Source organism: Schistocerca americana, chromosome 2 (genome assembly GCF_021461395.2).
Source record: "Schistocerca americana isolate TAMUIC-IGC-003095 chromosome 2, iqSchAmer2.1, whole genome shotgun sequence".
NCBI lineage: Eukaryota > Metazoa > Arthropoda > Insecta > Orthoptera > Acrididae > Schistocerca > Schistocerca americana.
This window is the reverse complement of record NC_060120.1, coordinates 154,371,497-154,515,675: the sequence shown is the minus strand read 5'-3', so window position 1 is coordinate 154,515,675 and position 144,179 is coordinate 154,371,497.

Here is a 144,179-nt window from a genome sequence, read left to right as displayed (position 1 = left end):
GGATGCATAGACCCTGAGAAATCAGTACCCAGAGCAACTACCTCTGGCCGTAATAACGGCCTTGATACGCCTGGGCATTGAGTAAAACAGACCTTGGATTGCGCGTACAGGTACAGCTGCCCATGCTGCTTCAACACGATACGACAGTTCATCAAGAGTAAGACTGTCGTATTGTGACGAGCCAGTTGCTTGACCACCATTGACCAGACGTTTTCAATTGGTGAGAAATCTGGAGAATGTGCTGGCCGTGGCAGACGTCGAACATTTTCTGTATCCAGAAAGGCCCGTACAGCACCTGCAACATGCGGCCGTGCATTATCCTACTGAAATGAAGGGTTTCGAAGGGTTCTTGATACGCCTGGGCATTGAGTAAAACAGACCTTGGATTGCGCGTACAGGTACAGCTGCCCATGCTGCTTCAACACGATACGACAGTTCATCAAGAGTAAGACTGTCGTATTGTGACGAGGCGGTTGCTTGACCACCATTGACCAGACGTTTTCAATTGGTGAGAAATCTGGAGAATGTGCTGGCCGTGGCAGACGTCGAACATTTTCTGTATCCAGAAAGGCCCGTACAGCACCTGCAACATGCGGCCGTGCATTATCCTACTGAAATGAAGGGTTTCGAAGGGATCGAACGAAGGGTAGAGCCACGGGCCGTAACACATCTGAAATGTAGCGTCCTCTGTTCAAAGTGCCGTCAACGCGAACAAGAGGAGACCGAGACGTGTAACCAGTGGCATCCCATACCATCACGCCGGGTGATACGCCAGTACGGCGATGACGAATACACGCTTCCAATGTGCGTTCACCGCGATGTCGCCATACACGGATGCGACCATTATGATGCTGTAAACAGAACCTGGATTAATCTGAAAAAATGACGTTTTGCCATTCGTGCACTCAGGTTCGTCGGTGAGTACACCATCGCAGGCGCTCCTGTTTGTGATGCAGCATCAATGGTAACCACCCGAGCTAACAGTCCATGCTGCTGCAAACGTCGTCGAACTGTTTGTGCAGATGGTTGTTGTCCCGCAAATGTCCCCATCTGTTGACTCATGGATCGAGACGTGGCTACACGATCCATTACAGCCATGCGGATAAGACTCCTGTCATCTCGACTGATAGTGATACGAGGCCGTTAGGATCCACCACGGCGTTCCGTATTACCCTCCTGAAACTACCGCTTCCATATTCTGCTAACAGTTATTGGATCTCGAACAAAGCGAGCAGCAATGTCGCGATACGATAAACCGCAATCGCGATAGGCTACAATCCGACCTTTACCAAAGTCGGAAACGTGATGGTACGCATTTCTCCTCCTTACACGAGGCATCACAACAACGTTTCACCAGGCAACGCCGGTCAACTGCTGTTTGTGTATGAGAAATCGGTTGGAAACTTTCCTCATGTTAGCACGTTGTAGGTGTCACCACTGGCTGCCAACTTTGTGGGAATGCTCTGAAAAGCTAATCATTTGCATGTCACAGCATCTTCTTCCTGTCGGTTAAATTTGTCGTCTGTAGCACGTCATCTTCATAGTGTAGCAATTTTAAAGGCCAGTATTGTATTTTCTTGAAGTCCGTCAACGGGGGGAAAAATAATTCTCATCATCATTTTCTTGTGCTGCTGACTAGGGTTGCCTCTGTTTGTGTGCCTCATCCCGTAGATGTATTGGACCAGCTGCAATCTCATCAGTTGAATGGTCGCCCGACTAGCCGTATCGATTGCGGTCGTCCATATTTACAAATTTTAGCTTGTCTCATGGGGATTATCCTTTCCACAGGATCTTTAGATTTCTTTTTCTTGTCTTCATCCATATATTTATACCTCGTTTCCTAGAGTGTTCGTTTATCAGTACATTTGTTCTACTATTCCACTTGGCTACTCCCTCGATCTGTCCCATTACCTTCATTCCCAAGGCTGTCTATATTGTTTTGTCTTTTTTGTTGTTTGAGCTCTAGTTTCTGCTTCATATATCGTAACAGGATGCATCGTTGTTTTACTTAGTTTTCATCTTAACAAACTAAGAGAAATCAGACCTCGCAGGGAAAGATTTCAGTGTTCCATTTTCTCGGACTGTTCGAGAATGGAACAGTAGATTCGTAGTCCCAAAGCGGTTCACGGACTCTCTGCCAGGCACGTAAGTTTGAATCGCAGAGTAGTCATGCGGATGCAGCAGTGGAGAAACTGGCTCTAACACAATACGAGTTATATGTGTTGTCCGAGGTTTTGCTTCTCTTTTAATTACCTCCAGGTCGAGAAGTTCCTTTATTAACTTTTCGTTTTCTCCAGTTCCATATTTTAATTGTGTTGTCATCTGGCTATATCATGTAGTACCATTGTTACACGGGCTATCAACGGAAGTCTCTCATTGTCTTCCATTAGGAGGAAACTATAAAACGCCATAGGGTTCTCCACTATGCCAATGTAAATCATAACTGAGCCAATACATAGATGTTATGTGTTAAGCAAGTGGATTTTTAAATAAAGTGAAGTTAAAGATTTTTCTGACTGATATCACGTGCTCTACAGTCAACGTAGTTTGAATTACTTAACTGAAGCTGTTATCATTGCTGCTCTTTTAATTAAATTAAGAGTTGTTTCAGAATTTGGCCAGCGGAAACGCTTATTAATGAAGGCCTACCGGTTTTTATTGCCCTATTATGGAGATCTGATATCTTAATCAGTCTATGTTTTAATTAACTGAAATTGTGATTGCCAAAGGCCTACCTGTTTCAGAGGTAGTTTGTTAACGTGGAAGCAATAGGCAGTGACACATGATACTACATGGGCCCTAACCCTTGCCTTACATCAGTTTACATATAATTGCAGGTTACCCTTAGGGATCTCTGTATTTATCCGACATCGGGCAAGCAATTCTCAATTAAAATATCTTCCCTGTACGGAAATATAAATAATGGAGTAAAAGTAGAAGACACGTGGCTGACGACATATGCAAGCTAAAGTCTGGAAGTGAATCGTACTCGGATAGCCTAATTGTAAGGCAAACGCTCGCTATAAGCGGGTGTGAGTGCTAGTCTGGCACAAATGCACTCCTGGATATGGAAAAAAGAACACATTGACACCGGTGTGTCAGACCCACCATACTTGCTCCGGACACTGCGAGAGGGCTGTACAAGCAATGATCACACGCACGGCACAGCGGACACACCAGGAACCGCGGTGTTGGCCGTCGAATGGCGCTAGCTGCGCAGCATTTGTGCACCGCCGCCGTCAGTGTCAGCCAGTTTGCCGTGGCATACGGGGCTCCATCGCAGTCTTTAACACTGGTAGCATGCCGCGACAGCGTGGACGTGAACCGTATGTGCAGTTGACGGACTTTGAGCTAGGGCGTATAGTGGGCATGCGGGAGGCCGGGTGGACGTACCGCCGAATTGCTCAACACGTGGGGCGTGAGGTCTCCACAGTAAATCGATGTTGTCGCCAGTGGTCGGCGGAAGGTGCACGTGCCCGTCGACCTGGGACCGGACCGCAGCGACGCACGGATGCACGCCAAGACCGTAGGATCCTACGCAGTGCCGTAGGGGACCGCACCGCCACTTCCCAGCAAATTAGGGACACTGTTGCCCCTGGGGTATCGGCGAGGACCATTCGCAACCGTCTCCATGAAGCTGGGCTACGGTCCCGCACACCGTTAGGCCGTCTTCCGCTCACGCCCCAACATCGTGCAGCCCGCCTCCAGTGGTGTCGCGACAGGCGCGAATGGAGGGACGAATGGAGACGTGTCGTCTTCAGCGATGAGAGTCGCTTCTGCCTTGGTGCCAATGATGGTCGTATGCGTGTTTGGCGCCGTGCAGGGGAGCGCCACAATCAGGACTGCATACGACCGAGGCACACAGGGCCAACACCCGGCATCATTGTGTGGGGAGCGATCCCCTACACTGGCCGTACACCACTGGTGATCGTCGAGGGGACACTGAATTGTGCACGGTACATCCAAACCGTCATCGAACCCATCGTTCTACCATTCCTAGACCGGCAAGGGAACTTGCTGTTCCAACAGGACAATGCACGTCCGCATGTATCCCGTGCCACCCTACGTGCTCTAGAAGGTGTAAGTCAGCTACCCTGGCCAGCAAGATCTCCGGATCTGTCCCCCATTGAGCATGTTTGGGACTGGATGAAGCGTCGTCTCACGCGGTCTGCACGTCCAGCACGAACGCTGGTCCAACTGAGGCGCCAGGTGGAAATGCCATGGCAAGCCGTTCCACAGGACTACATCCAGCATCTCTAAAATCGTCTCCATGGGAGAATACCAGCCTGCATTGCTGCGAAAGGTGGATGTACACTGTACTAGTGCCGACAATGTTCATGCTCTGTTGCCTGCGTCTATGTGCCTGTGGTTCTGTCAGTGTGATCATGTGATGTATCTGACCCCAGGAATGTGTCAATAAAGTTTCCCCTTCCTGGGACAATGAATTCACGGTGTTCTTATTTCAATTTCCAGGAGTGTATTTGTTGTAGTCAGTCTATTACAAAGCCGATGGTTGTCCATATTCACAGCTGTGTATGCGTTCCATGGACTTTATAGGACTTCATAACGTAGTCACCGCCGTCCGTGTCCCTTTGGATAAGCATCCATGTCCGAAGGAATATTGCATCTTACTTTGGAATAAAACAGGCACTCCAGTATCGTAGATCTCGACTTCTCGACCAGCTTCACCTACATTTCTGTGGCCTTGGTCAAACTGTTCGCACAATTTTGAATGCTTTTGGACATTGCATTTAATTGATATACTTCTAGAATTTCACCGTGAATTTATGTGCAGTTAGGACGTTTTGCCCACCAGGCATATACTGCAGCCTATTCTTCAACTTTGGAATTCGTTTCCAGGTGCCACTCGGTTTCATCGCCAAAGTGTGATTCGGCTGCCGTCTGTACAACATCAGAAACGTGTCTGCAGGAAACCTTGAACATATATCTGAAAATACGCCACTGCCGTTAATGAGTGGTCCTAGGATGTGATGAAATGCGCAACATGCTTTAGAAAGCCCCTGTGTACAACGTGTATTGCAATTTGGTTCAACTGGTTCTAAATACCATGGGACTTAAGATCTAAGGTCATCACTCCCCCACAATTTTGAACTACTGAAATCTAACTAACCTAAGGTGATCACACGCATCCATACCCAAGGCAGGATTCGAACCTGCGACCGTAGCAGCAGCGCGGTTCCAGACTGAAGCGCCTCGAACCGCTCGGCCACCGCGGTCGGCTCCAAGAAAGACGAAAGTAGTGAGAAAAACAGAAATAAATTCGTCACAATCCTACTATGAAATTTGGTAGCCACGAATTAGTTGAAGTGAGTTAATTATGCTACCTTGGAAGGGTTATAAGGAAAGAGGCCATAGGAAGTAAACTAGCACAGGCGAGGGCATCCTTGGTGAAAGAATTCTAGTATCAAACATAGACCTTAATTTATTGTTGTTGTGGTCTTCAGTCCAGAGACTAATTTGAAACAGCTCTCCAAGCCACTATATCCTGTGCAAGCTTCTTCATCTCCCAGTACCTACTGCAACCTACATCCTCCTGAATCTGCTTAGTTTATTCAACTCTTGTTTTGCCTCTACAATTTTTACACTCCACGCTGGCCTCCAATACTAAATTGGTGATCCCTTGATGTCTCAGAACATGTGCTACGAATTGATCCCTTCTTCTAGTTATGTTGTGCCACAAATTTATCTTCTCCCCAATTATGTTCAATACCTCCTAATTAGTTATGGGGTTTGCCCATCTCATCTTAAGCATTCTTCTGTAGCAATACATTTAGAAAGCTTCTATTCTCTTCTTGTCTAAACTATTTATCGTATATGTTTCACTTACGTACAAGCCTACATTCCAAACAAATACTTTCGGAAACGACTTCCTGACATTCGTTTTTAACAAATTTCTCTTCTTCATAAATGCTTTCATTGCCATTGCCGGTCTACATATTATATCCTCTCTACTTGTAATACGATCAGTTATTTTGCTCCCAAATTAACAAAACTCATTTACAACTTATAGTGTCTCATTTTTCTAATCTAATTCCCTCAGCATCACTCGATTTAATTCGACTACATTCCATTTTCCTCATTTTTCTTTTGTTGATGTACATCTTACATCCTCCTCTCAAGACACTATTCATTCCGTTAAACTGCTCTTCCAGGTCCTTTGCTGTTTCTGACAGAATTACAATGTCATCGGGGAACCTCAAAGTTTTTATTTCTTCACCATGAATTTTAATTCCTACTCCGAATTTTTCTTTTATTTCCTTTACTACATGATCAATATACAGATTGAATAACATCGGGGATATGTTACAACCCTGTCTCACTCTCCTCCCAACAACTGCTTCCCTTTCATGCCCCTCGACACTTGTAACTGCCATCTGGTTTCTGTACAAATTGTAAATAGCCTTCCACTTACTGTATTTTACCCCTGCCACCCTCAGAAATTGAAAGAGAGAATTCCAGCCAACAATATCAAAAGCTTTCTCTGTGTCTACAAATGCTAGAAAGATAGGTTTGGCTTTCCTTAATCTATCTTCTAAGATAAGTCGTAGGGTCAGTATTAACTTACGTGTTCCAACATTTCTACCGAATCCCAACTGATCTTCCCCGATGTCAGCTTCTACCATGTTTTCCATTCGTCTGTAAAGAATTCGTGTTAGTATTTTGCAGCCGTGACTTATTAAACTGATAGGTCGGTAATTTTCACATCTGTCAACACCTGATTTCTTTGAGATCGGAATTATTACATTCTTCTTGAAGTCAGAGGGTATTTCGCCTGTCTCATATATCTTGCTCACCAGATGGTAGAGTTTTTTCAGGGCTGGCTCTCGCAAGGTTATCAGAAGCTCTAATGGAATGTTGTCTACTACCGGAGCGTTGTTATGACTAAGATCTTTTAGTGCTCTGTCAAACTCTTCACGCAGTATCATATCTCCCATTTCATCTTCATCTACATCCTCTTTCATTTCCATAATATTGCCCCCAAGTGCCTCGCTCTTGTATAGACCCTCTATATACTCCTTTACCTTGCCTCTATCCCTTCTTTGCTTATAACCGGGCTTCCATCTGAGCTCTTGATATTCATAAAAGTGGTTCACTTTTCTCCAAAGGTCTCATTAATTTTCCTATAGGCAGTATCTATCTTACCCCTAGTGATATATGCCTCTACATCCTTACATTTGCCCTCCAGCTATCTGTGCTTAGACATTTTGCACTTCCTGTCGATCTCATTTTTGAGACGTTTCTATTCATTTTTGCCTACTTCATTTACTGCATTTTTGTATATTATCCTTTGGTCAATTTGATTCAATATTTCTTCTTTTACCCAAGGATTTCTACTAGCCGTCGTCTTTTTACCTACTTGACCCTCCGCTGCCTTCACTATTTCACTCCACATAGCTGCCCATTCTTCATCTATTGTATTTCTTTTCCCCATTCTTGCCAATCGTTCCCTAATGCTCTCCCGGTAACTCTCTACAACCTCCGGTTCTGTCCGTTTACCTAGGTCCCATATCTTCAAATTCCACCTTAATTCCCACCTTAATCTAAGAAAAATATTTCAGAGAACGTACGTTTGTAGTGCAGCATTGTATGGATGTGAATAGTGGACTGTGAGAAAACCAAAAATGAAGAAAATCGAGGCTTTTGAGATGTTGTGCTATAAAAGTATGTGGAAGATCAGATGTACTGATAAGGTAGGAAATAAGGAGATTATCTGCAGAACTGGCGACTGAAGAAACTCCTGAATACCACTGCCAAGAAGAAAGACGGGATGAGAGGATATATTTTAAGTTTGTGTGAAATCACGTCCGTGGCTCTAGACAGAGCCGTAAGAGGTAAAACCTGAAGAGAACGACGGAGATCCAACAAAAAATTGAAGACGCTGGGTGTAACTGCTACCTTGAAATAAAGAGCTTGACACAGAAGACGAAGTCGTTGTGGACTGCTTCAGACCAGTCCGAGGACTGATTTAAAAGGAAACTCCAGCTCCGGGCTCCTTACCTCCATCAATTATATGATGAATAAGTTGACACAATGACTGTAAATTTTAAAGGAGGAAGAACAGGGCTTTACAACTTGACTCCCGCCAGCCTCTACCTCCGTGGCTCTCATTCGACGAGAAGTATTCCGAATTGTGATAGTGAATGAAAATGTGACCCAATTTAACAAAATCCAAGTTCTATGCTGTAAGAATACTTTGTTTTTAATCTGATTCAAGTCGGCGGTACTACTTGCTAGACACAATACAGTAAAGCAAATAGGAAGAGTAAAAGCAGTCATTTGAAAAATATAGAGGGCAGTATGTTGAGTAGCTTCCAGCTTTGCTCTAGTGAAGAAGAATTTCAAGTGCAATACTTAATTTCATTTTCCTGGAATGCGTGCAACGTGAGACAAAAGTCTTGAAATCAGCAATAATACCTTTGTTTCCTGGAGGGGGAAGACATCCATTCGGTGAAGACATCCATTCCAAGGAAAAATGAAATATGAATATTGTTCGTAGAAGACGAGTGGGACAAGGTTAACGTAGTAACGAAGAGGAATCGCGCCTTTCACGAGGACTACTTAATGAAGATCGACGACCTCTCAAGGGGCTTCTCGCATGTCTAAGTACTCTGCATCAATAGACGTGTAATCCAGCAACGCTGCCAGTACGTACTCAAAAGAAAGTGACTGACCTCCGAACAACAGGGTCTTACATGCATCGAGAATAGAAAATAGTGCACTGAGAATGGCTAGCCACTAGCCGAAATCTGAATTTGTGTAACAGAATCTAAAAAAAAGGACGACTGATTGCTGCACTCTATAATTTATAAGCCATATAACAGTCGCTGAGTGCACTCACTTTCCGAATGGAAGGTAGCCTGAGTATACTAATTTCTTGTGCGTAGTTTCGTTAACAGAAATGCTGCTACCAATTCACTGCGTAGAAAATTACTAAGAGAACCTCAACACCACTGTGATTTGAGAAATCGCGTGAAACACAACTTACAATCTGGTAGCTCCTATACATTTTTCATCCTCGGAGGCCAAACTGAGAAGATGGAATGATGCGTGTCGAAAGCGAATCTTTTTACAAAAAGGAAAAGAATGCTGGAGAAATCTCTAAGTTCGAATTACTTACAAATGGGTTCAGCTGACGATGTGCGACGAATGTTTACAATTCATTAGATCAGTTGGTGACTTCTGCGAGGCCATGCCAGCTCTGAAAAGTGTCAGTGATAGCAGTTTCCAGCATAAGCCCACTGAAGTCCACAGGATTAGCCTCATTTCGAGTCTGAATGGCAGGACTAGATAGTAACCCTTCCTCATCTTTAAACAGACATAATACGCTAAAGTAGCTCACTAAGCTTCCTTAGAAGTATATTTGTCTGAGATGCGTCAGTTGTCCTGGACATGTCTTACCAAAAAAGAGGAGGTCGGCTCCTCGACGTTTGTTTCAGTGCGAATGCACTCAGAAATTGCAAATAATAAGTTTAATGGACGAGGTACGCTGCAATGAAGCGTGCGACAAGTTTTAAATGGAGTTGGTCAGGTCCCATGTCCGGGTGCCTGAAGCGATTAAGTCATCTGCTCAAAAAAAGCGGTTAATCCGGGTTCGAGAGCTGGTCAGTACAGATTTTCAGCTTTCGCCATTTATGGCCTGTGCGGCAAGCCGTCACGATATCCCACCCATCTTTTCCCTTTCCTCCCGCTTTCTGAACTTCTCTGAGCAGGCTACACTTCCTTGTGGCATTATGAAATGGCGGAATCGGGAATACCCAATTGTGTACTAAAGACGGTCAATCATTTCTTAATGTGTTACCTGCAGGATCGTTATAGCATACCATCTCTCTGTATTGTGTGATCTATCTTCGTCTCCTTTACTCGTTTCAGTATACTGTGGATGAAAAACTTGTTTTAGGTCGGAAAGTCTCCTTTGGTAAAACTATGGAACCAATGTATACCCTGAACGACAAGAAACCTGAAGTGTAACATCTCCAGTGCTGAGATGGCTGTATCGACAATTACGAAAGCGAAACGAAGTCTTGGATGTCTTCCCGTGGTAAAGACGACAGAGCTGATGTGAAAGCGATCATCAACGCTTATCGGAGTGCACAAGGTACCGCACGTATCGTACTGTGTAACCAAACAATGCTCCACGAAGCACTGTGTTTAGCTGTTCTTGGATGTTGGAGACTGCGACGGGGAATTTGACTTCGCTATAGGAGGGCTAAGCCTCGTAGGCAACTTGCCACCATTACATCGTAAAAACCCGTAAACGTAGTCGGCAAGGCAGACGACAGCGGCTTATTTCCGCCTTCGTTTGATTTTGTGTGCAGCAGCTTCCTCATTATAATGGAAGGAGAACGCCTCACAAAAAAAATGAAGCCCGTGATCTATAATCGAGCGTATGGTGTTACCCTTTATAAAGAGAGGATGGTAAATGCTGTAGTAACGTCTCGATGCGATCAGCCACGTAATGCTACAACCACCTGAACGCAGGTTTTGTGGAATCATAGGAAATCACTTCTAAACGCGTATGAGAATAAAGTAATGAATCAGAACGTTCCAAAGGCAGAGGGTACCTCTTAACCCCCGTCCCCCCATACGGACCCCTATGATGGAAAGGATGTTTACGTGTCGATTCGAAAGATTGCCACCTTTTAGCCACGCGTGCGCACTGCTCGCAATTGATCAGCAGCTATGGCATAGATAAGGACAAGGAAGAAACAAGATTTCGTTAAAACACATTAAGCAACGCTCATGTTGAAAAACTCTTTACGTTATTTATTTCTCATTAACACAAGTAACACGAGATGTCGCCATGCTATTAGATCGACGGAGTTGCTAGCCGTCGTAAACAAAAAAACGGTGCATATATCGATCACAAATTCGTAACAGAGGCCAACTTATCTTGGTTGTACTGTAGATCTCTGATGTTGCTGGCAGTCGTAAACAAAAGACAGTCGACACGAAGGTTACCAGTATGTAACGATCAGAACTTCTGACTGACACATTTACTTGGAGAAACTACATTTTTGGTGACACAGAGGCCTGTATTGTCAGTGTAGTTTCTCTGATATGGCACTGTGTAATTGTGGCTCTCGAAGGCAAAGCTTAGCATTCAGAGTTTACAATAATCTCAAGTTTGTGTGTCACTTAAAGAAGCTTCCTTATCCTTCAAATAATAATTATTATTCTCAACATCCAGTTCATAAATATGCTGTAGTTATTAAATGTTAATGTAACTTTGAAATTGAAATAATTTGTTAATCTGGCTCTCAGGCATTGTTCATACTTACGTAATTGGCAGGCATTTCGGCATTATTAATACTTGTCAAACTATTATTGGGCTTAATGATTTCTGAAGTTCTAAATAGATTTCATTTATGAAATCCCTTCTTACAAGTTTTGCTGTAAACCACTTGGAAAAAGGCAGTCATCTAAAGAGGTGAGTGCAATACTTAGGGCAAAAACAGAGACACTGACATACTACAATATGTCAAGTACTCTAATCCACTAAATTCCGTTGCACAAGTCAGATTCTGTATCACTTGTAAAATTCTTCTTCAAATACGCATTTAGATAGCTTATCCAAATGTTAGTTTTAAATTTTTCATGTAACGATCAGTTGAGGGCTTAAATGACAGCGAAACTGACACTCAAACAATACGCACACAGTGTTATGCTAGTTAGATTCCGATTACTGATAGCTCAGGTTGCTTATCGAGTCCATTTTCATAGATGAACATAGGCTATATTTGTTGTAGGTACGTTACATATGGTTGAGTGCCAGTTGGCTAATACTTAATCAGTGTAAGGGAGAGATCTCACACAATCCTTACAACTTTCACACAGAAACTGAAAACTACTGTTTTGCAGCAAATTCAGGAGACGACCTAATAGGAATTTTGGAACAATGATAGGCACGCATACTGATGTCATATCAAACTGAGAATTTGCACAGGAATATGTACTATATACTGTAATGTCAGTATTCTGTAAGTAATCGCATACTTTTTGATGGCAGGGTAGCGACGAAACTACCACTGTATTAAGCAGTCGACAGATTTTTGCTAAATAGTATGACAAACGAACAGCCCAAGTTATATACAGTGACTGACAAAGTCGCACTATTTCTCGTTGTGCTCAGCAATGTTAAATCTGCATTTTAGCAGAGTTGCAGACAATCATTGCTAGAAACTTGTCAGAATTGTGCACTAAGGAACCTGTACCAACATACGAAGGAACAAAGGGGGCAACTGCCCACTTTTGCCTCCTAGCGGATGCCCATACCTGGTGGTCAGAATCTGTCTAAATTAGTTGAAAGTGTTTGCATTCTAGATTTGGCTGAGAAATATTTGTTCTGAAAACATTTCGGTACATTGCGCCACTTCTGAGGTAATTAACATTAAAGTTAGTCAATGAGGACGTTAGTTGTGGGATAGAGAGCGTTCTGAGATACTTTTGTAATCAAATTGATATGCTGATTGGTTTATGACCTCACTGCATTGTCATGCAAACTGAATTGCGTCTCCCTGGGTATACTTATTGTTGTACTAATTGATTTATTATCCCGTGGGGATAATCCATCCTTCTGAGTTACCATTCACCCCTCTCCCTTCCACTTATCATCCTCCACCCCTCTGGGAAAAGAGACGCTCCCTTTTTATCACCACTCGATAGTTAAGTTCTGAGCCACATCTCCCCCTCCTGGAAAATCCCCCAGCCCTGCTCTTCCCTCCCCAACTTCCCTGAACCACAGTTCCTCCCCTACACCACTTGTGAATTGGGGGAGAAAAAGACACAAGCTATGCAGGAAAGAAATGAACTCAGGACTCGAAATTCAAATCAATCACGATAACCAATCATTTAATTAAAATTTTATATTTTTTGTTTAATCGGTTTGAGGGACACAGATCTCCACACTAGGGTAGAGGTTACGTATGAACCGCCCTGCCTCCGATTAGCATGACGTAATGACTGTAAGCACCGAGAAATGCAAAGAAATCCGGTGTAGGGCTACCAGCGGCGTAGCGTGAGGGGAGACTTTGAGACTTAGTCTCCCCTGCATTCGTGCTTATAAAAGATGCAATAGTAATTCATAACAAAAATAAAAATAACTTTCTGCTAAGAACTCTAAATGTGCGAAGACATCAGTCTTGCCGGCCGCGGTGGCCGTGCGGTTAGGGCGCTTCGGTCCGGAACCGCGTGACTGCTACGGTCGCTGGTTCGAATCCTGCCTAGGGTATGGATGTGGGTGATGTCCTTAGGTTAGGTTTAAGTAGTTCTAAGTTCCAGGGGACTGCTGACCTCAGATGTTAAGTCCCATAGTGCTCAGAGCCATTTTTTGACATCAGTCTTGTTGCCCGTGCCGCACCCAGAGTATTGGTGTATTTGCCTGTTTGAGACTCAACTGCTCTCAGTCTCTGCCTCCCTTCCCTTACCTGGCTGTGTGCGCCTGCGACCCCTCCACTACCCCTCTTCCACGAAGGCCGATGTGCTGCACTTGCTAGCAGCTAGCAGGTATCGAGACTAGTCTCTGCCGCTTCTAAGCTGGCTTTTAACACGGAGGTGCACAGTCGCGCGGTTTGTGTTCATAGTCATTCTTGTGTGATTTTAGCGCATATTTTCGTTGTGTCGCCAACATGAGTGAGCCAGCAACTGAAAACCTTACAGAATATTTATTAAAAACGCCTTTGTCTACATTAACGAACGAAAAATGTACGAATTGAAGGACAAACGACCTATTCCTGTACTCAGTGTAGTTTTAAGTGAATCCAAACAAAAACGCACTTTTCGGACATCCTGGTACGAAAAGTACACTTGGCGGTCTGCGAATGCAGTTAATAACAGATTATATTGTTATATATGTCTTCTGTTCGGTAGGGAAAAGGAATGGTGAAGTGAGGGCATTTGTACAATAAAGAACTTTGACAGGAATGCACAATAGCATCAGATATCAACACGTCACCTGCAAAACAAAGAATCATTTCAGTTGTTGGGCAAAAGTAGAATTGAGCCCTTCCTTTCTGAAGCCGCTCGTCTGACGGCAACGAAATAAAATGAACAAGTAGCATCCAACAGGAGAGTATTGGCTCGTCTTATTCAGGCAATTGTATTTATTTGTAAACAAGAACCAGCCTTTTGCGGCCATCGTGAAGACGAATCCTCTAGCCACTATGGTAACTATCTGGAATTGTTGAATTTACTAGCTCAAGGAGAGCAATTAATCCGAGACCATCTGTCATCATCTTCAACATTTAAAGGAACTTCTCCAGATATATAGAATGATCTAATGGAAATGGCAGTTAATGAGAAAATAAAACCTGAAATTCAGAACTACAATTTCATTTCGATTCAGGCTGATGAAGCGTTAGACACGTCATGCAAGAGTCAAATGATTATAATATTCAGGCACTGTATTGCAGACAAAATTGAGGAAAGATTCGTTGGATTTTACGATATTTCTGGAGATAAAACTGCTGAAGGTTTGTCAAACTTTATTCATGCAGTATTGAAAGAATGGAAGAATGGAATGTGGAAGGAAAAGTGGTTAGCCAAACAGATGATGGCGCTTCAGTAATGGAGGGCAAAGAAGGAGGACTACAACAATTGGTGAAGCAGTTCTGTCTCCATGCGCTGTTTATTCATTGTACGGACACCACCTGAATTTGGTACTGTTTAGAGATGGGCAAGCTGAAACACGTAACTGTTTCTAAACAAATGAAAGAGCACAATGTAATGTTTTAATACGATGTATCGAAACAGTGAGACAGTTTGTGTTTTGTTATCTAATAAACCTACACATTTTATCATCTTGAATGTCTACTGTATAAGTATGTCCACATAAAGACAAATGAGGTGCGAGAGCGCTAATCATGTCGCAGAAAGTATGAAACTATCGCTTAGGCGTCTTGGCAGTTTCGTATTTCCTGCAGCAAATGTGCTGCTTTCGTCTCGTGTGACTTTAATACTTTTCAATTGGCTGAGGACAGCCATAGCTGAAGGCAGAAGAACCACCACGAACGGATCTGGAGATGGGAGCAAACTGCAGAGACAACGGATATGCTACTGGGATTCCCACATTCCGTTAGTATGGGTAATATACCCATCCTGCTAATTTCCATGCACACAAAGGGATTCATTGTGGATAATAGGCACAGTGACTACAGACTCACAAATACCGCCAAATAATTCGAATAAATATCAAAATATAAGAGAAAAAAATTTTGTCTTTCAAGATGTTTTGAACCGTTACTATAAATTCAGCATGCTTCCCAGCGCTTCCCGTTCACCATTACACTATCAGTGATATGTCTAACAGATTGCTTGTAATTATACCTACATAAAATTTATGTATATGTCTAATAACTGTCGTTCTACGCCTTTTTTTTATTCAAAATGTTGTAGGCTTACTTGCGCTTCTTAATATGATTACTCTACATGAACAGAGAAGCGTATGTTATAAAAAAAGTGTAATTTAACTGAATGATTTTCACATATTTATTACTTTGAATGTGAATAGTATGCGTTGTTTTATTGTTTGGATAGTGTTTATAAAGCCGATGTTACGCCATTTCGAAATAGGGCAGTCAACTAGAAACGAAGCTATATTTTCGGATATCTTAAGCTACAAGCTATTGCTTGTCAAAAAGATTTCGACACTCTTGAAAGTGGATCATGAAGTGGTTGTTACATATCAGTACCTGTGCCGAACCCGAATCTCGTACGACACAGAGGGGAATGAAACATCACTGTTTCGATACAATTAGTCCGTCGCAAGCACAGGTGGACTGATACAGCCTTGTTCTGAAACAACGATACAGTTTCTGTGTCTGGCTCGAGATCGAATCTGGTCCGGTTATCCGAGACAGGGGCGGAATGAAACACCACTGTTTCGAAACAGTGAACCACAGCCGTTCCTAACACTGAAACAGTTCCTCGTATCGATACATTGTATCGAAACATAGAAACAGTGGCCAAGTCTAGTACTGTTACATGCCTCCAAAATCATATTACAAGTACGCATGTTTGTAAGTAATAGTACTACATTCCATTCGTTTTTCAGAAAATCATCAAAACGAACTCTATTGCTAACTGAGAAAGGATTTAAACAGCCATAAGCGAGCAACACTCGCTGAAACTTTCGTTGCAGGGCAGTTTCACCAATATCTAGTCATTTCTCAGAGTTACATGGTGCTTTTAATTATATAATTGATGATACAGACTCTCAATGGGACCCAGAATCTTTGAGCTGTGCTGCGGGAATGAAACGACGAATGGATGATCCTACGTTTGTCTTCTTGCTTTGCTTCTACCGAGAGCTTTGTTTATGTCGTTCATCTCTTTAATGTTCTTCAGTCAAAATCTGTCAGTATAACTGCTTGCCAAGACGAAATGAGAACTGTTTTCAGAAACGTATGACAATTATGAACGGAAACATTCGTTGATGAATGTATTAAATGCAGCTTGTGTTAGAATGGCAACTTATGATCCTGTGACAGTCAAAAGACACCTCTCAGGGCATTAACTTACGAGATAATGGATTTGAAAATTGTTAAGATGGAAAGAAGATTTGAAGACTTTATCCCAAATCAGTTTGTTGAACTTCTGAACGAAAAGTGTTTCCCAAACTATCAAAAAGAATTCCCAAAGTATCCGTTTTGCGAACAGCTTGAGCATGAACTGTGTAACATATACGCTGATGAGAAAAAACACTTATCTCGAAGAATCCTCTTAAAGTACATTGGCCGGCCGCGATGGTCTCAGTCCGGAACCGCGCGACTGCTACGGTCGCAGGTTCGAATCCTGCCTCGGGTTTAAGTAGTTCTAAGTTCTAGGGGACAGATGACCACAGAAGTTAAGTCCCATAGTGCTCAGAGCCATTTGAACCATTTGAAAGTACATTGTCAACAATGATTTAAACTCAGTTTATGAGGAAACAACGAAGTTCTTTCTCTTGGTTTTGACCCTACCCGCAATTATAGCAAGCATAGAACGAAGCATGAGTACTCTTAAACGAGTGAAGAATTATTTAAGTAACTCAGCGTCCAACACCCGGCTGTCGTGTTTGAGCACTTTAGCAATAAGGAAAACACTACTTGGAGAGCTATCCAGTGATCAGATCTTTGTAAACCGACTTATAGACTTATTCGTGTAAAGAAAAGACAGGCGCATTGCACTTGTGTACAAGAAAACATAAGTGCTTCTTCTCTTGCTGCTGGAGTTCTACAAATTTGTCATCCTTTCTTGAACAAGTTAGTTATTATTATCATTAATATTATTATTATTAGTGGCGGTTGTAGTGGTAGTAGTAGTAGTGGTTGTTGTTGTTGTTTTATTTGAAGCATTTTGTTTCATTTGTTTAAATTATTGTTTATTGTACTATTTTGTCTCCCTATAATAGCTGTAGGGTCTCCCCAAACTTTACAACCACGCTACGCCGCTGATGGCTACTAGTCGCCTTTGTGGGTTGAGCGCCTGTGGGTCTGTCATCTGGGCTCCACCATATAGTTCGCCCCATATACTAATCACGCACCATGGTACTAAATACCACTGACTGTGGGCTAGATGTCAGTCTCCTTTGATGTCATGGCCCCAAACAAACCATCATGTGGAGAGATGTCTTTGATAGAGAAATACAGGCAAGCTTCCCCTGTCTCTCCAGTGGTTACATCCTGTTTGTGTAAACACATACCTAAACCAACGTGGCCCTCCTCAGGATACTGAGCCCCTATTGGCTAATGCAGCCAACAAAGGGAGAGCTGGCGCGGTTGTAACACCAATTTAATTCTTTAACGATTTACATCAGTCAAATAGATCGTTTACAAGATTCACCACCGTTTTACAATGGTTCTTCTTCATAATAAAACATATATTCAGTGTTTTACAATCACATGCAAACATCAAGTAATTAAATTTTCGACACAAATAGACCATAGCGCGAAATATATCCAAGGTGTTGGAAACACAAGCACCCACCTGCACCACAACTTTTTCACCTTACACTAAACACACCCGGGGAAAGAATATTTTCCGACAGCACACACTGGCTATCGCGAAGTGCGCCCTATCCACCGATTGCCTGGGAGTCTTAGCGGTGCTGGTCAGAAGAGGGCTAGAGACTCGCAACTGTGCCAGACTAGCTGGCAGTAGCGAGATCATCTGCAGCCGTAGCAGGCGCGCATTGTGCGAAGGGACTGTCACCGTGTCCACCAGGCAGTCAGGCGAACAATTTACATGGGGGAGATAATCGTCAAACCCAAACACTAGCCATATTGAATCTTCTCACGCAACACAGGCGTTCGCTTCTGTCGCCACTCAGCCAGTGTATTCACTAGTTCAGTATTCAGCCACCCAAGAGCGCCGCAAGGGCCACAATTGGCACTTGCTCCTGCAGCCGCGAGAAAGACCCGACAGGTCAGAGTGTTGTTTGTAGCCGTGTTGTTTGCTGCGCGAGGCTAAGCTCCGGCTTCTCGTCGGCTGGTGGCAGCAGACACAGGAAGACAAGCAGGCGAGATAGGTACACGTAGTTCTAACTGCAATTCCATCCCCAACATCGGCTCTCCCCAGTTTCAAATATTCGCTTTACCCAATCGGAAAGGGGCATGTTATGTATGCACCTCGAATTTCTCACGCGAAATGTAGGTTCCTCTCTTTAATAAGAGATTTTTAGAAGACAAAAGAAATCGGAGCATACATGCATTTTAACATCGATAAAGCATCGTTGTTTGTGAAAATCCTGTGCAATATTGTTGCATAGGCTATATTTCCCCTAAGTATTCTCTCATCAGGTGAAAACTACATATTTCTTATCAGCTTAACATCTGTTACGTTCTGCACCACCGGACTACAACATTGACGAGATATTGTACGTGAAATTCGTTGAAATTTGACATTTTCTGCTTTCCACTTCATAATGTACTCTGGTCTTTCCTGAACATTTTGGTATATAATACATTGAAGTCAGACAATTGTAAAACCTTCAAATAACATTTTGAATGTTGACACGTGACTGTCAAATTTCGCTGCTACTCATACACTGCACCAGCTGAGTAGTCATATCTTGGGAACTACACACTCTAGAAGGCTGTGAAATGCTTCGTTTGTGCCTACTGTGTAGGACACGTCAAGAAAAGAATGGGAGCACATCTGCTTAACCCAAAAACCAACCTGTGTAACACAATCTTATCTGATGGCAAGACAATAAATTGTGCTGGAAAACTAACGGACAAAGTAATTGATGAATTACAGGATTATGGGAAGGCCATTGGAGATAACTGTGTCAATTTAGAGAAGATGAGAAGAGCTGTGTGCAGCACTTTCTTTCGTCGAATATCAACCGATGAAAAGCCATGTCATGCTTTGTTTCCACCTGCAAAATATAGGCAGGATGTATTTTTTGGGACCCTGGATGAATTTACACGTAAACAATGGTTTGCTTTAGCAGTAATGGAGGCAATGAAACCTATTTACATAGATTTGGCAAATCCTGAGCTACTAAAGAAGTGTTTACATGGGAAGACCCAGAATGTGAATGAGTCCTTCAGTAATTCTGTGTGGTGCCGTCTGCCTAAAAATGTATTTTTTGGCCTTATTGGCAGTGTCTGATGCTGTAATAACGTTTAATGGTGGGAACTGTGAAAGACTTAAGGTTACCAAGAAGTTAGGGGTAAGAGTTGTAAAGAACACAGCTGAAGGATTGCGGGAACTGAATGAGCTTAGTGTACGTGAAGCAGGGGTTAGTTTCTCAGCAAATGACAAAAGAAGCAAGGGAAAAAAAGGAGGAGACAGGCATTGGGCTGTTGTGACACTGAAAAAGACACAGACTATGGGCCAGGGCAATTCTAGTGCATATAAGATGCAGAAATGAAAGTCTGTATAAGAATTTGCAATAAAAAAGTCTTAAACATCAATATATCAGAACTAGATTTTTTGCAATAAATGACCCGTTTTCTATAAAAGTACTGATGGTAGAGACATGAAAGTTTCACAGCATTCCAAGTGTGTGATTCAACACATGTGGAACTGGAATGATTAAAATATCCTGAGTTGTTTCATTTTAATGTTCATTTATTTACAAAATTCTGTCAAAAATTGAGTGTTTGAAAAAAAAAAAAAAGATAATATGCCCCACAATACAATTTTAGCAATAATTGTACCTCAGTGTATCCAGAAAGGTGCACTGAATACTTCTGGAAAATTGTAAGTTGGTATCTTAAAAAGTTTCCAAGCTAATGGGTCACAAAATTCGGTATTTTAACATTGGCGGCATAGGACATACAATGTGTCTTTAAACTAATTTTTGGCTCAAGACCGAGTACTAAAAGCATGCTCTGTTACAGGATTCCTCCTCATCTTCGAACTCCACTAAGGTAGCCAGACGCCTTGTTCGTACGAAGCAGAAAGAAGTTCTAAATACCAGATTAATTCTGCGTATCGCTTTATAAATTCGGTAATATATCTGATTTTATTACGTAAGTGGAAGATCGAAATTTCGTTAAACAATCTAGCCACAACGAAAAAATACCAGAATACCACTCGCACTCAAGTCACTTGCGTTGTTCTCTCGCTCCCGCTTCCATCCACCCAACGGCACGTTGTAGATACCAAACTAATTACCTAATTATTTAAATTTATCATGAGAGTCCCTGTGTATGGGGAGTAATTTTTTCCTGTAGTCGGAATACACTCGCCAAGTAACCGTTACAGACATTTCTGTGACGTCCGTAGGAGCTTCCCTGAGGCTAGGAAGTCATTTCCTCTGACACACAAATGGGTGGTAACCGTCCTCAACTACCTGAAGATAACAACACTCATTACCTTCTGCCTGTCGGTTGCATTGTCACGCTGATGGAAGTAAGACAGAATTTCGGTATAGAGCTCGAGACCAATGCTGCGGAGACCTGTCGGTAATGGTTGCAATAGAATCTGTCACTATCTTTGCCACCCCCATCATGCCACTGTCCCGCCCCACCGCTGCCACCGGCTCGATAACGGACGGCAGCCACCGCCAGCACAACCAAACGTCTATGAGTGTGCAGACCTGGATGTTTTGAGAACTCAAGTGGGAACCCCTGGAGGGAATGCGATGTTCTTTTCAAGGAATACTATTGAGAACGACATTTCAGTGTGACTGCAGATGTAATCTACTGCCGCTAACGCATATGAAGCGTTAGGACCACGGAGATAACATACGAGAACATTGCGCTCTTATGGAGGGAATAGACACTCTCTTTGCGTGTGGAATAAGAAAGGAAATGCTTAGTGGCGGTCCAGGGTACCCCCTGCCAGGCGCCATACGATATCTTACGAGGTATGGATATAGATGTATACTTAGTCTGCCTATTAAGATGTTAGTCCATGTATTTGTAGGCACAAAAAGCTCATGGAAGGCTATTGCCTCTTATGTATCGAGAAAACAAGTGACAGAGCTTCTGCTGCTGATTGTATCTCGGTACAAACCTTCGTATTATCCCTAATTTTCTCATTGCAGTCATTTCACGAGATGTATGTGAGAGGCTGTAGTATGTTTCTCCACAATATTTAGAAGAAACGGTACACAGATCGCCGCTCAACTCCAGTTTCATCAGGGTCTCGCTTTCCTGCTGTATTGTCATGAATCCTCCACTCTTCGACCTACAGCATTTGAAGCCATCTGGTTTTGACGAGTACGACACGCCAAGTCAGAGACCTCTGGTAATTCTCTCTGACAGCACTGTTCCATTAGTTGGAAGACTCCTCCACATCTCACTGACTAAATAGAGAGCTGTCGCAACGTAGAAAATTGTACACTAATGTAGAGGAGGAAATTCACAACCATGCAACGTATACGTGGACTGCAAAAAGAAATTCAGAACCAAAACATCTAAAATTCATTGATATCGATTGGCCCTCTATAAATATCCCTCTATACATGTCCCAAACTCCTTTATCGTATTGTTATGATTACTGCACTAGAAATATGACAGCGTCATGGTGTCAAGTCTTCGATGACAGCATTATGTCTCTCTCACTTTCTCACTCTCTCTCCTCATGGTTGTGGGTACTCCTAATGGAACAGTGCTGTCACAGTGTGAAGGCATTTTGAGAGAATTACCAGAGGTCTCTGACTTGGCGTGACGTACTCGTCAAAAGCAAACGACGGAGTAAACTAAGAAAGTTCGCTAACATAATCTGGAGAGCTCCATAACATTTTACAACGTTTCTCTCTTCTGATGTATCGAGAACAAATACAGTCTGCCTGTGGACAACGAGCATATGTCTTGATCCCAATATGCAGGGTGATTTTTTCCATCATGTACGTACTGTAGCAATTGATTGATGAGAAGATACCGATCAAAAAAGGTCTAATGAACTTATTTCCGGAAATGCATCGTTTCTATGCTAGAGACCACCTATTCGATCATACAGTCTGCTGTCTAATACGCGGCTGTATCATGCAGCCACACACGTAGTATGCATGCTTTCCTCCTAGAGGGTGGTACTGTTCCTCATGCGTCACGCCCTAGCACCCTCTCCTGCCATGGTAATTGGTAATGTTGTGTCCGATTCACTTCTCTTGCTGACTCACCTTATAATGGATGTGATACAGCGTTCTACACAACGGTTCCATATTCGAATCGAGAGCTTGACGACGTGGTGTTTACTTATGGAAAGGAAATGGCAACGGGTGGCGGGCAGCAAGGTTGTATCGGGAGACCTGTCCCCACCGACAACAGCCATAGCATTCAAGTTTTCGACAGTGTTTCAGCGTTTGTCTGAGACAGGTTTGTTGCAGGAAGCAGGAAATCGTGAAGGACATCAGTGAAATGTCCGAACACCAGACTAAGAGGGAAATATGATTAACATGGGGGAAGGCGACAGCCATGTCAGTACCAGGCAGTTGGCTCCCCAGTACAGCGTATGCCAGACGACTGCGTGGAACATTCCCCATGGCAGTTGTTACTACCCTTATCACTTACAGCGTTTGCAGGAATTACTAGCGACAGATTTTCCACATCAGGAGCAGTTTTTTGATTGGTTTCCTGACCAAGCACCCATGATTTCGGGATTTGTGTCATTCATCTTTTTCGATGAGGCCAACCTTATATGAAGCGACTTCCATAACAGTCACGTATGGGGTACTAGGCAGAACCCCCATGGTATGGCAACAGCGAATTATCAGTATTGGTGCAGCCAGAATGTGTGGGCCTGGATACGAAGTGGCATCTTCAATTTTCATAACAGCCATGTATGGATTAGTACGCAGAATCCCCATGGTATGGTGACAGCGAATCATCGGTGCAGACAGAAATTGTGGGCCTGGGTAATTGTCGATCATATTTTGGGATCAGTCTTCCTTCCACGTCAGATAACAAGTGGGAACTATCGGCGTTTCTTGTGGATGACTTTGCCTCTCCTGCTGGAAAAAATGTCGCTGATGATTTGACGTGTGACGTGACTGTTCCATGGAAATGCTCCCGCCCACTTAGCCATTAGTGTCTGGACGCATCTAATTCATGTCTTTGCTGTTGGATGGCTGGGAAGAGGGCGTCCAGTTGCATAGCCTAATAGTTCACCGGATCTCGACCCGCGCGTTTTCTGGTTAGGCGCAATCTGAAAAGTGTCGTGTAGGCAGAGCCGATTTCATGTGTGGAAACACTGGAGCAGCGTATGAATGCTTCCTTCGACACTGTCTGGATGCAGTCTGGCTAATGTGAACGTGTGAGACAGAATATTCTGTGGCAAGTACATGCATACATCGAGGCACTTCAAAACTATTTTCAGCACATACTATAACTGTGGCAGCATGGTGAAGCGTATGTTAGATCACAGTCTCTATAATAATGTATTACTGAATAAATGGTCTCCAGCTTGGAACCCATGCATATCTGCACATAAGTTCACTAGGACTTTTTTGTTCCGTATCCTTTCATCGATCAATCCCTGGAGCTTGTACATGGTGGGAGAAACCACCCTCAATATTTGTGTATTGGTCCACTGGAGCGGGCAGTCGGTGACTGAAGTCGCTTCCATGGACCTGTGTAAAGATTTGTTGCCTGCACTGGAGGAAGACCATATGCCACAGACTATCAATCGCAAAAGAGGGCTGTAGTGTAGTTGTTAGATAAGTAGTTTGAAGCATTGGCTCTCCAGCTTTGGGCACTGGAATGTAAGTATTTCATTTTTCTACCATGACTTTGAGACTTGTGTGCCTTGCTAAACCAACATTAACATATTTAGATGCATTGGCTCCCACAGGAAGCAGCAAATCACATGGTGTACGGTAAATTGCTCCCATAGCACACCAAATGGTTGAAATAAAAGACAGAACTTGTGTTTCTTACTGATTATCTTAGAAGATAGAACCTTCTGCCTCTAAATTGACATGTATCTGCGTTAAAGGATGACAGAAAGTAGATGAAACAGTTGGTTGAGAGGGATTGTATCGAAGCAGGATTTAATGGTAGATTGATGATGCATTCTAGACAGAGAGAGATGGTGTGGCAGGTCATTTATCATACACTTAAAAAGTTTTCGCATTGTTCCCTCAGGCTGTATCAGTTGTGTGGTATAAAATGCGCTCGATTTGTATTCTATGGTGTGTTCTGGGTGTGACTTAGGGCACTGTCTACTTGCAAACGTTAACAGCTAATATCCCCACATCACAGCCAGCCAAGGACTTCCAATTCGTGTGTCATGAATCATATCCATCAAACTGATAGGAAAACCTATTTCGGTGCCCTTCTCTACATGAAGAAAGATGTATGGAAAGCACTCTACTTCCCTGCCACGCCGGACATATCGAGTCTTCATTTTCATAACTGCTGTAATACTAAGTCAGTGACAGGGGGTTGTGAGGTACAGCAACACCTGTGTATACATCTGCTTGGCAGTTGTTGTGTGTAGAAGAGACTGTGTTCTGTTCACGGAGTTAGTGTTGTGTGGCGTGTAATTTCAGCAGTGAAACACAGCTGCTATGCATTTGTCTATTCCCTCATAAGACGTTGTTGTTTCATGCGTTTTCCGTTGCTGACGGTCATTTTAGAGGTCTGATGAGAGCATAGCGTAATTTACGAACAGTAATTGGATGCGAAAAGGGCGCTATGAAAGAGTCAATTTTTTTCCCCTTTGGATTAGAAAGTTGTAGTTTTATCACCTTCAAGTCTGTCACCATAGTGGGTGGGATAGAAAGCCTGCAGGGTGAATGTATATTAGGTGTTTGAATATTAACAGTGGAGCATTCCATGCGGAAACCACACTGCTCGACATTAGAGTATGGGTAAGTACAAGACTTTGTAGCCATAGAAGTATGTGTTCATCTTCTACCATCATTTCTATCTTTCCAATACTTCCTTGGTGTAGAATCCAAACACTAAAACAGTACAACAGAACAGTTAGCAAAAGAGATATTCGTAAAATATTTCAAATTTCTTCTGCCTGGAGCTCCATCATGCATAGAACCTATGCTTCTTCTTCTTATCCATCTGTTATATCATCACAACACTCTGAAATGTATCAGGCTCGTATCAACTAAATACCAGTAATGGTTGATAATTTCCTCGCCATGCACATATCTTGAGTGATCATGTGTAACTCAATGGGTACCATGAGATGACTGGTACGGAACAGTCTTCACAGGACGGTGCTCCTGGTACTAGAATTCCAGTGTATATCATTAGCGAAGGTCGCTTGGACAAGTTTGGAACTTGTGTTGCGCTCTTTGCGAAAGGAAAATAATAAAGTGTATTGATTACGTGACACTCAGGTTGTTCTGTCTCTTCGCAGGACGTCGGATGGACTGTGTATAAAGCCCTCATGCTTCTTGTCAGTTCCAAATTAAATGTGACAAAGTTGCAGGGCTGGTTGGTTAAAGACAGAGGAACAGTTACAAGATGTATAGAGAGACCGTCTAGAGATTTGGTCGGGATCCTTAGCCGACGGACTCAACGAAGGTGTAGCTCATTTAGAAATAGAGGACAGAGTGCTGCTACTGAAGTGACTCGTTTGTGGTAATCATCAAAACGTGTTGGAGAGATCTTTCAATATCCAGCTATATCCTACGAATGCTCCCTTTCACGTAGGAGAGACGGCCACTCGTAATAAAATCTTATCGAATTTATAAAGTGTTTCTGGTGTGGTCTATTTCGTTCACTAATAATGGTTCTAATGGCTCTAATTACTATGGGACATAACATCTGAGCTCATCAGTCCCCTAGACATAGAACTACTAAAACCTAACTAACGTAAGGACATCACTCACATCCACCCCCGAGGCAGGATTCGAGCATGCGGCCATGGCAGGAGGAGGTCCCGGACTGAAGCGCCTAGAACCGAACGGTCACAGCGGCCGGCCGTTCACTAATGAACAGTATTTGTGTCATATGATGTAGGCAGGGTAACAGTGGTCAAGATAAGTCAACATGTTTATAGTACTCGCCAAGAATTGGAGAAGATGCCTTAGCAATGATACAGAAACTGAGAAGCGAGCTGCAACGTCGTTGGCTAATAGCATCTCGAGATAGATGAGACGGACGTTTTTTGACGTGTCAAGTCGTAGCGAGTGGTGGCTGGAAACTCGAGTAATTGCGTAATATGCTTTGAATTTACGGATTACCTGATAAATTACGAAAAATAAAAAAAATACGTAAAATTTTCTGAAAATATTACAATGACGTGGAGGCATGAAGATACTTACATCCTCGCCAGGGTGTACGAAAATCATTCCATTCCTCGATTGGCTGGAGCGACAACTGATAGTGCATAATATCCTACTCTATGTGTTCAAGTGCTGCCAGGTACCCCCTGTTCGACATGCAGTTATGCCTTATAGGCCAGAATAATGAAAGACCATTTGCAAAGATTTGGAAGTCTGTACGGCCACCATCTAGGACACCGAAACAGCGATAATATACCGGGGTGCCACATCCACAACCAATATGAGGAATCAGTGCTCTCCGAAAGCAGAACATTGAGACGTCTGCTACCCCTTCACTGTGGAAGATGAGATTAAATGTAGAGGCGATCACCGTCGGGTAGCTGTCTGGAAACGCTCCTCAGTGCCGCAAACTCTTCCAGTTTCCCTGTATTGCGCTGTTTTCCTATTTTTTGTAAATAATAATCACCACATCTGTCATTTATTTCAACCATCCCGTGTGTTGTGGAAGCAGCACACCCTACACCATGCGATATCCAACTTTCTGTGGGAGTCAAACGTGTTAATGTAGGTTTCGCATCCAACTTAGACGTCAAAGTCGTAGTACAAACACAAAATTTATGGCGGTGTACAAACATGCAATCATTCATTGCTTTGATGTAATACAGCAAAAGCACACAATGTATCATACTGCTTGTGAAACAACAATAGAAGAACTCCCTATTGTTATAGGTAGTCTGTGGAATATCGTCTTCCTGCAGTACTGACGGCAATAATTTACACAGGTCCGTGGAAGCAACTTTAATCACTGGGCGCCTGCTCTGATGAACCAGTACATACACGTTTAAAGGGATCACTACACATGCTCGATGTTAGCACGCAGACAGTATTTGTTCTTGATGTACCGAAAGAGAGAGACACAGTAAAATCTTAAGGAGTTCTCTACCAGGTGACGTAAACGAAGTTTTCTTTTTTGTAGTTTTACTCTTTTGGATATTATTAAACTCACGAGGAGAGAGAGAGAGAGATACTGTGCTGTCAACGAAGGCTCTGACACCATTACAGTGTCGTATTTCTAGCGTAGTAAACATAGGAATACGATAAAGGAGATTAGGACATGTACTGAGGAATATTTATAGAGGATCATTCGATATGAGTGAAATGTAGATGTTATGCTCTTGAATTTCTTTTTGCCGTCAAACTATACGTTGCATGGTTGTGAATTTCTCCTGTACGTCAGGTGCTCTTTTTGTTGTTGTTACAGTTCTCTACCTAGTGAGTAATATGTGTAGGACTAGAGAGTCTTCTGCCTAATGGTATGTGAAAGCATTTCGAGAGGATTAGAAGAGGTCTCTAACTTGGCGTGGCACTCCTCCCACTCGGCAAACCCATGTGGGTTTAAATGCTGTACGTCGAAGAAAAGAGTGTAGGATACGGGACAATACGGCAGCTAAGTGACACTTTGATGAAAGGTGAGTCGAGAGGTGAGCTGTGTACAGTTTCTTCTGAGTAATGTGGACAAACGTATTGTAACCTGTCACATACATGTCGTAAATTGACTGCAAGGGGAAAATTAGGGGCTTATACGCAGGTTTCTACGAGAGACGATCAGCAGCTGTAGTTCTGTCTCTTGTTTTCTCAATAAATAAGACGCGACATCCTCACGTGAGTTTTGTGTGCCTATAAATGGATGGACTAACAACATCATAGGTGGACTAGATATACATATGCGTAGCTCGAAAGATATCGTACGGTGCGTGGCAGACGGTGCCCTGTGCAACTACTAGTCATTTGCTACCCTATTGCACCCGCAAATTGTGTGAGGGAGAAAAGGACTGTCTGTATGCTTCCGTATAAATGCAAAATTACTCCTACCTTATCTTCATGGTTCTCACGCGAAATATATCTTGGCGAAGGTAACTACATCTACGGTCAGCTTCAAATGACGGTTCTCAAAAATATTCCTTGAAAAGAATATGGCATTCCCTACAGTGATTACCATTTGAGTTCTCGAAACATTCGCCTACTAATTTAGCGTGAGCCTAAAGGAATACTTCTGCAGCGTTGTATCTGGAGGGAACCCAGGTCTGTACATGCACTTGGCGGCAGTGGCTGCTGTTCACATGTGGGCCGGTGGCAGGGTTGGGGACAGGCGCGCAGATGTCACGGGGTTGGCAAACAGAGTGAATGTTCTTACTGTCCGCGTCTACAGGCATAATTAGGAGGCAGTAAACTGAAAGTCGAAGTGACTTATTTCCACCAGCATGACAAGGCAGCCGACAACAGAACGTAATTCGTGTTATATATCTTCAGCTATTTGACAATGGTTACCACCCAGTTTGGGGTACCAGACGAAGTGACTGAATAGTCTGTATGAAGCCCCTAAAGATGTCACAGAAACATCTGTATTGGTTACCTGGAGAGTGTAATGAGACTGGCTCTGAGCACTATGGGACTTAACTGCTGTGGTCATCAGTCCCCTAGAACTTAGAACTACCTAAACCTAACCAACCTGAGGACATCACACAACACCCAGTCATCACGAGGCAGTCATCCCTGACCCCGCCGGGAATCGAACCCGGGAAACCGGGCGTAATAAGACTGCAGGAAATAATTATGCAGTACAGAAAGCTACCTTTATGTCCCGTTACATTGATTGGCGAATGAACCTGTTACCAAGTTCATTTTACGGGGAGGATGAAAGCGAGTGATGGAGATTCGAGAGTTGGAGGGGTAATAGGGCATTGTTTCCTTGCGGCAGTATCTTTTAACGTAATTTAAACACAGGGAGAGATGTCCATCTTAATAAAATCAATTATATTTCGCCTTGCGGCGAGTTCTTTTAACGTAATTTAAACAAAGGGAGAGATCTCCATTTTAATAAAGTTAACTATATTACCGAATATCGATAATCAGGCATTATTTCCTTGCGGCGAGATCTTTTAACGTAATTTAAACGCTGGGAGGGAAGCCCATTAATAAAATAAAAAAAATATTACCGAATTTCGATAATCAGGCATTATTTCCCTGCGGTGAGGACTTGTAAAGTAATTTAAATGGTTCAAATGGCTCTGAGCACTATGGGACTTAACATCTTAGGTCATCAGTCCCCTATAACTTAGAACTACTTAAACCTAACTAACCTAAGGACATCACGCACATCCATGCCCGAGGCAGGATTCGAACCTGCGACCGTAGCAGTCCCGCGGTTCCGGACTGCAGCGCCTAGAACCGCAAGAGTAACTTAAACATATGGAGATAAGCTCATTAGTAAAATCAATTATATTGCCGAATTTATAAAGTGATACGTTATATTAGCCCGATATTTACAACTCCTTATTGCTGCTACTTGAAGAGACTTCGTAGGTGGTAAGGCACGTGGCTGTCTGAAGGGAGTCTGAAGGTGAGGAGGCATCCTGTGCAGAAACAGAGCATGTTCTTAACACTCCGTCATGAACCAAAAATTTTTTTTATTTTCTAGTCCTGTGATGCACGACTCAACAGATATTAAGCTTTTAAGAGCTAGCCCATGCCAGACTGTTGCACTGGACTTTCACAAGTAACGGTATTTTAGCGATGTGGAAATGCATTTATGATTAGATTTCTTTTGTCTTTGAAAATAACTCGTATAAAATGGACAATCTACAATTCGATTGGGAAGCTTGAGGTGCTTCGACAATAACGTGCTGATTTTGAATTGGGTAAAGTGAATTTTTTAAACTGGGGAGAGTCTATGTTGGGCGCGGAGTTGCAGTTAGAACTTGAACCTGTTGAACTAGAAAGTTCAAGTCGTGCCTTGCGTCAGCTGTCAGCGGCTGACCGGAATCTGCCCTTGGGCTCGCGTGGTTGGCAGGTACAAAGAACACTCCAACCTGTTGGCCATTGCCTGCAGGCGAAGGGGCAAGTCCCGGCGATGGCCCCCGCAGCGCACTCCGGACGGATCAAGTATGAACAAGCCAATATGGTGGTAGAGCGGCGACAAAAGCACATACACTGGGTGAATCACAAGAATAAATATTGAGAGTATTTGTTGAAGGATTATTCTTCTCATGTAAATTGATTGTTGCTCTGTGACAGTCTCTCTGTCCCACGAATGTCTGATGTGGCTGGAGATGTGAGTGCAGCTGCCGGCGTGGCTGACACAGGTAAAGGTCCCTAGTCTTCTCTTGGCTGGCTCATTCACAGTTCCTAAGCTGTTGGTGACTGGTGTGCATTTCACCATCGCGAGTGTGTGCGATCGGAAAATTTTCTTCACCACATATACGTGTAAGGTGGAAACGTTGTGGTGGAGGAGGGTGCTTGTGTTCTCAAATGTCAGTGCATACAAGACCTTGGATATGTTTAGTGTTATGATCTATTGTGGTGAAAATTTAATTGGATGATTTTCAACACGTTTGTGTGTGTTCCTCAACAGTTGAAAATATGTTTTATTATAAATAACAATCACCATATGGTGGTGGTGAGTCTTTTAAGTGATCTATTAAATCAAGTAAATTGTTAAACAATTGATTTGACAGGGCAATGCAAATATACTATTTCCCACCATCTTTGAGATTACGATTGCGCCAGCTCTTCCTTTGTCCTTAGTATTAGCCAAAAGGAACATAATATCCTGAGGAGAGATGAAAGCTTTCATCTGCATGTTTGGACACATTGTTTCACGCTTGTTGGTTCACACAAGCAGGAAATAATCAATTCGGAGAGAGACACAGACAGGGAGAAAGTCGGGAATTTCCTAGTGAAAGAAATGCTTCCACCTGCTGATTTTTTTGGGGCAGCGAGATCAAGGCAGACTGACATGCAGTCAGCGGTGGGTGGCATTTACTATCTATCATGATCTGTCATTATGATCTTCTCGACCTTCATGGCGGTACCAGGACGAGAAACGTACGTGTGGGCGACCCAAAATGGAGACTAATACAATGCACTTCATTCCATTCCTCGGTGCTTACAGTTACTGCGTGTTGGAAGTGGAGGTGGGGGTGAAAAAGTGAGTTCTCCATAAGGGGGAGACCTGTCTTCAATAAAGTGATTAAATGAAATGCAAATATAAAGCAGATCGGAGGTAGAACTAAAATTTCATGGACCATTTAGACATAATTGGCTTACATCTACTTCACTGTTTCTTCTAACAGTAACAGGACAAATTTGTTAATTTTAACAAGAAAATTGTTTGAGGTAAGATTAAGGAGAGAAATATTGGAATAATGGGAAAAATGTTTCCGTATTCCTGAAAAACTTACATATTTGCACTTACATTTTGAACGACTTGAAGTGTTTATGAAATTGCCACAAGACTGAAATGACACATGTTTAAGGTATGTTACACAGATGTGGCGGAGTACTGAATAATATATTGTATCTGTTTACATAGACTGACAAACTGAAAATAAAGATTACGTTGAGAACTGACAGTTAAGTTTTAATTTTACATTATTACACCCTCAACTCGAGATTTCACACGCTTATTAACATACAGACTGATTCAAAGTACTCTATGAAATTTACTGCTTATATTACTACCTAATTTATACTTGTTTAAATCCAAATATATTTAGTAATAACCACCAATTTACTTAAGTTACCGTTTTCATTAAGTTCTGTGTATAAATGAAATTAAACAATCTTGTTTATATGCGATTCCACATCCTCGAAGTATTTCATAAGTGAAAACATTGTCCAGTGATAGGTAGTATAGTCATGTCATTTATTTGCTGTGCTGGTGGTCTATTTCAGCTACTGTGTCATTATCATGTACGTACACTGAGGCAACAAAAGTCATTAGATACTTCCTTCTATCGTGACTGGCCTCGTTTTACCCGGCGTAACGCAGGAACTCGAAGAAGCATGGACTCAACAAGTCGTTGGAAGTCCCTTGCAGGAACACTGAGCCATGGCCGTCCATAACTGCGGATGCGTTGCCAGTGCCGGAATTTGTGCACGAACTGCCCTCTCAATTATGTTTTATAAACATTCAGTAGTACTCCTGTCGGGCGATCTGGGGCCAAATCATTTGCTCGAATTGTTCAGAATGCTGTTCAAAGCAATCGCGAACATCTGCGGTCTGGTGACATAGCGCAATGTCATCAATAAAAATTACATTGTTGCTTGACTACTTGAAGTTCATAAATGGCAGAAATTGGTCTCCAAGTAGCCACACATAAACATTTACGGTTAATGATAGGTTCAGTTGCACCGGAGGACCCCACGCCATAAAGAGCTACCACCACCAGCCTGCACAGCATCCTGTTGGCAACTTGGGCCCATGATTTCCGGGGGACTGCGCCACACTCGAACCCAACCATCAGCTCCTACGATCTGAAATCGTAGCTCAACTGACCAGGACACCGTTTTCCAGTTGTCTAGGGTCCAACGTATATGACGACGAGCCCAGGAGAGGCGCTGCAAGCGATGCCGTACTGTTCGCTTATGCACTCTGTCCCAACGGATAAGTTCGTCATAAGTGCAACATTAATTTCCGCCCACGCAGTGTAGCTTGTTTGTTGGGAATGGCAACTTACTGTGCAAAAGAGGCTGCTCTCGGTCGCTATGCGACGACCATCGGCCACTGTGTTGGCCGAGGTGAGAGATAACGCCAGATATTTGGTATGCCATGCGGATTCTTGATACTGTAGACCGCATGATACTGAATTCACTGAAGATTTGCCAAACAGAATGTCCCATGCGTCTAGCTTCAACTGCCATTCCACGATCAAAGTCTTTTTATTCCCGTCGTGTTACAATAAACGCGTCGGCAACCTTTTCACAGGAATTACCTGAATACAAATGACGACTCCCCTAACAAACCGCCCTTGTAATCTATGTAAGCGATACTAAAGTCATCTGTGTATGTGGATATCGATGTTCCATGTTTTTTCTCATTTCAGTGTATAAATGAAGAGCATACTCCATCGCACGAGATGTGGGATACAAATCAAGTTATCAGCTAAAATCTGGTGCCACACATGAATAACAGTACATTATTTATAGAATACAAGCGAAAGAGCACAGAAATGCGCAACAGATCCCTAAACAGTATCAACTCACAATGAAGATTTCATCTTTGCACCACAGGATCTCATCGCAATTTGTATCTCCTGCGGGTTTACTGCTCATTCGTTTAAATTCGACGCCTAGCATTCTGTTATTCACATGTCGTTTTGCATCTGGATTAATTGTTTGATTTGTATGCCACATCTCGGGCGATATGATGCATACTTTTAAGGTATACATGCTTGATAATGTCATGATGGTCGAAAATGGTCAACAGCACAATAAATAAATGATAAAAATATACAGCCTTCAACGGCAGTGTTTTTCGTTTTCTTACGAACGACCGGAAAATCACAGTAAGTACGATCTGGAGGTTAGTGGGAGAGATGGACTGAGAGGGAAGTAGAAGGTATATGGATAGAAAGAGAGAGAGGGAGAGACAGAGAGGTAGAGGGAGAGAGAGAGAGAGAGAGAGAGGGAGAGAAACGAGAGAGAGGAGACCAAGGTAGGGGGACTCAGATAGAGATGGGAGAGAGGGAGAGGAACAGACAGACAGACAGCAAGAGAGAAACGAGAGAAAGGAGACCAAGGTAGATGGACTGAGACAGAGATAAAAGGCTGTGCTTATATGCGAGGCAGAGTGTAAAACAACTACTTCCTGTTTTACGCATATTTCTAGGGGCTCTATTATGTTGAGCTTCGTGACTGAGTGTTACCTATGGTAGAATGTGACACCTTAATTGCTGTCTAGAAGTACTGTCACAAGGTTGCCACTTCAGATTTATGAAGTACACTTAAATGTAGAGCTGACATGTCTTATTGACTTATACCATACGGCGACTGATCTGTTTGCTCATCTAAATAACAGCAGGGACAATCTGGCGTTAAAAGCGTAAACCCCTGGTTGCTAAAATTTTTCAGGTGTGTAGCAAATGTATGGAACAACAAGAGTTCCTTTATCTTTTGTGTAATAACTAATTTGAATGTCGTATTTCTTGAATATATTTGAAATTCTATAAGGGGCCCTTCCAATAAAAGAAACACTGAAAAATTGTATGGTTTTAATGTCTGCTGGAAATAAGCGTGTTGTATCTTTCCGTTTCCCAACTTTTACATCCTCTAGAGCAGGCTGTTCCAGCTCGTCGGCTCCGTTGTGAGCCGCGGAGCGTTCCCTGCTCCAGGGAGCCGTGTCGCTCGCTGTGACCATTCAAGTGGGCCGGCACGTAGCACGGCTGGCTGAGGCAGGCAGGCAGCAAGGCAAGTTTTTTGATGTGCCAGCTGCGTCTTACAAGATCGACGATCTCATACTCTTATCTGCTAAGACGTGGTGACATGCTACACCAGGAAATACGATGTTCAGGAGATAAATAAGAAAGAACTGTTTTACAAGAAATTTCATACTAAATTTATTGGGCCTCCGTAGTTTGACATTCTCTTTGCGTTACAAGATCGGAAATATCAGGCGTCAAAGTGTTAGTAGCGTTAATGAGGAGGATGGCCATCATTGTTGCATCCTGAAGATAATCTTTTCATTGCTGAGAAAAGCTGCTCACAATAATACGTAGATCCAAACATGCACATGATCTGAGCAGCATTGTTGTGAAGCTTGGGAAATGTTTTTGCTGTAATGAACGATACCATCGTGACAAATCCAACGTGTTGTAATACATCTCTTTCAACAAAGTTGAATTTTGCAAATCAATAATCTCCAATTGAAGTGACGATGACAAGTCATCGGGGGAAATTAAAAAAGGAGTGCTGAACACCTTAAGTTCCATTTCCAAACTAGTGAGGTCTCGGAATCGTGTTTTAAACGACTTGATGAGCTGCTTTAACTTTGCTAGGTAATCGCCGTAAGTAGTACCTTCAGGTACTTTTAAAGAAGCAAGACGACTGAAGAACGTTAAATGTCCATTACTCATCTGCCTCTCAAATAAACGTAACTTTTCCATAACGCTTTGATCTGGACGTGCATGTCCACGATAAGCTGCTCTTTGCCCCGCAATGACAGATTTAAATTATTCAGATGCGTAGTTATGTCAGCTAGGAACGCCAGGTCTGATATCCATTTTATAACTTCAGACAATGCATTTCTTCCCCTTTTATTTCGAGAAAAAGGGATATTTCCTCACGAATGGCAAACAAAGCATCAAGAACTTTTCCCCGACTCAGCCAACGAACTGTACTGTGGTAAGGTATATGCCCATATTCCGCTTCAATATCTTTCAGGAATCTTTGAATTGGCGATGATTCATACCGTGACGCCGCACAAAATTCACACACTTCACTACATCTTTCATTACGCCACCTAGCTCTACTGCCTCAGCACACAGTGCCTCTTGGTGAATAAAACAATGAAGGGCCAAAATGTCTTTCTCGAATTCGTCCCAGAGTTTATTTTTCAAACGAGAAGCAAAACCTTAGTGAAGCCCGATCGTTTGTGGTGCATAGTCAGTCGCTATAGAATGGAGCTTATGCCACGGCAAATTCATATTTTCCACTGATTCACAAACAGCTTCAAAAGTGTCACGTCCTGTAGCGGTGTAATCGTGCGGTACCACATCGTCGCAAAAATGTGAGCGACCCTGTAGCTTGCTCGAATTACAGAATCTGTAGTGTTTTCTCCACTCTCGTTCACCTTAAAATTATAAACACATTACAGAGCACGAACTATGTTGCATGATTTGATATCCTCTGTATTACGAAACCGTTTTTAACTTACGTCTCCTGGTACGTCGTTCTTAAGCCTGGCTACCAGTTCTCTGCGTGTAACGCCTTCTACCTGATCGTAGTACGCTACGTGAAGACGCGTATAATGTCGTTGTATTTTGTACCTCTTCTCAGAATTAAATACTTTATGACATGCAAGACACTGCGGACGACCATCCCTCTCAATGAATAGAAATTTATCCCCCAATAGAGGTAGAGCGCTCCCGCGGCTGGTCATAGCTGTCATTGAACACGGCTTATTGCGTCAGTTGCGGCTGCATGCGGCCAGGGGGCATTGAGTTCGCTTTCCCCCTCCACGCGGGCTCCGAGCTGCCACAGTGAGCGCTCCGGAGCGCTCCGGCTCCCTGGAGCTCAGTTAGAACAGCCTGCTCTAGAGGATTTCTGCATCTACATGGGTACTTTGCAAATCACATTATCTGCCTGGCATAGGGTTCATCGAACCACCTTCACAATTCTCTATTATTCGAATCTCGTACAGTGAATGGAAAGATCGAACACCGGCATCTTTCTGTACGAGCTCCGATTTCCATTATTTTATCCAGGTGATCGTTTCTTCCTATGTAGTTCGGTGTCAACAAAATATTTTCGCATTCGGAGGAGAAAGTTAGTGATTGGAATTTTATGAGAAGACTCCCTTGCAACGAAAAGCGCCTTTTCTTGAATGATGTCCAGCCCAAATCCTGTATCATTTCAGTGAAACTCTCCGTCATGTTTCGCGATAATACAAAACGTGCTCCCCTTCTTTGAACTTTTTCGATGTACTGCGTCAATCCTATCTGGTAAGGATCCCACACCCTGCAGCAGTATTCTAAAAGAGGACGGATAAGCGTAGTGTAGGCAGTCTCCTTAGTAGATCTGTCACATTTTCTAAATGTCCTGCCAATAAATCGCAGTCTTTGGTTAGCCTTCCCCACAACATTTTGTATGTGTTCCTTCAAATTCAAGGTGTTTGTAATTGTAATTCCTAGATATTTAGTTGAATTTACGGCCTTTAGATTTGACTGATTTATCGTGTAACCGAAGTTTAACGGATTCCTTTTAGCACTAATGTCAATGATCTCATACTTTTCGTTATTTAGGGTAAACTGCCAATTAGCGCTCCATTCAGATATCTTTTCTATATCGTTTGATCAATTATAGATGCCGAAAATCCATTATTAATGGGTTTAAAATCTGATTAATACAATTTCAGTACCGAGGTCATATGGTGCCATTGGGACGTCGCTGCCATATTAATCACACTTTTGCTGCTGTTAGCTTTTGTGTTGTGGGATGAGGATGCTGTTGTGGATATTTCAATGTATAGTTGACTTCTTTCTGTATATGGTGAAGATGTGTCTGTTGTTATTATGTACAATGTTATATCTAAGAAATTTAAAGTCGGGTGTATCTCATGCTCAGTGGTGAAATGGAATTTTGGATGCAACTCGCTGAAAAGCTTATGTATTTGTTTTACTTTTCCAATAGTGTAACAATGTTATCTACATATCTGTAAAAGAAAATTATTTTACTAACTACGGCGTGCTTTGAACAAAGAAATGGGTTTTCTAAATTATCGTTATGCTATTTGTAGATGGACTATTATTTCTCTTGAAGCATAATTATTTTCCGTTAATAAAAATTTTTGTGAACAGCCAGATGGTTTAGCCACCGGATCAAGTCTCTCTGGGATGTAGCTGACATTCATCTAAAGAAGTAAAAATTACGTTCTTAGCAACACAAATAGTAAATTGTAAAGAGTATTTGTGTCAACAAGCATGTCAAATCTCATGCTTAATATACAATGATTGAAAAAAAAATGTTTACTGTCACTTCTCTACTTAATTTTGAAACATATTTTACTTCGTCGTTGTATGTAAACAGAACTATTACGAAATTCAGTGCGTAACATCCCTGAAACGTAAGTTAAACATTAGTCATTTGAGTGACGTGTTGTTGTCACAAACATCATAAATCGTTCAAAATGTAAGTGCGCATGTAAATATTTTTGAGCCATTTAGAAAATGTTACGTTCTTAAGCTCCGGTAACATATTAAAACACTTTATTTCTTTCATTTCTGTAGCATATCCCTCATTAATTCCGACTGAAATAGTTTTGTAGTTGAAATGGACAACTCTAATGTTGAAAACTGAAGCAGATGTAACGCCCATTATGTCTGTGCAACCGTTTAAAGGAGAGCTGTAGCTCGGAAACTCGTTAAAACCTAATCTTTCAGCCTTCATATTCGAGAGTAATTAGAAAATAAAAGTACTGTGGCTAAAGGTGGAATATTATTTGTTAATATATTCCTGACGTAGATGTAGCAGTCATGGGCAGTCCAGGACTTAGTGTTTAATAACAGCGTTTGTGAATTAGGTTCTTCATTATTTAAAACGTTTGTCTAGTGTCGCCTCCATTAGTAGGTTCCTGACAATCTTACCGTCACTCTCACGCAGACTATACCAGCTCTTTACTTTATGTGCAGCTCTTCTGTGAGTGCTTCCTATCTCTTTCGATAACATAGCTTGGTAAGAGAGCTAGTCCGATAACAATACTCAACAACCAGCCGAAAGAGCCTTTTTTTATAAGCTATCTTTTCATTGGGACTAAATCCACTCATTTGGAATTCTCTCAATAAATCGTCCTGTCCCCACTGTATGTACGTCATCTTTACATCTTAAACCACTCCAGGGAGGCACTGCCACAAATTTGAGAACTTTCATTGTTCCCAGTGGTAAATCGCCGAATGCGTAGTCAGATTATATTCGTATATTTAAGCCTATTACATTATATAAATCAGTGAGACATGATTAACAGTAAAGAGTAATACTGAGGCTTATTAATATTGCCATTGACCACGTACGACTTTTAAATTTTGTCCTAACGATAGAATAGAAAATTAAATTCGGGCTGTTGCGATGGTGTTGTATTCTAGGCTCAAATTTTCTAGTTATGTAATTATTACTTGATATCAAGAATTAATCTTACAAACACAAATTATGTCGGAAACTCAATATTATAATATGCAATCTTAAACGCAAAACGCAAAGTAACCTCAGCACCTGCATGCTTGTCCATTTGAACAAGTGCCATTAAACAAGTAACATCTGGATATCTTACGGGTGAAACATATATTTTTTTAAGTGATCCATGTACGGAAGCTCTTAATTTCAACTATGTGCGCGGAATCTGTGGAATATCGCTCGGAAAAGGTTATAGGAAAGTCGTCGCAGCAAAATTTTGCGGAACAGAGGATATAATAAACTTACTCAAGCAGGAAATGCCAAGTGATAAAGAAGAAGAGTTCAGTATGCCCGCATCAGTATGAAATAATAGCTCTGTGAGCGTCATTAAATCGTGATGTTACGCTCATGTATCAAACCTGCGAAATCTTTTTAACTCAGACATTCGTCTGAGTCTCGATGACATTGTCTTAAACGAAGGCCTCATTTACTCTCTTGGCGGTAAACGATTCTTTTAATACTTTATGTCTGTTTCTCTTCCGCTTAAATAAATCCCTTTTGCTCCCGAGTCGCTGTGTTCTACCTGTTACGCCCTACGCAAGCAGATAACAGCCCAGCTTGAGAGTAAAAGCCAGGGGAAGCTTTCAGGGCCAAGCGGTTCTCTCTGGCTCCCCTTAAGTATTCTCTCTGCAGTTTTGTGAACGACGGGTCCTTCCCAGTGCTTTAAGAAGAGAGGTGTTGTAAGTAGTAGTTAACCATTCATGAGGTATGGTTTCACCAAAGTCCTTTTAAGACCGTACTACTTTACAGAAGCGATGTGTTAGCCTGCTGTACAACGTTAAATAAGAGATAGTGTGAATAAAGGTATCCATCCAACCTTCAAGAACGGTAGCAGCACCTCCACAGTGAAGCCTATCATTTGCCCACTGTATACGTAATGTCGGTTACTTAGAATGGTGATCTATAAAAGAAGACGTTCTTAGTTTTAAAGATTGATCGAAGATCAATGATGACGCACTAGTAAAACGAATCACTTATCATAACACCAGTCTACATAAAACTTCTGAATGGACTGAGATTTACACCACAAGCTAGCCACACGATGGAATGCTCAGTTGGTAAGAGCACTGCTTGTGGAATGAGTTCGACTCACGGTCCAGCACACAGTTTTATTCTGCAAGGTAGTTTCAAACAGTGTTCGCTGCAGACCCTGCAGAGTGAAGTATGCGGTCTTGAACAGATAAATGATTGTTAACACATTTTCAACTGACATCTGTTCAAATGGCTCTGAGCACTATGGGACTTAACAGCTATGGTCATCAGTGCCCTAGAACTTAGAACTACTTAAACCTAACTAACCTAAGGAATTCACACAGAACCCAGTCATCACGAGGCAGAGAAAATTCCTGACCTCGCCGGGAATCGAACCCGGGAACCCGGGCGCGGGAAACGAGAACGCTACCGCACGACCACGAGCTGAAGACCCTGACATCTGTATCGGACATTGTTCGCTTACTCTATTTTCAGAAATGACGCGCTCCACACGTCATAAGGGTTTCGATATATCCCTGCACAATCTGCCTCCATGTAATCTAACCTGACACGAGAGTGAATGTCAACGTGGTCGTATGCAGATTGAATCTGTAAGCGACGGGTGACGTCATTACGCGTAATTTCACGTTTCGGACCGTTCCCCCAACTGAAACACATATTAAATGAAGTCAAATCATAGGAAAATGTAGAAAATTGTGTGTTAAAGTGCACTTTCACTTTTACCGACCGTTCCCGAAGGTGAAATATATATTAACTCAAGCCGCATTTTAGCAACATGTTGAAATTGTGTGTTGATGCGCACTTTCACTTATACCGGTAGTTGCTGATGTTCTTTAAATTGCGATATAGTGTTTGCAGTATTCAGCAAGAACATTCAGTAACTAATGTTGATTGGACGCGGAAGTTTTCTCCTTGCTGCGTTGTTGATGCGTGTCTGTTAGCTTCGGTGAGATACTCGGTCTCTTAGCCAATCAGGAGGGGTGGGCAGTGTTCTGTGCCCTGTGGCCGAATATATTAGAAACCGTTCTGCGTTTCGAAGCCATTCGGAGATTTCGACTGTGATCTCAGAGATTTTTGTGAGACCTCCTCAATTATTTTTCCGTGTTTGTTCTTGGGCAACGTTTACATAATTTCAGCCTTATCTGAGCCATGTGCGGCTCGCGTTGGTGCCGTTGGTAGGTTCGCATCGTGTGATAGGGATAGTGGCGTCTGGTTTTCTTCTTCTATTTACTGGCGCCACTACGTTTGCTAACGTTGTCTGTCTGCGAGTGGCAGGAGTATCGTTTATCGATATCTGGTACCCGTACTATCTTTGGAACGACGTGAAGTGTTTTCCGGGTCGGATGTGGTGGTAGTTCGGTTGGGACGGAGCAGCAGAGGGGTCCATCAGTACTAGGACATGCCGAGACCACTGGTGGCACGCAGGCATTGCCGGATTGAGGGGCTGTTTTTGCGAGGGCCACAACCTCGTTGTCCATCGGACCCAGTACGTTGAATTGTGTGAACATTAATCCAGTAGTGAAACCTCCACTATTTTGTGATCAAGCCGTTTCATCGTGCGTTGCTGCTCGCAGGGTCGCCATGAGACGAACAGCAACGAATGGAGCGTGTGGAGTTGTCTAAGTCTATTAACCGTCTTCTACTGCCTGTTATTAGTTTTTGAATTTTGCGTTATTATTGAAGTGCCACCAGCGGTATTTTACCGCCTAGTGGCCGCTAATACCCCAGTTACCTGCCCTGGAGGGTAGCTTATTTTTGCTGCAGTGTACTTCTCCTCGTACTACCGATGTTGTCTGGCATGATGTGTAGTTCGACAGCTTCCTTGATTGCGGTGTGGATTGTAGTTTCTTCTGTCTATTTTGGTTGTAGTGGTTCCTTCTGATTTTCTATGTTTTAAACACCGGATTCTGAAGACACAGTGATGTCTGTCACTTCGTACTCGCTTGAATTATTCCGTTGTTGTACTGGTTATCTCACATTAGGTGGATTTGGTAAGAGCAGTGATCGGCATTTAAATTCTTCCTAGTTTGAGTTGCCATCCTGTTAAGTGAGCATAACTCTTAGCTGCCTGTCTCACCGCTTAAGCAGCTGTAAGGACTTTCCTCAGGTCGATAGTTGGAGCACTGCCTGTGGATCACGCCCTTCTTCATTTGGACTGATTGTGTCAATTGCTACAAATTAGAATTTTGTTTAAATTATTCCTATTGCTTGAGGCCCTCAGCCGCCAAATAATTTGAATTCTTTCTTAATAAGGCCTCCAGCCCTCAGTGTAGATAGTATTACAGACAATTATTTTTTTAAATGATTGTTTTTAAAGTGTTATTTCCTTGAATAAAGTGTATGTGTGTACCACGCAACCAACGGTAACTGATTAGGCCCCTTTCACACCTTTTCCTGCCTTCGCTAAGTCCCACGTTTCACTATCATTCGAATATTTTTACCATTATTTTACAATCAGTCCTAGAACAGAAGAGGATTTGATATTCACAGACATATTGCCAACAAGGTTGGAAGCTCAACACAGGTCACAGAGTCGGCCAGCGTGGCTGAGCGGTTCTAGGCGCTTCAGCCTGGAAACGCTCGATCGCTACGGTCGCAGGTTCGAGTCCTGCCTCGGGCATGGATGTGTGTGATGTCAATATGTTAGTTAGGTTTAAGTAGTTCAGATGTTAAGTCCCATAGTGGTCAGAGCCATTTGAACCATTTTGAACAGGTCACAGACGTATTTATTCAGTTCGATGCATTATGCACTATACCTTATCCTCCTCTCCTCTCTCCTGCACTTTTGACCAGTTTATTAGTTTATCAGGTGGTGTGTACTGAGAACATGTAATTCTGGACTTACTGAACTGTGAGCCGGCAGCTGTGGGCGAGCGGTTCTACGCGCTTCAGTCTGAAACCGCGCGACCGCTACAGTCACAGGTTCGAATCCAGCCTCGAGCACGGACGTGTGTGATGTCCTTAGGTTAGTTAGGTTTAAGTAGTTCTAAGTCTAGGGGACTGATGATCTCAGATGTTAAGTCCCATAGTGTTCAGAGCCATTTTACTGAACCGTGATTCATACGATAGTTACTGCGAAGGCCAGGTGGTTTATGTGATTTGCCTGAACAAACTGCGATCAACTCCAAATCTTAATCCTGTAATACTGCTACTTATCTTTTCTTTCCCTAAGCCATTTATCAGTTCTTCCTCGTAAGCTCCATTCATGCTTGCTGTGTCGTAATCTTGTTGATTCCAGCTGCCAAGGTCTACCTTTCGTCTTGTAAATGATTAATAAGTTCACAATGAGCATACAGTTTATTCATGCATAGCTTTTCACTTCGATAATGAATATAATTCTTGTTTGCGTGTTTATACCTTGGTGTGCCAAAACTTTATAATCACTGTCCACCGTGAGCTTTAACGCCACCTGATGACGTTGCACATGCGTGACATGAAAGAAGAATGGGAGTTGTTTAGAGAAAAAAGGGTTATCATCCTAGTGACGATGCGGTGTGAAAATGGGAAACTCTACCGACATAAGCGCAGATGGTTACGGTATGGGGCCTCACAACGAGTTTCTTTGAAACGGCGATGCTGCTGGGCTGTTCGCGTTCCACTATCCTTATCACCTCCAGGAAAGTGGTTGAATGTGAAGAAACCCCGAGTTCTTGGATGTCGACGGCTTGCCTGTTGTGTGAGGCAGAACAGGCGATAATGTGTAACAGTTCAGACGACAGAATACAGTACTGGTTCAAGTATAAGTCTTTCGAAACACATTGATCAATGCCCATTTTTGAATGTGTGGCTCCGCAACAGAAAAATTTCTGTGTGTTCCCAAACGTCATCCCCAGCGTCATCTTGCAATGGCAGTGCTCGAGATGATCGAGAATCGACTGTGGATCAATGGAAAAGTGTTCCCAGGTTTGATGTAACAGATTTATTTCCTGCTGTATCAGTTGTGGATGCGTGGTCAGTCAGGCGAACGGGTTCTAGATACGTGCATCGCCCCATGGATACTGTGTGACTGGACCTGTATTCTACTGTGGGTCCCATTCACCTGGAATTCCACAGGACGTGTAGTAACTATGGAAGATAACATGACAGCTATGGAAAACCTAAACATTATTGCGGTCCTCCTATATTTCTTCATGCTTGATGTCTTCACTGGCGGCAATGACATGTTACAGTAGCATACCTGCCCATGTAGCAAGGCCGGAATCGTACTGCAGTGGTTTTCTCTACACGGCAGTGAGCTCAGGTTGATGCGCCTGATATTAACTCGATGTAAAATATGAGAAAGAGAATGAATAATAAACGAAAAGATGATGTTCTACGAGTCGGGGCGTGGAATGTCAGAAGCTTGAACGTGGTAGGGAAACTAGAAAATCTGAAAAGGGGAATGCAAAGGCTCAGTCTGGATATAATAGGGGTCAGTGAAGTATAGTGCAAGGAAGACAAGGATTTCTGGTCAGATGAGTATCTGGTAATATCATTAGCAGCAGAGAATGGTATAACAGGTGTAGGACTCGTTATGAATAGGAAGGTAGGGCAGAGGGTGTGTTACTGTGAACAGTTCAGTGACCGGGTTGTTCTAATCAGAATCGACAGCAGATCAACACCGACAACGATAGTTCAGGTATACATGCCGACGTCGCAAGCTGAAGATGAACAGATAGAGAAAGTGTATGTGGTTATTGAAGGGTAATGCAGTATGTAAAGGGGGACGAAAATCTAATAGTCATGGGCGACTGGAATGCAGTTGTAGGGGAAGGAGTAGAAGAAAAGGTTACAGGAGAATATGGGCTTGGGACGAGGAATGAAAGAGGAGAAAGACTAATCGAGTTCTGTAACAAGTGTCAGCTACTAATAGCGAATACCCTGTTCAAGAATCACAAGAGGAGGAGGTATACTTGGAAAAGGCCGGGAGATACGGGAAGATTTCAATTAGGTTACAGCATGGTCAGGCATAGATTCCGAAATCAGATACTGGATTGTAAGGCGTACCCAGGAGCAGATATAGACTCAGATCACAATATAGTAGTGATGAAGAGTAGGCTGAAGGTCAAGACATTAGTCAGGAAGAATCAATACGCAAAGAAGTGGGATACGAAAGTACTAAGGAATGACGAGATACGTCCGAAGTTCTCTAACGCTATAGATACAACAATAAGGAATGGCGCAGTAGGCAGTACAGTTGAAGAGGAATGGACAGCTCTAAAAAGGGCCATCACAGTAGTTGGGAAGGAAAACATAGGTACAAAGAAGGTAGCTGCGAAGAAACCATGGGTAACAGAAGGATTACTTCAGTTGATTGATGAAAGGAGGAAGTACAAACATGTTCCGGGAAAATCAGGAATACAGAAATACAAGTCGCTGAGGAATGAAATAAATAGGAAGCGCAGGGAAGCTAAGACGAAATGGCTGCAGGAAAAATGTGCGAGAAAGATATGATTGTCGGCAGGACAGACTCAGCATACAGGAAAGTGAAATCAACCTTTCGTGACATTAAAAGCAACGGTGGTAACATTAAGAGTGCAACGGGAATTCCATTGTTAAATACAGAGGAGAGAGCAGATAGGTGGAAAGAATACATTGAAAGCCTCTATGAGGTTGAAGATTTGTCTGATGTGATAGAAGAAGAAACAGGAGTCGATTTAGAAGAGATTGGGGATCCAGTATTAGAATCGGAATTTAAAAGAGCTTTGGAGGACTTACGGTCAAATAAAGCAGAAGGGATAGATTACATTCCATCAGATTTCTAAAATCATTGGGGGAAGTGGCAACAAAACGACTATTCACGTTCGTGTGTAGAATATATGAGTCTGGCGACATACCATCTGACTTTCGGAAAAGCGTTATACACACAATTCCGAAGACGGCAAGAGCTGACAAGTGCGAGAATTATCGCACAATCAGCTTAACAGCTCATGCATCGAAGCTGCTTACAAGAATAATACACAGAAGAATGGAAAAGAAAATTGAGAACGCGCTAGGTGACGATCAGTTTGGCTTGAGGGAAAGTAAAGGGACGAGAGAGGCAATTCTGACGTTACGGCTAATAATGGAAGCAAGGCTAAAGAAAAATCAAGACACTTTCATAGGATTTGTCGACCTGGAGAAAGCGTTCGACAATATAAAATGGTGCAAGCTGTTCGAGATTCTGAAAAAAGTAGGGGTAAGCTATTGGGAGAGACGGGTCATATACAATATGTGCAACAACCAAGAGCGAATAATAAGAGTGGATGATCAAGAACGAAGTGCTCGTATTAAGAAGGGTGTAAGACAAGGCTGTAGCCTTTCGCCCCTACTCTTTAATCTGTACATCGAGGAAGCAATGATGGAAATAGAAGAAGGGTTCAGGAGTGGAATTAAAATACAAGGTGAAAGGATATCAATGATACGATTCGCTGATGACATTGCTATCCTGAGTGAAAGTGACGAAGAATTAAATGATCTGCTGAACGGAATGAACAGTCTAATGAGTACACAGTATGGTTTGAGAGTATATCGGGGAAAGACGAAGGTAATGAGAAGTAGTAGAAATGAGACCAGAGAGAAACTTAACATCAGGATTGATGGTCACGAAGTCAATGAAGTTACGGAATTCTGCTACCTAGGCAGTAAAATAACCAATGACGGACGGAGCAAGGAGGACATCAAAAGCAGACTCGCTATGGCAAAAAAGGCATTTCTGACCAAGAGAAGTCTACTAATATCAAATACCGGCCTTAATTTGAGGAAGAAATTTCTGAGGGTGTACGTCTGGAGTACAGCATTGTATGGTAGTGAATCATGGACTGTGGGAAAACCGGAACAGAAGACAATCGAAGCATTTGAGATGTGGTGCTATAGACGAATGTTAAAAATTAGGTGGACTGATAAGGTAAGGAATGAGGAGGTTCTACGCAGAATCGGAGAGGAAAGGAATATGTGGAAAACACTGATAAGGAGAAGGTACAGGATGATAGGACATCTGTTAAGACATGAGGGAATGACTTCCATGATACTAGAGGGAGCTGTAGAGGGCAAAAACTGTAGAGGAAGACAGAGATTGGAATACGTCAAGCAAATAATTGAGGACGTAGGTTGCAAGTGCTACTCTGAGATGAAGAGGTTAGCACAGGAAAAGAATTTGTGGCGGGCCGCATGAAACCAGTCAGTAGACTGATGACCAAAAAAACAAAAAAATTGTGAAACCCTATCGTGTCCCAACTCACCGGCCGCAAACCACCGACACGTAATTTTTCGAGAGTTGTGTAACATATGCGCTGATGTCTGGCGCCATTTATTAATGGAAAGCTGCAAAGGACTTGTCAATACCATATGGTTCGTTATGGCTCCTGTATTGCTATCCAAATGAGGACCAACACGCTGTTAATACGTACAGGCCCTTATGCATATAAAGAAATAGTTTCTGTAATGGGACCTCTGGATGTAAAGTTGCGAGTGCCTAATGCCGAAGTTTGGAACGACCGTTCGAGGCAAACTGATACACGAGGTGTTAGTGGTATAGGTACAGATATTTTAATCGTTGTGAGACACCTCAATAAGATTCTTCCCGGAAGGAGAAGCAACGCGGTCCCGTGGCGGCAGCTAGCGCCTGGTAAAGACGGCGGTTTGCACCACCAGTCCCACTTAGGCCGCAGTAGGAAAGGCCCGTCTCTCTGCTATACCACCAGCTACGGCGGAACGCGGCCCACACGCCTTCCGTCGCAAGCACAGCCGAGAATCCCGGACTGCCAGCTGCTCCGGCGCCCCAGAGATTTCCAGCTAAGAAGCACCTGCCTCTCAAGGACTGCCTGAGAGAGGCGAGGGCTCGCCAGAGATCTCTTAGAGGCCACCTGTGGACGCCCTCTAGCCAGAGATAGGCTCCTACGAAAGCTTAGCGCCATAGGTCGATTTGCGACACGGTTCACATTGGCCCCTTAATATGTATTCACTTCAGTGGTTCAGTTTTCTTTTCTCTGCATGCAACAGTCCTCCTGCAAACTCTGCACATAATTTAGTACTTGACGTTTCCTGCACAGTTGTAACTGTGTCGCTAGGTGCACTCCACCTGTCAGTACAGACTACATATGTTTTGTGTCCACTCGTCCACACTTCAGTATCTGACCCGCTGCCCCGTGGAAAATAAACGTTAATGGCTTGCTGTTGTCACGCTTACTTGGAGTTACTAACTAATCTAAAAACTACGGCTTGTAATAGCTGTAATTATTATTCTGCAAATGAAGTAAGTACTGTTGTAATGTTATTTAGTTCACAGTCCTTGGTCGCCAATAAAAATATCAGTACCTATATACCGTAATATCCAGTACTGTGCTTTGGTCGCAAGCCACTTTGTACCAATGAAGGTACGGTGTATTCTACTAAACTGCATAGAGATTTAGGCTTACTTTTACTTCCGTTATGCAAGCAGCTGGACATATCTACTTCCTATTCTCAAAGTACTAATGAGATAAAGGTTTTCGATTAAGGATCACGAACTAATGATTTTAAGAGGGTCATGTGGAAACTGTATTTGAACAGATTGTGTTTCGAGTAACCCATATCTTAATCAAACAATGGAAAATCCAGGATGGAATCTAACAATACCAGAGAAGGAAAGTTGCTACTCACCATATATAGGAGATGCTGAGTAGCTATAGGCACATCAAAAAGATTCACACAATTATAGCTTTCTGCCATTAAGGCCTTTATCCTAAGGCAACAAGAGAAACACAGGAAAGAACAGAAAAAAGAAAGGACATCCTGGATATATTCCTATGTTTGATTTTTGCCTGACGGCTTTTCTTCGATCCTAACCCTGTGCTGTTTTCCTTTATAAGTACTTTCTTTTGCATCGCTGTACTCAATGTCCATCCTTCTTTCTTTTCTTTCCTGTGTTTCTCTTGTTGCCTTACGACAAAGGCCTTAATGGCCGAATACTATAGTTTTGTCAAACGTATCATAATCACTATTGTTTCTCATTTTGTAATTGAAATTCTTTCCGTCAAGTATCTTGAAAGGTACACGCAATTTCACTCTCTTTCATAATTCTGAATTTCATAGAATTTTTGTTGCCTCTGCTGTCTTTTTGAGGTTGTACAGACTCTAGAGAAAACAAAACACTGGAACGGTTATGTTTCGTTTTATTTCAGTTCAGGAGCACCTTGTCTTGTCCCTCACCTAGCTATGAAAGACTGTTTCTACGATTTGGATGCGTGGGTGAATGTTTTTGAAATGTAGCGAGGTAGATCACGAAAGCTTTATTGTTTCGGGACGTAGCAATACCAGCCCAAATATTTCAGCTACATAGATCTCTTGTAACAGAACACGTTGTTAGTCCGGAGTCTTCCCGCTTTCTCGTGTCCATTCTATTGGCTAGCCGAATGGAGCCATACCCCTCTTTCAGAAAAACGAGGATACGTATTCTGGCGGCTGGTATTTTGAGTCAATCATGGTGCCGCCATCCTGGTGTGAAGGTGCCTGTACCTCTGGAACACGAACTATTGTTAGGTTGCGTTGTGCAGACTAGGATGTCGGTAGATGTGAAAAATACAAAGGTTTCATGTCGAACTGGTAATTATTAAAGCTCTTAGTGGGGCTGGTGATTTCAATCTAATTAAATTCGTTTATTACGTGCTAGCTAGCAAATATATTTGTCCTTAGTCCACGACCGACAATTAGGGCTTCGTATGTTAGTAGAAGTTAATTTTAATGTTTCATGTTTGGATATGACTGTTCGACGCTAGTGTCTCCACGACGTGTTGTCGTGTCGTGCCACTTGAATGAATTTGGTCCCACGTAGCCGATTTTATATGTGCATTATGAGTTAAAGTTTGCAGTACAGTCCCCTTGTAGTCGTAATTTCCATGAATTATTCTATAGATACGATACTGTAAGATATTGCAGTGCTTGTGTAATTCCGAATTATGATGCAAAGTTCCTTTGGACGTGCATGCATGTATACTTGACTCATCGACCGACATCGGGAAAGCAGCATTCAAGTAAAATTTCTCACCTGTACGGGAAGATACATAATGTGTGTTTTAGATACATATTTGACGACATATGGAAGTCCGTGTCTGCCCGGCAGTCGTGCACTGATAGCCAGGAGGTAAACGGAGCACTCCATATAAGTCGGAAATCCGGGTCTGACATAAATTTTAAGTGTCGTCATTCCATTCTACGGTTCATGGTTTTCCGCATTCGGAGTTGCAAATACATTTAAGATGTTATTCTTTTATCTAATTGACTCCAGCTATTTTCCCTCGTTATAATCAAGTTCGGTCCTTTTAGTTTCTTGCTTCAACATTATTCGTCCGATAGTCCGAACCCATCGTTTGTGTGATACTGTCCACCAAGTGTTTTCGAATCTGGTCCTTAGAGTTAAAGATCCCTCCTTTTCGAAGACGCACAGCTTACTAAGTGTGATGAATCCCTATATGTGTGCGTACAATTCTCAGTAGCCCAGTTTCATTAGAATTTATGTGTTTTAAATCACGGAGCGGCTCTGTCTTCCCCTTACTTAAGGTCCCTCTTTAATTTCATTGTACTAATTACAATACCCATAACGAATCACTATATGTACAATAATCGTTCCTAGCTTCGGATTTTACGGAAATAATATGATTTTTCTGGATGTGATGAATCTATTTCTCCACCCCCTGAGCTATTGACTATTGGGATGAATCGACCCTATTCCTTTCATTACGTTGTTGGAATGCAGAACTTCTTCAAGCACCCAGTTCATCCTCTTCTTTATTATTAATATCACGGTAAGTGCTAAATGATTAACATACCACTGTGATAGTGAGAGTATCCGAGTAATAGACTGAGTCTTAGTAAAGATATGAATTCATAGAGAAATGATTGCTTCCCTATTGTCGTACTGAATTCCAAGTATTCTGTTTGTTCACTGACTTAATGTTTCTATTACGAAGTGAACTAGGGATTAATCTATCATTTGATGTTGGCTGGGTACGACTCTCGCGGACGTGGCTAGTGACATTATTGTTTGTATTAGAGTGACGAAAATAAAAGTTTTTTACACCCTTGCCTTACCTCGTTAATTAAACGAAGTCCATTTAATGCGATGAAAGTGATAGCTCCGTCAGCCGGAAATTTGACTATTATGAAGGGTAGAAACCAGTCTTTACCACTCCCAGACTATGTTTAAGGAAGCACTAGGAAATAGCAAGTTTCCTCCTTCACAATCATTAACGATATATGCTTCGAAAAATGACGAACTTTTTTAACTTGCTGACCACTTTCTATAAAATTAAAAATGAACTCCAGCAAAAATTTATGGTGCACTTGGTTCGGTATTGTTTCGATACGGTTAGGCCCCTTATCAAAAATATGTTCCAGGTTCTTAAAACCAAATTCCGTTACTTGGAAACGACGCATCGAGTAAAACAGAAGTTAATCAGCGCTGAGGCTCTAGAAAACTAATTCCATAGCGTTTCTTACCTATAACGTAGAAAAAAGTCCTGTAATGAACTTTTGCGTTGAGAAATTTGTACAAAGTACGGTACAGCCGGTGAATTTAATTTGTGCGTATGTGTGACATTTGTACTGACGGCCATTGCGAGGAATGGAAGATTGTTCGGTGGGATTGGAAGGCAACAGGGCATAAAATGAGTTAGGTGTTATATAAATCCTGTGCAGCCCTTCATCAGTCGCCTGTTGCTGGGGCTTGAACTTACTGGGAACAAATCCCGAAGGGAAAAGCCCAATGTCAGCGTGGCCGTGTCTTTGTTCTCCAGCAGAGCATTAGAGAGGGGGAAGGAACTCACTAACCGAATGACGCACAGTCCCTTGAGAGCTGACGTCGGTAACTGACTTTCAGCGGTAATGAAGTTGTTGTGCTGCTGTTCCTGAGGTGTTAGTACAGTTTAACGTTTGATAACTCGGTTGAATATTAGCTGAAATTTGCATAATAGAATTTACGGTCCGTAAAACGATTATATCTCATACAAGATGGGCCAATTCCGTCGCTTAACAAAAGAGGTGCAGCTTATGTAAGTACCAAAACAATATAACGTAGTCCCATGAATCACATTTTTGTGGGATTTTCTCTCCTGATAATGGTGCGGGAAATAAAATATTTCCATACATCAAAGATGGATTCGGACTTAGCTTTCCTTGGAGAACGACGTATGATTTCAGCCGGTTATTCATCAAACACGGTAAATTAAACTGATTTCCTTCTCGATTATGGAGCGCTGCCCTAGTGCGTGGTAGATGAGATGAGGATCGAAATTACGACAAGACAAGTCTAACAAGACTCAAGTAAATTAACCAACGCTTCGTGGAAGCCATCAGTAATATTGATGATTGCTTCACTTTTATACTACGGAACAAATAGGCTTATTCTTTTACTAGACAGCATGAATACGTTTTTGAGAGATCACGTTTCCATACCAGCTGCTCATGTATGTTTATGATATGAGACTTGCGCACCCGAAATAATGTTATGTGCCTTCTTCGTTGGACTGCTATATCTTTTAATATTTCACTGTACATACAAATCACGACCTCACTTGTAGTTAAATGATGCTTTGAATGTCCATACCATTTACTTTCTTGAAAATAGTGCAACAGAGATGTAAAATACTAGAATTAGATATCTTTGTAACAACAGTTAAGATGCACTTTCATTATAGTTCGTCCAAATACCTAGAACGAAAAATGGTTCAAATGGCTCTGAGCACTATGGTGCTTAACATCTGAGGTCATCAGTCCCCTAGACTTAGAACTACTCAAACCTAACTAACCTAAGGACATCACACATATCCATGCCCTAGACAGGATTCGAACCAGCGACCGTAGCAGCAGCGCGGTTCCGGACTTAAGCGCCTAGAGCCACTCGACCACAACGGCCGTCACCTAGAACCATGTGGATTGCTTTTGCAAACACAAAAACAGTTTCAATACTGTGTGGTTTTAGACCAAGCTTCAAAATAAATTACTGGTTAGTAAAAACCCTACTACAGCGCAATGAGTAGTAGGCAACTTGAAGTGAGTCAGGTAGACATCATACCTACCCACAAACGAAGGACAAGCAACTCGTTGTGTCCTTGTACACAGCGGAAAGGAGCTTGGATTGCGATGGCATAGTTGACATATTATTTGACGCAGATCTTACTTAAAATCCTCTAGTGATTTTGAACCATCACACTTTATATACCTTCTTACTGTACCACAAGATTTAGTATGCAGGGCATTCGCCACCGAGAAACATGATTAACTAATTTAAAGAGATCGGCTTCATTTGTGTTAATGATTTACTCAAACCACGAAAGATTTTTAGGTATATAAAACGATTGTATTTAGTCATGTATGACATACGGTCAGGCCAGTGTACAAGAGATCTAAATCACTGCATCTTAGGCAGAAACTGTCCACCGCCGGGCAGCAGCAGGCTATGCACACAAACCACGTGTGGCGTAAGCAACGACCTTCGTGATGCCAGGACACTTTATAAGTGTGGTGGCATAAGAGCAAACCAGACGGTGTGATGCCGACGCTTTATGCCAACGGTAGGATGAGCTTCGTCCCACGTCGAATTCAGGACCCTAGGAGGCTGGCCGGAGCGCAGAATGCTGGCTCCTAGATGGAGGTCTCGCCCTGGTGATCCATTTAATAAATCAGATCCATCACCGATAGTTGACTGCTCGTAGTTAGCGGCGCCGCCAAGTTTTTTGTGCTCCTCGATGAAGCTTTTAAATGTCAACATTCGATCGATGCTTGGCACGAAGACTGTGAGAGTCGAATGCACGAAACTGAAGGAATGCTGCTACCGTCTTAGCTCGTAACATTTATATTTTGAACAGCCATGTTTATTATGACAGGAGACAGGCTCCCTTTATGTATAGTCAATCAGAACTCCAGTGACAAACTTTGAGAAACTTCACTATTATAAAAAAAAAGTGCACTAAAACGCATACCTTAAGAGATGGGGATATTGGTTCATCTTCACTACTTTAAAACTGTACTTCTGCTGAACAAGTGTTCGTAGATCTTACGGTATGCATTTTCAAGTCCATGTTATCTGGACATACTTTTCTTGCTTTTTGCCATTCTGTCTCCCTCCAAAATATGGAAAGCAGAGAGCTAGCATAAGAACAGATGTATTTCGCAGTATCGAAGATGAACATATTATTATGGCTATTAAGGTATACATTTTAGAGTGTATGTTTACCAGACATTTTTGTATTTTGGTACATAGTAACACCTTCGAAAGTTTGTCGGTGGAACTATGGTTCAACCTTTGTAGCTGGTTGTAAAAATGCGATATTGTACGTCACCACCTAACAAACATCTCAGCCACTGACAGCAGAGGACAGTTGCTGAACCAACACTATTGCTGTACCCATCTACAGAAACAGTCTGTGCCTGGCCCACATATCTGTTTGTTGGCTGTAAAGCCTGTCTGGGTCTCTTGGTTCAAAGTATCAGACCCTGGGTCTCATACAGCGAGGTCGCTATCTAACCACATGAGCAGCCATGATCCGCTGAAGTATCTATGTTCCCTAGAACGAATTCCAGTTTGTTTGGCTCATAAAGATTTATGAATATACAGGGTGATTCAAAAAGAATACCACAACTTTAGGAATTTAAAACTCTGCAACGACAAAAGGCAGAGCTAAGCACTATCTGTCGGCGAATTAAGGGAGCTACAAAGTTTCATTTAGTTGTACATTTGTTCGCTTGAGGCGCTGTTGACTAGGCGTCAGCGTCAGTTGATGCTAAGATGGCGACCGCTCAACAGAAACCTTTTTGTGTTATTGAGTACGGTAGAAGTGAATCGACGACAGTTGTTCAGCGTGCATTTCGAGCGAAGTATGGTGTTAAACCTCCTGATAGGTGGTGTATTAAACGTTGGTATAAACAGTTTACAGAGAATGGGTGTTTGTGCAAAGGGAAAAGTTCTGGACGGCCGAGAACGAATGATGAAAATGGAGCACGCATCCAGCAAGCATTTGTCGCAGCCCAGGAAAATCGACTCGCAGAGCTAGCAGAACTTGTTTTTGAGTGAAAAAAAACCTTTTTAAATACTCTTCGTAATGATGTATAACAGAAGGTTATATTATGTTTCTTTCATTAAATACACATTTTTAAAGTTGTGGTATTCTTTTTGAATCACCCTGTATATCTAAAGACACTGGTTCGCCACGGTGGCTGATACACAATGCAGTGAGACGTATACTGATGGAAAACAAATCGTAGCACGACGAAGAAGTTGTGCGACGTAAATGAAAGTTGATAGACGTGTTGCTACTTCAGAAAGATGATGTCTATTCAGATTTCGCACCAGTCGCATAAGAGTGACGCTATTAACGCCACTGTGAGGATGCAAATCAGGTGTGCTTTAAATACACGCAGTAACAGACGTGACCTTTAGTTACCGTTGTCACTGGACATGGTGAATGTATGTCAGTCAAGAACGCCTTGAAGGCGAAAAAATGATAGATTTAGCGCCTCACTGAGCTTCGGTGACGTCGTGTAATAGGGCTATTAGAAGTTGGATGTTCCTTCTGTGATACTGCAGAGAGACTTGGCAAGAAAGAAGCCACTGTACCGGATTACTGGCGGCAGTGGTCACGAGAATGTTCAGTCGCCACAAAACCTGGCTCCGGACGACCGAGAGGGAAGACCATTGTCATCGGCGTATGGTTCTGCAGGATCTTGCAACAGCAATTTGAGCAGCACTGGCATAACAGTAACATAACGAACTGGTACAGATCGGTTTTCCTAAGAGAGCTCTCAGTCCGACGCCCTGTAGCGTGCATTCCACTGACCCCACACCTGTGCCCTTTGCAGTTTCACTGGAGTGAAGCACGAGCCCATCGGAGGGCAGCGTAGAAGTATATTGCGTTTTCTGAAGAAAGGTGGTTCTGCCTCAATGCCTGTGATGGCCGTGTGTTGGTTAGAAGGAGGCCAGTTGAGGGCCTGCAACCAACCTGTCTGCATGCTAGACACACTGGACATACACCTGGAGTTATGGTCTTGCGTGCGATTTCGTATGACAGCAGGAGCACTCTCGTGGTTATCCCACCCACCCTGACTGCAGATTAGTACGTCAGTCTCATGATTCAACCTGATGTGCTGTCAATTGTGAGCAGCATTCCAGAGGTGCTTTCCAACAGGATGACACTGTTGTAACAGAAAATGCTCAACCGAGCGTCGGTACGTTGCCTTGGTCTGCTCGATCACCAGATCTGTCTCCAATCGAGTATATGTGCAATATCAAATGGTTCAAATGGCTCTGAGCACTATGGGACTTAACATCTGTGGTCATCAGCCCCCTAGAACTTAGAACTACTTAAACCTAACTAACCTAAGGACATCACACACAGCCGGCCGCGGTGGTCTAGCGGTTCTGGGCGCTCAGTCCGGAACCGTGCGACTGCTATGGTCGCAGGTTCGAATCCTGCCTCGGGCATGGATGTGTGTGATGTCCTTAGGTTCGTTAGGTTTAAGTAGTTCTAAGTTCTAGGGGACTGATGACCACAGATGTTAAGTCCCATAGTGCTCAGAGCCATTTGATCCATTTTTGACATCACACACATCCATACCCGAGGCAGGATTCGAACCTGCGACCGTAGCAGTCGCGCGGTTCCGGACTGAGCGCCTAGAACCGCTAGACCACCGCGGCCTGCTGTGCAATATCATTGGACGACTACTCCAGCGTCGTTCACAAACTACTTTAACGGTACCTGTATTGACCAACCAGGTGCGACAGGCATGGAACTCCATCCTACAAACTGACATCCGGCACCTGCACAATACAATGCATGCACGTTTGTCTACTTGCATTCAACATTCTGGCGGTTGTTGATGTACTAGCATTTCATATTTCCATGAGCTTATCATGCACTTCCTTTAATGTGTGATTTTGCAATGTTAATTATTTAAATACGTTACGTACACAAATTTATTCCCGAAATTTCATTACACTATAATAATTATTTTTTGGTTTTGCGATTTCTTTTCCGTCATTGTATATGTAAAATTTCAACAATGGTATGAATAAACTCCTGTAATAAAGAAAAGTTTCTTTATTGGAAGGAAAATTGTTCGAATGAAACAGCACAGAAACAATACCGGCGTCATTTTGTTTTGTTCCTTGAGATGCCTAGTGTGGTAAGTCAAGTCGAATTGTATTCCCATTTGATGTGTTGATTTAATATGTTGTCAAAAATTTGTCACAACCTATGAACGAATGTATGCATCACCTTCACGCCTAAAGCGTTTTATGAGAATCGAATCGGTTTGTTGTTGTTTCTAAAGTGCCCAAATAATAACTGAGACGCCTTCAGCCTCTGTCGACTTTATTATGTGTAAAACTAAGCAACTGGTTAAATATGATAAACTTTATGTCTCCTAAGATCTTAATTAAAGGTTTCGTGTGATGTACAAGGGCGTTCCATTGGCACAAACAGCGTGTTACTCAACAAAATTTAACGCAAATCGTCTTCTTCGTCGTTCAGTGGCAGAGGAAATAGTGTATCACCCAACAACTAACTATCTTTCGTATTGACTCAGTAAATAAGATAAATAACATGAAAGAAAAATTACAGCCTCAGACTATGAGCAAAATTTTTAAGCGCGGCTTAAGTACAGATTAAGTACTGATCAAAGCGTAAGAAGATGACTACTGAGGAGCCAAATCAAACGAAATCAGACAATGAAATTAACGGAAAATTGGTGTGCCTGCTATTCCAATATGTTAGTCAACTAACATAGAAGTCTACATCTACATCTACGTGGATACTCGGCAAATTACATTTAAGGGCCTGGCTGAGGGTTCATCGAACCACCTTCACTATTCACTATTATTCCAATCACGCATAGCGCGCGGAAAGAAGGAACACGTATATCTTTCCCTTATTTTATCGTGGTGATCGTTTCTCCCTATGTAGGTTGGTGTCAACAAAATATTTTCGAATTCGGAGGAGAAAGTTAGGAATTTAGTGAGAAGATCCCGCCGCAACAAAGAACGCCTTTGTTGTAATGATGTCCACCCCAAATCCTGCATCATATCTGCGAAACTCTCTCTCCTATCTCGCTATAACACAAAATGTGCTGCCCTTCTTTGAAATTTTTCGATACACTCCGTCAAATCTAGCTGTTAAGGATACCACACCGCGCAACAGTAGTGTAAAAGAGAACGGGCAAGCGCAGTGTAGGCAGTCCCGTTAGTAGATCTGTTAAATTTTCTGTGTTCTGCCAATAAAACGAAGTCTTTAGTAAGCTTTCCCCAAAGAATTTTCTATATGTTCCTTCCAATTGAAGCTGTTCGTAATTGTAATACCTAGGTGTTTAGTTGAATTTGCGGCCTTTAGATCTCACTGATTTATTGCATAGCCGAAATTTAACGGATTCCTTTTAGCATTCATGCGGATGACCTCAAACTTTTCGTTATTTAGTGTCAACTGCCAATTTTCGCACCATTGAGGTATCTTTTCCAACTCGTTTTGCAGTTTGTTTTGTTCTTCTGATCACTTTATTAGTCGATAAACGGCAGCGTCATCTGCAAACAACCGAAGACGGCTGCTCCGACTGTCTCCCAAATCGTTTAAATAGATAAGGATAAGCAAAGGGCATAGAAAACTACTTTGGGGAACGCCAGAAGTCACTTCTGTTTCACTCGATGACTTTTCGTCAATTACTACGAACTATGACTTCTCTGACAGGAAATCCAAATCGAGTCACATAACTGACACGATGATAAAATCTTCTCGGGTTGACAGCCGAGTCAATGTGCTGTTTTCCAGCAACGTTTCAGCAAGTTATGTTTGGAGCTAGTGCATCGGCATACTCCGAAAGGAAGCTAATTGGTATACAGTCTGCACCAGAAGACTTGCTTTTATTAAGTGATTTAAGTTGCTTCACTACTCCGAGGATATTTACTTCTACGTTATTCATGTTGGCAGCTGTTCTCGATTCGAATTCTGAAATATTTATTTCGTCTTCATTTGGGAAAGCATTTCGAAAGGCTGTGTTTAGCAACTCTGCTTTTTCAGCACTGTCTTCTATAATCTCTCGAGTGCTATCAAGCAGAGAAGGCTTTGATTGTTTCTTGCCACTAACATACTTCACATACGACCAGAATCTCTTTGGATTTCCTGCCAGGTTTCGAGACAACGATTCGCTGTGGAAACTGTTATAAGCATCTCACATTGAAGTCTGCGCTAAATTTCGAGCTTCTGTTACAGATCGACAATCTTGGGGATTTTGCGTTTGTTTAAATTTGTCATGTTTGTTTCGTAGTTTCTGCAACTGTTTTCTAACCCGTTTTGTGTACCAAGGAGTATCAGCTCCGTCGTTTGTTAATTTATTTGGTGTAAATATCTCAATTGCTGCCGATGCTATTTCTTTGAATTCAAGCCACATGTGGTATACACTTATTAATTTGTAATAAGTGGAGATTGTCTCTCAGGAAGGCGTCAAGTGAATCTTTATCTGCTTTTTTGAATAGGTTTGTTTTTCGTTTATTTTTGGATTTGGGGATTACCATATTCAACCTCGCTACGACATCCCTGTGTTCACTAATCCCTGTTCCGGGTTTGATGCTCATTATTACCTGAGAATTACTTGTTGGTAAGAGTTCAAGTGTGTTCTCACGATCGTTTACTATTCGCGTGGGGTCATGAACTAACTGCTCCAAATAATTTTCAGAGAATGTGTTTAGCACAATTTCGGATGATATTTTATTCGTACCTCCGGAATTAAATACGTATTTTCGCCACCGTTTCCAGGGAAAATTAAAGTCACCACCAACTATAATCTTATGCTTCGGGTACGTGTATGAAATGAGACTCAAGTTTTCTTTGAAACTTTCAGCAACTGTATCATCTTAAGTTGGAGGTTGGTAATAGGATCCAGTTATTATTTTATTCCACTTCACAATTTAACGTATTCATGCGTAACTCATAAATATGTTTTATCTAGTTACATATATGAACAGCTCTAATTATTACCTTTCATATTGAATATCCTCCACTGACTTTACTTTCCATTTTGCACACCTCATTTGTAAGTAGACTCCCAGTAGGCTGCTCCGAGCAGACTTTCAAAGATTCTCTCTCATTAAGGCTGGGTTATTTTAATGAAGGCATAAATAATTGCATCTGTCCTTTAAATCATACCCCTACTTGTTCTCTCGATGATGGAAAGACAATCTATATTAGATTCAGTAACAATATCAACTCACGCACGAATAACTCGTTGTTTGATACATTCGTAAAAAGTTCATTTGCATGTATAAGCTTCTATGTCCTACTATATACGCTTGTCACACGTGGAGAGACATTGAGCGGATCAAATGGATTGCTTTGAGTCAGAAGCAAGGTAAGGTTATGAAAAAATTAATAGTGTATGCCTTGGTTGTAACTGAATTGACCGTACCTAGAGCATTGGCGGCACAAAATAAAGAATTTTTTTCTTTTAAATTTGGTTCGAAGTGTCAATAATTTCGTGATTACAAGTTACAGTTAACAATATAAGCAGTGCTTTAGTGCGTATTTAAAAAAAATGCCATTTTTTGAGAGCCTGGTGTTACTATTAAGCTCAATAAGTGCTAACAAGTTATGTAATTTACTTTAGGCAAGGCACATACACAAAAACTCACCTTACGAAATACTGGAGTGGATTCATCCGCACCTGTTTACCGAATATACTTAAAATGCTACTCAGGTGACGAATAATGTGATACGACGTAAGTAAAAATTTTAGAACGTAAAGCCCATTGCGGTAATGTGCTTCAGTTCTATCCAATTCTCATCGTGTGTGGGTCTAAGAAAAGACTGGAATGCGCTGTTCATTCACCTTCTGTGAAGAACACTGTTAGTTCGGTGTCGTCCAAACCGATATCGCCACTATCGCAACATTATATACAGTTTATTTTACTCTCAAAGATATTTGGGTACGTATTCCACTTTCGTGGAAAATAAATACTCTTGTCGCAAGTAATATTTGTTTTATCTGAAGCGTCTTCGAAACATACAAATCTTTCTGCTAAAGAAGAGGTAAACACATGTAACTAAAATTTTGAGAAAGAAATTTTACCCATGTGAATATTAATTGTTCATTTATTTTAAATAATCATGATTTCAGCTTTACAGCCATCTTCGAGGGCACGTTGAAATGAAAATTAATAAAGCGTGCATGTCATACAGAAGCAGTCCACCTGTGGTCTAGAGGTGGCGTCTTTGACTAGTAATCAGAAGGTTCTCACTCACGGGTTCCCACCATAGCTAAGATTCTGAATAAAAATTATGAGCATTAGGGGCAGAGGACATCCGGGATTAGAAGTCACCCTCAATCTGCCAACGGCCTCGTCAAAGAGAGCGGAGGAGCTGACCGAGGTCCAGGGCGCTCACATATCCTTGGGCTTCGAAACTGACCCTAAAGGTGAAGAATCAGAAATGATCAACGGCATGAGGATGCAGAAGGCAGCGGAGTACAGACATATAATGTGCAACCACAGGATATTTAGACTGTAACTCAAAAGTGTCGTGATGGTACCTACACTGGCAAAATTTTCCGGAATAGTGCCCCTTTCCGATCCTCGAGAGAGGACTGCCAAGGGGGAGATGACCGTGATAAAAAGACTGAATACCCAGCAAAAGGGCAAAGTCCTACAAGACGGGACGCGTAGTGTCAGAAGTTTGAACGCGACAAGAAAGGTAGAATATCTGCGAAGGGAAATGCTAAGGCTCAAACTAGATGTAGTGTGGCTCAGTGAAGTGGAATGGAAAGAAGACAAGTATATCTGGTCGGATCAGTATAGAGTAATTTCAACACCAACAGAGAGTGTATAACGAGAGTAGAATTTGTTGCGACTAAGAAGGTAGGGCAGAGAGGGTTTTACTCTGAGCATTTCAGTGATGTAGTTGTTCTTATCAGAACAGACAGCAATGTAACACCGACAACGAGAGTTCAGGTATACGTGCCAGCGTCGCAAGCGGAAAGAAAAAGATAGAGATAGAGGAAGTATATGAGATATTGAACGGGTACTTCAGTATTTAAAGGAAGGCGAAAAAATAGTCCTGGGGGACGGGAGTGCGGTTGTAAGGGAAGGAGTAGATGAAAGGGTTACGAGGAATATAGGCTTCATAGTAGGAATGATAGAGGAGACAACTAATTGACTTCTGTAATAAATTTCAGCTAGTAATGTGGAACATTTTGTTCAAAAATCACAAGAGGAGGCGGTGTACTTGGAAAAGGCTGGTAGACGTGGAAAGATTTCAGTAAGATTACATCGTGGTCAGTTAGAAATTCTGGAATCAGATATTGGATTGTATGTTGTATCCAGGAGCATATACAGAGTCTTATCATAATTTATTAATGATGAAAAAGGGGCTGAAGTGTAAGAGACTAGTCAGGAAGAAACAATAAGCAAAGAAGTGGGAGACGGAAGTACTAAGGAATGTAAAGATACCCTTGAAGTTCACTGACAATGTAGATACTGTGATATGGAATAGATCAGTAGACAGTTCAGTTGAAGAGAAATGGACATCTCTATAAAGGGCAATCTCAAAAGCTGGAAAGAAAAAGAAATGTACGAAGAAGGTCACTGCGAAGAAGCCATGGAAACAGAAGAAATAATTCAGTTGGTCGATGGAAGGGGGAAGTAAATAAATGGTCAGAGAAATTCAGGAATGCAGAACTACAAGTCGCTTATGAAGGAAATAAACAAGAAACGTAGAGAAGCTTAGGCGAAATGGCATCATGAAAGACGTAAAGAATTCTAAAACGAAATGATTGTCGGAGGAACCTGCTCATCATATTGAGGAGACAAAACAATTTTCGGTGAAATCAAAAGCAGGGGTGGTAACTTTAAGAATGAAATGAGAATTCCATTGGTAAATGCGCAAGAGACAGCTGACAGTACTCTATGAGGGGGACGACTTGATACTACAGAATAAGAAACAGGAGTCTATATAGAAGAGATAGGGGAGACCGTATTAGAAACACAATTTAAAAGAACTTTGGAAGACTCCAGACCGAATAAGGCAAAATGGATAGATAACATTCATTAAGAATTTCCAAAATCATTGGGGGAAGTGGCAACAGAGTGACTGTTGATGATGGTGTGCAGAGTGTATGATTCTGGCCACATACCATCTGACTTTCGGAAAAATAACGTCCACACAATTCCGAAGATTGAAAGAGCTGACAAGTGCGACGATTAACGCACAATCAGCTGAACAGATCATGCATCCAAGTTGCTGACAGAGATATTTACAGAGGGATGGAAAAGAAAACTGATGATGTGTTATGTGACGATGATTTTCTGTTTAGAAAAGTCAAAGGCATATGAGAGGCAGTTCGGATGATGAGGGCGATAATGGAAGCAAGACTAAAGGAAAATCAAGACACATTCATAGGATTTGTCGACCTGGAGAAAGCGTTCTGCGGTTTCAAAGGGTGGAAGATGTTGAATAGTCTCAGAAAAAGTAAGGGTAAGCTAAAGAGCGACGGGTAATGTACAACATGTACAACAACGAAGAGGTAGCAATAGGAGCGGAGGAGCAAGAACGAAGTGATGGGATTCAAATGGGTGTGAGACAGGGATGTAGTTTTCGCCCCTACTGTTCAACCTATACATGGAACATGCAATTATGGAAATAAAAGACAGGTTCAAGAGTGGAATTAATATTCAACGTAAAAGGATTTCAATGAAAAGATTCGCCGATGACGTTGATATCCTCAGTAGAAACTGAAGAATGGCAGGATTTTCTGAATGAAATGAACAGTCTAATGAGCACAGAATATGTGTTGATAGTAAATCGAAGAAAGACTAACGAGAAGCAGCAGAAATGTGAACTGCGGGAAACCTAAGAGTTGATAGCCATGAGATAGATGACTTTATGGAATTCTTCTGCCTAGGTAGCAAAATAATCCATGAAGGACGGAGTAAGGAGGACATCAAAAGCAGGTTAAACTGCACAAATGGCGTTCCTGGTAAAGAGAGGGCTACTAGTATCAAACTCTGACGTTAGTCTGAGAAAGAAATTTTTTAGAATGTATGTTTGGACCGCAGCATTGTATGGTAGTGAAACATGGTCTGTGAGAAAACCAGAACATAAGGGAATGGAAGCATTTGAGATGTGATGCTGCAGATGAATGTTGAATATTAGGTTTACTGATACAGTAAGGAATGAGGAGGACCTGCGCGGGATCCGAGAGGAAACTGATATATGGAAACCACTGACTAGAATAAGAGGCGGGATGACGGAACATCTGTTCAGGTATCAAGGAATAACACCCATGTGACTAGACTGAGCTGTAGAGGGTAAAGAAAAATATCATACAGAGGTTAGAGCTTATCTTTATGAATCTACTGGACATTCGTGTAAAATTTAAGTATATAGTCAGGTATATACTCTGGCTCATGAATGTACCATGCGCTGCCAGCCACACACCCAAATCTACCTCACACTCTGTTATTTGCCTCTCCTCTTGTTACCCACTATGCCCTCCACTCTCCCACCCCTTTCATTCTCCCTCTACTGAAGAGTCGTGGTCTACTGCGGTGGTTGTCATATCTTAGGACTGTGTTGAGAATGTCGATGAGCAGTGCCCGCTCAGGATGTTTCGGTTTATGAGTCGTGTGACAGTCCAGCCATTTCACCTAGGTCGTGAAAGTCGTTGCACGGGTATGAAATCTTTTATTTATATTTACACGCTGACTATGGAATATTACAAAGAATGCCTGTAAGAGGCTGCTATAGAGGTGTGTTAAGAGGACACATTAAGAATTTAGCGAAATAAATACCCACCTATCCTTTCCAGGTAATACTTCTGAAAATGGAAAGAATGTGTCTCATGCAGTGCTGCCGGTTTGTTACGATTTCTGCCACTGTCTGACTTATGTTGCCGTGCGCTGATCAACAGAAGTGACGAATATAGGTCACAGCAAAGTATGTTTTGTTAAATATGACATACAGTCTCAAAGGTTTCTCACTGTGGACAACGTCAGCCGCGTTATGTACCTTCGATATGTACTCATATCATGTAATACGACAACTAGCCTTAGGATCTGAATATGTTGTTCCGACGACGACATATAGCAGGAAGTTCAGACGTATTTCAACAAGTAAGTAATTTTTTCTAATACGTAATAACTTCTTGTCCTGTATGACATGTACGCTTGATTAATTTTAAGTTCAGCAGGCACTGCACAGTAGCTATAAAGCCCAAATCATGATTACGTAAAATAAATGTAACATTAACCAGTGGTGGAAATTTCTTTCAAAAAATTCTGTGTGACTGTGTTCACCAAAAAGGTAAGATTTTAAACTTAAAATACGCCCCCGGCCGCCATATCATTCTTTGCCAGTGGCGTAATTGGATGCCGTAAGGAGAGGAGTGGGGTCAATACACTGCTCTCCCCAGGAAAAATAATTGGCATTACCTGGAATCGACCCCGTATCATCTATACGGCAGTAATCCGATTCAAGCTGACCACTTTTTCTTACCTGATCACATACAAAAAATGAAACTGAAGAGGGGGGGGGGGGGGGGGAATAGGAGGGCACAGCGGACACGGATCGATCGATATCCAAGGCCTGGCAGCAACAAAATCCCATCCCTCACACACTACGATTAACGTGAAGGGACATCAATTAGTTCAAGGTAACGACAACAATGGGTTTTTATTTTTTTTTATTTCAGTTTGTTACTTTTATTTTATTTAATTTTTTGTGTTTTATATCGACGAGACAAGAGTGGGTGAGCGTATCAGGCCGTTCCCAGAAGAGAAATAATCTTTTTGGTCTCAAGGCTATTATTTGATCCCAAAGGTACCAAGGATTCAAAACAGAAAACTGAGATTAATGTTACATGACTCATGTTATGCTATGAGCACTTGCTATATAACGTGGATCTGAAGAACAAATAAAATGAGAAATCTTTTGGAGAGTGAGATATCGCGTTGCTAAACCCCATTACGTATCAGACGCAACACGTTAACAGAACGGGATCTGTGTGGCATTGATAGTACACGGGACTTTCGTTCTGCTACTCGTCGACGACATTGCCTGAGCAACTGCACTATTCCAATAGAGCTCTCCAGGTGGCAAGGTGAAGAAGAATAGATGCATAGAGAGGATCTGTATTTGCTTGTTATAATCAGTCCTTCAGTATAAGCCCATTGCTATTTTCATGGATGAATCCTTCTCGCTCATGGACACACACACACACACACACACACACACACACACACAAACACACACACACACTCACTCACTCACTCACACTCAAAGTTGACGTTAATGCAGCCACACGTTATGGTCACTATATGGCATACGAACAAAGCACATCTTAACTGCAGAGTTGATTGAAGTACAACGCCTTGTTTTTCCTTCCAAACCGACAAGCCATGAGAGGGCAGCCACCACGCCCTCGCTACACTTCGGCCGAAGCTGCTATTGCCTGAAACTCTTCAGTCTGATGCACTCATGCAGCTAAAGCAGCAGCGAAATGGCGGAAGCTGATCAATGTGCCACACACCTATAATTGCAAAGAACGCTCGCCAGTTGAATTTACGTAAAAACAGAATACATGGTAGATGGCTGACTAAGTACACCTTCGATAGCGTTCTTGCGATCATAGTCAAATTGTAGTTATTTGTGCAGAAATTATGTCTGGGACAATTACTGCCTGGTTTAAATGTGCTGAAATGAAGAATCTTATCAAGAAAGGGCTTACAGAAATAACACATAATTACATAAAAATTTCATTTCAGCCTGCAGACAGTTTCTTTATCATGTGACCACATATAATGAGCTGAGTAAGATACCGGTTGGATTTATGATGGGTTCTGGTCCTAAGAAAGCTATTTATACACAAAGGGCAATTCTCATCAATGTTCAAAAACAGCTGAAGTAACGTAGATGATGCTAAGAAATCTAATTTGATATAAAACACATGGGCCGCAATTGTCGCGATATACCCCGGCAGAGAATGACGAAATTATGAACGTTTTACATTCAAAATACGGACAGTATTTCCAAATACGTTCGAGAAGGGATAATTGAACGATGCTGTGGTTGCATTCAGGCAAACGGTGCAAATTTGGAACACCTTCTGTAAATGTTGTGTGCTGTAAATGTAGAAGTTAAAAAATTATTGTCCCTCCTTATTACACAGTCATTATTTAGTAAAGAATACGTACATCATTTACTGGTAGCGATGCAGTTCGGAGGCTTATATTCCTTTACTTGCGATGGAATGAGGTAGGTTTTTGTTGTATTGTACTTTGCAGTAAACCAGCTGAGACTGGTGATCAGTAAACAAATTAATACCTCAACAGGCGTATACAACTGTCTAACGCTATGAAAAGAGTGCTGCCTGTCAGACACAAGACTCGAACCCTGAGCCCCAAGCGCTAAAGTCGCCCAGGTAAGTCCGGAGTCACACCGACCTCAATACCTTACTTGGCTTGCGATAGACAATAAGAGTGCGGCAGATCGACATTCTCAAGCGCTGTACGTGCAGAGAGTTTCGCCACCTGGTGACATCACGTGTTCAACATTTTGTCATCCACTTTTGGGGTACTTCCCTGTGTGTCTTACATCAAAGCAATTGTCTTATGGTTATTTACCTCGTTTCGGAGTTTTTTAAACATTAACAAGAATCACTCTGTATAGTAGATGTGTACTTGACTCATCAGGTAACAAATTGCAAGCAGCAGGAATTTTTGTGATTGGTAAAAGGCAATTTGACTGTGTGAACCACAACATGCTTTTATGTAGCACTCACTCCGTCTGCAGGCCACAAGTGGCCCATGGGGACCCTCCGACCGCCGTGTCATCCTCAATTTAGGATGCGGATAGGTGGGGCATGTGGTCAGCACATCACTCTCACGGTCGTTATGATGGTTTTCTTTGACCGGAGCCGCTACTATTCGGTCGAGTACCTCCTCAATTGGCCTCAAGAGGCTGAGTGCACCCACAAAAATGGCAACAGTGCATGGTGGCCCGGATGGTCACCCATCTAAAAATAATGGTTCAAATCTCTCTGAGCACTATGGGACTCAACTTCTGAGGTCAGCAGTCCCCTAGAAGTTAGAACTACTTAAACCTAACTAACCAAAGGTCATCACACACATCCATTCCCTAGGGAGGATTCGAACCTGCGACTGTAGCGTAGCGCGGTTCCAGACTTTGGCGCCTAGAACCGCTCGGTCACCTGGCCGGCGAACTGTCTAAAAAAAATCCTTGTTCACAATAAATGTGTTATTAGGGTAGGTCAAGTAAAAATAAGAAACCTGGCCTACTCTACTTGCATTCACTCCGTAATGTCGAATGGTGCGATACTATGAATTAACTCCCACAACCAAACAAAGTTTTTAAGAGTCCAAATGCGGTATTTGTGGTGTGACTTCACGATCAATCTGTAGAAATCTCTTCATGGAACTTAATATGCTAACTAATGTTCCTCAGTACATACACATAACAAAAAGAGTTTTGCATCACCCCGGTTCCTAGAACTCCTGAAGGTAGACGTTGACTGTGGATTTTGTTTCACAAACACAGTCCCTCTGACCGTTCGTGTTATCTCTAATTCAACCGTGCCTAGACGGTCAATTCGCCGTTCGATGGCGTCCGTATTGTTACTTTGTGCCTGGAAGGGGTCTCAACAATGGATGTGTCCAGGCGTCTCGCAGTTAACCAAAGCGATGTTGTTCGGACATGGAGAAGATACAGAGAGACAGGAACTGTCGATGACATGCCTCGCTCAGGCCGCCCAAGGGCTACTGCTGCAGTGGATGACCGCTACATACGGATTATGGCTCGGAGGAATCCTGACAGTAACGCCTCAATGTTGAATAACGCTTTTCGTGCAGCCACAGGACGTCGTGATACTACTCAAACTTTGCGCAATGGGCTGCATGATGCGCAGCTTCACTCCCGACGTCCATCGCGAGGTCCATCTTTGCAACCACGACACCATGCAGCGCGGTACAGATGGGCCTAACAACATGCCGAATGGACCTCACACGATTGGCATCTTGTTCTCGTCAACTATGAGTGTCGCATATGCCTTCAACCGAGCAATTGTCGGAGAAGTGTTTGGGGGCAACACGGTCAGGCTGAACGCCTTAGACACACTGTCCAGAGAGTGCAGCAAGGTGGAGGTTCCCTGCTGCATTGGGATGACAATATGTGGGCCGCCGTACACCGCTGGTGGTCACGGAAGGCGCCGTAACGGCTGCACGATACGCGAATGCTATCCTCCGACCGATAGTGGAACCATATCGGCAAGCATATTGCTGAGGCATGCATCTGCACGGATCCTTCGGGATAACTACATTGCTAGACTAGAGTGTCTAGCATGTTCCCCAGACATGAACCCTATCGAACATACCTAGGATAGATTGAAAAGTGCTGTCTATGGACGACGTGACCCACCAGCCACTCTGAGGGATCTACGCCGAATCGCCGTTTAGGAGAGGGACAATCGGGACCAACAGTGCTTGATGAACTTTTTGATACTATGCCACGATGAATACAGGCATGAATCAATTCAAGACGACGTGCTACGGGGTATTTGAGGTACCGGTGTGTAGAGCAATCTGGACCACCACCTCTGACGTTCTCGGTGTATGGTAGTAAAGCATGCTATGTGTGGTTTTCATGACCAATGAAAAGGACGGATATGATATTTATGTTGTTCTCTATTCCAATTTTCTGTACAGATTTCGGAACTCTGCTAACCGAGATGTTGCAAAACTTTTTTTTTGATGTGTGTATATTCGTTAACGAAATTTGTTGTAAATTACATATGCCTTTTTTTGAACTTACGCCGTAGTTTCTGGTCGGAACCAGTTGATGTACTGCTTGTATTATTATTATTATTACTGTTATTATCATTCTAGGCGCTGCAGTCTGGAACGGTGGGACTACTACGGTCGCAGGTTCGAATCCTGCCTCGGGCATGGATGTGTGTGATGTCTTTAGGTTAGTTAGGTTTAAGTAGTTCTAAGTTCTAGGGGACTGATGACCTAAGATGTTAAGTCCCATAGTGCTCAGAGCCATGTGAACCATTTTTTGTTATTATCATTGATACATTTTTAATTAATATCTCATAATATAAGTAAAAATCTGATACGTTTCACATCAACGAATTTTTCTTAACACAGATCCATTGAACAGATAGTTCATCTAGTCTAAAGTAGTCTGTTGGAAGACATCTGGGATAATATCGGACACAAGCGCTGCCCACAAACCATCGATTGATAGTTTACGAATCTGCGTGGCTTGTTTGTAGATGACTGGTGCTACGTAATTCAGGAAACGCGTACACCTATGTCTACGTCTATACTCTAGAAGCCACATAATGTTGTGTGGCGGATGATACGTTCTGTACCGTTATCAGCTTTCCTGTTCCGGTCGTGATCGGTTAGTGGAAAGATTAATCATTAGTAAGCCTCCATGTGAGCTTGAATTTCTCTGATTTTACGTTCACCGTCATTTCTCGAGATACATATAACAGGAAGCAATATATTGACTGACTAGTCTAGAAACATGTGGGATCCAGAAAAGTGTACGCACTCTTTGATTGTTAATGTCTTTGCAACAAAATGACATATCGCTGCAATTTTGCGCTTTAGCATAGTCCATTGTTTTCGCAACAGATCTTGTCAAGCGTTTTCCAGCAGATGACAGTGCAGCAATGAATGAAGTAAGACTGTCGTTTGGGCAACACAATGCCGTACTGAAGTGGTGCTGGGAGTACGAGAAAACATGATGGAGGTACAATGGCAGAGGCGGATTGTGTACGGAACTCAGTCACCAACACGTACTTTGATGTATTGTATATAGGATAAATTTTAAGCCGACAGTACTGTTCAGAATATGCATTAGGAAAGGTCTGGTCGATCAAAAATATCAACAAGTTCAGCTGCCAGCGCTGCTATGTTGCAACATTTTACTAGGTCACCTCAAAAATCTGTGAGGCAGGATGCACGTGTAAGTAGCGCAAACCGTACGACGAATTCTGAAGGCTCCAAAGTGGGAAGTGTACATTTCAAGGTGGCTGAACGCTATGAACGAGGGCGATCCGCATCGGAGAAAGGGATGGTTATAAGGTCTGACGAGGCGCAGTTGAAAAGGAACGGTACTGTAAACCGCCACAACTGGGCGTACTGGGCCCCCGAAAATCCTTATGTTCACATGGACAGACATGTGAATCGTCCAAATGTTAATGTGTGGTGTGGCCTGTCATCGCTCGATTTTATTGGCTCATTCTTCATTGAAGGTAACGTAACTGGTGATGTGCATCTTCATACGAGCGAAAATCGATTTTACCTACCATCCGTAGGGTTGTTTGTAAATGAAATATTTCACCTACAAGAAAATGGCGCTCCACCTCGCTAACGCTTGGATGGAAATCTACGTGGACGAGGGATATGTCGAAGAGGAGATGTTAAGTGCCCCCCACGGTCCTCAGACGTTACACCTCTTGACTTCTACCAATGGGGGACCTTGAAAAATGAAATCAACAGACGAGCTACGAGAAACCATCAAGATGTCCTGTGCAGCTATCACACCTGTTATGACAGCAGTAGTTCAGTCAACAGCTGCATCGACATTGTTTGACAGCTAATGGGGGTCATCTTAAACACATTAAGTAATCTCTCACCCTTCAAGAATTTTAACGGGGTGTCATTTAGTTCTGTTAATACTGACCCTTAAAGAGTGCTTGCATTTTTCTGTATCACTCTCAGAATTTTAACAGTAAACCACAAAGTGATGAACAACACACCTGTAGCAGCACGTACATCTGGAGCTAACGCCTTGTCGTTTTTCCACCTACCAAAGCATTGTGTGAGAAAGCACGATGCTGTTCTTTGCATGTTAGTTTCCTCTACTGTGTGGCACAGATTCCAGGCTGACGAATAGCAATCAAGTATTGGTAGAATGAAAGTTTCATACGATACATCTCTTATATGATATATCCTTTGGGGGTGGATTACACTTTCTGTGGATTTTTGTAATGAACCTCAGTCGAACATATGCCTTACCTACAGTGGGCAAGAAGACCACCAGGAGAATAGAAATGCAATTATGAACAAGAATAAGGCCTTTGGAATACGCAGTTTAACGGTAGTGATCTCCAACTCTGTCTCCTATCACAAACCTAGGAATGAACAAAGATTTCTGCAGCTATGTTATCATTGTTATAAAGTTCTCTAATATGTGTGTCTGAGAAACCTTTACATCTTTCTAGGCTAAATGACACGCCATTACCAGCCTGGAGGCTGTAATAGTATAACTACAGAATGTACACTGTGTCTGATCCTGTGGACGACACATTAAATGTGTTAATTAATAGCAAATATTACTTAAAATGTGCATCTCTCTACTCTGTACCAACTGCTTCCATGTGGTGTAAGCTACTGGAGAGCTTACAGAACTTTTGCATCGTTGTGTTTAATTGTGTTCTACAATTTGTCTACTGAAGTAATAAGAATACATGAAAGTTGATTACTGTACAAGCTAACTTTCCAAACGTTTAAGACTGAAGAGAGGAATGATAACTATGTTCTCTCTTTCTGTAGTTTTAATTCTTTACCTGTAAACTGTACGGGAATTCTTAACACAGCACCTATAAAGATAAAATAAATATTACACCTTAGTGTTTATATTGGAGCCGGAGGATCATTTTTCTTCCAAGATATTGTTCTCCACAATACTAAGAAATATAGATGCTGATGAATAAGAATAGGTTGCAGCGAATAATGTAACTGTGCATTGCTCAAGAAAATGAAAAAAATGTATTAAAAGGACTTAAACCTTTCCCTGTCACAGAAATTACTCCTTTAAGTGCAGTTACTGTGTTATGTGCACGCAAAAGAAAATTGGAAACGAACGAAAACAAAGTGAGTGAACACAGAGTATTTGGCAAAAATTTAGGAATATAAGCTGCTGTTAGCAAATGCAGTAACATATGCTATAAAGTAGTTTAAACACAGTAAACAGATAAGTTTCGATTTCTTTGGGAAATAAAACATATTAGTATATATAGTAATAACCAATGAAGAGTGTTTGTACATTAAAGAACTCTCAGAAAAAAATGGATCCAAGAACGTTCATGATGAGTGCATTGTGTATCAGTGTAGTGGTTTCGACATCGTTCATCTAGCAACAGAAATGCCCTACACAACTTTTAAAACTAATAGAAACTGCATTTGAAGAATCCCCGTTTAATAATGCGGGGAAGGGTAGCCACTTCAAACCAAGGAGAATTTGGAACAAGTTAACAGGCTTACTTTGTAGGAAATACAAATCAAAATTAAAATTCCTACAAACTTTTTGCCAAAAAATTACAAGAAGGGATGTTGCTAATTATTAAATCCATAGAAGATACAGTTTATGGGAAGAAACGGATGTATATTAGTATTTGAGGCTATACCTTTCTTGTTTCTATCTAATTACTGGCTGGAGTAACAATTAGATGATAAGATGCACATTTTCTTTGTATAAACGTTTACACATAAATCCGTAAACCATTTCCATACCAAAGATTGATATCTTATTCGTCCTCTCTCCATTAAATAAGGGACCCCTACGATAATGTAGATGTGTCTTTCGAATGAAAAGCAGTTGTGGGCAGTTAAAAGTAGTCAGCTGAAACACTGCAGGCCCCCTTTCTTACCTATATAAATTTCGGATTGTTTCTTGTACTGTAGAGTATAACGAGGTTCTGCATGCATGTATTGTAGGTTTATGTTGGTGGTGTTTGACAGGCAGTAATAATACTTTTTTTTTTTTTTTTTTTTTTTTGTCGTCAGTCTACTGACTGGTTTGATGCGGCCCGCCACTAATTCCTTTCCTTTGCTAACCTCTTCATCTCAGAGTAGCACTTGCAACCTACGTCCTCAATTATTTGCTTGACGTATTCCAATCTCTGTCTTCCTCTACAGTTTTTGCCCTCTACAGCTCCCTCTAGTACCATGGAAGTCATTCCCTCCTGTCTTACCAGATGTCCTATCATCCTGTCCCTTCTCCTTATCAGTGTTTCCTACATATTCCTTTTCCTCTCCGATTGTGCGTAGAACCTCCTCATACCTTACCTTATCAGTCCACCTAATTTTCTACATTCGTCTATAGCACCACATCTCAAATGCTTCGATTCTCTTCTGTTCCGGTTTTCCCACAGTCCATGTTTCACTACCATACAATGCTGTACTCCAGACGTACATCCTCAGACATTTCTTCCTCAAATTAAGGCCGGTATTTGATATTAGTAGACTTCTCTTGACCAGAAATGCCTTATTTGCCACAGCGAGTCTGCTTTTGATGTCCTCCTTGCTCCGTCCGTCATTGGTTATTTTACTGCCTAGGTAGCAGAATTCCTTAACTTCATTGACTTCGTGACCATCAATCCTGATGTTAAGTTTCTCGCTGTTCTCATTTCTACTACTTCTCATTACCTTCGTCTTTCTCCGATTTACTCTCAAACCATACTGTGTACTCATTAGACTGTTCATTCCGTTCAGCAAATCATTTAATTCTTCTTCACTTTCACTCGGGATAGCAATGTCATCAGCGAATCGTATCATTGATATCCTTTCACCTTGTATTTTAATTCCAATCCTGAACCTTTCTTTTATTTGCTTGATTGCTTCCTCGATGTACAGATTGAAGCGTAGGGGCGAAAGGCTACAGCCTTGTCTTACACCCTTCTTAATACGAGCACTTCGTTCTTGACTGTCCACTCTTATTATTCCCTCTTAGTTGTTGTACATATTGTATATGACCCGTCTCTCCCTATAGCTTACCCCTACATTTTTCAGAATCTCGAACAGCTTGCACCATTTTATATTGTCGAAAGCCTTTTCCAGGTCGACAAATACTGTGAAAGTGTCATGATTTTTCTTTAGCCTTGCTTCCATTTCTAGCCGTAACGTCAGAATTGCCTCTCTCGTCCCTTTACTTTTCCTAAGGGCAAACTGATCGTCACCTAGCGCATTCTCAATTTTCTTTTCCATTCTTCTGTATATTATTCTTGTAAGCAGCTTCGATGCATGAGCTGTTAAGCTGATTGTGCGATAACTCCCGCACTTGTCAGCTCTTGCCGTCTTCGAAACTGTGTGGATGATGCTTTTCCGAAAGTCAAGTGGTATATCGCCAGACTCATACATTCTACACACCAACGTGAATAGTCGTTTTGTTGACACTTCCCCCAATGATTTTAGAAATTCTGATGGAATGTTATCCTTCCCTTCTGCCTTATTTGACCGTAAGTCCTCCAAAGCTCTTTTAAATTCCGATTCTAATACTGGATCCTCTATCTCTTCTAAATCGACTCCTGTTTCTTCTTCTATCACATCAGACAAATCTTCACCCTCATAGAGGCTTTTAATGTATTCTTTCCACCTATCTGCTCTCTCCTCTGCATTTAACAGTGGAATTCCCGTTGCACTCTTAATGTTACCACCGTTGCTTTTAATGTCATCAAAGTTGATTTGACTTTCCTGTATGCTGAGTCTGTCCTTCCGACAATCATATCTTTTTCGACGTCTTCACATTCTTCCTGCAGCCATTTCGTCTTAGCTTCCCTGCACTTCCTATTTATTTCATTCCTCAGCGACTTGTATTTTTGTACTTCCTCCTTTCATCAATCAACTGAAGTATTTCTTCTGTTACCCATGGTTTCTTCGCAGCTACCTTCTTTGTACCTATGTTTTCCTTCCCAACTTCTGTGATGGCCCTTTTTAGAGATGTCCATTCCTCTTCAGCTGTACTGCCTACTGCGCTATTCCTTATTGCTGTATCTGTAGCGTTAGAGAACTTCAAACGCATCTCGTCATTCCTTAGTACTTCCGTATCCCACTTGTATTGATTCTTCCTGACTAATGTCTTGAACTTCAGCCTACTCTTCATCACTACTATATTGTGGTCTGAGTCTATATCTGCTCCTGGGTACGCCTTACAATCCAGTATCTGGTTAAGGAATCTCTGTCTGACCATGATGTAATCTAATTGAAATCTTTCCGTATCTCCCGGCCTTTTCCAAGTATACCTCCTCCTCTTGTGATTCTTGAACAGGGTATTCGCTATTACTAGCTGAAACTTGTTACAGAACTCAATTAGTCTTTCTCCTCTTTCATTCCTTGTCCCAAGCCCATATTCTCCTGTAACCTTTTCTTCTACTCCTTCCCCTACAACTGCATTCCAGTCGCCCATGGCTATTAGATTTTCGTCCCCCTTTAAATACTGCATCACCCTTTCAATATCCTCATACACTTTCTCTATCTGTTCATCTTCAGCTTGCGACGTCGGCATGTATACCTGAATTATCGTTGTCGGTGTTGGTCTGCTGTCGATTCTGATTAGAACAACCCGGTCACTGAACTGTTCACAGCAACACACCCTCTGCCCTACCTTCCTATTCATAACGAATCCTACACCCGTTGTACCATTTTCTGCTGCTGTTGATATTACCCGATACTCATCTGACCAGAAATCCTTGTCTTCCCTCCACTTCACTTCACTGACCTCAGCAGTTGAGTCCCATACTGCCCAGAGCCATTTTTGAACTTCACTGACCCCTACTTTATCTAGATTCAGCCTTTGCATTTCCCTATTCACATTTTCTAATTTCCCTACCACGTTCAAGCTTCTGACATTCCACGCCCCAACTCGTAGAACGTTATCCGTTCGTTGATTATTCAATCTTTTTCTCATGGTAACCTCCCCCTTGGCAGTCCCCTCCCGGAGATCCGAATGGGGGACTATTTCGGAATCTTTTGCCAATGGAGAGATCTTCATGACACTTCTTCAATTACAGGCCACATGTCCTGTGGATACACGTTACGTGTCTTTAATGCAGTGGTTTCCATTGGCTTCTGCATCCTCATGTAGTTGATCATTGCTGATTCTTCCGCCTTTAGGGGCAATTTCCGACCCCTAGGACAACAGAGTGCCCTGAACCTCAATCCGCTCCTCCGCCCTCTTTGACATGGCCGTTGGCAGAATGAGGCTGACTTTTTATGCCGGAAGTCTTCGGCCGCCAATGCTGATTATTTATCAAAATTTAGGCAGTGGCGGCGATCGAACCCGCGACCGAAGATGTTTTTAATTATGAATCAAAGACGCTACCCCTAGACCATGGGTACAACCATAATAATACTACGAAATCTGAAAGCCATTGACCCTTAGTTGCTACTTAAGTCATTTTAATAGTGTAGACAAGAACAAACATCATCCAGCCCAGTGAAATATAACTTCTACCATGGTTAAATTAATACAATCAAAAGCTATATTTGCCACTCAGTAAAATCAACTAATAATTATCTTGCGTAGAACAGATTGCATTATCTCCTTTCCACTAATACGATGTTTGGTAAGGTGAACTTCACTAAAAAATTAAAAACTTCAGATGATGGGAGCTTTTTTATTACAACCACCAGTGGAACACAATGTGTAATTTTCTTAAGATCAAACATAATAAAAACCTACAGTAGCAGTAACGTCAGTTACATTTTTAAAGTGCAGAACATTATGCATTACCTTCTTCTGCCCCCTTAAATGAGGCTGGTAATAAAATACTTTGTCAGGTGACTTTAGATTGTTGTACCCACCCTTCCTTGAACGTTATCTTCAGTAACAGAAGCTGCTTCCACATCGCATCCAGCATTACCTACATCTACATCCACGTGGATACTCTGCAAATCACTCTTAAGTGTGGTTTGTTGAACCACCTTCACACTATTTCTTTATTATTCCACTGTAGAACAGTGCACGGACAAAACGAACATCTATATCTTTCCGAGGAAGTACTGATTTCCCTCATTATATTATGACGATCGTTCCTCCCTATATAGGTCAGCGTCAACAAAATATTTCCACATTCAAATGAGAAAGTTGATGATTGAATGTTCATGGGAAGATTCCGCCGCAACGAAAAACGCCTTCGTTTTAATTTTGTCCATCACAAATCCTGTATTATGTCCGTGACACTTTCCACCATATTTCGCCATAATACTAACCGTACTGCTCTTCTTTGAACTTTCTCGATGTACTCCGTTAATCCTATATGGTAAGGATTCCAGACCACGCAGCAGTTGTCCGAAAGAGCACGGACAAGCGTAGTAAAGGCAGTCTCTTTAGTAGACTTGTTAAATCTTCTAAGTGTTCTGCCAGTAAAGGGCATTCTTCAGTATAACTTCCCCTCAACACTTTCAATGTCTTAAATGTTTTCAATGTAAACGGTTGTGAAAACACTCGACCTCTTAGCAACGAATAATCTGGAGTTAATAGCGAGCATCAAAACGGATATGGGGATTCGTGGACAAGGGGTTGTCGCAGCGAGATTGAGTAACGTAAAACTCAAATCCTCCAAAAATGAACGAAAAATATATCTATTGAGAATAACAAATAAAAATTCAGTTGACGCCATCCTGACAGACAATCTCCACTGCTTCCAAATTATCAATATAAGTGTAGACCATCTGTGGCCTGAATTCAAAGAAATAGTATTGACAACAGTTGAGAGATTTATACCAAATAAATTAACAAATGATGGAGCTGATCCTCCTTGGTACACAAAACGGGTTAGAACACTGTTGCAGAAACAACAAAACAAACATGCCAAATTTAAACAGACTCAAAATTCCAAAGATTGGAGATCTTTTACAGAAGCTCGATATTTAGTGTGGAATTCAATGCGAGATTCTTTTAATAGTTTAGCTCATGAAACTTTGTCTCGAAACCTGGCAGAGAATGCAAAAGGGTTTCTGGTCGTATGTGAACTATGGTATCGGGAAGACACAATCAATGCCTTCTCTGCGTGATACCAATGGAGATACTATCGAAGACAGTGCTTCCAAAGCAGAGTTACTAAATACAGCCTTCAGTAATGCCTTCATGAAAGAAGACGACGTAAATAATCCAGAATTCGAATAAAGAACAGCTGACACATCAGTAACGTAGAGGTAAATATCCTCAGAGTAGTTAAGCAACTTAAAACACTTAATAATAGCAGGTTTTCTGGTCCAGACTGTATACCAGTTAGGTTCCATTCACAGTAAGCTGATGCAACAGCTACATACTTAACAATCGTTTACAATAGTTCGCTCGAGCAAAGATCCGTACCCAAAGACTGGAAAATTGCACAGGTCACAAAAATATTCAAGAAGGGTAGTAGGAGTATTCCACTGAATTACAGGGAGATATAATTAACGTCGATATGCAGCAGGAGTTTGGAACATGTATTGTGTACGAACATTATGAATTACCTAGAAGAAAACGGTCTATTGACACAGAGTCAGCATGGATATAGAAAATTTCGTTCTTGTGAAACGCAACAGTGAACTTTACTCGCATGAAGTGTTGAGTGCTATTGACAAGGGATTTCTGATTGATTCCGTATTTATGGGTTTCCAGAATACTTTTGCGCTGCACGACACAAGTGGCTTGTTGTGAAATAGCGTACTTACGGAATATCATCTCAGTTATGTGACTGGATTCGTGATCTCCTGTCACAGTTCGTAATAATTCATTGATAGCCATCGAGTAGAACATAAGTGATTTCCGGCGTTCCCGTAGGTAGTGTTATAGGCCCTTTGCTGTTCCTTATCTTTATAAACGATTTGGGAGAGAATCTGAGTAGCCGCCTTAGGTTGTTTTCAGATGACGCTGTCGTTCATCTGCTAATAAAGTCATCATAAAATGAAAAGTAATTGCAAAACGATTTAGAAGAGACATCTGTATGGTGCAAAAATTGTCAGTTGGCCCTAAATAACGAAAAGTATGTGGTCATCCACCGAGTGCTAAAAGGATTACTTTAAACTACGCTTACACAGTGAATCAGTGATATCTAAAGGCCGTAAATTCAACTAAATATCTAGGCATTACAATTACGAACAACTAAAATTGGAAGGAACACACAAAAAATTTTGTGGGAAGGCCTACCAAAGACTGCGTTTTCTTGGTGGGACACTTAGAAAATGTAACAATTCTAGTAAGGAGACTGCCTACACTACGCTTGATCGTCCTCTTTTAGAATACTGTTGCGCGGTGTGGGATCCTTACCAGATAGGATTGACTTAGTACATCAAAAAAGTTCAAAGAAGGGCAGCACGTCTTGTGTTATAGCGAGATACGGGAGAGAGTTTCGCTGAACTGATACAGGATTTGAGGCGGACATCATTAAAACAGAGAGTTTTTGTTGGGGCGTAATCTTTTCACGAAATTCCATACTCTCTCCTCCGAATGCGAAAATATTTTGTTGACATTGACCTACATAGGAAGAAACCATCATCATGATAAAATAAGGGAAATCAGAGCTGGTAGGAAAGACATACGTGTTCCTTCTTTCCGCGACTATACGTGATTGGAAAAATAGAGAATTGTGAAGGTGGTTCGATGAATTCTCTGCCCGGCATTTAAATGTGATTTGCAGAGTATCCATGTAGGCGTAGATGTAGGTAATAAAACTCTGAATGGATTTTCTATGCAAGTTTGCTGCAGTTCCCATTACAGCCCTTGTTTTGTGACCACTTAATCAGCCCTATTTCAATTCACATATGAATCCACCCCTCTTTCATACACTGGTTTCCTTAAGGATCTTGATGATCAACGTTGTAAATATATTTTGGTTAAATTGTAGTTCTAGGAGCGAACAGGTTTTCAGCTAACTTCTAAAAGTAAATGTGAAAATGATTTAAGTCTTGATGGTAACAGTATTGGGCGAAATAAGGTACCAAGTCAGTATACCAAGGTACTTGGTACCGGTAATTGATTTACTGCGGGATGTCAGTAGGCCCACCTTAATACAGTCGTTATATGCTAGCTTAGATGTATCAAAAATCAATAGAAATAATTGCATAAAACTATGAAGCAAAATTATTGCTGGAAAACTGTACATGAAAGGAAGAAGAGTCAACAACAGAAGAGCATTTTCGATCATTAGGTTTTACATTTTGTTTCCTCAGAGCGATGCTTGATCTACCGACGAGGTGTTACCCGTTTCTCATTGCGGAGTTGTGTAGGTCTTAAAACAAATTGAATCACTGATTAGAATAATCGGGCTGTGTCACTGTCAGACGGATGTGTAACTTTCAGCGAGTTCTCCAAGCTGCTAACGTCTGATAAAGGCAAGTAATTAAATAATAGTATAGGCTGTGAGATGAAAGGCCATGGCATGTTTCCCTGCTCTGGCTTTCAGGTAATACCTGTGAAGCACCTTTGAAGTAAACGGCTGGAACAGACTACTGCGAATTGAAAAAGTTCCTCAATTTCTGTTTCCTCTGGATTACTAGACGTGAGAGTTTTTACGACTTTTGCACCAGCTCCAAGTCTCAGACTGCTAAACTAGCGGACTGCGCAGCCGTCTTTAATCTCCGTCTCTGAAGACATAAAAAGCATGGGGGTTCTCCTTCAGCTTATCTGCAAATCTCGGGTATTTTGCCCTCGCAGACACATTGCTCCATTACTTGGAACAGACGTTTGTTAATACCTTTACCTTTAGTTACTTTTCTGTACTGTTTCGCAAGAAAAAAAAAGAAGAAGAAAAGGCTGACGTTTTGGGAACATTGTTGAGGGTTGTGCGATACAATCAAGGTTCTTACCAGCAGTCTAATTGTCTTACGAGATCAATGAAGCAATCGGGCAGAACTGAATACGTTACAAGTTTTATTTATTAATGGGTTAGAGCTGCACACGAAAAATGCATGTCCTACATACTACACAGTGCTCGGTGCCCCATAATTAATCTTCCAACTAGTAATGACTGCGTTCCAGCAAACATTTAACAAAATGTAATTAATCTGTTGAATAAAAGTGAAATGTGGATAATAAGTTAAAGAAAAACTAGAAACCGCCTCAGTTAAGTGAGTAAAATGTCTGTGATACGGAATCCCGGAGTAACCGAAAAATTGTAAAATTTGGCTGTTCCTAGGATTTACGGAAGAGTATTCTCATGTGAAATAGAACTATCATTAACTCTCACTAACACAAACAGGCAAGTTTACAGAATGGCTCTCAAATACTGCAATATGACAGGTTTTGCGACGTAAACAAACATTATTCGGGACGCTATTCTCAAATTTATGCCTTTACAGCTGTCTAAACGCTCTACCAATAAGAATCCAACCTTTATTCATGGAATCTCTGAAGCTAACTTGTCGAACCATTTCCGATGACTGTATTTTACTAGCACTTTGAATGAAATATTTTGTAATCTGCTGTTTGCCGAAAGCTGTCGGATATGCCGCGTTTTCTTACACTGGTAGCCTAAGAACATCTTCCCATAATTGTGATCGTTATTAAATAATGTCGCTGCAGTTTTTCTCTTGAATGTAGTAGTTACCACAAAGACGTGGTAAGAAATTCATAACTTGTCATTGGTGGCTGAATCACTGGTGGTCGACGATGTTGAAAAAATGTGACCCACACTGAACGACTAATATTCATTAACTTCACGTAACTGTTGTGCACCCTTTGTTACACCATTATCACTACGTATTGACAAACTTCTAGATTCTCACGCTAGCAGAAAATTATGACAATTGAACAATGGTAAACACATTCAAGTAAGACATACGCATATAATTTTAAAATTAACAAAACTTACTACGTAAGGAAATAGCAGGTCCACCAATATAAAGAAATAAAATCAATTCAAGTTGTGATAGTCACATAGATACACAATCTATGATGTGTTACATTATAAGAAAATGTTGATCTATATATATTTATAGTGATATACTCACACCAATTGTTACTAAAGTATGTAATTAAAATACCCTCAAATAGTTAGTTCAGCCTGACAGGCTCGCTACGGAAGAAAAGACGTCTTCACTTGATCTAAAATAAAAGTTATTGTCATCTTCAGCTGTTATCACGTCAGCCAAGCTTCGTTGTCTCATAACACCACAGTTCATAAGGTAGGTAAGATAAGAAAATATCTGAATTGTACATAATCAGTGTGTGTAATAGCGTTATGATTTGGTATTTAGATTTAGACATTTCCTCACAACAGTGCACGATACTGTATCGTCATGTCACACAAACTGTATCAATTAGCCCCCATACCGTTTCGACTTGAACCTGAAACGATGTAAGTGTGCCCTCAAATAGTATCAGATGGCCAGAAACTATGTCATCATGTCGTGAACTGCACCAACTTCCCCCTTAAATGTTTAGAATTTTCCATTTTCCAACCACGACGTATTTCGACATGTGTAGGACAATGCTCATCTGAAACTGAATTATTGAAGACATTGGGGCATTTAGTTTCATCTTAATTTGATTTGTTAACGAATAACAGCTTTAGATACCTTGTGAAGATAACACTAGAAATTACAAATGAAAGACAAACAGAGGCATAACACCAAAGAAAGGCGTAGTGAAGTGAGAGAAGAACTGATAACTTGTTTTTCACTGAGCAGAACCACCATTAAATTTGAGATACATTTCAAGACACTACATCGATTCTGTCCTAACACGCAATCGGATTCTGCTATAAAAATATTTATTGTTGCACACAATTGAACATTTTAATAAACAAAGAAAACATTATTTCATGTAAAGTAACCGAGTAAATATTTTAACATGAAGTAATATCCAAACTTATTACCATCAACCACAACAAATGCAGTGAATAAATATGTAATATAATGAATACTATTTTTATGTAGTCTCTTAAGGGAGATAATATTTCAGAACCTAATCCAGTTGTGCCTTTTTTAGATACAGATACATACGATTTAATATCGACAATTACCTGCAGTTCCTGCAAAATAGACAAAATGAAGCTGAGTCTGTGCTGGAGAAAGCATTAAACCCATTTCTCAACCGCTATAGAGCTATCCCGTAAGGAAAAAGGAAGCAGATAGACCCAGAAGAGGAAAAAGAAAACGTTAAAACCAAAGAAGGTAATGAATTTATGAAACGAGAATGTGCAGATATTGGAGACAAAGAGGAAGATTAAGAAGAATAAGGGGATGTTTATGATAATATTGAAGGAAAAGAGGATAATTATGTTGACAAGGATGGTTATAAGAATAAAAAGGACAAGAAGAAGTGGAGAAGTGGATGTTTGTGATGAGAAATATGACATTCATCACAGAAAAATAGTGTCCAATGAATTGTCACAGATACTATGTCCCAAATGAATAGTCAAAGCAATTAATTTCCATGCTAACTTCAAAAGCGGTAGGTAATGGCTCTCATGATAATGAAAGAATATTAGTGGGAGAGTAGCTTCGATGAGCATCAGTTATTGCTTGTAGGTTCCAGTGTCTACGGAAAATAAAGTAAAGGACTCAACTGCAGACTTGTAAGTTGCCTATGAGAATGTTAAGTCCCACTTCGAGAAATGAACTGTTTAGAAGACTAGTGATGATCTTACGCTGCTTTTCCAGATAATTGTTAAGTAGTTGATCGAATGGAGACTGAATAAGATGTTGATACTGGAGGAAATATTTTTCAACATCTCCATTTTCAACATCTCCACACTTCTAGAGGATTTTTTTGGACAAACACCATTTGATGTATGAGCAAAAAGTGATAATTAGTATTAGGCATTCTGATAATATCGCTATGATAAAAGCACTCCAAGCATGGGAATATATATGGAATATTGTTGAACTAAATGAAATTGCCTTTTGAAAGTACAAGATGTTGTCAGTGCTAACGTCATGAGCATAACAGTGTTTCATTTGCTAATACTCTTCAAAGGTGCAATTTAAGTTATATCAGAAATTGTACTTACGTGGTTTTTGCAATGCTGTAAAAACTTTTTTACAAATTTTAAAGGATTTCCTACATGCTATTAAGTACAGTACATAGAACAAAATATGGTCATCTACTAACCTATTATTTATTTCCATAGGTCTCATAAGTGAGCCACATATATTTTAATAAGTAATACAGAAAATTTATATGTCAAAATATTAAATTTAAAGTTCTACTATGTTATCAAAATTTGCTACAACAATCAGGGTTTGTCATCTTAACACATTACATCAGGCGAGTCAGAGAATCTTTAGAGCATTAAAGTACGACAGTGGTGCTGTGTATATTTGTGCTGGAAAAGTTACATTTTATTTTGGTGCAAGATTTGAATTTACATTCATGATCCAATATCTGTAAGTATATTTGTGTGTCATGATAAGTAACCCTTGGGTGTTTTATACTCATTATCATGACTTGTTGTGATAAACAATTGTACTTCGATGGCAAAGATTTTGAATTCAAGATACTGATTTTTAATCTCTCTTGTTGCACTATTGCCTTAACCCATTTATCTCTGTCTTGTTACAGTCCTCTTGTGATAAATGTAAATGTAGTATAAGCTCTACTAGTTATTAGGATGATGTGCAGCATCTACCATCATCCTCAAATTGTGTTTGCTCATTTTGTTGTCTTTCGGCTATGAAGTGTACGTGCATGTTTTAGGTAATATATTTTGGTTAGATTTTGGTGTAATTTACTAAGTGATTACCTGCAACAGAGCTATAGAGAGCTTTAGCACTATAGTCCCGAGTTTTGGCACCATAGTCCCGCTTGTTAAATACTGAAGCCTTCCTCGAATGTTGTCTACAATAAACTCGACTAGTGCCAATCATTTCTAATGTAAAGCAGCAGCTTCAATAAAGTATCATCGGTTATCCACTACTAGCCACTAAAATTGTTACACCAAGGGGAAATGCAGATGATAAACGGGTATACTTGGAGAAAAATATTATACTAGAACTTGCATGTGATTACATTTTCACGCAATTTGCGTGCATAGATCCTGAGAGATCAGTACCCAGAACAACCACCTCTGGCCGTAATAACGGCCTTGATACGCCTGGGCATTGAGTCAAACACAGCTTGGATGGCGTGTTCAGGTACAGCTGCCCATGCAGGTTCAACACGATACCACAGTTCATCAAGAGTAGTGACTGGCGTATAGTGACGAGCCAGTTGCTTGGTGACCATTGACCAGACGTTTTCAATTGGTGACAGATCTGGAGGATGTGCTGTCCAGGGCAGCAGTTGAAAAATTTCTGTATCCAGAAATGCCCGTAGAGGACCTGCAACATGCGGTCGTCCATTATCCTGCTGAAATGAAGGGTTTCGCAGGGATCGAATGAAGGGTAGAGCGACGGGTCGTAAAACACCTGAAATGTAACGTCCACTGTTCAAAGTGCCGTCAATGCGAAAAAGAGGTGACCGAGACGTGTAACCAATGGCACCCCATACCATACAGTGTGATACGCCAGTATGGAGATGACGAATACACATTTCCAATGTGTGTTCACCGCGATGTCGTCAAACACGGATGCGACCATCATGATCCGGTAAACAGAACCTGGAGTCATCTGAAAAAATGACGTTTTGCCATTCGTGCACCCAGGTTCGTAGTTGAGTACACCATCGCAGGCGCTCCTGTCTGTGATGCAGCGTCAAGGGTAACCGCAGCTGATAGTCCGTGCTGCTGTAAACGTCGTCGAACTGTTCGTGCAGATGGTTCTTGTCTTGCAAACGTCCCCATCTGTTGACTCAGGGTTCGAGACTTGGCTGCACGATCCGTTACAGTCATGTGGATAAAATGCCTGTCACCTCGACTGCTAGTGATACGAGGCCGTTGGGATGCAGCACGGCATTACGTATTACCCTCCTGAACCCATCGATTTCATATTCTGCTAACAGTCAGTGGATCTCGACCAACGCGAGCAGCAATGTCACCGTACGAGAAACCGCTATCACGATAGGCTACAATACGACCTTTATCAAAGTCGGAAACGTGATGGTACACATTTCCCCTCCTTACACGAGCCATCACAACAACGTTTCACCAGGCATCGCTGGCCAACTGCTGTATGTCTATGAGAAATCGGTTTGAAACTTTCCTCATGTCAGCACGTTGTAGGTCTCGCCACCGGCGTCAACCTTGTGTGAATGCTCTGAAAAGCTAATGATTTGCATATCACAGCATCTTCCTCCTGTCGGTTAAATTTCACGTTTGTGGCACGTCATCTTCGTGGTGTAGCAATTTTAATGGCCAGTAGTGTATTTGTTAGTGATATTTGGGAAGAATTATTGTTTCCTCTATTTCATGTATGACAAGAAATTACCCAAACTGTACGTAATCACCAGGTGAAATGGTATAATATATCAGACGCTATATTCTCGTATTCTCATTCCAAAGCAGAAGAAATCAAATTTACATAACGATTTCGTATTTAATTTGTTCTACTCATTGTTAACGTATGACGAAACGAAATTTTTGAGAGAGTAGTCCCATGTTTCCTTTGCCATTGTTGAGTGTTCGAAACTAGTATTGCGTTTCCAAGGATCACGTATATGGTGGGCACTTAATTTCTGACATTCGTTGCTCCACCATTACAATCCTCTTAAGATTCACACTGACAGTCCGCAGCTCGTGGTCGTGCGGTAGCGTTCTCGCTTCCCGTCCCCGGGTTCGATTCCCGGCGGGGTCAGGAATTTTCTCTGCCTCGTGATGACTGGGTGTTGTGTGATGTCCTTAGGTTAGTTAGGTTTAAGTAGTTCTAAGTTCTAGGGGACTGATGACCGTAGATGTTAAGTCCCATAGTGCTCAGAGCCATTTGAACCATTTCACACTGACACAGACATATTAAAATCTTAACATAACAAGTCTTTAGTAGAAAATCTTAGTGCCTATCATGATCTTCAGACACGTTATATTTTCTGTGTGGATTTCCTGTATAGCTAATGTAGTAAGAAACAAAAGTTAAGGCTAAACTTCACGTTTGCAACAAAGTCACTAGAACCGGGATCCGCTAATAAAACGCAAGGATGTCGATTCAGATGATCAGCGATGGCGACCAACACACTGGATGAGATCTTGAGAGTGACATCACTGAAATGTTGATCGCTCATGAATTTAAATGCATCCTAACTGAGCTTCCAGTACATCTGAATCCTCATACCACTGAATTTTTTCAAATATTTTTACGACTAATTAAAAACTTGACGTGTTTAATTTAAACAAGGCCGTCAGTAACAAATGAGGCCTCATATTAGTAAATATCCTCCAGGCTACTGCACTCAAACATTTTTAAGTAGCCTTACTGAATCACTCTTTTACCTGAAAGGAAACGAAACAGAATTGGCAACGAATACACACACACAACATGACATTGTCTTAAACTCTGCACAATTACTTGTTTATATGCGCTGAATGCGGTGAGTTACAGCAACTAGGATTTGGCCGATAATTGAGGCAACAATGTACGCACCTCAGATTTGCCGAAACACAAAACGGAAAAATCATACTCGACACCATACAGAAGATATTGAGAGCACAGCCGACGTCAAAAAGCTATCTAAAGTGCGTGCGTCGTCGTGCATTTACTGAAACATTGTGATCTAATGAACAAATGAGTGTGCGAATGTATGTATGGATGTTGAAACGAGCTTAAGTCTACGCATGACGACCTTGGAGGACATTTCCTTATTTACATTTGAAAGACGTTGGATAGCATACGACGCAAAGGCTCGGCTGATAACCCGAGAAGACGTCACTATAGAAATTCGCCGAGAAAGCCTGCTTTCCAACATGCATTAATTCTAAGTTAGAAGTCTAATAACAACTGACAAAAGAAAAATTTATTTCGGGTGGTATGATTACAAACTAACGATTTTCGGATTATTTCCTTGGCTTGTTCTGTAGAACCTTGCTTGTTGCCAAATTTCGTGAGTCTTGGTCAACGGGAAATACCCTGTAAGTTAGGATGAGCGTGTTTGCTAGTATGAAAAAATGTAACATATTTGACCATATCTTTTGATTGCATTCACTTAGAAGCCCAAATTTTGTTCAACGCCAAAAGATTGTAGACACTTTTTCTGTCATCACTCTTCTGACTGGTTTAATGCGACCCGTCATGAATTCCTCTCCTGTGTCAACCTTCTCATCTCAGAGTAGCAATTGCAACCTAATCCTTCAGTTATTTGATGGATGTGTTCCAGTCTCTATATTCCTCTAGAATTTTAACCCTCTACAGCTCTATCTAGTACAGCTGAAATTATTACCTTATTTCTTAATAGCTGTCCTGTCATCCTGTCCCTTCTTCTTGTCAGTGTTTTCCATATATTCCTTTTCTGCAATGAACGTCTACATTCATTACCTTATCAGTCAACATAATTATCAACATTCTCCTGCTACACCACAACTCACATACTTCCATTCTCTTCCGTTCCGATTTTCCTACTGTCCATGTCTCACTACCATTCGATGCTGTGCTCCAAACGTACATTTTCAAAAATTTCTACCTCTAATTGCCTACGTTTCATGCAAGTAACTTCTCTTGGCTAGGAATGCCCTTATTTCCAATGCTAGTGTGCTTTATGTGTCCACCTTGCTCCGTCCGTCATGGGTTATTTTGCTGATAGGTAGAAGAATATCTTAACTTCATCTACTTTGTGGTCACATGTCGTTCCCTGATCTCCTTTATGCTACGTCTCATAAATTTCATATTTCTTCGACTTACTCTCAGTCCATATACGGTACTAATTAGACTATTCATTCCATCTTACAGATCCTGTAACTCTTATTCACTTTCACGAAGACAGCAACTTCATCTGCGAATGTTTCCATTGATCTTCTTTCACCACTTTTGATCTTTTTTTTTTTTTATTTCCGACATTGCTTCTTCGAAGTGTAGATTGATCATTACGGGCGAAGGACTTCATCCCTGTAATACAAGAGTGCATATTTATATCTGCTGACATGTGGTGACTCATTATGGCTTGTAGCACCTGTCTTACACCTTTTTCAGTTCGAGTATTTAGTTCTTGGTCTTCTACTCTTATTGTTCCCTCTTGGCTGTTATACATATCGTATACCACCCGTCTTTCCGTATAGCTTACCTCATTGTTTATCAGAGTTTCGAATACATTGCAACATTTTACATTGTCGAACTTTTTTCCAAGTTTGATCCTATGAGCTCTGACGCCTTCACCTTTCCTAGAGCCAAACTAATCGTCATCTGACAGACCCTTATTTCCTTTTCCAATGTTCTGTCTATTATTCTTGTTGGTAACTTGGATGCATGAGCTGTCAAGCTCTTGCTCTTGTCGGCTCTTCCCGGTTTCAGAAATATGTGGCTGATGTTTTTCCGAAAGTCTAAGGGTTGTGTTCTTGTATCACCTTCTACACATCAACGTGAGCAATCGATTTATTGCCACATCACCCAGTGATCTTAGAGCTTAGTGTGTGACAATAATACCAGTTTGATACATATACCGGGTTGATAAGGAAGAAGGCGTCGTAACATATACACGAACAGATAGTCGGGTAAAAAATGACCAAATTCTTTTCATCTGAGATAATAACACATTAATCGTTTTCGAATTTTTTCCTTTGTTAGTACCGTGGAACCTTGCTTCTTTCCAGAATTCGTGACTCTAGCCCAACGAGAAATACCGTACAAGTATTGATCAATAGCTTTACGAGTATATAAATATGTGTCATAAATCGCCGTATGTTTTGATTAGTTAGACTTAGAAGCTTACATTTATTATACCGCGAAGGGACTATAGACCTTAGTATTTTACACGAATTTTCACTTGATACGTGTATCTGTTGGTGAGAGAAAGCCCTTTAAACCTTCGGACAAAAACCAGTCGGAAAGACAGAGAAACTGGTTGACATCGATGTGATCGTATAAGGGTTCCATTTTTACCGACTGGAGTATGGAACCCTAAGAATATTCACAGTGTACAGGGAGGATATTCGTGCATCTTTCTTCTGAGGAGTTCAGCATCTACAAGTATTGTGCAACTATAGAAATGAAAATATAGCATAAAATATCATACATTTTACGATAGAAGAATGAAAGCTTTGCTTCGCAGAAAGTTTTCGTGGAGGTTAGGTAATGAGAAAACTTGGCCGTCGTTGCCACTCTCCTATTTCCAATTGTTGACATGTCTAAAGAAATTTGATAAACCTTTTAATTTGTTTTATAAGTTTGTGGTAGTGTTTTGAGACTCCCGGTATGGTGCTAATGACTGGACTATTTACACAAACTGTGGACAATATGTATTGTCCTAAACGACTTGCATGTCGATAAATAAACAGATGTTTGAAGAATAAAATGTTTGACAGGTCTATTGGACATTCAAAATGTCCTCGCCGCTGCATATATTCCATAAAACCAAATTTCCTGTATAAGTTATTGGAGTTACGCTTTACAACAATACATAAACCAAAAATCATTTTTATCGCCGATTTTTGATACCATATGCAGCGAGAGCTCGTCAAAGTGCGAATGGTTACTGTTGACACAACTGATCTTACCTTTCTACCTGGGTACTAATTCTAATAAAGTGCTTTCTCGTAAAAAAGAATAATTCTTGCCAAACAGAAAATGACCTACCTTGAAGACACTGGGCAGGCTTTCCCATTTTTTATCTAGTTTATTACTTACAATTTCAAGAATGATTAGAACATTTGACAACGACATGTATAACACTACAACATTAGGCCAGAATAATACGGAAAATAATCCGTTTTTGCATGTGCAACCTATCCTATCAATTTTGGTGTGCTATCAAATTAAAAAAAATTGTAACGAAATTGACTTGAGTCGTAGTTGAAATTCTGTCTAAAAGATTCACCAATAGTTTCTCTAATACAGTCCTGTAAATTATTTGAAAGATTTATAGCGGTGGAAGTAAGTTCTGAGAAATTACATTTTCAAATTCTGTTCCATAATTGACTGTACAGTGTACGTGGTCACGTAGTAAAATTTTTGTTACACCTAGCCCTCGCTTGCTACCGGCAAGTATGATCCGTGACTTTAATGAAAGTACTTACCCTGGAAGTTAGACCGGTTTAGCCCCTAGAAACAAAATAAAAGCGTATACGATTAGCATTTCTTGCAAGTGTACATCCATGTACGGCAATAGTTACGCAAATTGCCTATAAGCCTAATCTGTAGTAATGTAATAAAATTGTTCCTTTCTTAAAAGAATAGAAAAATAATCTCATTCATTGAATATAAATAGTTATAATTAATCTAATGAGACATATACACTTGTTGTTGTCAAGTTAGGGAGCGGTCTAGATGAATGCAGAAACAAAGTACAGCATCAAACAGCCAAGATAGCTATTTTACAGCATTGATTGTAAAGACCGATTTCATCAAACTACGTTGCCATTACGAGAGCTTCTGCAGTACATTTCACTGAATCTTGACCAAATGCATCTTATATCGTATCGAACGATGCAACATAAGATGTATTTGGTAAAGGTTCAGTGAAATGTTCTGGAGACGACCTGACGATTGCAAGGTACTTTGCTGAAATCGGTCTCTACAATAAATGCTGTACAACAGCGAGCTTGAGAATTTGAAGTTGTAACTACGTTTACACATTAATCTAATATGTGATATCTTCAGGCCGCGAGAAGGTATTTGCAGTCGCGCGATGAAAAAAAAAAAAAAAAAAAAAAAGATCGGTTAATCCTCTGGGGATACACTGCATAGCATAATGTCTGGTAAAAGCCTCTTATCCACAACCGGTTTTATCTTTCCTTAGCACAGTGCATAAAAACGAGGATCCATGGTTCACAAATCTTTCTGAATGAGCTTGTTACTATGCAAATACTTACTTTCCTGATAAACTTTCCTTACGGTTATCTTCCACGCTTTCCTCGGCTACTCAGAAGTTATGAGCCTATTGCTCAAGGCCATACCCTCGTGACTGTAAAAGTTATCCACCTTGAGGCTCATCGCTGGAGTTACTAGGAGAAGAAGTTTGTTACGTCTCGTACACTCGCGACATGCTAATTGCGAAAACTCGTTCCTGCTAAACACTTTATCACTCAGAATAACTGCGAGTAAATTTTGTGTTACGTTATTTAGTTTTTGTCGGCAGCTGTTTCTGTTAAGGAATTGTTCGTGGGAGTCACATTGGTTAATATCTTGCCGACGGGCACCTCTGACAGCGTTGCTTATGAGGGACCCAGTTTTCCACAAGAGTACGCTGAAACGAAAAGGAATAGCCGCCGACAAAATGCTTTTTACTGAACGTCATCCATCCCTTTTTATTACATTTAGTAATCTTTTCTTCGTTTTACCAGTCATTTAGGCTGCCTTTGTATGTATACGTGTAATTATTTCCCTTTGATGAGATTCTATTCCTCAGCAACATAAGAAGCTAAATATAATAATAATTTATTCAAATGATGATTATTCGAGAAGCAATCACAAAATTTGATAATTTGCAATGAATATAGCCATGAGTTGCAGTTTATCGTGCTATATGGGACGTCTAAGCTGATTGGACTGAATATATCTTGACTGATCGTAATCAAGTCACCATATTTGTCTGGTACTTGATATGTAGTGTTAAACGTGATTCTTTTTTTTAAAGACAACCACAAATATCGAGTGCCGTCGACGATTCATGTTGGTGAAGTAGCATTTTAAACGAGTTCGAATTGTTGTATGAGACGAAGAACTTATGTTGCTTGGATTGTCTCAATATTTCTGAACGTTCGTTTTTAACTTTTCGCAGTGATGTAGGTCGGACCATTCGCGTTTATATGAATTTGTGGAAAGGTAGTAACTTTTCAGAGTAATTACGTGGAAGTATCAGTAATTGTTGTAATCTCGTTTATTGCCGTTGTCCAAAAAATGATCGATAATATTTGAGCTAGATACTGAAGACTATCGATGGAGCGTTAATCTCAGTTTTAATAACTTCACTAGAAATAAAATCTTCCCATGACATATTTAGTCAGAGCAGATTCATTCTATATTTAATATACACTTCTCACCAGATTGATGTGTATACTGATATCCTTACTTCTGACAAACACCAACTACGCTCTAGTTACTTTACCTCGTCGTAGTATTTCTGGGTCACTGATGTATGCTGCAGTTTTGATAACTTTCAGTTAAATTAACATCTCTTATAATATTCAAGCAAATATTTTTCATTCAACTATCATACTAAAATAACCTTTTCGCGATTATGAAGGAAATGGTACATAAATTTGTTCGACAATTTCAAATAAAACACTTGACCATTATTTACTCATTGTACTCTGTACACACACTTGGCATCCTAATGAATTTGCAAATAAGTGAACGATTAAATGGCCAAGAACAGACTCCACAACATAAACGACTACACAAGAATATAAAACAAGACTCATTATTATTTGACAATCATACACCGTTTTCAGTATCTATTAATTTGTCATAATGGCATATCACTATGGTCGCAGGAGATCTTGCGTGGCTTCGGCTTCTTCTTGAGGTTGATGACTGTCGACCTACTGTGATATGTTCATGTGATCCTAAGTCTGCACGGAGTTCATCCTTCTACTCTCCCATTGGCGTAAATGAAACAAAAAACACAAACACTTCAAACTATACTTTAAAGAAACAGCATTAATACAATCATAAAGCAATAAGTATTATAATACACTATTTTATATATCTGAATGCAGATAAACCCATTGTGATGATGTTTCTGCCCCGTATCACTACAGGATTTAGTTTAGTTGCTTTAGGTAAAGAGCGAGTTCTTCGTACATGAAAGGTTTTGGTTAGAGAAAATACAGCCATTAGTTTTCCCGACGCTATGTAACGCTATTGCATTACTTAATGATGATCACATGCTCTTGGATAACATACTCCCGAGGTAAAAATGTCCCGTAAAGTCTCCGGGTGGGGACTTCTCAGGAGGACGTCATCAACAGGAAAACTAAAACTCTGCATTCTATGGGTCGGAGTGTGACGTGTTGGATTCCTTAATAGGGTTGTAGGTTAGAGACTCTAACAATTGAAATGAATATGTTGAAATTAGACATACAGGGAGTTACTGAAATGCGGAGGTAAAAGGAACAGGTTTTGTGGAGAGATGAGTACAGATTTATCAACCTAAATTCAAATTCAGGTAAAACAAAAGTAGGCTTAACAATGAAAACGAAAATAACAATGTGGGGAGGCTACGATGTGCAGCATAGTGAACAGCATTATCGTTACCTAGACCAACATGAAGCCAACAACCAACACAGTATTACAAATTGACAATAATGTCAGTTATATCCACAGATGGCGAACAGATCGAAAATATCTGTGATGAGATAAAAGAAATTATTCGGAGCGTTAAAGGAGGTGATAATTTAATTGTGATGGGTTGTTGGAACTTAATGGCAAGAGAAGGGATAAGAAGAGCTAAGACTAGGGGAAAGGAACGAAAGAAGTCTCCTGGTAAAATTTGACAGAGCACACAGTTTAATCTTGGCTAGCACGAGCATTAAGACTCATGGAAGAAAGCTGCACACATGGAAGAGACCTGGAGTCAATGGAAGGTTTCAGATTGATTATATAATGGTGAGAAAGAAATTTAGAAACCAGGTTTTAAAACTATGAGACATCTGAGCCGTGTCGCCTTGTTTTCTGGGCTGTTATATCTTTGCTTACTGGCACAATCCGTTCTCTGTTACGCCACCAGGTGTCTCGTCGTCCTGCTTGTAGATGGCTCTTTTATTAGATGGAGTTGGAGGCAGTTTGTTGACGGACTGTGGGGCCATGAGAGAGAGGAAGGTGCGACGAACGGCGAGCGTGCCATTACGGGATCTGATCGGCGGTCGCTCGTCCAGATGGACAGCCATGTGTAAAAGGAGGTATTCACGTGGAGTATTCGGATCTACGCTGTTGCGCCCAATTTACTGTACGAATTTTGAAGGGACTGTCTGTTGATGTGGGCGTCGTGATCACGTCGTTTTTCTCTAGTAACCGCCCGCCCTATCTTATTTTCGGGTAAGGCACTTCGGTTTAGAGACTTTGGCACATGGGCTCCGGTGTTGAAATTACTCCCGTTACTCTGATTTATCCGCTGTTCTCCGTCAATCGATACTACTAAGTTTGCCCCCCACACCCTCCCTCTCCGTGTGAACTCATTTTATGGGTGATTCATCTGAGTGTATTTCCTTTTTATTCCAATTTTTTCAGCGTTTCGTTGACCTTTATCATTATTGCTTGGGGTGTGAAATTAACTTGTTGTAATATGTGCTAGGACATGGCATATATTAGTGATCACTGAGGTCGAATATCAGCGCTACTTCTTAAGTTTCCTTAAGTAATGTTTTGGGGGATCTTGTTAACAGTTGACTGATTAATGAAATCAGTGATGTTTGGTCACTGGTGTTACACGATTAAGCGATAACTAAGATATGTTTCAATTATTCAGTCAGCTTGACACGTAGATTTTGATAGGCACTGTTGTGTCTGGCTTTGAGAATTTACTTATTTTGATGCTCAGTCTAGCATGAATTATATACCTGTCTGTTTGCCCTCGGCTTTCGGAGTTGTTCGTAGCGTTGCAGCCGTTGGTCCCGGCGCCTTATGCACTACCCGCCGGTTCACCGGGCGTGTCTAGTCCACGTCGGCTATGTATTTGTGTGCGGCGTGGTGGACATAAGCTTAAATCAAACTGTTTGCTACCCTAAGCTATCGTAGACAAGTCTTGCCTATACCAACCCTGCCTTGTCATTGCCGACTTAAAATTTGCTTTGATTTGGAGACCTTTCAACCTTTTAATAGTGGATTGCTGAACCTGTAAATTTTAAAATCGTTGTTACCATTCTCTTTCTAAATTACTAGTGTCCAAAGAGTGCTCCAAATATTTTTACCATAATCCTGAATATGTATCTTTTAAAATGTTGTTCCCCTCCCCATTTGAAAAGCTGCCTATGCCAAAGAGACTCTACAGATTGGTGAAATCCTGAACATGTATATTAAAAAAAAAAATTACCATCCAGCCTAAGGGGCTTCTGACTGACAAATGCTGAACATGCTGAACACTTATAATTGTGAATGTTGTTACTTTCCTGTTTGAAAAGTTCTTAAAGATAAAGAGCTCCTCCAGTTTGGTGTATGCTGAAGCTACAAATCCAAGGAAAAATTGATTTTCTCATTGTTTCTAAATCAATAGCTCCATATGTGCCCCGAAGTTATTTTTAATCGTCACCATGTACTTGTAATTTTTTTCTAAATAAGGGCCACCTTCCTCGTTTGAAGTTTACTGTGTAATGAGCGGAGCGGTTCTCAAATTGTTATGGTAGTGCTCTTTCTGCAATTATAGAGAAGTCACATTTTCTGATTGAAAGTTTACGGGTGCATAAAGGGATCTGTAGTTGTATTTTTACGAATTTTGAACTTGTTATTTTAAAGAGGCATTATTTTTCGTGTAAGAAAGATGCAACTTCTAAAAGGGGTATTTAACCGCCTTGTGTAACTTGCGTTAACTTCCCGTAAGTTTCCTGTTCTGTCAGGGCAATTTGATTATAAGTTTTGTATATGTGGTTTGTCGACCTGCAATCATCTCAAGCAGTTAATACTGATTTGTATGTTATTGATGTTTTAATTATATCCTTTTAAATAAAGGAGTACCAAGTATAGTGAAGCAGCAAATGGCTTACCGTTAACTCAGCTCGCACCTTCCTTCCACTCGTTAAGTTATTGTCGTACCCTGGGGCGTTCATTGAGATCTCAATAACTCCAAGGGCAGATTACGGGTTATCTGAGCAGTCAACATCTTATATTCAGTTTTAGGACGGGGTTGTGGAGCATATTCGGATAAGTTTCAAGAACATCGTTCAACACGCTTCTGACAAGTACGTTTCGAGGAAGGATTTAATGGACGGCAAGGACTCAGCATGGTTTAATAGCCGTGTTACAAAGTTACTACGGAAGCAAAGTCAGTTTCGTCAAAGATTTAAGCGAAGTCAGAATATAGTTGACAAATTATTACTGAACAAAGCGAAAATGAATGTAAGGGGAATAGTGAGAGAAGCGTTAAATTTGATTTTTGCCAACCTACCTGATTAAAAATCATACGATGTTTTGGTTCAAAATGGTTCAAATGGCTCTAAGCACTATGAGAATTAACATCTGAGGTCATCAGACCCCTAGACTTAGAATTACTTAATCCTAACTAACCTAAGGACATAACACACATCCAAGGCCGAAGCAGGATTCGGAACTACGACAGTAGCAGCAGCGCGGTTCTGGACTGAAGCGCCTAGAAACACTCGGCCACAGCGGCCGGCGATATTTTGGTCTTACGTAAAATAAATAAGCCGGTCGTAATCATCTATTCAGTCGGTGAGTGACCATATGACGCTGAAACGGAAGACGAAGGCCGAAATACTGAATTCTATCTTCCGAAGTTATTTCCGTGAAGAAGACTGTAATAGGTTCAACCTTTCAGTTCTCCCATGAGTGCCAGAACGGCAAATAACGAGATGATTAATCGTGGAACAGAAAAGAAACTTACAGTAGTTAGTGGAAAGGAATGTAGACCAGATTAGATTATGAGAAAGAACTTGCTCGCACTCTAGCAGTATTTAGTCATAGGTCACTGGAACAACGAGGCATACCTAGCGACTGCAAAGAGAACGATCTCAGGACAGATGTACAAGATCATAAGTCTATGTTACTGAGGATAATCTTCTGTAGAGAAATAGAGTAAATTTTATGTTCACAAGTGGGGTGACGTTCTTGGAGAACCAACATTTGCTCCGTAGAAAACAACATTCGAGAGGCGTTCAATAAGTTGTGGAACACATTTTTTTCGGAAAGCAAGCTGGCTTTACTCAGGATTCCAACACACCATATGATGCCCCACTATTTTGGCTTCAAAACACTTTTTGTCCAACATATTATCCATTCAAATGGAACGGACTTGCGCACCATTAATGGGAGGGCCTGTGTCCCCGCATGGTACCACTCTACTGGTCGACATCAGAGCCAATCTCCTACTGCATCAATAACCTCCTCATCACCCCGTATTGCTTTCTGCAGAGTGCATCCTTCATTTGTCCAAGCAGAGGTAAGACGGACGGCCAGAGATCCTGGCTGTGTTGTGAATGAGGAAGAACAGTCCAATGAAACTTTGTGAAGACCTCTCTGCTGAGCAGACGTGTGTGAAGACTTGCGTCGTCATGGAGAAGGTTATTTGCATTTTTGTGGCGATGAATACGCTGAAGTCTTTTCTCTAATTTCCTGAGCGTAGCACAGTACTCTTCAAAGGTGATCGTTACACCATGAAGGATAACATCAAACAGAATACTACCGTCAGATTCCCAGAAGACTGTCGCCATGACTTCATCGGCTAAGGGTGCAGCTTCAAATGTTTTCGTCGGAGGAGAGGAGGTGTGGCACCTCTCCATCGATTGTCGTTACGTTTCCTCTTCGAAGTGATGAACCCATGTTTCATCGCCTGTGACGATATTCGACAAAAAATCGTGATCAGCCTTGTAACGCACAATCAGTTCCTCACAAATGGTCCATTGTGCTCTATGATCGTTTGTTACGTGGCGAGGAACTGAGCGGGCACACGCCTTTGAGTACCCCTACTGGTGTACGAGTATTTCAGAACTACCAACAGAGATGTCCAGTTAAGCAGTGAGGTGTTTGGTTGTGATCCGTCGATCTCATTACTTAATGAATACTCCTTGTAGACTCCGGAAAAGAGACAGCTTACTCTCTTTGCCCATGAGATCAAGAGAACCGTATGAATCGGTGCTCAGGTTCAAAGATTGTTCTTCAGGAACGCACTTAATGCAGTTTCGCACAGTTGTCTAATACAAGAAAAACGAGAGAAATGAGTATCAGCGAGATGAGCTACTTGACGCAGGATATACCTGTAAATGTAACTCAACATACCACTCTGAACACAAAAAAAAAAAAAAAAAAAAAAAAAAAAAAAAAAAAAAAAAAAAAAAAATTAAATTCATGAGTGCCGTAGGGATATGTGATAGTAGTGTTTACAATACATACAAATGATCTAGTGGATAATGTCAGTAGCTCCACGAAGCTGTTTTTTTGCAGAAGATGAGATTGGCTGTGTGAAGGTAGCAAGCCAGCAGATTGTTGCTAACTCGAGAATATCTGCAGAGGTTTGATGAATGATTCAAGCAGTGGCAGTTGTCGCTGAACATAAATAAATATAAAAATGTTTTTTGGAAGTCTCTGGTAACATCTCATGGGTCGAAACTGTTAAGGTCACTGGTCCATAAGCTTACAAACTACTTAATGTAACTTAAACTAAGGACAACACACACACCAATGCCGGAGGGAGGACTGGAACCTCCGACGAGAGGAGCAATAAATATAAAACATAGGGCATACGGAGGAAAAGAAATCCACCACTATACAGCTACAGTCTTGATGAAAATTCACAGGGAATAGTAACACGATAGAATACCTAGAAGTAACCATCCGGATCCACCTATTGTGAAATCATCACATAAAATAAATAATTGGAAAAGCAGATGCCAGACTGAGACTCATACGATGAATATTAAGAAAATGTACTTCATCCACGAAAGAACTTGCTTAAGAAATACCTATTCGAACGATTTTTGAGTATTGTTCACCAGACTGGTACCCTTATCAGACTGGTTTAATAGAAGAGACTGAGAAGATGCAATGAAAAGCAGCGTGTTTCCTCGTGGGATCGTTTAGTCAGTGAAAGAGAGTTAAGTATCATGGAGAGATTTACTACTGAAATTCCGAGAGATAACGTTCTGGGATTGGTCGGGTAACATCTTATTTCTTATCACATCTCTCTGGTGAAATGATCACACCTATAAAATCCGAGAAATTAGAACGAAGAAGGAAGTTTACCAGCGGTTAATCTTTTAACACGTCATTCACAGGTCGAATGGGGAAGGGGAGGCCTGATATTCTTCTTGCTTGCTAGGCTGAAATGCTAACCATTACACCACCACAGCACTGGGAGTTTGGATAGTCGTACCAGACGTGCTCTCCGACACACACCGTAAATTATATATTTAGACTCTGACCACAATTTATTGATTAAAAGCTGCTGACTAAAACTGAGGAATTAGCATAAATTTAGGACAAGGCTTGTGACTAGAACACATCGAAAGAACCAGAGGTTAGTGAGAGATTCAGATGGAGCATTAGGCTAGGTTGGACTGAAACAGGGGAAATGAATACGATAGAAAACGAATACGTAGCTTTGAGAGACGAAACAATAAAAGCAGCTTAGGGTCACAAAGGTAGAGAAAAGTTGAAACAGAAAACCTTCGCTTACTCTGGGAATATTACCTTTAGTTAAAGAAAGGAGGAAATACAGAAAATGCAGAAAATGAGGAAGGAGGTCAAAAATATGACTAGGAGAAAGATGTAGACGAAATTACTTCAGAATTAGGAGATCCTTTGGAGAGCAAGCGGTGACAAAACTATTTCATCGGGTGTGTAGGGTATATGAGACAGGCGAAATACCCTCTAACGTTAAGAAGAATGTAACAACTGGAATTCGAGAGAAGGCAGGTACTGAAAAGTGCGACTACTACAGAACTTGCGGTTCAATAAGACATCGTCGCGAAATGTTGACACATATTACTTATACAAGGATGGAGAAACTGGTTGGAGCAGATCTCAGGGAAGATCAGTTTCGGTTCAGAGCACTGGAGCAATACCGTGTTGCGTCCAGACAGAAGACGAAGCTACCAATATAGAGATGGTATGGCACTGCGTGACGCTGTCAAGACGTTGACGGCAACATTGTATCCATTTTCTCATTGATTTGATACTGGCCTTGGCTTTCCCTTTATATGCTTACTAAGGGCCTAGGTCCACTTGGATCTGACTACACATAACTTTGTTGATTATCTTTCTGCCTGCTAGTGTAGCCGAGTGGCTCTAGGCGCTTCAGTCTGGAACCGCACGACCACTACGGTCGCAGGTTTGAATCCTGCCTCGGGCATGGATGTGTGTGATGTTCTTAGGTTAGTTAGGTTTAAGTAGTTCTAAGTCTAGGGGACTGATGACCTCAAATGTTAAGTCCCATAGTGCTCAGAGCCATAGGAACCATTTGATTATCTTTCTAGCCTGCTGGATATTCCATTTCCACGTGGCAATTTTAATTTCAGTCTGACAGACAGGATTCATAATCCTCTCTTTCCTCCCATGAACGTGGCCCGAACGTGACTTTTTGAAAAGTGCGAGGCTTGTGCTGGCACCTTGGCTGGCCTGTAAGCGATAACTCGACGCCAGCTTGGTCAATACGTGCTACCTTCCCCAAATACCATGTCGTACTCCCATCACCAAGTCGCGCCTGCTGGCTTATCCACGATTCGTGGGAATCTTTTCCCCTTACAATTTGACATTCATATTAAATAATCCCCTGTCAAGACAAATGACCGTATGTCTCATCTGTGGAGGTAGATTAAAGTGAACCAAGTGTACATTGTATTATTTGTAGTTTTGGACAATGCTTTTGCGAATGTTGAGTGGGCCACATTATTTCATACTCCGAAGGTATTGGTTAAATTACAGGAAGCAAAAATGAGAGTGCAGTTTTAAGATTTGAAGTACGTGAAAGGGAAGTAGCAGTTGAGAGTTGGTTGCGGTCCATCCTCGATGCTATTCATCTATACACTGAACAAACATGAACCAAGGAGAGATTTCGGAAGACAATTGTAATAATGGGAGAAGAAAAATAACTTATAGGTTTACCAACGACATTGTAATTCAGTCATACACAGGACGGACTTGGAAGGGCAGCTGAAGGTGACTGACGTTATCTTGCAAAGAGATTATAATATGAATGAGCCGTGTGCTGCTCGCGTTCTTGCCGTTCGTAACTTGACGTCGCATAGTAGCAGTAGTGGCGTCTCGATTCCGCCTTGTGTTAATTGTGCCACTGAGTTGCTAGTATTGACTGTCCATGAGTGGCAGCAGCAGCGGTTATCGATAGCTAGTACTGTGCTACTATCTTTGGTACCACGGCTACTATTCCTCGTCGGTTTGTGTCAGGCAGTTCGGCTTTGGACGGAGCAGCGATGAGGTCCGCAGTGCGTGGGCAGACCGCGACCGCTGGCGGTGTACAGGCACTGTCGGCTGTCGGACCGAGGGGCTGAAGCCGACGACTGAACCGAGGATGTCTGAAGTTGAGTGAACCGTGTCCAGTACTGAAACCTCCACTGTTTGAGATGTCGCTGTTGTTTGCGTGTTGCTGCTCCCAGGGTCGGTGAGCCCAACCGCAACAAGTGTAGTCTCTCAGGTTGGCGGAAGCTATTAGCCGCCTTCTGCTCCTTGATGTTAGTTTGGGTTTAGTATTATCCTTATTAGTCAAGAGCAACCAGCGGTATTTTCTTCCATGTGGCCGCTAACGCCCCAGTTACCTGCCCTGGAGGTTAGCGTACTTTTCTGACAGTGTACCTTTCCTCGTCGTGTTGATGCTATCTGACACGGCGTGCAGTTCGACAGCCTCTTGAATTGTACTAAACCACGGCTCAGTGTTAAATTAAAATTCAGACTAATTATGTTTTCGTTTGGCTCCATCAGAGGAGGTGTACCACAGAAGTGTCACCAATCATTCTAATGCAGACCGAAACCGGTTCACATGTCAGTCTAAGAGAACAACGGCCCGCTAATTATCCTTGTACGTATTCATTGATCTAACCAGCTGTAAGTCTCAGAGTAGCTACGAATAGCAAATAATTTAAATAGTTCTATGACTCCCTTGTGATTTATCTTAAACTAGCCGCATGCATCTTCATATCCTATATTACATTTACTAAGTAATCGGTCTAATGTGGAACTGGAAGTTCACTGTTATAACTATGCCCACCTCCAGATTATTTATGACAGTTACATGGTAACATGTCGAATGTCGCAGTTATGACAGTGAACTTTCAGTTCCACATTCGAGATGTTACTATGTCACTGTAAAAAGTGATCTGAAGGTTGCAGGTGGCCAGAAACCTATCATATGAAAACAAAGGAAAGCGATCTGGAGGCTATGAGAGTGAGCTTCCAGATCCGTGTTAGATATGTTACTATCTAACTGTAACAACTGATATGAAGATGGGCATCTGGACCGAATCCAGTAATATGAAAATAATGGAAAGCGATTTGGAGACTCAATTTCGTCACTTTTCTTTTGTGTGAATCATTAACACTGCCTACTAGCTGCTCCAACTACTGTTCTACACCAGCCGTATGCCATACGAAACTCTCCCTCTTCCGCCAAACCGAACAAACATCAATTGTCACCATACGACGTACACCGCGCAACTATTACCTGTGCTCTTGGCTTCTTGTTCTTCTATAGACACTTCTCCCTGGCCTCTGACGTCACAAATCTAACAATGTGACTCACAGTTACAACGGAAATTACTTACATTATTCATCGTCCATTAATAAGGTATGTGGCTTCGCGTGTGAGCTATTGAACCCGAGGTACGTGCTATTAAATTTTGCTCTGAAACTATATAATTTTTAATACAAAGTAAATCTGAGTAAACGACTACAGATTTTTCTGAAAGAAATTTGTCTCCCCTTTCTCATCCTATATTTGGCGTTTGTTTAAGTCACTATTGCCGTGGCGCTCCAGACAGCAGGAGCCGATTACATCACGCGCAACAGATACGTCGTGCGGGTTGCCGCAAGCTCAGACGCTACAGTTGAGACGACACGGGACTTCGCATCCACAGAACTCATCGGCTAGGCCAACAGAGGGCATCAACAATGTCGGCCAGGCCACCAGACAGCGTACACGGCGACGATAGAGATCACTGACAAAGCGCAATTATTCATGCATCCGCCGCGTCAACAGCCTAACAGAGGCCCGCAAATATTCCGCGTGAGGCGGCTATTTAGACTGCCACACGAGCTCCTGACAGCAGTTCCATTGCAGTCAGCAACAGGAAGACCTTCACTTACCCTGGGGCAAGGACTCAACCGTCGTCCCGGATAGCAAGCCACCTTCATGGCCTTGGTATTCTCTGTTCGGCGACGTGTCAGCTGCAACTTTGTATCATTTGTAGTGTTCTTCTATTGACTGACAAGGTAGGGTGGGAGTAAAAGTTTTCTATCCTTGTCGGACTTACGAATTGTCGTTACTGATTGACTAGTGATACTTCCGCGAGTGAAATACGGAGATAATATTTCGCCAAGTGCAGGTTCTTTCAGTAAACTAAAGTTCGACGCAGACTTGTTTACTAAAACCAAGCTGAGAAAAGATTCCTTGGTTGAAGGTAAAGTTCTGATTATTGCTTTATTTGGTTACTTAAAGTACTGACTATTTCAAGCATTGTGGAACTTAATTATTTTCTGTTTGAACTTGAAACTTTAAACAACTTTTGTTGGTGAGGAATTTTCATTTATTTTTTTCTGACACCTTTGTTCTGTTCAGATTCACAGGAACTTGTGAAGTCGTGGAACTCTGTTTACCAACAAATTCGTGCGACTGCGACTACTTACCTTTTTCCGTGCATATCTCCCTAGAACCTGACACATGAAATGTGAAGGAGGCTTAACGGACATTTTCTACGAGTCTCTTTGCAGGTAGTCCTTATTTGTACACATTCCGTCACAGCAACAACTTAAGATCCAGTGGACTTACAGCAGTCGGAGCTCATTCTTTCACAGAGGATTAGAACACATCAGTAAATACTCAATCCTCCTTGTATGGTGGTAAACATTTCAAATTCGGCTTCAGACTTGTCCCAAAAGACGGATTTAGAGGTGATGAGAAGGCTATCATCTAGGCCTGGTTAACGGGGCTCCCAATACCTGTAGCTGTAGAAAAAAAAACAGTTGGAATTCAGAATTAAAATGCAACAAACGCCATTGTACAATATTGTAAAACACCTGCTTTGCTCAAGCCATATGCCTAACGACAACCCAGGAAAAATACCTCTCAATGAAAATCCAAATGGATAACGTTAGTGTTAAACACTAAATCGTAATCACCAAAATTTAAGTTATACGTATTGCCAAAGTAATATGTCTTGCAATGTGATGCTAATAAATGGATAACCGCAATAAATATCTTAATTATTCACAGTTGATAAAAGTAGATTTAGCGGTATTCCATTCCTGCGGAAAGTGCGGTTCATCCCCTTTATACATATGAATATCAATCCCTCTTTACAAATGAAGCATCACATGTAAGAGTTATGAAAGTGTTTCCTTCAATTTACGTCTCTTTTTGGGTTTTCAGGCATTTACTTTCCATTTTCATGAAAGTAACAATACTGAAACAGTATTCGCCTAGAAAATTAGACACAACCTCTGAAAATTCCTGTATATTCTGTGGTGTGATTATTGATTCGTTCTTCCGCCAACGATATAATGACTTCAGAAGCATACCCTTAACGAAATTTTGATGGCTACAAACCCATTTTCTCGCATCTATATAAGACTTCGAATTGATAAGTTCGTTAGTTTTCTCTCAGTTAAAGGAAATTATTTTTGGGGCCAGCTAACAATTTACTTAAAACATTCAAGTAAATCACCTCGCAAATTGTTTATTGCAACACATCAAATGTATAAAGAAACGAATCTGGCAGGAAATAAACGTTTATTTTAATAGAAATAGACTCAGGTTGTGTTAGAAAACGAGTTAACAAAACTACTATTTTTGATTAATTAAGTTAAATGTTTTCGTATGAACTCAGCTAATTCCGACATCCAGTTTAATTACTTCTCTGTTAAAAATGTACGACAAGGGAAACATTAAAAAAAAAACTTACGAGAAGAAAGTCTTTCAGATGAAAAGGGAACCGTAGCGGTAAAAGAGTAGCACAGCGAGTTGGAAATCCACTATATGTACTGTAAAATAAAGTTTAGGAGTTACATCTGACGAAAAATTTCAAAATTTCAAGGAGACAAATCTATTTGGTTTTGCAAAAACTGTTTCTTGCCAGGAATTCAAATCTATAAATCAGAACGTGTTTCGGTGCTGATGTCACTGTGAGTGCGTTTCTGCTTTGCGAGTGCGCATCCCGTTTATCACTTAAGCGCAAACCACTGCGGGATTTACCGTCCGCGGTCTCGCAGTAGCCGCCGTCCGTTTCCCACTCTGGTAGGCAGTTTTCAGCACCAGTCATCGCCCGTTACACGCTCCACTGCGCATCCCGCCACCAGAGTGCGGTACAGATAGCTCAGTGGGTTGCACTGTAAACAGCTGCGGCTCACCACGCTCCGACCGTGTTAATTGTGGCCGGCTTAAAATATCCACGCGACAACAGCAGTGGCAGAGAAACAGTATCACATTTTCCTGTCTCTATGCAATTCGCAAACACGGTTGACAGACAATTGTATTAGTCCATTCAGCTACGACATTATCCGCTAAACGACGCCTGTAGTTATTCACTGAACGTCTGATATGTCGTCTGATATGTCTGAAGGACAGAGCGGTTGTAGGCAGTACTAAGACACAATTAATTACAAGTCTGTGATCTACACGAGCGAAAGAACAAATAAAGTCTAGCTTGTAGTGAACCTCTATGATTTTGAATTTTTCGTTCAGAAATGTACTTCCGTTTCGACGTAGTCTTCAGTCAGTGCACTTCATACAACCTCTTACCAATGACTAAATAAAGGCTCTGGAACAACATTCTAGAAAGTCTTGCAAATATCATGCCTGCCAAAAAAATGTTAAGCACACAGAAGGGGTGGAGGAAACGGAATGAAGCTTCAAGTACTGGAAGAGTATATGATACTATTTCGGTGATTACAGTATCGAGTCAAATTTAGTAAAGACTTGAAAGTTTAATCTAATATATATGACTTAGCACCCATTCTGGCCTAGCCATGTGCTCTGATTCGATTGGACACGGTGTCACAAAACCGTAGGATCTTCTCCTCATGTAAACTAGTACGCAACGGCTGTAACTAGTCGTTAACGTCCAGGATACTAGCAGTGGAACGTCGTTGACGTCCAAGGTGGTATCACAGGTGTTCTACAGGGGATAGAACTGCGGATTTTGCTGTCCACTAGAGTACCCTTAAGATTAGACGCATAGTTCATAAAGATAAAAGCCATGTATAGACGACAATATCATGTTGAGAAATGACACTACGATACTGTCACAAGATAGGTAACACATGAGGACGTAAGATGTCCGTGGCGTACCACTGTAGCCTCAGAGTTGTTTCAGTCACTACCAGATGTGACCTGAAGTCATATCCGATGGGTCCCGTCACCAAGACACCAGGAGTTAAGGAGCTCCAAAAATTCACATGGCTCTGAGCACTACGGTACTTAACTTCTGAGGTCACCAGTCCCCTAGAACTCAGAACTACGTAAACCTAACAAACCTAAGGACATCACACACATCCATGCCTGAGGCAGGATTCGAACCTGCAACCGTAGCGGTCGCGCGGTTCCAGACTGTAGCGTCTAGTACCGCTCGGCCACATCGGCCTCCTAAGGAGCTCCCACTTCCATCGTCGCAGCCATACGCGCCGACGATGATCATCTGGGATAGTGCAGAAACACATATCGGTAGTGTCTGCAATCTGCTGGATCCTCCACCTGATCTTGATCCATGCGATGTTCCTATGCCTGATGCAGCCTGGCATTGACCGGCGCCATCCTGGCTGAAATCCCTTTTTATCTGTCGCAGACCGGCAACTGGACGTCTCTGACGTGTCTCGGATTCGCAGCTCAGACTGGGTGCATCCAACCTCTGACCTACCGCTGGGTAGTGCTGCCTGGTCGAATGTCCTCCTTCACTGTCGACAGAACGCCTTACGACACACGCTCGATAGGCCGCTGATGCAGCGACTCTTTCACACATTCGTGCGGTACCAACATAAGCACCTTGTATTATGCTGACTCGGGCTCCGCCACCAGGAGCCTACGCACATTATGAAACCTAACCAACAGCTACTGAACGAGTACTTGAAAAATAGCTATGAAGCTAATATCGCTGAAATTCTGCTTCGCACCCATCGCTCATGTCAGCATCTAGAATCGTCGTCCCGACATTTTACTGTGTCGATGACTATTGGACCATTTTGATACTCAGGAGGATGCCTACCGATGAAAACTGCTGCTAGAACCGACTTGACACTCGCACCACCATTACACAATAGTTTCTCCGAAACCTTTAAGCGACTTTAGCATGATGAATTTGACGATTGTTGTTTATAGTAATTCTCTCCTCACTTTACACACGTCAACTTGAAATGCTTAGCTGGAATTTTCGGAGGGACTGAAAAGGGAGTGCAGTGGATGAATGAAAATTTAGAAGGAAATTAAAGAGAGATGGTGAGCAGAGGGACTGAATGGGAGTGTAGAATAGTCAGAACGACCTTGGGTTTGACTAAAAACTATAGCGTCAACGTCAAGAGTGCACTGAGAATTCTATTGTAAAGCGAAGAGCAGAAAGCGGATAGGTAGGACGCTTGCATCGAAAGCCTGTACTGAAGTGCAGACTTGCATGATGACGTGATATTATAAAAATAGGAGTCTATGCAGAAGGCATGGGATCCAGTATCAGAGCTTAAGAGAGCTCTGGAAAACTTTCGATCAAATAAGCAAAAGGCTAAATAACATTATTCGGAATTTCCAAAATCCTTGAGAACTGGCAACAAACATGAATATAAACTTATGTGTAGAATCTATGAGACTGACGATATACCATCAGAACTTCGGAAAAATATCATCCAAATAAGGTAGCAATGACAGACGACCGTGAGTAGTATCACATAAACATCTCTAAAGCTAGTGCATTAGAGTTGCTGACAAAAACAACGACATACAGAAGGTCGGAAAAGAAAACTGACGACCTGTTAGATGGCCCCCACCTACGCTTTCGAATGGTTCAAATGGCTCTGAGCACTATGGGACTTAACATCTGAGGTTATCAGTCCCCTAGACTTAGAACTACTTAAACCTAACTGACCTAAGGACATCACACACATGCATGCCAGAGGCAGGATTCGAACCTGCGACCGCAACAGCAATGCGGTTCCGGACTGAAGCGCCTAGAACCGCTCGGCCACAGCGGCCGGCTCGCTTTCGAAAAAGTAAAATCGTCAGAGTGGCCGTTCTAATGTTCCTGTCGATAACAGCAGCAATACTTAAGAAAGCTCAAGTCAAGTTCGGCACTGTAAAATTGTGCAGGTTGTTCGAAATCATCAGAAATATAGGAGTCAGCCATAGGAAAGACGAGTAATATACAATGTATGTAGGAACCAACCGAGAACAATAACAATGGGAGACCAACGATAAATCATTGATTTAATAGGGTGTAAAACAGTGATGCAGTCTCTCAGTTATATTGTTCAATCTATAACAATTAATGTCTACGACAGAAATAAAAGAAAGTTCCAGAGTGGGATTAAAATTCAGTGGGAAGGAATATCAACAACAAATTTCACGTATGACATTTAGCTAGATGAGAGTGAAGAACTAAAAAACCCGCGCAGTGCCAAGGTCTAATGGGTACAGAAAGGAGAGTACACCGAGAAAACGCGAAGTAGTAAATAACAGCAGAAAAAAGAGAGATAGCGAGAATCTTAACACCAGAGTTAGTGATCATAAAATTGGCGAAGTGAGGAAATTTTCCTAATTTGGAACGAAATAACACATGACTTACAAAGACATCTGCCTTAATTTGAGGACAAAAGTTCTGTGAGTCTACGTTTGGTGCACGGCCTTTCACGTTAGTAAGTCATGGACGGAAGGAGAACAGGAGAGGAAGACAATCGTAGTTTGACATGTCGTGCAATAGAAATATGTTGAAAATAACGTGGTCTGATAAGGAAAGAGGAAGTTCTCCGCGGAATAGGCGGAGAAAGGAACACTTTGGTAAATACTGACAAGAAGGGACAGGACGTTGTGGCATATAGTAAGACATCGGGAAATAACTTCCATTTTACTAGAGAGTGAGGTAGAGAGTAATAATTGTAGGCGAAGGAAGTAGGTTACAGTACGCTTGTTCGCCCACTGCTTGAATACTGCTCAGCAGTGTGGGATCCTTACTAGATAGGGTTGACAGAAGATCCAACGGAGAGCAGCGCGCTTCGTTACAGGATCATTTAGTAATAGCGAAAGTGTTACGGAGATGATAGGTAAACTCCAGTGGAAGACCCTGCAGGAGAGACGCTCAGTACCTCGATACTGACTTTTGTTGAAGTTTCGAGAGCATACCTTGACTGAGGAGTCAAGCAGTATATTGCTCCCTCCTACGTATATCTCGTGAAGAGACCATGAGGATGAAATCAGAGAGATTTGAGCCCACACAGAGGCATACCGACAATCCTTTTTTCCACGAACAATACGAGACTGGAATAGAAGAGAGAACCGATAGAGGTACACAAAGTACCCTCCGCCACACACCGTCAGGTGGCTTGCGGAGTATGGATGTAGATGTAGATGTAGAGTGAAATATATTCAACAACGGAGTGGCGTATAAGAGCTACCATAAGATAAATAGGTTAGCGCAAGATGGGATCTCGTGGCGGGTCGTATCCAGTAAACGACTGAGGGCTAAGAACATTTCTTTTCGATCTAAGAGTATTTATTACTGAAGTGACGAAAATGATTTAATTCATAGCAGAATGTACGACGGGAAATGACAATCAATTTAAATATATTCATGTAAAGACAGCCTGAAGGAATTTGTTATCATTTAAACAAAAATAAAGAGGTTGAAGTGACAAAAAGTTTAACAGTTAAAATACTAATTACGACGCTACAATTGAGGTTGAGTAATATCGCACATGCGTTTCTAGAATCAACCATTTTTCAAGTATCGGCGTTCCCCACGGCGGAGACGATTATTGTTTGTATTAAGATTACAATGTGCTGGCCGGAGACGTCGAGTGCTTCTAGGTGCTACAGTCTGGAAACGCGCGACCTCTACGGTCGCAGGTTCGAATCCCGCCTCGGGCATGGATGTGTGTGATGTCTCTAGGTTAGTTAGGTTTAAGTAGTTCTAAGTTCTAGGGGACTTATGACCGCAGATGTTTAGTCCCATAGTGCTCAGAGCCATTTGAATCATTTTCAAGATTCAAATGCATCCCGGCATATAGCATTATTTGTGTGACAATGGTTTTTGGACAATAACATATCTGAAATGGAATAGACTCCTCAGTGTTCCGACCTTAACCAAAGGGAACAATTTAAGACGTGTTAGAACGTTGACTTAGTTCGAGAACCCTAGCGCTCATACATACCTTCTCTCGTTTCGGCTGTTGAGGAAGAATCGGATGCCACTTGTGGAGGTATAGCTAATTATGAGCGATAATAGTTTTCTCTTCCTTCTTTTCTTGTGTTTCATTTACTCTGTACACATATCTTTGAAGGTTTAGATTATTTGTTGTTTCTTCTATAGTACGAAAGGTAACTATTTTTGGCTTAATTAATATTGCTGTGTGGATATCTTTCTATTGAGTACGCAGAAGAGTCAGCGCATGTTTGGCCCTCTTTGTATTGATTTCGTGAAATGCGCTGTGTGAATTCTAACGTAATATCCAGCACTGTTGTATGAAATCTGATGAGAGAGGGATGTCGAATAGACTGCAGTCGAATTATGACGATGAGTGAATGTGAAGCGTCGTGGTCGACGCGTTTGTTTTGTGTAATCATGCTAGACAGGAACACACGAAAATTTATGATTGCGTTCCTATTTTTTGGTCACAGTATAAACTAAACTTCGACATGGAAGTCTGAAACTAAATGTGAAACTGTGATTGCTGTAGGTTTCATTAAATACTACAAACAGCAGTGACATTGCTTACGGGAATGTGATTGTCGTGATGAGAACCGAACTGTTACGCACGTAGCTGAGTTGCACAAATTAACGCATTTTGTACTTATTATCTTCTGTGCGACTTAAAGAGCTGCCGCGTGCAGAGAATTTTAAACTGTTCGTTACATGTGGTACTGCGGTACCATTATTCTCCATAACTGTGATATCACGATCGTGTTTGGTAAAAGCGGACGGACTGTAACTGCGCGATCTGCGAGTATATGTGTTTGGAATGTTGTAATGGCGCATATACGAAACTGGATCTACGCAACAACGATTAGCCTACGTCCGACCTGCCTCTGACTAAAGGAAGACAACGGAAGACAATAATACCGGCAGGAGAATCATTTACTACGGAAGAGAATGTGTCAGTTTCAGTATTATGGCAGTCACGGACTGTGCGGCTGGTCACGGCGGAGGTTCGAGTCCTCCCTCGGGCATGGGAGTGTGTGTGTGTCCTTAGGATAATTCAGGTTAAGTGGTGTGTAAACTTAGGGACTGATGACCTTAGCAATTAAGTCCCATAAGATTTCACACACACTTGAATGTTTTTGCAGTATTATGACTCATGGCGATGTTTCAATTACACGGCCAGTACCGACGTGCTACCAACGATGTCATAACGCACAGGCCACGTAAAGATAAGCTGCAACGCCAAGTGCTCCACATGTAGCTTTAAATTCTTTCAGTTTTATGACAAAATTTTCTCTGTGTTTGCTTTCTTTACAAATAAATGGAGTTGCTGTAAAATATGTTCGCAGTTGACATTAATACTTCCACACTTAAGATTATTTATAACCATTAACTCTCTCTTTCTTATTCATTTATTTTATTGTAGTGATTACTGCATTTGTGTTTTACGTATTCTTTTGGAGCGATACTTTTCCACGTATGTGCGTAGCGATGTTATCGGTCGCATTTACTGTTTTGTTGTGGTATGTGGCATAATGCGTAAGTTGGGACGTCCACTATTAGAGTCGAAGCGGCGACCCGTCACAGTAAGGCGACTCGTCTGTTGTTTGCGCAAGGCACGCTATTGGTTGGAAATGTGAATCTGACAGCTGACACCTGCGTAAATTGTTTTTACATTCAGTACGATGTCATATTACGACATACTCGTGACCAGGAGCGGGTGTATCTGGCTCTTACAGTTATAATTGAACAAAATTATAGCCATTTACTTAGTTGTTTACGAATTAGTTACGGTAGTTTTCGTGTTTTATGTTCTTTTGGTGTTTGTTCCCAAACCCTGGCGGGGTTACTTTCGTTAATTTTGGCAGTAAAACGGGTTCTTTTGAGTTAAAAATAATCGAAACTCAACATGAAGATTTCGTAAACTACACTCCTGGAAATTGAAATAAGAACACCGTGAATTCATTGTCCCAGGAAGGGGAAACTTTATTGACACATTCCTGGGGTCAGATACATCACATGATCACACTGACAGAACCACAGGCACATAGACACAGGCAACAGAGCATGCACAATGTCGGCACTAGTACAGTGTATATCCAACTTTCGCAGCAATGCAGACTGCTATTCTCCCATGGAGACGATCGTAGAGATGCTGGATGTAGTCCTGTGGAACGGCTTGCCATGCCATTTCCACCTGGCGCCTCAGTTGGACCAGCGTTCGTGCTGGACGTGCAGACCGTGTGGGACGACGCTTCATCCAGTCCCAAACATGCTCAATGGGGGACAGATCCGGAGATCTTGCTGGCCAGGGTAGTTGACTTACACCTTCTAGAGCACGTTGGGTGGCACGGGATGCATGCGGACGTGCATTGTCCTGTTGGAACAGCAAGTTCCCTTGCCGGTCTAGGAATGGTAGAACGATGGGTTCGATGACGGTTTGGATGTACCGTGCACTATTCAGTGTCCCCTCGACGACCACCAGTGGTGTACGGCCAGTGTAGGAGATCGCTCCCCACACCATGATGCCGGGTGTTGGCCCTGTGTGCCTCGGTCGTATGCAGTCCTGATTGTGGCGCTCACCTGCACGGCGCCAAACACGCATACGACCATCATTGGCACCAAGGCAGAAGCGACTCTCATCGCTGAAGACGACACATCTCCATTCGTCCCTCCATTCACGCCTGTCGCGACACCACTGGAGGCGGGCTGCACGATGTTGGGGCGTGAGCGGAAGACGGCCTAACGGTGTGCGGGACCGTAGCCCAGCTTCATGGAGACGGTCGCGAATGGTCCTCGCCGATACCCCAGGAGCAACAGTGTCCCTAATTTGCTGGGAAGTGGCGGTGCGGTCCCCTATGGCACTGCGTAGAATCCTACGGTCTTGGCGTGCATCCGTGCGTCGCTGCGGTCCGGTCCCAGGTCGACGGGCACGTGCACCTTCCGCCGACCACTGGCGACAACATCGATGTACTGTGGAGACCTCACGCCCCAAGTGTTGAGCAATTCGGCGGTACGTCCACCCGGCCTCCCGCATGCCCACTATACGCCCTCGCTCAAAGTCCGTCAACTGCACATACGGTTCACGTCCACGCTGTCGCGGCAAGCTACCAGTGTTAAAGACTGCGATGGAGCTCCGTATGCCACGGCAAACTGGCTGACACTGACGGCGGCGGTGCACAAATGCTGCGCAGCTAGCGCCATTCGACGGCCAACACCGCGGTTCCTGGTGTGTCCGCTGTGCCGTGCGTGTGATCATTGCTTGTACAGCCCTCTCGCAGTGTCCGGAGCAAGTATGGTGGGTCTGACACACCGGTGTCAATGTGTTCTTTTTTCCATTTCCAGGAGTGTATATCTCTGAGGAACGTTTTCTTTACATGTGGCTCAGTTCGTGATAGAACTAGATAACATAGCATGTTTGGCCTTAATTATTTTACACAATTGAGTCATTTTCTTCGCACATTTCACGTCAGGAAATTAGACGCGTCAGTGAAAGTGTCCCCCGAATTAATTTGGTCATAATAGGGACAGGTGGATACATCCCATATTAATGTTCACTAACATAAGTCCCGATACTCTCCATCTACTCCAGAAACCACGGAAGTTCTCTCCTCCGATTGGCTGGAATATACGGTAGCCATTCATCTTCATAGTTTTTCTCTAATATCCGGTGATTCACCTCGTTGATCTATCCCCCTATCAGAATTTCCCGAAAAATAAATACACCGTAAATACTTCATCTTTACTTGTGTGAAGAACAGAAACAAAGATTTTCCGTCTACAATCCTTGAGCTGGCTACTGTACCTTAAAAACACCATATAAAGTAGGTAATTCTCTGTTCAAATAGGAGTTGTTCACACGTTCATTCGTTAATAATTCAACATAGGAATCAGACTGCGAACCGGTTTCAAATAAGTTTGGAACATTGACCTAGGTTTCGAGACCTCTAAGGATTTCTTCACCAGCATAAAATTATAAGAAACGGTAAAATTACATTGCGAGAAGGCAAAACCCAAAGTTTCAGAGCAGGCATGCTCAAGTCAAAATTTAAAATTAAGCATTTTACAGCCTTTGGCATGTATGTCTTCGTATGAACATCAGACTGGCAGATAATGTGGAATTTGTTTCCTACTGCGCTTACTAATCAGAAATATGTTCGACGTTTCTCTACCTTTAACAGCCTTATGGTTACTGTCATTTTGTCCTGTTCTTTTTGTCTGTCTCTTCCTTTCCTTTTCTCTGTCCATCATATTCACTCCACTCGCTGTCAATCTCCTTCTGATTATCATTCTGCCAATCTCCTTGCACTCTCACTACACATACGCAACTCCCCCTCTGTCTATCTTTTCCCACCCCCTGTCCACCTGGTCCTTTTTCCTCTGTCCATCTACTCCGCATCACCCATCCCTCTTCCCCACTCTCTTTATCCATCCATCTCCTTCTTGCCCTCCTTCGCCACCTTGCTCTTCCCAGTGTTCATCTCCTCCCGCCTCCTGTGTCTATCTCCTGTGAACTCAATCCATCTCTACCAGCCACTATCCTTATCCGTCTGCTTCAACTGCTACTCAACCTCCTATCTGTCTGCTCCTTTCCCCTCTGTCTATTTCTTCCCGCCATTTCTCCACTTAATCCTCTCTCCTTTCTCAATACCCACCACCTCTACACAGCCTCTGTGACCTTATGCTCCTCGCGTCTACCATTCGTCTCCTCTTCCCTCTATTGCTGTTCGTCTTAACCTTTCATACCTCTCTGTCCATCTCCACCTGTTTCCCTTCTCTGTAATCTTCCTTTTCTCTGTTGACCCTCGCCTCCCGCCGGCCGAAGTGGCCGTGCGGTTAAAGGCGCTGCAGTCTGGAACCGCAAGACCGCTACGGTCGCAGGTTCGAATCCTGCCTCGGGCATGGATGTTTGTGATGTCCTTAGGTTAGTTAGGTTTAACTAGTTCTAAGTTATAGGGGACTAATGACCTCAGAAGTTGAGTCCCATAGTGCACAGAGCCATTTGAACCAACCTCGCCTCCCCCTCTCTTTGCACATGTATTACGTCCCTTGTCTCTATCAATCTCCTCTCCTTCATCTCCTTCCTCCCCTCTGTGATTCTTCCCCCCCCCCCCCCCTCACCCTGTCTATCTCCTTCTTCCCCTATCTGTGTCCATCTCCTCCATTCCCATATCTGTCAATCTTCTCCCCGCCCCCTCGTGTCTCTCCAAGCTATCACTCAAACACTAATAGGCAATTGCTGGTTCTTAAAACCATAGTATTTCTTGATGGCAGTAAGTAATATGTGTTCGAAGCTTGGTTTAAATCGATATAAGGGTTGAGGTGGAGCTTTCTTGGATCAAAATTTGTCCTGGGCAGTTCAACATTTATGACGTCATGTATCTTAGGGTATGTTTCATACTATGATGTAATATGGCCGGTACATCAAGTGGTATATGTTCGTACTCTCTGCAAAATGTGTTGTGAGGAGAGTTACTAGTAAAGAAGTAATAAATCAGAATGTCATGCATGACACGGCCTCTTTTCACGGATCTTAGTCTTATGACATCATTTATACTGGACTATGTATCGCAAAATGATATATTTTCGTAGGTATATTAAGTGGCATACGCGGATAGTGTCTGCGAAATGTGTAGCGAGCAGAGACAGTACTAAAGAAGTAACAAATTAAAAAGTCATGCATCATGGGGTAGTTTTTCACTGATATCTGTGTTTAACGTCACATCTCGAAAACTGTGAGTCGTACAATGATATTTATTTGTAGATACGTTCAGTGGCCTATGTGGATATTGCCTGATAACTGTTGCGTATACAGTTGGTACCAAGACGTAAAAAATTTAAACGTCATGCAAGGTGCAGTATTTTTTCAAACATCAGATTGCTTATGACGTGATGTGGCCTGAATTACGTGTCACACAATGATGTAATTTTGCTGGTACGTCAAGGGTATATGTGAATGCTGTCTGAAAAACATCAGGAATACGGTTAGTAATAAGGAAGTAATAAATGAATATGGCGTGACTGATGCGCCAGTTATACTGCATGAATAGCAAAAAACGTTCATTTTTCCTTTCATCATTTTCAAGGGTTTCCAGCTATAAAAAGCTTTTGTGAGGGTCTGAAATGATGTTCAAATTTGTTGCAAGTCATTAAGACTTCTCAATGTCAAATACAGGATGAATATACGGTGATGGACGGAAAAATCGCGACACCAAGAATGAATTATGTGACACGAACGACAGTTGGCATGCGTGTTTCTACATCTGAAAGATAATGTCTATCAAGTTTCACACCAGTCGCACATGAGTAGCGCTAGTAGCGCCCCTATGAGGATGCAGTTGAGGTTTGGTTTAAATACACGCTGTAATGGTCGTGAGCATTATTTACCTTTTAGATTGTGCACGGTGAGCTGACGTTGTCAAGAATGCTTTTCTGCCAACAAAGACGCTATTATCATCACCTCACTGGGTTGGAAAGGTGTCCTGTAATAGGACTACGAATAGCTGGATATTCCTTCTGCAATATTGCAGAAAGACTTGGGAGGAAAGTAGCAATTGTACATGATTGCTTGCAGCGGTGGTCACGAGAATGTACGGTCGCAAAGTGATCGGGCTCCGGTCGGCCACGTGGCATTACTGAGAGAGTGACAATCGTGTTAGATGTGTCGCTGTGGTGAATTGTTCTGCATCTGCTGCAGCGGCCTGAGCTGCAGTTGACAAAACACTGACACAACGAACTGTTACAAATCGATTAGTTCATGGACAACTCCGAGACAGATGCCCCGCAATCTGCATTCCAGTGACACCATACGACCGCTACTTGCGACTTCAGTGCGGTAAAGGGAGAGCTCATTGGAGGTCAGAGTGGAGGACGGTTGTGTTTAATGATGAAATCTGGTTCCGCCTCGGTGCCAGCAAGGGCATGCAACCAATCTGTCTGCAATACATGCATTCTCGATCGTCAGATCAGTCTCCAATCGAGCACATAAGATGTACCATCGGACAACTCCATTGTCATCCACAAACAGGATTAACCGTCCCTGTATTGAACAACCAAGTGCTACAAGCATGAAACTCCAAACCAAAAACTGACATCCGGCACATGTATCACACAATTCATACATGTTTGCGTCCTTTCATTCAACATTCTCGTGGTTATACTGGTTATGAATGTACCAGCACTTTACATTTGCAAAGGTTTATCTCGCAGTTACATTAACCGGCGACCTTCCAAGACTTATGTATGTTACTTAGACAAATGTATTCCCAAGTTTCCGAAATTTCATTGCTTTACGTTAATTATTCTTTTGTGTTACGATTATCTCCGTCAGTGTAGTCTGGGTATCAGCACACCGTCAGCTACATTATTTTTTCACCCTCACCCCTGTCCGTTTTGTAGGTAGGTTTTTCTCACCCACACTCCAGACAGTAAGGAGTATGCGCATCAGGTTTCCTTGAAATCCGTCCAGTGCTTTGAGAAGAAATGTGGAACATTCATTCATGCATGTATACATATATTGTACGCAAACATCCATTTCTATAATATGCACGTATTGACGTTTGTAAACACTCCTTCTCTATCGGCATCCAGTCCATCGTCGCGATATACATTTCGGTATCCAAGCCATCATCGCTATTCGCAGGGTGTTTCAAAAAGGACTTCAATAGTTTAAAAATTCGTACAAAGTTATTGCAGGAAGATACAGAGCTGCGTTTAGTGTTATTTTGTAGGGAAACACATATAGTTTTTTTTTTTTTTTTTTTAAAGCTAAAGGTGTTGTATGTGGCTCTCGTTAGTTATTCTGCACACATTCCATCGGAAGTCAATTTTTTCCCGAACTCCTTTAGGATTTCAGGTGTAACTTGCTCAGTGGCGGCGTAAATTCTTGCTCTACTTTGAGGCAGAGAAGCCGACACAGGAGATATAACACGATATCCTTGAAGAATCCCCATTATAAACATTGAGTGGTCTTATGTCTGAGGAACGTGTAACTATGCAATTGGCGCAACACGGCCAATCCATTGATCTGGAAAATCGTCTCTGGGAAAATCCATGAAGTCAGCCAGATAGTGGGGTGCTGCACCATCTTTCACGAAGTAAACATTTCGTTCTTGGTCATCCCTATCCATCTGTAGTACCAAAAATTCTTGTAACATATCCAGGTACACTATCCTATCGATGGTTCTCTCATAGAAAGACGGGGCCCTGTACTTTGTTCTCGCTCAGTGCACAAAAAGCGTTCAGATCTGATTGGACGACCTGATGGTTTTCCATGTCTTACCGAGCACCATCTTTCAACAAAATATTTATGCCACTCATAAGTTTTAGGCCTACCACGAAGATCTTTAGCGTACTTGGTACGGTAATTACGCTGAACTGTTATCGCCAACTTCGATTCTTGAAACCAAAATACATAGCTAGCACGCGTGGGTGCAGTGAAAGTAGCCATCTTTAACACAACTGCCGCTAGAGCTCATTTCACTGCGATTCGGTGTTAGCAAACTATGCGAGGCCAAACTTCATGTATTTCTCTACAAAGTGACGCTACAATCACCTCTGTAAGTACAATGAATTAATTTATATTAATTTTCAAAGTTGTAATGTCCTGTTTGAAACATTCTGTACTTTTCAATAGGAATTTAAAATGTTATTAATATTCCCATTCTATCAGATTTCTGCCTGTAGCACTTTACAATTTATAAATCGAATGCTACTATATGTAATTAATAGAATTGACAGTCTTCTCTGTGTGAAATGTGAACGTATACCCTGAAGTAGCCACAAGTGAGTCTAAGATCCTTTTCCTGCGTCTAGTGCATGTCGATCGAATAAAAAAGGGTCTTTTAGTTCTCCGCCAGATTATGAAAGTGAGAAGTCAACATACATTCAACATGCATTCTCCGAGCTTTGTGTTTAAGGCTTCCACCCAACCAGTTTCGGAAATTGTGCTACATAACATTATCCAAGCTTTCACGTGTGAGCAGGGTTTACTGGAGTCAACTCTTTAGCCAGTAGCCAGCAGGAACTGATTCCAGTCTCTCAACGCAGACAACTGGCATTATTCGTGCAGATATGAGCCATGGTTTACTGCAAACATACATGGCAGGAACTGTCACTCCTCCCCCAGCTGCCCGCTGTTTCTCTGAAGGGATGCACCGTCTTCCTAGCTTTGAACTCCCACTGATCACCGTTTGTGCTTGTTCGGCACTGTCGTTTAGCTCTCTCTAAGCCCAAGAGACGAGAGACCCCTCCAGCTACGTATAGTCTCAGCATTCGCTACAATCTCAAACCAGTTTTTTAGACGTAAAGGGACAACATTGTAGCTAAAACCCATTTTCGCCATCCACCCAGCAATTCGTGACGTCGTCACTATTCACCATTCACACTAAGGTGAAAATGATCCCGACTGGTAGAACGTATCGGAAGGCAGGGTGACATCACGGATCTTATGCGACGGTTTGAGCAGCGCAGTTGGCAGTATATGCACAGCCTTCGCTGTAGGAGCCATAAAACCACCACAGCCTAACAGCAACCTGAAACACGTGGATTTTCCAGCTGTTGAAAATATATCCGTAACTTGGGACCACAGTCACATAATACAGTGTAAGTGAAACTATCGCAATTTGACTGTTTAGTTCGTTTGTTCTAGTATACGAACGTGATTTCTAACTAAGGCGAAGCAACGCAATACTGAACATTATCAGACCTCTGTACATTACCTCTGCACAAGTATTCATTGCCGAATTATATTACACTTCGTTTACACTGAACCGTCAGACAAACTGGTATAGCCGGCCGAAGTGGCCGTGCGGTTAAAGGCGCTGCAGTCTGGAACCGCAAGACCGCTACGGTCGCAGGTTCGAATCCTGCCTCGGGCATGGATGTTTGTGATGTCCTTAGGTTAGTTAGGTTTAACTAGTTGTAAGTTCTAGGGGACTAATGACCTCAGCAGTTGAGTCCCATAGTGCTCAGAGCCATTTGAACCATTTTTGAACCTGGTATAGGCACGCGTATTCAAACACAGAGATATGTAAACAGGCAGAACACTGCACTGAGTTCGACAACACCTATATAAGACAACAAGTGTCTGGAACCATTGTTAGAACAGTTTCCACTATTACAATGGAAGATTATCATGATTAAATGAGTACGAACGTGATGATATAGTCGGCGCACGACCGATAGGACACAGCATCTCAAAGGGAGCGATGAAGTGGGGATTTTCCCGTATGACCATTTCACGAGCTTACCGTAAATATCTGGAATCCGATAAAACATCATATCTCCGACAACGCTGTGTGCGGAAAAATATACTGCAACAAGAACGGGACCAACGACGACTGAAGAGAATCGTTCAACGTGACAGAAGTGCAGCTCTTCGGCAACTGCTGCAGATTTCAATGCTGTGCCAACAACAAGTGTCAGCGTGCGAACCATTCAACGAAACATAATCGATATGGGTTTTCGGAGCCGAAGGTCCACTCCTGCACCCTTGATAACGGCACGACACTAAGCTTTATGCCTTGCCTGGGCCCGTCAACACCGACGTTGCGCTGTTGATGACAGGAAACATGTTGCCAGGTCGGACGAACCTCGCATCAAATTGTATTGTGTGAATGGATGTGTACGGGTACGAAGGGAACCTTATGACTCCATGGACCCTGCATGTTAGCTGGAGCTGTTCAAGCTTGTGGAGACTCTGTAATGGTGTAGAGAGTGTGCAGTTGGAGTGATATGGGACCCATAAAACGTCTAGATACGAAGTGCTGTTTAGAAGAGATCCACACGCCCTCGTACCCTTACGGGTTGATGAACAGCCCTGCAGGATTCATGGTGTCAGTTCCCTCCAGCACTGCTTCAGACATTAGGGGATCCCGTGCCACGTCGAGCAGCGGCACATCAGCGTGCTCGCAGGGGTCCTGTACGATATGAGGTGGCTATGCGAGTTTCTTTTGCTCTTCAGTGTATAAAGCGCAGTGTATAAAGCGGATGTCACACTATATAAATGAGAATATATGCCATAGAAATAGAACAAACATGTATGACTTACATTTATATCTTTGCTATAAAATCACCAAAAACAGTCCTTACATGTGCAGGTACCATTATCTAGAGCCACCTGTGGCTACATTACGTACTAATGATTTACGAGGGTCACTCCAAAAGAAATGCACACTATTTTTGTAAAAATACGGTTTTCATTCAGCGTGTGTTAAAGTCTTACAGTGTTAGATACATCCATCCCGCTTGTTTTCAAACTTAGTTCAACCTGTTCCCGCGAGTGGCGCCGTCACAGCATGTCTTCAAGATGGCTGCTACACTTGACGTTCGTCAGAAGCAACGTGCTGTCATAGAATTCCTTTGCTGTGAAAACGAGACAGTGGGAAACATCCACAAGATGCTAAAAAAAGTGTACGGAGATGCTTATGACGATAGCAGTACAGTTAGTCGGTGGGAAGGCAGGTTACGCGATGAAAGCGGGAACGGCAGTATTGAGGATTGTCTTCGCAGCCTCACTCCAGACAATGTGCAGAGAGTTAACGAAATGGTGACTGCTGACAGACGCACCACAGTGAACGAAGGAAGTGTTGGCAGAATACTGAAAGTGTTGGCGTTAAAAAAGGTTTGTACCAAGTGGGATCCCAGGGTGTTGACAGTGGCTCACAAAGAAACAAGAAAAACGGTATGCAGCAAACTTTTGGAACAGTACGAGAATGATGGAGATGAATTTCTTGGGAGAATTGTGACAGGTGACGAAACATGGATCCATCATTTTTCACTTGAGATGAAGAGGCAATCAATGGAGTGGCATCATGCAAATTCACCCAAGAAAGAAATTTCACATCCACACCTCCGGCTGGAAAAGTTATGGCTACAGTGTTTCTCGGTTCCGAAGGACTCTTGCTTGTGGACATCATGCCCAGTGCAACCTCCATAAATTGTGATGTTTATGTGACGACACTGAAGAAACTTCAAGCTCGACTGAGTGTGTTTGACCACATCGGCAAAAAGCAGGATATTCTGATGTTGCACGACAGTGCATGGCCCCATGTCGGTCAAAAAACCACGGAAGCGATCACAAAACTCCCGCCTTACAGTGCTGAGCTGGCTCCATGAGACTATCATCTCTCTGGGAAACTGAAAGACTCTCTTCATGCAACAAGGTTTGAAGATGATGACTCCCATGTGCACGCTGCCAAACAGTGGTCCAGAATTTTACTGTGCTGGTATACAGACGCTGGTTCCAAGATGGCGTAAGGCAGTCAGTTGAGATTGATGGAAATTATGTGGAGAAATGAAAATATTGTTCCTAAAGGATGTATATACACACTGTAAAACTTTCAAACATGTAGAATAAAAGATGGATTTATTAAAAAATGGTGTGCCTTTCTTTTGGAGTGACCCTCTTATATGTAGACCACTCTCTTATAACTCATTAACTGAGTAAAAATGGCTGACTAACTAACTTTGTTTAATTCGAAATAGGTCACAGTGTGGTAGTTTGTCAGAGGTCAAAATTTTTTAACATTTCCATGTTTACCTGCATGTGAACTCTACCCCAGAAATAAATTAATCATGAAATTTTCGACCGATTACATGAGAGAGCGGAGAGTGCAAATTTAAAACTGTCGATATAATTAGGATATGATGCTGTATTATTACATAATCTAATAATGATAGAGCAATGTACTTAATACGAATTTGTATTATGTGCATGTACAGTTCTGTAAACCGTTGTAAATTGCTTCGAACCGTTATTTATTGATATTTGTTGCTCCGTTTCTGGTTCCAATCGTCAATGTGGAGCTTGAGGATTGAAGGACGGCATGGATCGGTATTCACTTATCTAACATTTCACAGTAAACAGTATCATTTAACAGCATATTCAGACAAATTTTCTAAGCGAATAGCGTTTCACAAACAGAGCCTCGTCTGTCTTTTGAGCGAATATTTCCCTTTAATGTCTTTTACAACCGATTACCATTTTTGAAATGAATGAAATAGAAAGTTAAGAGTCTGAATTCTGTTAAGTTCGGCTTTGTCTTAATCACAGCATTGACATTCCACATTTCACTTGGATGACGAATAGCGGAAGCATATTCGTCGATACACTAATTTACTTTTTTGGGACTAAAACGTTGTACATACTGTGTCTGGCAACATATCTACTACATTTGTTAACACATATTGCCCTCCGCAGGGGAAACTGCCTTAATGTAGCACTGTCCGTGTGGGCGAGGAGGTTTGCATGCTCTGGATCCGGAGGGCTATGCCGGCGGTAGCTTAGTTACCAGAAGGGTCACCCAAGCCGGACAGGCCAAAGGGGAGGAGCCAGACAAATTGCGTCCAACAACGGCCTATCGCTCCTCCTTTCCCATTCCAAACCGGTCCTAACCATGTCCTTTTCCTGTCATTTCCTGTTATATGTATAAGACCTCAACGGCAGTGACAGCGGAGAAGGAGTCTTTTGGAACTGTGAATCTGGCGGACGAGGCACCTTTTATCTTGTGGTATAAAAAGAGTACAAGTAGCGTCTGACCCCTGAGGTGCGGCTACAGACAGCGTATGACTCATAGTGAGCGGCTGATTTTAGACTGGGAATTCTACTGCCTATGTTGAAAGTAACGGAAACTACCACATTACACTCCCTCCATGTGATAGATTCCGGAATTAAAACTTCTCCTCATTCGCATCCCCGGGAGGGGAACACATTGAGAATAGACTTATTTGAGAGGAAGAAAGTGACAGTGAAGGAAGGAAAGATAAAGATCGGAACAGTGCTGCAAGCAGGAAAGCTAGAGAATGCAAAACAGGAGATAAAGGAATATATTAGATGCTTTTGAAACTTCCTAGCAGATTAAAACTGTGTGCCCGACCGAGACTCGATCTCTGGACCTTTGCCTTTCGCGGGCAAGTGCTCTACCATCTGAGCTACCGAAGCACGACTCACGCACGGTCCTCACAGCTTTACTTCTGCCAGTATCTCGTCTCCTACCTTCTGCAAGATTCGCAGGAGAGCTTCTGTAAAGTTTGGAAGGTAGGAGACGAGGTACTGGCAGAAGTAAAGCTGTGAGGACCGGGCATGAGTCGTGCTTCGGTAACTCAGATGGTAGAGCACTTTCCCGCGAAAGGCAGAGGTCCCGAGTTCGAGTCTCGGTCGGGCACACAGTTTTAATAGCTTCTGTAAAGAAAATTCATTAGCAGTGGGTAACACATTATTTGAACACCACAAAAGGAGACGTTAAAATTGGATATCAAATTTGAGTAGGGGAAGATATCAGCAGGACTGCATCCTGATACGAAAAATGTTTAGGAACGGTTTGAAGAAAGCCAAAACTCATCCAGGAGTGGATATAAATTCAGACCACAACCTAGTAGTGGGAGAAATGCAAGTGAAGTTGAAAAGAGTCTGGAGAGGTACAGCAAAAGAAAGACTCAAAGAGGTAGGAAAGGCATCATATTTGGAAAACAGATTTATGGAAAAGTGTGAAAAAGGCAGTGTTGATGAAAGTGTTAATGAAAAATGGATAGAAATGAGGAAAGGACTCGTGGACTCTGCCAAAGAAGTAATAGGAATTAGAGTCCCAGGAAAGAATGGATAACAGAAAACATGTTGAAAAAGATGGATTAGCGGAGAAAGTGGAAAAATGTAGAAACTAAAGAAGGCAAAAAGAGGTAGAGGAAACTGAAAAATGAATTAAGAAGAGAAACTGAAGAAGTAAGGGAAAAATGGATGAAACAGAAATGCGACGAAATAGAGAAAATGAAGAAAGAGAAAAGTATGAAATGATGTATAGACTAGCTAGTGAGATAGTTTTTGAACATAAAAGAAAGAGGAATAATATGGAAAGAGGAAGAGCGGATGGAGCTCTAGCGGACGAACAACGGGAGGTTTTGAAGAGATGGCAAGAATATACTGAATGTCTGTATAAGGGGGGATGAAATACAAAGCGAAATTAAGGTGCCAGAAGATGGAAAGAGATTCACCATCTGGGACACGCAAGTAGAAAAGGCGCTGAAGGAGATGAAGAATAGGAAGGCATGTGGAATTCATGAGTGGCCAGCAGAACTGTTGAAGAGTCTCGGAAACAAGGCAAGAAAAGAAAAAGTCTACCTCTGTAATGAGATATATGACAAAGGGGAATGGCCTGAGGACTTCCTTGCAACAGTTATGATACCAATAGAGAAAAAGAGAAACAATAAAAACATGAAGAGCATAGGAGCATCATTATAATTTCTCATGCAGCTAAAGTGTTGATAAGAGTGCTGAATAGAAGGCTATATGGTAAGCTGGACAGAGGTATTGAAGAGGAGCAGTTCGGATTTAGAAGAGGAAAAGGAACAAGAGATACCATTGGCCTGTTAAGAACTATAGGGGAAAGATGGAAAAAGGTAGACAAATCATTGCTGTTTTCATAGATTTATAAAAGCCTTTTGACAGAGTTCAGTGGAACAAGCTGATGGCTGTTTTGAAGAGGAAAGGAGTGGGTTGGAAAGATAGACGACTGATACAGAATCTGTATTCACACCAGAAAGCAAGGATAAGGATTTGAAATGAAATGTCGAAAGGAAGCAGCATTGGCAAAGGTGTTCAACAAGGTTGTTGCCTTTCCCCCCACTGTTTTTTTACGCATACCGTGCAGAGATTATTTCGAAAGGCTTAGATGGGAAAAGGGGAATATGTATTTGTGGAAAGAGAATAGAATGTATAAGATTTGCTGATGACATGGTATTAGTGGCAAAAAGTGACCGGACAGTGAATAGCTTGCTGAAAGATCTGAATGAAGCTTGTGTGGAATATGGGACGCAAACAAACACAGCAAAAATAAAGAGAATGGTTATCAATATAAGACGCAGACTGTCCAATATTTAAATAGGGCAATCCACCATTAGCAAAGTAAGTGGATTTAAATATCGTGGAAGCACAGTAACTGAAGACTTGAGGTGTCACCAGGAGGTGAAAATTCGAAGTGCCATAGCGATGGAGGCTTTCAACAGAAAGAGGAGACTCTTATGTGACAGATTAGATAAAGGTCTAAGGGAAAGGCTTGGCATATGTTTTGTGTGGAGTGTGGCACTATGTGGGGCAGAAACATGGAAGCTGAGGCGAGAAGATGACAAAAGGTTAGAAGCATTTGAGATGTGGATGTGGAGGAGAATGGTGAGAATAAGTTGGATGGAATGAGTGAGTAATGAAAGAGTATTGGAAAGGGTTGGTGAGAGAAGATGTCTCTGAAGGTTGTAAGAGAAACGAAAAAGAACTGGTTGGGACATTCAATGGGAATGGAGTGCTTGCTAGCAAATGTTTTGGAAGGATTGGTTTGTGGGAGAAGACTGAGAGGAGGAAGGAGATACAAGATGATAGACGACATAAAGGAAAAGGAAACTATGCAGACCTGAAGAGGATGGCAGTAGACCGGACAGCCTGGAGAACTACCATGTGAAAACGAGCCTTTTGGCAGAACACAGATGAAGATGATGAATGTTTAACATTTTGCCTAATAATGTTTCATTTATAATCTTTGTAGGACTGCTGTTCATAACTGCCGTTTACGATCAATCTTTCCTCAAACGTCGATTTTACCCAAGTACGGAGCTCTACAGAGAAATGACTTTTATGTCTGGTGGAACGTATTTCACCGTTATCCGTTCGAACTCGGTAACATCTCTTCTGAGAAATTTGTCATTCATTAATTTTTTTCGTTTTGCTTTGACTCGTTTGAAACTGTACTTGTTTCCTTAGCTCGTGATAATCTATTCATCAAACTAATACAGTCATTATCCTCTGAGATCTATAATTATTACGGAACATTCATTAATGTACGACGATTGTAACTGACGATACAGTTTTTTTTTTTAAATGAACGCAATTTTATCCCTTAATATACTCTTTTCTCTCATCAGATCGAAACTCAGGGCTTTCGAAACTAATTTAAAACTTTAGGATAAGAGAACGTCAACTGTGAAATCCAGCAGTTACTAGTTGGCATTTTATGTGGTGCTTAAAAATTAATGTATTTCAACTGCTTTCGAGTCTGTTTTGATCTGATGATAGCAGCAACCGAACCGATCTTCTAAACACAGAAATATATTAATGGAACTGGACGATAAATTCACAATAATTTAAATGAGCACAAACTTATTTCGCAAATTTAATTCTTTTGTTAACAACCAGCCGAATATCCGCCGTTGTCCGGATTTGTATTTATTTCAATCCCACTATTGTTTTTCCCCTTCCTCTGTCTACCGCCTCCAGCCTGCACCCGCCCCTTACACCCTGTCCACCCTCCTGCCACTCTCTCTGTCCTCCTCCCCCCCTCATTCCTCTCTGATCGGTCCATCTCCTCCTGTTACCTTTCTTTGTCAATTTCCTTCCCCCTCCCCCCCTTTCTGTGCCATATTGTAGGCACTTTCACTGACGTACGTGAATACCATCTGCTTAATGTGTTTTCAGTAGAGTTAGTATCAAAGCAGTAATAAATTCAAACGTCATGGACAATGCGGCAGTTGTTCCCTCATCTGCGTCACTCTTCTTCAACTATTTGCCTCACTATAACGTAATTTTGCACATATACTCAGTTCTGTATAGGAACACTGTCTATAAAAGTGTCATGAATACAGCTAGTAGTAGAAAATAATACAGTTTACTGAATGATGAGTAACAAGATTTTCGGAAGTGCTCTCCTTCCCAAATACTGGGTGAATAAAAGCTGGGTACTGCACGTCGTGACATGCTCTTCCTTTTCACCTTCGCCATTACCCGTTCGATAGGTAGGTGGTTCTTACCCCCCCAGCAATTCTCTCCAGAGTGTAAATGAAATGTACTCCAAGTTAGGTTGAAACTGCTCTAGTGGTTATGGGGGAGCTGTGAACCTGCATACATATAAACATACACTTCATAATATATATATATATGAATACCTCTTTTTATCGTGATACGATATCGATTAAATACAGCTATACGGTGCCCCCAACTAGACATTACCAATGAAACCTCCATAAAAATCCAGTTAAAATTGTTTGGGACATTGTGCCAGGAGAAAAGGCGATCTATTAATGTTACAACTGCTCAAACAATGGTCTTCACTGCATAGATGGACCTGTTCGTCGACATAGATTCCTACTGTCATCAAGGAACGTAGATTAGATGATGGTCTCATATAACACCGAAACCGGTAACCTAAAAAAATATAAACTTGCAACTTGAATACGATGTTGACTCTATTTATTACATAAGCCATAGAAATCCATCTAGACATTTTGGAGGCTAGCGTGTTCAGACAGACAGGCATGAATGTTTTACTAAAATTTTGAATTCGAAATCTCTTTTTCTTTCGTGATCCAAGTGAACTTAAGGCCATATAGTTCCCCAAGGTATTCTCAAGTTATCTGCGAAAACCCCGTGTAAATAGGTCTAGCTGGCCTGGAGATTAGCGTGTTCAACGACATAAAGACAGACAAGGATCGTTTCACGGATTCATTATTACAGCAATAAAGTATCAATAAAAAAAGGGGTGTATCTCTTGTCGCTTGAATTAAGCATTCAGAAAATGCAGCGATGCAGATTAAACATCTGCGAAGGAGATAGCGCTGGCTGATGTTTTCTGTCCCTCATAAATTTTCACCAGGTCCCTTACCCCAGGGATTGTTTTCCGGCTGGCAGCTTCGGGCAGAGCGATATCAGTCGTGCGTGTCAGATACCCAAGGGTATTGGGCGCGATCGTGACTAGCGTTCGGATAAAGATAGCTTGTCCGTGTCCCTGAGCAAGATGTGCGCTGCCAGGACCTGGCCGCTAGACCGCCGTTGCCCGCCCCCAGGCGGTCGATGCTCGCTCGCTCCAGCACCGCGTCTGCAACAAGCTCAGAATTGCGATGGTGTTCGGGGTGAACCGTTGGGATCTCATAACAGCTCATGCATGTCAGTTGCTGTCACGAGCAATATACAGAAGAATAGGAAATAAAATTTGCGACGTATTAGATGACGACAAATTCGATTTTAGGAATGGCAAAGGCACAAGATAAGCTTTCCAGATGTTTACCTTGATAATGGAAACAAGGATTACGAAAAAATTTAAGACACATTCTTAGGATCTGATGACCCAGGAAAAGCGATAGACAATTTAAAATGCTGTAATGTGATAAAAGTTCTGAGAAAAACAGGTGTAACCTACAGAAAAAGACGTGCAGTAAACAATACGTACAAAAACAAGTGGGATAATAGTAATGGGAAACCAACAACGAAAGCTCCCACTTTCATAGGGGATAAAACAGTAATTCAGTTTTTCGCCTCTACTGGTCAATCTGTACAATTAACAAACACTGTAGGAAGTGAAATAAAGATTCACGAATGTGATTAACATTATGGGTGTTTGGCTACCAACAAGAAGTCTCAATGATACTCAGGCATCTTCAGTGAAAGTGAAGAAGGCTTACAGGAGCAGGGGAAAGGAATGAACAGTCTAATAAGCACGGATGGTGTGTGCGTTGAGGGTAAACCGCACAGAACCTAAGGCCGACCATAAAGTAAATGAATTTAAGAGTTCTGCTAATTTTTTTAGGAAAATAACGCACAGTGGGTACGCGTTAAACATATAATAATAATATAAATTCGATAACTTGATACGTTATTGACATGTTTATTGGCGATTTGCTTCTACACTTATGGTATTTCAATTTTTTTTCCGTGTTTACTTGCGGCAGGTGGTACCGCGTACGCATGCGCAAAACTGTTTTGTTCACGTAAACACGTGTCAGTAGCATGTGAACTCCACAGAAGAAGATGTGTGCGCTTTCCCTCGCGGGATTAAAGTCTGTAGCACTGGTACAACGTCATTTTCCATGAATGTAGACCTTGATCAACTGACGACATTCCCATTAACGTACCAGTTAACGATAGGACAGGCGGCTTAGGTGAGTTTGCTTTCGATGTCGGGCTGTAACGCCGAACACGAAGTTCCAGAGGCTACTGTTGAATTAATCCTAATGTCCGTCTAGCGGAGCCCTCGTAACTAAGTCAGACAAGCAAATAGACAGTTGTACTTACCTCGTTGACAGCCCACGATGTCGTCCGTAAGAGGTTGCTCTCACGGGCGTGCAAGCTGCAGCTTCGTCACAAAACCCTGCTCGAGGACAGGCCGCGACGGAAGTCAGGTGACAATTCTGGCAAAAATGAATAAAAATGAGGTATATATCGATTTCGTGTGTTTCTCGGTCGAGACTACATTCCACACATCCAGCACAGTAAACACGCACAATATCCTCAACTGAAACCCCCACTCTGTGACAGAACGCGATTGTGACTCTGTGAAAGTCAATTTGTGATGCGGATTTTGGAATACGGTGTTGTAGGACGTCTGTTCTTCGCGGAGCCTACATTTAACACAGCAACGTACGTAGGTACGATGGAGCTGTATGCTGTGCCAAAACTTCCTCGTGATGTGACTTTGAACATGAGAGCTCAATATGCCCTTTTTCGAACGCAGTGAGGGAGCTTTTGAATCATGTGTTCCCAAATTGGTGAACTGAAAGAGATAGACCGTCGACTGCTTGGCCTCATGAAATCCCAGATATAACGACTCTAGATTTCTTTCTGTGGCTGTTTATCAAGATTGAAGTCTACCAGACACCAGTTCGTAATACATCTGCGGTCGTGAAGCGTGGCGGCAACTTGAATTCCCGTACCGTCTCCCCGGCACTTGCTGTGGCGCTGCGCCGGGAGCGGTGTTTGTGTGGCGTCGTGTGGTTGCAGCTGGTCCTTGCCGGCCACATCGCGACCTCTCTTGTGATCCAGCTGTCCGTCTGCGAGGGTCGATGTGCCTTCTCGCACTCCTGCAGCACACCGCTCTACGTATTAACGTTTTGGTCAGTATCGTAGTTAGTGCCGCTGGCATTGGACTTTGTTTTTACAAGTGTTTAAAAAGGGGTTACAAATGCTAGTGGAGCCTGTTGAGCGCTGCTGAAAGGCTTAGCCGATGTTCTTTAGCGGGAATTGGGTCTGGTTATTTTACTGGTGCTATTTAAGGCAGGCAGATTTGTTCTTTTGGTAAACAGAGACGTAGTGTGGGCCGCCTTGGGTACAGAACTTTTGTGGCAGTCTAGTTCATGAATGGAGTGTTAAATGTTTCATGATTTAAGGTGGTGCATTCTCAAAATCATTTATCTGTGTACTACTTGAGACGTTGAACTCATTCAGTTGTACGTTCAACTGACCTAAGTCGTTGGACTTAACTGTTTGGAATTATGTGTCGTTCATTGTGTGAAGCATTATATTAACTATTTCTCGTACTGGTGACCTTAGGCTTTTAGAATTGAGCCATGTGCTGCTCGCGTTGGCGCCGTTCATAGCTTGGCATCTTTTAGTAGGGATTGTGGCGTCTCGTTTTCTTAGTGTGTTCACTGGCGCCACTACGTTTGTTCGCCTTGTCCGTGAGTGGCTTCAGCAGCGCTTATCGATAGCGCGTACTGTGGTACCATCTCTGGAGCCTACCCTAGCATTTTCCGGGTAATTTTGTGTCGAGTCTGTTGAGTAGGGACGGAGCAGCAGTGAGGTCCGGACAGCCAGTACTCGCCCGACCTCTGGCGACACACGTGTGTTGTCCGACAAGGGGATGTAGTCGCGAGAGTGTACGACCACGTCACGGACCGGATTCAGTGAGTTCTAGTAGAACGGACCGTGGTATTCAAGTAGTGCAACTTCCACTGTGTGTGTGTGTGTGTGTGTGTGTGTGTGTGTGTGTGTGTGTGTGTGTGTGTGTGTGTCCGCCTGTCGAAGTGACCTCATGGCAATAAAGTGTCAGTCGCCGACTTATACTCCGTGTCTGACTTGAGTGCGGACGACCGTTGGTTAGTCGTCCGGCTGGTCGTCGCAGCGGACGACGTGCATTTGGTCTTCCCACCACTTCTGGCTTCTCTGTGTTTGTGCGGTCTTATAATTCGTCCATGTTGTTTCACAGTGACTGGTTTTAGTATTGTGAGTTGTTGGTGGAATTGTTGTCCCGGATACCCGTGTATCTTGTGCTTTTGAATGAGCAGTTATTTTGAAGCTGCCTGCATACTGGGGTTGGTGGGGAGTTGCGAACGGACATCAGGTCGGTTGGGGACGCAGCAACGACAGGTCCGTGCAGCGCAAGGGCAAGCCGGGACCGCTCGCGGCGTGCTGCCACTGTCGGATCGAGGAGGGGTAGCTGCGAGAGCGACGACTTCATTGTACACTGTACCCTGTACGTTTAAGTTGAGAGAAGAGTTAAATGCTAATGCAACCTCGACTATTCTGACATCTCGCCTTTGGTCGGCGGGTTATTGCTCCCAGGGTCGCTGAGACTTGCGGCAACGAGTGAAGTGTTTTGAGGCGGTGAAATATGGCAGCCGTCTTTCTCTATTTGTTGCTCATCATTGAATTTAGTATTATTCTTATTAGTGAAGTTTAACCAGCGGTATTTTCTGCCTTGCGGCCGCTAACGCCCCAGTTACTTGCCCTGGAGATTAGCGTACTTTTCCGGAAGTGTATCTTTCCTCGTTGTGTTGATGTAATAAATACTTGTTCAAAAGAATGGCACACCTACTACATCTTAACCCCTTAGCTCACTAGTTCTGTTAGACATTGGTAACAGAGCATGGTTAGAGGGTGTTGACGTGCGTGTCATTTCAGAGTAATATTTCTTTTCATCGCATATATGGGTTGTATTCAATGTGGCAAATATTACTTCTTGAGTTTCTGTTTCAGCATGGTACCTAGAAAGGTGTTCGGGGTGTCGTAACTGCGGAAGGAAGAATTAGTTTACGAGCTAAACATCTTAGTGGCTGACACATCTGCCAGTGCGGCCGTGTCAGCTCTGCATCTGCGGGAGGCTGTTGGTCTTCCGGTAGCCCCGACGGACTTGCAGGAAGCGGTTTCCAGTATTAAACTTGCGTTCTAAGAATTAGAATCAATAATCTCTTTTTTTTTTTTTTTTTTTTAGATGAGCGAGCCTTCTCGTTCGCAAGTTAACAGAATGAAAGCTCGGGTTATGCGCTATGTTAGGAGGGCGCAAGATCTGTGTAGCGTCAAACCGTCCAAAGTGGTATGCTGGGCGATGTGTCAGCAGCTCGATGAATTGCTAGTGCGAATTCAGGGGATGATATCTCGTATAGGGGACGTGGGTTCAGGGGAGTTTTGTCACCCATCGGGAGACCAAACATCTAGTGGGTTTTCTTCTATTGTAATATCCGATCCATTTGTTAGATTGCACAACCCGTTACACGGATTATTGCGGGAAGCAGGAGTTCCATCATACGATTCCACTGATGAGGAATTTGTTGTTGGAAATGCAGGATAGAGGAGACTTTTTTGTATGAAGTGCTGAACGCTGTTACCACTTACTGAGCACTGTGGTCAGTGGGTGACTAGAGGAGGCGTTGGACCCAACCCGTCGTGAGTCTCATTCATCGCATTTCGTGAGCTAATTTGTAGTAATTATTTGAGCACCACGTCCGACATTACCTTGTAGGCGGAAGCTATTTTCCGGTCCAGTATTCTGATGAACCCTTAGATAACAATGTCAAAAGGATAAACAACACCGGTGGAAATATGTGTTTGAGTTACAGTGAGTGGAAATGTTTGAAAAATTTTTGCACGGAAATTGACTCAGTGACCGCTCTAGGGCGTTGTTTTGTGAGAAGCTACATAACTTCCGTCAATTAGAAGAGTTAGTTAGTCGCGTGCAAGCTGTAGCGCACGCTGACGGGGAAGAGAAGGATTAGCTTTGTGGCAAGGAACACAAATTAGTGACACCAGCCAGCAATCGGCGTTATCTGCGGTAACGTGCTTCAGTTGAGGGAAGAGGCGTATTTCCAGGAACTGTACAGCAATAGGGAATCGCGCTGGGGCATTTGTAAAAGAATTTTGGCGCTCCGTTACACGATTCCCTTTACTGTGTATGTCTATAAATAGTTTTTTGTGGTCTTCTTGATATTTGAAGCTCTGTGTCGTTGGTCAATGAATATTTGGTGCTAACACATCGGGAGCACTGTAGATTACCGGAAGTGTCGGGTGGAATTGAGTCTTCTGACTTAGCCAGTTCCGAGCAAATCCAAATCTTGGGAGCAATTAAGGTTAAAATCTGGGTTGGTGATTTTACGTGGAAGTCTCTGTTAAGGGTGGTCCGCAACCTTTCAGTGACAGATATCCTAGCTGCTGATTTTATTTGTAAGGAGGGATTTGTTCCACAGAGGAGTAAGAAAAGGTTTTATTTTGAATTTTGTTGCCAAAAGGTTTTTAAATTTTGTAGACGTGTAGTGAACTGTTTTACGGTGCCCCAGAAGTAGGTAACTAATTCAGTAGACACGGATGTTGACGTATATAATCTTGGACATTTGTCTTCTGAAGGGACAGATCGTTAAATTATGTTAAGAATTTAATGATGTGCTCACTGATAGGTTAGGTGAAGTGACAGAACCAGAGAATTAGATCGACTTGACGGATAACATTCCTATGAGGTTGTTCCACCCCGAGCCGGCCAGCGTGGCCGACCGGTTCTAGGCGCTACTGTCTGGAACCGCAGCGACCGCTACTGTCGCAGGTTCGAATCCTGCCTCGGGCATGGATGTGTGTGTGTTGTCCTTAGGTTAGTTAGGTTTAAGTAGTTGCAAGATCCAGGGGACTGAAGACCTCAGAGGTTAAGTCCTATAGTGCTGGGAGCCATTTGAACCATTTTTGTTCCACCCCGAATGTAAGCGGTACGGGCCACGATTGGGAAAATGATTCGTGAAGTAGTTATTAGGCCATCTGAATCCCAGTACCCCTCTCGGATATCATTGATTCCGAAGTCGCAGGGCGCGGTGCGTCCCATACTTGATTATCGGGTCCTTACCAAAAAAGTAAGGCTACAATCCGTATCCCTTCCTGATTCGCATTCGTTCTTCTCTTGGTTTCAAAGGGCAACGCTCTTGACAAACTTTGACTGAAACCAGGCTTATTGCCAAACCCTTTGGCCTTGGAGTCCAAACCCGTCACGGCACTTGCTACTGATTGGGCAATTTACGAGTGTAGCAGGTTTCACATCGGACTATCTAAGGGGGAAACGGTCATGTCAGATACACTGGATAGCATGTTCTCGGGTCTTAAATTTGGGTGTTTGTACGACTACCTTGATGATTTAGTAATGTTTAGTTGGAATTTCCGGGAGCGTATTGCTCATGTTAGAGAAGAGCTCAGACTGTTGCGAAACGGGGTTTTACTCTCAAACAATCAAAGGTAAAATTTGCTCAGCATGAAATATTCGTAGTGGGCCATATTGTTTCTGGGCAGGGGGTTAGCATCGGTCAGAGTTGCAGTGAGGCGATCCATTCTTGTCCCACTCTTAAAAATGTTAAAGTGGTGGCTCGTTTTATCGCCCATTTGTGGGCTATGGCTGATTTCAACGAGGAATCTTTTGTCCAAACAGAGGTCTCCATCTCAGGAATTGCAGCTGTCCTTCTGCAGGAAGAAGAGTCTGCAAGACGCCCTGTAGCTTATGCTACACGCAGTCTATCGCCATTAGAGACCAAATATTCAGTATACGAACGGGAGGCCCAGCAGTTTTTCTCCCTTGAAAAAATTGTATTTGGAACACCAACCGTTCTTGTTAGAAACCGATAATCAGACTTTCAGTTGGGTCTTGACAAGGTCACGGAGAGTAGGGAGAATTTCTATATGGGCAGTATGCGTTACCACATTTCAGTTTAAGGCCAGACATGTCCGTGGTTCGGAAAATGTTATGGCCGATTGCCTGAGCCGAATGTTACAGCAGCTCTCGGAGAATCAACTGGATGATGGAGAAACTCAAGGGGAGGTTACTATGGAGGCTCTGGTTAATCAAAGTTGCGCCATTCTTTGTGAGCTTCTGCTTCTTTTTAAGGACATTGCCATTCGTCACGATGGGGGCACAGTGATAAGTAGCATTAAGGAAATGATAAGGAAAGGCTGTAGTGCTTAGAGGGAAATATATTATGTAGCACTGGCCTTGGGAAACGAGGTGGGAAATTTGTATTGCCGGGTGTCCTGGTTTCCTTAGTCTATATGTATTATCTTGAAACTCCGTGGGAGGTCATATGGGAGTGTCCAAAACACGTATGAAACTTTGTTTAGGAGGACATGGATAAACTGATTAAGAAAATGGTTTTAGGCTCAGTAAACCAACCTTGAATACGCGACAAGGTTGTTTGTCGTCCGATGTTTGCAACTGAACATATAGAAACATTGTATGTTGATTTTGAGGAATCTTTCCCACGCTTCAGAGGGGGCAACCGGTATGTCTCCGTTTGGGTAGATGCGTTCACACGCTTCTGGAGGTTGCTTCCCTTGCGAAATATCACTGCCCAGACATCTATGAAGTGTTTGCAGGGTATTTTTGGTACTTTTGAGCCTTGGCGCATACCGGTTTCTGACAAAGCTACATACTTTGTCTCCGTTCCGTAATTTTTCTTTCGAAATAGGGGTGGCTCTTAGTGCAACAACTCCCTATTAACTGAATCCTTCCGCGGAGGAGCGGGTGAATCGCACTCTCAGGGTGGCCTTGACGGCCTCCCATCATAGTGATCATACCCAGGTGGATATTTACTTATCTCGGTTATGGTACGCCTCCAATACCGACATGCACAAGACCTACAAGGCCACACCAACTAGCTTGATGTTTGGCTTGAAACCTAGTTCGCCACTCAAGAATTTGTGGTCACTCGATGATTTGCTTCTGGGGAGGATGGACGCTGCTCAGATCTGCAATAACTGGAAGATCGCCCTTAATAACTTTAGGGAAGCCCATGGAAAGATGTAAAACCATTATAATGCTAGAAGACGGCGATCTCGCTGAGACCAAATCAAGTGTGGGTGAAGAACTTTGGGGTGACAGCCAGTGAGACTGATAAAACTATGGGAAAGCTTTCGCCCAGATTTGTGCGACCAGCCCAAATTTTGAGCTTCCTCATTCGGGTCAGCTTGCTGGTCAGCAACCCCCAAAAACAAGATTTTTAGAACCCATATATCTTAAGTAAACCACATGTGAAAGAGGATGCACCAAAATAAGAACGTGTTCTTCTCCTGGTGGAACTACCGTTATAACTGTTTGTTCAAATGGCTCTGTGAACTATGGGACTTAACATCTAAGGTCATCAGTCCCCTAGAACGTAGAACTACTTAAACCTAACTAACTAAGGACATCACAAACATCCATGCCCGAGGCAGGATTCGAACCTGCGACCGTAGCGGTCGCACAGTTCGAGACTGAAGCGCCTAGAACCGATCGGCCACACCAGCCGGCAACTGTTTGTTGGTCATCCTAGTAGTTGGATCGAGCGCCTTGCCCCAGTTGTTCAGGCCACCAGTTTTTGTTCAGGCCACCAGTTTCTTTTCCTTGTTGAAGAAAGCACGTTACAATTTAGAGGCCAAGGTGAAGTGTTTTCCCACTACTTACTATTGTAAGATAGAGTTCAGAATTGTTTTTAACGCGCAGGTGCGAGTTTAAACCAGGATCCGATCCCCATGGTCCTCAATTTGACGGGGGAGGATGTGCCGACATTAAGTTGTCAAGAGTTGCGGCCACTTGAGTTCCCGCTCCACCTCGTCGGGTCATGCTGTGGCGCGGCACCGGGGGTGGCGCAAGTTTGCTGCCGCCAGCTGGCAGCCGCTGCTTGCCGGCCACATCGCCACCTCTCTTGTGATCCAGCTGTCCGTGTGCGAGGGCCAAGCAGTCGGCTCGCCTTCGTGCAGTTCGCCGCTCGCCGCACTGCCGTAGTAACATTTTCGTCGGTATCGGTGTCAGTGCCACTGCCATTGAACTTTGTTTTCACAAATGGTCAAGAAAGACTTCCATCTGCTAATGGAAATGTTGCGCACTGTTGAAAGATTTAGCCGATGTACTTTAGCGAAAGCTGGGTCTGGTTATTGTACCGGCGCTATTTTATGCAAGCAAATTTGTTCTTTTGGTAGACAGACACCTTGTGTGGGCTGCCTTGGGTATAGAACTTCTGTGGCAGTCTTCTTTACGAATGGAATTTTGAATTTTTCGTTTTTTACTGTGGTGCATTCTGAAAACCATTTATTTATGTGCGAGTTGAGGCGTTCAACTTACTCAGTTACAGGTTCAACTGATCTCGCCCCTATCTCAGAAACCTGCCACCACTTAAATTTTGATTAATAATCAGCATGGCAGCCGAAGTCGTCCGGCATAAGAAGTCATCCACATTCTGCCAACGGCCTTGTCAAAGACGACGGAGGAGCGGATAGAGGCTCTCTTGGCCTAGGGGTGGGAAACTGCCCCTAAAGGCGGAAGAATCAGCACTGACCAACGAAATGGAAACCACTGCATTAGAAAAACATAACGTGTTTCTGCAAGAAATGTGGCCTGTTACTGAAGAAGTGTTATGATGATCCCTCCATTAGGTCCTCTGGGAAGGGACTGCGAAGTGGGAGGCGACCATGAGAAAAAGATTCAATAATCAACGAAAGGATAATCTCATATAAGAGGCGTTAAAAACAAACGAGCCGGAGGCATAATTACAGTTACCTGTGTGTTAGAAGAACTGACCCTGGCTGTTGAGACACTTGTCCTGCTGTGACATGAGGTAGTGAATGGCTGTCTCATAATATTCTCGGGGCTCCAATGTTATACAGTTCCGCACGTAGAGCTCGACGACGTCGTCCAAGTTGAATCGTTTGGTCCTCAGAGCCTTTGTAAGAGGGCGAAAAATGGCGTAATCACACGGAGAGAGGTCCGGACCGTATGGAGGGTAGCCGAGAACCTCCCATTTTAATTTCTGCAGGATTTCCGCGATTGTGTTGGCCGTATGAGGCTTTGCACTGTTGTGGAGCACAGGTGAGATTCCCTGGTCGTTTTGATTTGATCCCTTAGCGAACGGTGATCAAGGTTTGAGAGTAACGCTAGGAATTCAGTGATGTCCTGTACTGCAGCAAGAGAATCAGAAGGGAGCCATCTTGGTCAAAGGAGAACGTAAGCATTACCCTCACCTCGGACGACAACGTCCAGCTGTACGTACCGACCTGGTTAACACCACAGCCCCGGGAATTTTATGAGACAGCCATTCGCCGTCTTGAGTCACAGTAGGACAAGTGTATCAACAGCCAGGATGGGCTAAACACGGATGGCGGTGGCGTGTTTGTTGCTGTTGTTAGAAATAGTTTAACTTCCGCAAAATTGAAATAGATACTTCCTATGAGTTAGTATGGGCAGAGGTCATTGCTGGCAGGCAACAAGAACAAAATAATAGGTTCCTTTTACAGACCGCCCAATTCAGGTGATACAGTTGCTGAAAGGTTTAAAGAAAACATGAGTTTGATTTGAAACACGTACCGGCTCATACGATAATAGTTGGTGGAGAAATGTACCCTCGATATGTTGGCGAAAATACAAGTTTAATTCCGGAGGTACGCATAAAATATCACCCGAACTTGAGCTAAACACATTCTCTGAAAATTATTTCGTGCAGTTAGTTCATGAGCCCAGGTGAATAGTAAACGGTTGCGAAAACGCACTTCACATCTTAGCAACAAATAATCCTCAGTTAATAACGAGCATAAAAATTGATACAGGGATTAGTGAACACAGGATTGTCGTAGCGAGATTGAATATTGTAATCCCCAAATCCTCCAAAAATAAGCGAAAAAAATACCTATTCAAAAAAGCAGATAAAAATTCACTTAACACCTTCCTGAGAGACAATCTCCTCTCATTAAAATTAATAATATAAGTGTAGACCAAATGTGGCTTGAATTAAATGAAATAGTATCGGCAGCAGCTGAGAGATTAATACCAAATAAATTAACAAACGACGTAGCTGATCCTTCTTAGTAGACAAATCGGGTTAGAACACTGTTGCAGAAATAACGAAACAAATAAATTTAAACCCACGCAAAATCCTCAATATTGGCGATCTTTTACAGAAGCTCGAAATTTAGCAAGGAATTCAATGGGAGAGTCCTATAACAGTTTCCACAACGAAACTTTGTCTCGAAAGAGCAAGGAACAACCAATGTCTTCTCTGCGCGATGGCAATGGAGATACTATCGAAGACAGTACTGCCAAGGCAGAGTTGCGAAACACAGACTTCCGAAATTCCTTCACGATGGAAGGCGAAGTAAATATTCCAAAATTCGAATCGAGAATAGCTGCCAACATGAGTAACGTAGAAGTAAATATCATCGGGGTACTGAAGCAACTTATATCACCTAATAAAAGCAAGTCTTCTGGTCCAGACTGTATACCAGTTAGGATCCTTTGGGAGTACCCTTATAAATTAACTCCATACTTAACGATCATGAACAACCGATCGCTCGGCGAAAGATCCGTACCCAAAGACAGGAAAGTTGGACAGGTCATACCAGTATTCAAGAAAGGTAGTAGGAGTAATCCACTAAATTACAGGCCCAAATTGTTAACGCCGATACGCAGCAGAAATTTTTAACATATATTGTTTTCAAACATAATGAATTGCCTCGAATCTACTACTAAAGTCATCAGATAAACAAAACAAATTGCAAAACGATTTAGAAAAGATATCTGAATGGTGCGAAAATTGGCAGTTCACACTAAATAACGAAAAAAGTGAGGTCATCCACGTGAGTGTTCAAAGGAATTCGTTAAACTTCTGTTACACGACAAATCAGTCTAATCTAAAAGCCGTAAAATCAACTAAATACCTAGGTATTACAATTACGAATAACTTAAATTGGAAGGAACACATGGATAACGTTATGGGGACGGCTAACCAAAGACTGCGTTTTGTTGGCAGGACACTTAGGGAATGTAACAGATCTACTGAGGAAACTGCCTACACTACGTTTGTCCGTCCTCTTTTACGAGAATACAACTGCACGTTATGGGATCATTACCAGATAGGACTGACGGAGTACATGGAAAAAGTTCAAAGCAGGGCAGAATGTTTTGTAATATCGCGAAATATGGGAGAGGGTGTCACAGAAATGAAACAGGAATTATGCTGGACATCAATAAAAGAAAGGCGTTTTTCATTGCGACGGAATCTTCTCACGAAATTCCAATTACCAATTTTCGCCCCCGAATGCGAAAATATTTTGTTGACACCGAACTACACAGGGAGAATTATCACCACAATAAAAGAAGTGAAATCAGAGCTCGCACGTAAAGATATGTATGTTCGTTCTTTCCGAGAGCTATACGAGATTGGAATAATAGAGAATTGTGAAGTTGGTTCGATGAATCCTCTGCCAGGAACTTAAATGTGATTTGCAGAGTATCCACGTAGATGCAGAATACTTCTAACATACTGGTACTGGTATCTGTAACTACGCCTCCGGCTAATTTCATTAACGTGGGAGTATAATGTCAAAAGATAGAACTTGCTAGGGAAGCTAGAAGGTATGAAAAGGGAAATTCGAAGCTTCAGTCTACGTATAGTAATGGTCAGTTGAGTCAAATGGAAAGGAAACAAGGATTCCTGGTCAAAAGGGTACAGGGTAATATCAACAGTAGCACAAAATCGTACAACCGACTAGGATTCGTAATAAATAGTAAGACAGGGTGGAGCGTGAGTTATAGTAAAAAGTTCAGTGATATTCTAGTTGTAATCATAATCGACAGAAAACCAACACTGAGAAAGATAGTTCAGATGTACATGCCGAAGTAGAAATACGAAGATGAACAGTTAAGGTACACGAGGATACTGAAAAGGTTATACAGTACGTAAAGCCAAATGAAAATCCTAGTCAGGGGGGGGGGGGACTGTAATGCAGTTGTAAAGGAAGGAATAGAAGAAATAGTTACAGGACAATATGGGCCTGGGACAAGGGTTGAGAGAGGGGAAAGAAATATTGAGTTTCGTAATACATTTCAGCTTGTAATAACGAATTCTATGTTCAAGGATCAAAAGAGGACGATCTATACTT